The 144,179-nt window shown below is 40.6% G+C and overlaps 1 protein-coding gene across 2 annotated transcripts; it reads right to left on the bottom strand.

The window, feature by feature from the left end:
- Positions 1-108,683: 108,683 nt before the first annotated feature.
- Positions 108,684-112,786, bottom strand: LOC109206087 (auxin efflux carrier component 3-like). 2 transcript variants are annotated; one of them, XM_019368856.1, is made up of 6 exons: positions 111,326-112,786; positions 110,943-111,219; positions 110,715-110,800; positions 110,118-110,275; positions 109,478-109,554; positions 108,684-109,387 (listed from the first exon to the last, which is right to left on the bottom strand). In XM_019368856.1, the coding sequence occupies exons 1-6, from the start codon at positions 112,518-112,520 to the stop codon at positions 109,321-109,323; spliced, it is 1,860 nt and encodes a 619-aa protein (XP_019224401.1). In that variant the 5' UTR covers positions 112,521-112,786; the 3' UTR covers positions 108,684-109,320. The 2 variants fall into 2 exon arrangements, with proteins under 2 accessions (XP_019224401.1, XP_019224402.1); XM_019368857.1 differs by having other exon boundaries at positions 110,943-111,207.
- Positions 112,787-144,179: the final 31,393 nt, after the last annotated feature.

Below are 144,179 nucleotides of genomic sequence, written 5' to 3'. Positions count from 1 at the left end.
ATGTAATGCTTTTTTTCTGAATTTTCACTGGGGAATGAATTGGTATTTCAAATTCTTGAATTGAGGAGAAAAGATAGGAAGATGACAAAGAAATATATAATGTGCTATGAAAATTAGATAGAGGAAAGACAGTTTGTTGAGTGCCGTCCATGTTAATTACGTGGCTTACTAATAAAGCGCGTGTTTCACACTCAAATTAATATAGCTGGGCCAGGGCTTAGGAGGGAGTAAATAAATACAACTGTTTTAACAATAGTAGGGTGTTAGGACACCCATAAAGTTTAAGTGTGTAAATAATTTTTCAGGACAAGTTGAATGGGGTCTTTATGCATTTTCTCTATTTATTATCTTACCAAACTAGATTTATTTTAGACAATTACATGCATGTGGTTATATGTCACACTTTTATCATTGTACAAAAAATCATACGCAATTTCTTCACTCTATAGGTCCTTGAATTGGTAGTCAGCAGTGAGCTATAGAAAGTCTCCGAGCAAGTTATAAACCAGCATAAAGGCAAAGGAGGCTGTTAAAAGATTGTAAATATTTTGCAATGTTCAAGCATACATCGTGCCCAATTAAGCTGTGTGACGCTAACTATGTGATAATCTTCTATATCTATGCATACGGTCAAAATCATGTGCCCCCGATTCTGTATGCTCGAGGGGCCGCATGGAGAACAAGTTCAACATGGACCGAGCTCGATCTCAAAGGCAGAATACAAGGCTCGAAAATCTAAGTGCTCGAGGAACATCGGAGCCGAGTATGGTCAACCTCGGGATAACAGCGTTATGATTTTGTAATAGAAAGAGCAAGATTCCCACCACATCCCCAAGATCATGGCGTAAATTCCGGAATAGATTTATGGGAGTCAGTACGAATCCGTACTAGACGGTTAGACATCTGTCCCAATAAGATTCCTTACTGTAAATAAAAATGTACCTTATTTAGGCTTCCCCTACTATATAAAGGGGACCCCAATCATCTGTAACGATAATAAGTCATTGGCAAAAGAATATACTCTCTTACTTTGATTCTCATTACTCATCAGAGTTGTTTCTTAACTTTATTATCTCTACTTTACTCTTCTTATTGACCTACCTCGAGGCCATCTAGCTCGAGGTCAAGACTTGCTTAAGCACTGGTTTGATTCAACTTTCTTCTCTAATTTATACGTTTGATTTCTTGGTTATTAGTTAGTATTGAACTAAATCGTGAATCTTTAAAACCACAAACAAGTTTATATTGTTACTTGTATTTTCGAGGTAAACAGTTTGGCGCCCACCGTGGGGTTAAAGATAATAGTGGTTATTTCAGTACTGATTCTGATAACACACATTATTTTCATACTTGCTCTTGTCAAGAATTTTTGTTCTCAGGTTAAAATATGTCAAACTCACAAAACGCACCCATACACGGCGATGATGTTCTTGGATTTCATGGGGAAAACAGTAATGTAGTTGCTCCGGGAGCCAGTGTACCACCGATTAACCCTGGGGAAGTGCCAAATATGGAACCAGTTGATGTTAGTTCACACATTTCTTTGAATGCAGAATTAGGCGCAGACCCCGAAGGAAGTGTATGCGGGGAAGTCTGATCTGGTGGCCAAGGAACACATGGTATAGGAGATGGGGGAGTTAGCCTCCAAGTAATATTCGAGATGCTACAAGCTCAACAGGTTGCTATCGCTCAGCTTCAAATTCAGCACAAAACTCCAAGTGTGGTCGAACTAGAAATCACTCGTCGTACTGAGCCGGTGCCTGAAAGATCAAACGGTAATGGCTCGGGGACTGATCCCACAATTATGATTGCTCGAGGAACTCACCAAGAGAATCGAGTTGGTGGAGAAAATGATTGAGGACAATGATAAAAAGGTGGAGACTTATAACTCCCGTGTTGATCAAATACTGGGGGCACCACCTGTCTTAAAAGGTTTGGATGCCAAAAGGTTCGTACAGAAGCCGTTTCCTCAGAGTGCGACCCCGAAACCCATTCCTAAAAATTTCGTATGCCCGATATACCTAAATACAACGGGACGAGCGAACCTAATGAACACATTACCTCGTACACTTGCGAGATTAAAGGAAACGACTTAAATGATGATGAGATCGAGTCGGTATTGTTGAAAAATTTTGGGGATTGTCAAAAGAAGCAATGATTTGGTACCACAACTTGCCACTGAACTCTATCGATTCGTTTGCTATGTTAGCGGACGCCTTCGGTGAAAGCACATGCCGGGGCCATAAAGATTGCGACAAGGAAATCAGACGTTTTTCAGATGGAGCGAATGGAATTACCACCGTTCTCGGATGATTGGGCCGTGCAAGCTTTTACCCAGGGGTTGAACGAGCGTAGTTCGATCGCGTCACGACAGTTGAAGCAAAATCCCATCGAGTATCCAGCTGTGACTTGGGCAGATGCACATAGTCGTTACCAATCAAAGATCAGGGTCGAGGACGACCAGCTGGGAGTCCCATCGGGTTCAGTTCATCCAAATAGATTGACAGTTAAGGCCGCGAGGGATACAGACAGGGAACCAAGATCAAATAGGGAACGGTATCAGCCATATATCGCGGATCGAAGAAACAACGGTTCGGGGCGCAATCCTCCTCAAAATGATCGAAGAAACGATCGAGGACAGCATTCTCGGGGACTTATGAGTAAGTTTTGAAAAACATACCGATCCCGCAGAAGCAGCTCGGTTATCGGAGAATAATTTCAGTGTTGATGCATCGGGGATCGTATCGGCTATTGGAAGGATCAAAGACACCAGGTGGCCCAGGCCTATACAAACCAATCCTTCCCAAAGAAATCCAAACTTGATGTGTAAATATCATGGCATGCAGGCCATAGGACCGAAGACTACAGGCTGCTGAGAGAGGAGGTAGCTCGATTGTTCAACGAGGGCCATCTTCGAGAGTTTCTCAGTGATCGAGCTAAGAATCACTTCAGAGAAAGAGACGCAAATAGAGAAAATGAGCAAGAAGAACCGCAACATGTAATCCATATGATCGTTGGCGGTGTCAATGTTCCACAAGGTCCTATATTCAAATGTACCAAGGTGTCGATCACCAGAGAAAAATGGACTCGGAGTTATGTGCCAGAGGGCATCCTATACTTCAATTACGAGGAAGCGGAAGGCATATCTCAGCCGCACAATGACGCCCTGGTAATTTCTATTTTGTTAAATAAAATTCAAGTTAAACGTGTTCTAGTGGATCTAGGTAGCTCAACTAGGGGTGGCAAACGGGCGGGTCGGGTCGGATATGAGTGGATCAAAACGGATAATTTAATAAACGGATAAATTATTCGACCCGACCCATATATGAGATTGATAAAAACGGGTTTATCCGGCGGATAATATGGATATCCATATTATCCATGGCTTCTTTAATATGATCACTTATGAGAGAATTCCTTGTCTTCCAAACTTAAGGAACTCCAATTTGAGGGTTTACAATTGTAAAAGTTAAACACATTAGTTATCCATTGGTTCTCCATTTGGTTAACCGTTTTCTAAGTGGATAATATGGTTCTTTATCCATATTCGACCCGTTTTTAAGTGGCTCATTATCCAACCCATTTTTTGATGGATAATATGGGTGGATAACTGTTTTCTTTTAACCATTTTGCCACCTCTAAGCTCAACAAACATAATCAGATCGAAGGTCGTAGAGCAGCTCGGCCTACAGGACCAAATTGTACCTGCATCTCGAGTCCTACATGGCTTCAACATGGCGAGTGAAATAACGAAGGGGGAGATAATCCTACCAGTGAACGTGGCTGGGACCATCCAAGATACAAAATTCCATGTCATTGAGGGCGACATGAGATATAATGCATTACTCGGGAGGCCGTGGATCCACAACATGAGGGCAGTACCTTCAACCCTTCATCAGATGATGAAATTCCCAACAGTGGATGGTGTGAAAACAGTCTACGGGGAACAACACGCTACAAAGGAAATGTTTAAAGTCGATGACGTGACACCATACTAGCGTCTTTGACCTCGAAAAAATCAAGCATCAAAGATAAGCAGACTGTCAAATAGCAATCACCATCCCCAGCCTCGACCGAATCGGAGAAACGGGTAATCGAAGAAGAAGAGGATTTCCTTACCCCTCGAACTTTCGTTGTTGCCGAAGAGCCAGATGCAACCAAGTCAACGGTCGAGGAGCTGGAACAGGTCATATTGACCGAGTATATGCCCGAGAGAAAGGTATACCTGGGAACGGGCTTGACCCCCGAACTCAGGAAAAATCTTATTCAATTTCTAATCGATAAGTGGATTGTTTTTCTTGGTCCCATTTAGACATGACAGGGATCCCACCGGAAATAACAGCACACCAGCTAAGCCTCGACCCCAGGTTCAAACCAGTTAAGCATGAAAGGAGGCCCCAGTCCGAGGTGAAGCATGCATAAAGGAAGAGGTAACTAAACTTCTTAAATAGGGTTTAATCGGGAGGTAAAATACCCCGAATGGTTAGCCAACGTAGTTGTAGTCCCTAAAAAGGGGAACAAACTTAGGATGTGCGTAGATTACAAGGATTTAAACAAGGAATGACCTAAAGACTCCTTTCCACTACCTAACATCGATCGAATGATCGATGCCACGGCCGGCCACGAGATCCTTACTTTTCACGATGCCTTCTCCGGGTACAATCAAATTTAGATGAACCTGAAGGACCTAGAGAAGACCTCATTTATCACTAAGTGTGGAACATACTATTATAATGTAATGCCCTTCGGGCTAAAAAGTTCTGGAGCTACATACCAACGCCTAGTTAACAAATGTTCGAGGAACAAATAGCTAAATCAATGGAAGTTTACATCGACAATAGGTTGGTTAAGTCCCTGCGCGCAGAGGACCATTTAACTCTTTTGCAGGAAACATTCAAAATCTTGAGGAAGTACAACCTGAAGCTTAACCCAGAAAAATGTTCCTTCGGGGTCGGTTCGGGCAAGTTCATCAGCTTCGTGGTATCAAATCGGGGAATGGAAATCAAACGCGACAAGATCAAGGCCATCGAAGATATCACTATCGTAGATAGTGTGAAAGTTGTACAAAGGTTAACGGGACGGATAGCCGCCTTGGGCCGATTTTCTTTTCGAGGTCATCAGATCGAAGCCACAGGTTCTTTTCCTTACTCAAAAAGAAAAAGGATTTCGCATGGATGCCGGAATGCCAGCAAGCATTGGAGGAATTGAAGTTATACTTATTGATCCCACCTCTACTTCACACTCCGAAGGTTGATGAATAGCTTTACTTATATCTGGCAGTGTCCGAGATAGAGGTAAGTGGGGTACTAGTTCGAGAAGAGCAAGGTACGCAATTCCCTGTTTATTACGTAAGTCGAAATCTAAGAGATGTTGAAACTAGATATCCACACTTAGAAAAATTACCACTTGCATTAATAAGTGCATCAACAAAGCTAAAACCATATTTCCAGTGTCACCCGATATGTATGTTAACCCCTTATCCTCTCCGAAATGTTTTTCATAAGCTCGAGTTATCAGGCTGATTGGCAAAATGGGTCGTCGAACATGGCGGGTACTATATCGAATATGAACCCCGAACGGCCATCAAGTCTCAAATCTTAGCTGACTTCGTGGCCGATTTTACACCGACCCTCATACCCGAAGTGGAAAAAGAACTTCTACTAAAATCGGGTACATCATCGGGGGCATGGACCATCTTCACGGACGGTGCCTCGAATGTGAAAGTGTCCGGGCTTGGCATCATTTTGAAGACACCTACAGGTAAAAATGTTAGACAATCTATTAAAACTTCTAGGTTGACTAATAACGAGGCCTAGTATGAGGCCATGATTGCAGGTCTCGAGCTAGCTAAAATCTTGGGGGCAGAAGCCATTAAAGCCAAGTGTGATTCTCTGTTGGTGGTGAACCAAGTAAACAGAAGCTTCGAAGTTCGAGAGGATAGGATGCAAAGATATCTGGACAAGCTACAGGTAACCTTGCACTGCTTCAAGGAGTGGACTCTAGATCATGTGCCTCGAGAACAAAACAGTGAGGCCGATGCACTTGCTAACTTAGGGTCATCAGTTGAAGAAGATGATATCATCCCGAGGACTGTCGTCCAACTATCGAGATCTGTGATCGAGGAAGATCATGCCGAGATAAATTCTATAACTTTGACTTGGGATTGGAGGAATAAATATATCGAATATTTTAAAAATCAAAAGCTCCCATCGGATCATAAAGAGTCAAAGGAGCTACGAACCAAGGCTGCTAGGTTCACATTGGATGAAGATGGAACATTGTACAGGAGAACGTTCAATGGACCATTGGCGGTATGCTTAGGTGTCATCACCCAAGCCGATGGGCCGGGACGATGCCCGAGTCCTACCTGTCGAACACCCCTGAGCATGCATCTAAGATATAAACATTAATAATATATGTTGAATTATGAGAATAACATACGTGAGGAAAACCTGCCCAAAAGATATATGTTCATATACGTGCAGAATACGTAGGGCGAGCCGACAAGGCTGCTATAGACAACCATATATCCAAAACTGAAAGCCGGCAAGGCCACATACAATCCAACTGTACATACTGTCTGCAGACCTCTAACAGAATATAGAATTGTACAAGGATGAGACTAGGACACGTCATACCCATATATGTATACAAGCATATCGTACCAAAATCAAAAGCAGCTCCGGATCAAATGGAGCACGCCAACTCTCGCTGATCAAGGATCCTAAGGAGGGGGTCCGTCAACTTGTCTACCTGCACCTGCGGGCATGAAACGCAGGCCCCGGGAAATAGGGCATCAGTACGAATAATGTACTGAGTGTGTAAGGCATGAAAATCAATACATAAAAGACATAGATGAAACATGGAATAAAGAATTCCACCGGTAAGTCTAAATAACTTTACAAATCCTGAAACATTTATAATGCCATGCACGTGGATATAAATCTCGTGTCATGCATAGGTATAGGTGTACATAACATCATCTAGCCTCTGAGGCATCCCATCATATCATCTCGGCCATTGTGGGCAAAATCATCAACATATACCAGCTGATCAGGTGGTGGTGCGTATATAACGTTGTAACATTTTCCCATATCCCATATACATATATATACGCGTATATAACGCCATCAGGTCATGGGTCAACGTAAATGAATGCAATGCATGAGAAGTACATCAACAAAATCTTTCGGAGTGTCATAAGACCATTATGCTATTGATTAATATCATGAAATAAACTTTGTTAACTTGCGTATTTTCTAACACCCATGAACAGATGATAGAATAATATGACACATGGGGAATCAAGAATATAGGCATCTCTAGTATTTCTATGAATAGAGTCATTTATGGAAATTGTGCCATCGCTTCTTTCATTTCTGTCGTATAAATCATGCAAAAAGAAAGAAGGGATAGCCTTAACACACCCGAGTCGATTCTCTTGACAATCCCTCTAACACACGTTAATTGCGATAACACACGTGATAGCAAGATCGAAGTAAGGAAAAATCCGTATGATATTTTTGAGAAAGATTGCACTGTACTCCCTTATAATTGCAAAATCTCACGTTTGCTAAAGATGATATGAAATCCTGTTGATTTGTTGAAGACTCACGTTACTACGTTAGAAAGGTCTTATAAGTGAGTTGAATTTGAAGATCTCATGTTATTATGTTAGAGAGGTCTTGTAAGTAGGTTAAATTTCGAAGATCTCACGTTATTAGGTTAAAGAGATCTTATAAGGAAGTTGAATGGGTGTGGGCCCCACTTTATGTGGAGGCTTAACCACATAACTATTTAATTGCCACCTTATCCTAATGACTTAAGAGTCATGAATGTTGGGGTGGTTTTCTACCACATGGTGGGGGGGGGGGGTTAATCTTATCCAAATTCTTCAATTAATCACCCAACCAATTCCTTAATTAACTAGGTAATCTCCCATTACCCAATACTCAACCAATTACCCACGTAATTAAGAATTATCTCAACATACTTAAAATACTACTGACTTTTAATATACCTTATACATCTTACTATCATGGTCATGTAGTACCTTGTATGGCGCTAGTCCATAAATACCGGGTATTATAGCTCGGACCGTATTTTATCCCAAATCGACAACCTTCAAAGAAACTCATTTTCTTTGATTCATTTACCCTTTAACCTTCAAGCATTTACTTATCGCTTGTTATAAATAGCATAAATGCTTATAACCTCAAGATAATCTCATCCCCGAGTCTACGTCGATTAACCTACGACGAAACTTTTATGTACGAAATGCAGTATATAACATCCTTCCCCCTCTTAGAAACATTCATCCGCGAATATTTAACTCCCCGGGATCTATATAAATTTGGCAGAGTCGCCTTTGTAACAGTACTACTATCAACCCTTCCGGTAGAAAACTCAATAATTCTATGCCATATATTGTCACAATCATCAATCACGACAATGGCCTCACACGACCAATGACAATAACTAACACAAGAGTCCATACTCGTACCTTAAGGTTGTGATGTGTCAGTCGGATCCTTCTTTGAAAGAGGAAACATACGGGGATATATAGACTTCATGTCTTCTTCGACTTCCTAAGTCATTTCTTCCACATTATTGTTTCTCCAAAGTACTTTCATCGAAGCTACATCTTTAGTCCTCAACCTTCGAACCTGTCTATCCAGTATAGCAATGGGAGTTTCCTCATATGATAGCTGCTCCGTGACCTAAACATCGTCAACTGATATGATCCTGGAAGGATCTCCGTTGTATTTACGAAGCATAGACACCTGAAAGACTGAATGTACGTACTCCAAGTTAGAAGGGGAGTCTAACTCATATGCTACCTGGCCTACCTTGCATATGAATATGGCCCAATGTACCGATGGCTAATTTTTCCTTTCTTTCTGAACCTCTTAATGCCTTTCATCGGTGATACCTTTAGGAATACCTAATTATCAACCGGGGACTCCAAGTCTCGTCAACTACTATCTGCATAAGACTTCTGACGGCTTAGAGCCGCTAATAGCCTTTCCAGTATGAGCTTAACCTTCTCGATTTCCTGTTGTACTAATTCTTGTCCTACTAACTTATTTATCCAATATCAAATCATCCTATAAGCGACCTACACTTCCGTTCATAAAGAGCTTCGTATGGAGCCATCTCCATACTGAAATGATAGCTATTATTATATGCGAATTCATTAAACGGCAGATGATCATCCCAGCTTCCCTTGAAGTCTATCATACAAGCCCGTAACATATCCTCAAGTGTTTGAATAGTACGCTCAACCTGCCCGTCTGTCTGGGGATGAAATGTTTTACTAAGACTTTCGTGAGTCCCCAATCCTTTTTGGAAGGACCTCCAAAAATTAGCAATAAAATGAGCTCCTCTATCAAAGATAATAGATATAGGGACATGATAACTAGGGATTTTGACGCATTTTATACTCCTTCTTGGTCATGCTTTGATTAGAAATTCATACAAAATAGTCCCAAAATACTCATAAGTTGTGCTTGATTGCAGGTTTGATCAACAAAGTGACAAGGTGTCGAAGATCAGCTCAAAAGGAGTGAAACTTGCACAAGTGCAAAAGAAAAGACAAGCTCAGGCAAAATAGGTCCAGTGCGGCCGCACACCACTTGGTGCGGTCCGCACTAGGAGACTCAGAGAGCAGGTATTCAGGTTAAAAGGCAATGCGGCCGCACTAAATTTAGTGCGGTCCGCACTGGAGTCCATGCGGCCGCACTACCATTCTGTACGGTCCGCAGAGCTGAGATTCAGTGAAGTTGCAAGATAGAGCTTTCAAGCAAATGCGGTCCGCATTCCAGTTTGTGCGGACCGCAACAAAAGTCACCGCGGCCGCAGTCCATTCTGTGCGGTCCGCGGAGCCTAAGTTCAGAGAGCTGGATTTCGAAGCCAAGAATCCTAGTGTGGACCGCAGTCCATTTTGTGCGGTCCGCACTAACCTCGCAGGGGCATTTTTGTCCAAATTTTTCAGCTTAGTGTAAATATCTTCTTTTTTTAGCTACTTTTAATCATTGAATCTTTGTATTTAACTTAGTGATTAATTATTATGAGCTTTTCTTTATCTATTTCTTGCTTTTCTTCTTTAATTATGAGCAGCTAGAACCATAAGCTAGGGTTGTGGCTCAGCCCTAGTGTGGGTAATTGATGGGTCTTGTATTTTAGGGCTAATTTGACTATGGGTGTTTGTTATTTGGCCAACTTCATGATTAATTTCTGAATTAGTGGTTGCAAACACTAGTTTGTGTTGAGTTGACTTGAGCTCTTCTTGAGAAAGAGAGCCTAAGTCTCCGAAATTGGTCCAACAATGAATTGGGCCATACCCAAGAGATTGATAGCCCCAATTAAAGGGTTAAACCTTGAGAGAGTAATACCCGAATTGAACCCTAGTTGCTTGTGCAAATTTGCATACCCAATTGGTCTTGAGAAAGCCAATTTGGGCAAATTCACTCGAATCACCGAGAGGTGTAGAGTGGGTAAAGTCGTGCAACAGTTATAACATACTCCCCAAACGTGTCAAGCATTCCTTAGATTCAAGTACCCGTCAATTGACCACCTAGGCGGTAGTCACTACCCTAGTGCCTTTTAAACCTATTTGAACAACTCGTAGCATTATAACTCTTAGTATAATTTAATTGCAATTACCATTTGTAGTTTGATAAAAGTAGAAGTAAACAAAAACCCCAAAAATGAATAGAAGTGTAATTTGGAACACATACGCAATCCTAAATTAGATAGATACTCGATTCCAATTTCTAGCTCTCTGTGGATATCGATCCCGACCCAAAATCGGGTAAAAGCTATTGCGACCCTCTGTTGCTACTTTTTAGTTGTGCTGAGTTGGCAGCAATCACTTTTTGGCGCCGTTGCCGGGGAGCTAACGGTTTTGGCTATCTATCTAGTTAGATTTTTGTTTTGTACTTCTTTCCTTCTTGTTACTAATTTGTGTGTGTCAATACTTCAGGTACCAAAATGGCTTTAAATGCTAATAACCCTCTTGGAAATGTGAATGTGGGGGAGGAGGTAGATGACATTGGAGAAGAAGAGTTGCCTCTTGTACCTCAAGGACAACGTAGAGGCCGCCAGGCCAATGCAAATGACAATATTCCAGACCATCCTCCGCCACCTCCAAGAGTGGCTCCCAGAGTTCTTCCCAACCAAGGCTATGCGAGTGCTATTGTCCCGCCCCAGATTCGGGAGGGCTATTTTCAAATGACCAGCGTGATGCTGACATTATTGGAGTAGTGTGGGTATTTCACAGGTGCTCCCACTCAGAATGCGTACAAACATCTCAAGGGGTTCGTGGATACCTTTTGGGGGAGCAGGCAAACCAATGTGTCCGAGGATGCACTTCGATTGAGGTTTTTCCCTTTCTCACTTAGGGGAAAAGCATTGGACTGGCTTGAGCGACTTCCCTACCATTCCAACACATCTTGGAGATGAGTTGGCTGATAAGTTCATTGCCAAATTCTTCTCACCGGGACACATGGCAGCACTACGGGATGAGATCTAAGCCTTCAAGCACGAGCCTACCGAACCATTGCATGAGATTTGGGAGCAATACAGAACTATGGTGAAAAAATGCCCCAACAATGATATGACAGAGGCAATGATACAACAAACCTTCTATCGGGGCATCAATACAACAAATCAATGCATACTGAACCAATTGGCTGGGGGTAATTTCATGAAGCTGCCTTATGACGAAGCTTGTGAGATTCTTGATGACACATCCTCTGCTTGGCAAAGTCGAGCCAATGTGCCTCAGGGTGACCCCACGGTTACTCATTTGCATAAAGAACTACATGACCATGGACAGGCTATAGTAGAACTTACAACTACAATGAACCAATTGGCAAAGGCACAGTTGCAACAAGTCCAAAATCCTCGCCAAGTTAATGCTATGAAGGGTGTTAACATGCTAGTGAACCAAAGAAGGCAAAGAGGTCAAAAGAACCAAGGCCATTCAGATCAATTTGACAATGATGGTAATGGATTTCAAGATGACGGCAATGATGAGCAAAATGAGGAGGTGAAATATGTGAATAATTACCAAGGCCTAAGAGGAAATTCTTCCAACCAACAACAACAATGGCGATCCCAGGGCAATTGGGGTAACCAACAACAAGGCAACAATAATTGGAACAATCAACATCAAGGGAACAACAATTGGGGAAATCAAAATAACAACCGCAACAATCAAGGAAACTGGGGCAACAACAACAATTGGGGTGAAAATAACAACAACCAAGGCGGGTGGAACAATAACCAAGGAAATCAAGGGCAAGGATTTCAAAGGCCCCCAATGTACCAACAACCAAGAAATCCACCACCTTTTCCTTCCCAGGGTCCTAGTTAATCCAACAATGAAATAGGTAGAATTGAAATGATGTTCGAACAAATGATGAAAAAGAATGCGGATTCCGATGCGCAATTGGCTTCTCATAATACTTCAATCAGGAATTTGGAGGTGAAACTAGGTCAAATCTCTCAGTCTATAAATACACACCTAAGGGTGCTCTACCAAGTGATACGGTAGTGAACCCAAAGGGAGGAAACAATCATGTTATGGCTGTGACAACTTGGAGTGGACGAGGCGGTGATGTGAATGCCTCCAAACAAACGCAAGTTTTAGGTGAAGAAGTTGAGTTGCAAGAAGATGAAGTTCCTTTGGTGGTTGAGAATGTGGTTGATGAAAATGTGAATGAAGAAGTGAGGATCAATATTCAAGATGCTGAGGTGGAAACACAAAGTGATGTGAACTCGTCTATGGAGCACGTTATTGACATGCCGGAGCCGATTGTGCCAAAAGCCAAGGCACCATTGCTTAGGCCACATCGCCCTTATCCTCAGAGGCTAGCCAAGCAGAAAAGTGAGAATCAATTCAAAAAGTTCATTGACAAGATGAAGAGCTTATCCATCAACATGCCTTTGGTAGAGGCTTTGGGGAAAAATGCCCGATTATGCTAATTTCATGAAAGATTTGGTAACAAAGAAAAGATCCATGGATTGTGAAACTATCAAGATTACCCACCAAGTTAGTGCTATAGTACATTCAACGGCTCCGAAATTAGAGGATCCCAGTGCTTTCACTATCCCCTGCACTATAGGGAGTGCAGACTTTGCTAAAGCTTTATGCGATATTGGGGCAAGCATCAACTTTATGGCCTACTCAGTTTTCATGACTTTGGGTATTGGGCCTTCGAGGCCAACTTCCATGCGATTTTAAATGGCAGACCGATCTATGAAGAGACTATTGGGTATTGTTGATGATGTACTTGTCCGGGTGGACAAATTTATCTTGCCAGCTGATTTTGTAATCCTGGATTGTGAGGTTGATTATGAGGTCCCGATCATATTAGGGAGACCTTTCCTTGCTACGGGGAAGGCTTTAATGGATGTGGAAGCAGGGGAACTCACTCTCAGGGTGGGTGATGAAAAGGTCATTTTTCATGTGTGCAAGTCAATGAAGCAGCCCAATTGTACCGAAGTGTGCTCATTTGTAGATCTAGCCACGGCTGTGATAATTGATGATACTAGTGCAATGATCAATGCTGAGGACCCTTTGGAGGCCGTATTGTTGAATTTGGATGTCAATGATGATGCGGGTCGAGTGGAGTGCGTGAATGCTTTACATGAAATGGTATCTTATTCTTATGAGCCTAGGAAACATTGTTTGGATCTTGAAAATAGAAAGACGCCTCCAACAAAGCCTTCAATTGAGGAACCCCCGGTGTTGGAGTTGAAGCCATTACCTCCACACCTAAGGTATGAATTCTTGGGCTCTAATTCAACTTTACCTGTTATTCTTTCCTCTTGTCTTACTAACATGCAGGTAGATGCCACATTGGCGGTGCTCAAAAAGCAGAAAAAGGCAATTGGATGGACTCTAGCTGACATTCGGGGAATAAGCCCCGCGTTCTCTATGCACAAGATTATTCTAGAAAATGATGCAAAACCCTCCTTGGAACATCAAAGGTGGTTCAATCATGCAATGCAAGAAGTGGTGAAAAAAGAGGTGATCAAGTGGTTAGATGCCGGCGTGGTGTATCCTATCTCTGACAGCTCATGGACTTCTCCGGTGCAATGTGTGTCGAAGAAGGGTGGTATGACCGTGGTGACCAATGCTAATAATGAACTTATTCCAACTCGGACAGTGACCGGATGGAGGGTGTGCATGGACTACCGCAAACTAAACAAGGTGACCCGCAAGGATCACTTCCCATTGCCTTTCCTGGACCAGATGCTTGATCGCCTTGCTGGGCATGCCTTCTATTGTTTCTTGGACGGTTATTCAGGGTACAATCAAATTTTGATAGCTCCCGAGGATCAGGAGAAGAAAACCTTTACTTGTCCATATGGCACCTTTGCTTTCTCTTGGATGCCCTTTGGGTTGTGCAATGCACCGGCAACATTCCAACGGTGTATGATGGCCATTTTCACCGATATGGTGGAAGATATATTAGAGGTGTTCATGGACGACTTCAGTGTTCTGGGTGACTTATTCGATGAGTGTTTGCACAATTTGGATAGAGTTTTGGCTCGGTGTGAAGACACCAATCTTGTGCTAAATTGGGAAAAATGCCACTTTATGGTTGAGGAGGGCATAGTGTTGGGCCATAAAATTTCAAAACATGGGATTGAAGTTAACAAAGCCAAGATAGAGGTGATTTCAAGGCTTCCTCCCCCCACTTCTGTCAAGGGGGTGAGGAGTTTTCTTAGGCATGTGGGGTTCTACCGGCGATTTATAATGGATTTTTCGAAGGTAGTGAATCCTCTTTGCAAGTTTCTAGAAAAGGATACAAAGTTTGTGTTTGGTGAGAGATGTATGCAAGCCTTTGAACTTCTCAAGCATAAGTTGACCACCACCCCGATCATTACCGCACCCAATTGGAGCTTGCCTTTCGAGCTATGTGCGACGCGAGTGATGTTGCGGTTGGATTTGGGTCAAAGAGTGAACAAAATATTTCATCCAGTGTACTATGCGAGCAAGACTATGAACGAGGCTCAAAGGAACTACTCGGTGACTGAGAAGGAATTGTTGGCTATTGTGTTCGCCCTGGAAAAATTTCGGCCATACTTATGGGAGCCAAAGTCATAGTGCACACCAATCATGCAGCTCTTAGATATTTGATTACAAAGAAATACTCCAAAGCTAGGCTGATGCGATGGGTCTTATTACTTCAAGAGTTTGATTTGGAGATAGTGGACCGGAAAGGTAGTGAAAACAAAGTGGCGGATCATTTGTCCTGCTTGGAGGAGGAAGGAAGTCCGTGTGATGGCCTAGAGATCAATGATGCATTTCCCGATTAGCAGCTACTTTTCGTGTGGATGAGTGATATGTCATGGTTTGCGGACATTGCTAATTTCCTTGTGACTGGCATCATCCCGTGTGAGCTCTCTTCTAACCAAAGGAAGAAGCTCAAACGGGATTGTCTGGACTTCTATTGGGACGAGCCATACTTGTTCAAGATTTGCACCGACGGAGTGATCCAAAGGTGTGTACCTGAGGAGGAGCAATTTAGCATCCTAGGGGCTTGTCATTCCTCCCCCTATGGTGGCCATCATGGAGGGGCGAGGATGGCTTCGAAAGTTCTCTGTTGTGGTTTTTATTGGCCAACCTTGTTCAAAGATGCAAGTGATGTAGTCAAAAGGTGTGACCAATGTCAACGAGCGGGCGGGATTTCCAAGAAAGATGAGATGCCTCTAAACACCATTCTCGAAGTTGATATCATTGATGTATGTGGTATTGATTTTATGGGCCCTTTTGTAAGCTCGTGTGGAAACACATACATTTTTGTAGCGGTTGATTATGTCTCAAAATTGGTTGAGGCCGTGTCCTTGCCCGACAATGAAGTTAGGAGTGTGGTGGCATTTCTAAAGAAGAGCATTTTCACAAGGTTTGGCACGCCTCGGGCAATTATTAGTGATGGAGGATCGCATTTTTGTAATAGAGCTTTTGATGCCTTGCTTTCTAAGTATGGTGTCAACCACAAAGTGTCTACGCCTTATCATCCTCAAGCAAGTGACCAGGTTGAAGTGTCTAATAGGGAGATTAAGAGCATTTTGTCCAAAACCGTTAATGCCAATAGGACCGATTGGTCTAAAAAGTTAGATGATGCTCTATGGGCTTACCGGAAAGCTTACAAGACTCCAATTGGTATGTCGCCATACAGGTTGGTGTTTGGGAAAACATGTCATTTAAGATCGGAAGANGGGTGTTAATATGCTTGTCAACAAGAGAAGGCAAAGAAGGCAACAAAACCAAGGGAATTTTGAGCAATTTGATGATGATTGTGATGGGTTTCAAAATGATGGCTATGATGAACAAAGTGAAGAGGTTCAATATGTGAATAACAATCAAGGCTAACGGGGCAACTCTTCAAACCAACAACAGTGGAGACCTCAAGGCAATTGGGGCAATCAACAACAAAACAGTGGTAATTGGGGGAACAACAACCAAAATAACAACTGGAGCAATCAGAACAACAATCAAGGCAACCAAGGGAATTGGAATGGTAATAACAACAATTGGGGCAACAACAACAATCAAGGTGGATAGAACAATAAAAACCAAGGAAATCAGGGGCAAGGCTTTCAAAGGCCCCCAATGTACCAACAACCGAGCAATCCACCACCCTTTCCTTCCCAAGGTCCTAGTTCTTCCAACAATGATATGGGTAGAATTGAAATGATGTTCGAACAGATGATGAAGAAGAATGCGGATTCGGATGCACAGATGGCTTCCCACAATACCTCTATCAGAAACTTGGAGGTGAAATTAGGCCAAATCTCTCAATCATTGAATACTCGCCCGAAGGGTGCTCTACCAAGTGATACGGTAGTGAACCCAAAGGGTGGGAACAATCATGTTATGGCGGTTACAACAATAAGTGGGAGAGGCGGTGATGTGAATGCCTCTAAGCAAAAGCAAGTTGTGGATGATGATGTTGAGTTGCAAGAAGATGAAGTCCCAGTGGTAGTTGAAGATGTGGTTGATGACAATGTGAACAATGAAGTGAGGATTGACATTAATGAGGCCGAGGTTGAAACTCAAGATGCCGTGAACCCGTCTAGGGAACACGTAATTGACATGCCGGAGCCTGTTGTGCCAAAAGCCAAGGCACCCTTGCCTAGACCACCTCCGCCTTATCCTCAAAGGCTAGCCAAGTAAAAGAATGAGAATCAGTTCAAAAAGTTCATTGACATGATGAAGAGCTTATCCATCAACGTGCCTTTGGTGGAGGCTTTGGAGCAAATGCCTGGCTATGCTAAATTCATGAAAGATTTGGTTACAAAGAAAAGATCCATGGACTGTGAAACTATCAAGATGACCCACCAAGTTAGTGCTATAGTACATTCAATGGCTCCGAAGTTGGAGGATCCCAATGCTTTCACAATCCCTTGCACTATTAGGAGTGCAGACTTTGCTAAAGCTTTGTGTGACCTAGGGGCTAGTATCAATTTGATGTCCTATTCAGTTTTCAAGACTTTGGGTATTGGGCCACCAAGGCCAACTTCCATGAGACTGCAAATGGCGGATAGATCAATGAAGCGACCACTAGGTATAGTTGACGATGTACTTGTCCGGGTGGACAAATTTATCTTGCCAGCTGATTTTGTGATCTTTGATTTTGAGGTCGACTATGAAGTCCCGATCATATTGGGGAGACCTTTCCTTGCTACGGGGAAGGCTCTAGTGGATGTGGAAGCAGGGGAACTCACTTTCAGGGTGGGTGATGAAAAGGTCGTTTTTCATGTGTGCAAGTCAATGAAGCAGCCCAATTGTACCGAAGTGTGCTCATTTGTGGATCTAGTCACGGCTGTGATAATTGATGATACTAGTGCAATGATCAATGTTGAGGACCCTTTGGAGGCCGTATTGTTGAATCTTGATGTCAATGATGATGAGGGTCGAGTGGAGTGCGTGAATGCTTTACATGGAATGGGCTCTTATTCTTATGAGCCTAGGAAACTCTCTTTGGATCTTGAAAATAGAAAGACCCCTCCAACAAAGCCTTCAATTAAGGAACCCCCGGTGTTGGAGTTGAAGCCATTACCTCCACACCTCAGGTATGAATTCTTGGGCTCTAATTCAACTTTACCAGTTATTCTTTCCTCTTGTCTTACTAACATGCAGGTAGATGCCACATTGGCGGTGCTCAAAAAGCGGAAAAAGGCAATTGGATGGACTCTAGCTGATATTCGGGGAATAAGCCCCGCATTCTGTATGCACAAGATTATTCTGGAAGATGATGCAAAACCCTCCTTGGAACATCAAAGGAGGCTCAATGAGGCAATGCAAGAAGTGGTGAAAAAAGAGGTGATCAAGTGGTTAGATGCCGGTGTGGTGTATCCTATCTCTGACAGCTCATGGACTTCTCCGGTGCAATGTGTGCCGAAGAAGGGTGGTATGACCGTGGTGACCAATGCTAATAATGAACTTATTCCAACCCGGACAGTGACCGGATGGAGGGTGTGCATGGACTACCGCAAGCTGAACAAGGTGACCCGCAAGGATCACTTCCCATTGCCTTTCCTGGACCAGATGCTTGATCGCCTTGCTGGGCGTGCCTTCTATTGTTTCTTGGATGGTTATTCAGGGTACAATCAAATTTTGATAGCTCCTGAGGATCAGGAGAAGACAACCTTTACTTGTCCATATGGCACCTTTGCTTTCTCTCGAATGCCCTTTGGGTTGTGCAATGCACCGGCAACATTCCAACGGTGTATGATGGCCATTTTCACCGATATGGTGGAAGATATTTTGGAGGTGTTCATGGACGACTTCAGTGTTGTGGGTGATTCATTCGATGAGTGTTTGAACAATTTGGATAGAGTGTTGGCCCGGTGTGAAGACACCAATCTTGTGCTAAATTGGGAAAAATGCCACTTCATGGTTGAAGAGGGCATAGTTTTGGCTCATAAAATTTCAAAGAATGGTATTGAGGTCAACAAGGCCAAAATTGAGGTGATTTCAAGCCTTCCTCCCCCCACTTCTGTCAAGGGGGTGAGGAGTTTTCTTGGGCATGCGGGGTTCTACCGGCGATTTATCAAGGACTTTTCGAAGGTAGTGAATCCTCTTTGCAAGTTGCTAGAAAAGGATACAAAGTTTGTGTTTGATGAGAGATGTATGCAAGCCTTTGAACTTCTCAAGCATAAGTTGACAACCACCCCGATCATTACCGTACCAAATTGGAGCTTGCCTTTCGAGCTCATGTGCGACGCGAGTGATGTTGCGGTTGGGGCAGTTTTGGGTCAAAGAGTGAACAAAATGTTTCATCCAGTGTACTATGCGAGCAAGACTATGAATGAAGCTCAAAGGAACTACACGGTGACTGAGAAGGAATTGTTGGCTATTGTGTTCGCCATGGAAAAATTTCGGCCATATCTTATGGGAGCCAAAGTCATAGTGCACACCGATCATGCAGCTCTTAGATATTTGATGACAAAGAAAGACTCCAAAGCTAGACTGATGCGATGGGTCTTATTACTTCAAGAGTTTGATTTGGAGATAGTGGACCGGAAAGGTAGCGAAAACCAAGTGGCAGATCATTTGTCCCGCTTGGAGGAGGAAGGAAGGCCGTGTGATGGCCTAGAGATCAATGATACATTCCCCGATGAGCAACTACTTTCTGTGTCGATGAGTGATATGCCATGGTTTGCGGACATTGCTAATTTCCTTGTGACTGGCATCATCCCGTGTGAGCTCTCTTCTAACCAAAGGAAGAAGCTCAAACGGGATAGTCTGGACTTCTATTGGGACGAGCCATACTTGTTCAAGATTTGCACCGACGGAGTAATCCGGAGGTGTGTACCTGAGGAGGAGCAATTTAGCATCCTAGAGGCTTGTCATTCCTCCCCCTATGGTGGCCATCATGGAGGGGCGAGGACGGCTTCAAAAGTTCTGAGTTGTGGTTTTTATTGGCCAACCTTGTTCAAAGATGCAAGTGATCTAGTCAAAAGGTGTGATCAATGTCAACGAGCGGGCGGGATTTCTAAGAAAGATGAGATGCCTCTAAACACCATTCTCGAAGTTGATATCTTTGATGTATGGGGTATCGATTTTATGGGCCCTTTTGTACGCTCGTGTGGAAATACTTACATTCTTGTAGCGGTTGATTATGTCTCAAAATGGGTTGAGGTTGTGGCCTTTCCCAACAATGAAGCTAGGAGTGTGGTGGCATTTCTAAAGAAGAGCATTTTCACAAGGTTTGGCACGCCTCGGGCAATTATTAGTGATGGAGGATCGCATTTTTGTAATAGAGATTTTGATGCCTTGCTTTCCAAGTATGGTGTCAACCACAAAGTGTCTACGCCTTATCATCCTCAAGCAAGTGGCCAGGTTGAAGTGTCTAACAGGGAGATCAAGAGCATTTTGTCCAAAACCGTCAATGCCAATAGGACCGATTGGTCTAAAAAGTTAGATGATGCTCTATGGGCTTACCGGACTGCTTACAAGACTCCAATTGGTATGTCGCCATACCGGTTGGTGTTTGGGAAAGCATCTCATTTACCAGTAGAGTTGGAGCATAAGGCCATGTGGGCCTTGAAGAAGTTGAATCTTGATTGGGATGTAGCTGCTAATCTTCGGGTGGAGCAACTAAATGAGCTTGATGAATTTAGGTTCCATGCCTACTCTAGTTCGTCTCGGTATAAGGATAAAATGAAATACCTTCATGACAAATATACTCGGGGCAAGGAGTTCAAGGTGGGAGATTTGGTGCTCTTATTCAATTCTCGACTAAGGTTGTTCCCGGAAAAGGTGAAGTCAAAGTGGAGCGGACCATTTGAAGTAGTGTGTGTGACCCCGTTTGGTGCTCTTGATTTGAAGAACAAAAGTGGGGAAGTTTTTAGAGTGAATGGGCATGGGGTCAAGCACTATTTGGGGAAGTTTAATGATAGCCATGTGGTGGCTGTTGTTCATTTCAAATGATTGGATGGTAACATGCGTTGTGCCGTGACGTTAAATCAGGCGCTTCTTGGGAGGCAACCCATGTGTTTTTTATTCTTGATTTTCTTTGATTTTTGTTGTAGTGTAGGATTGATTTTTGGGCTAACTGGTTGTGAGATGTTACAGGATTGAGTTGATGCAGTGCAGGACATAATTGCAAAAAAGCACAGGTCTCTGAAGTTTCCAGTGCGGCCGCACTACCATTTTGTGCGGACCGCACTGGTAAAGCGTGATGTGATGACTCCCTGATGTTTGCCACTGCGGCCGCACTGCATTTTGTGCGGTCCGCGGTGGACCACTGCGGCCGCGGTCCATTTTGTGCAGACCGCAGTGGTTTGCTAAGTTGAACTGGAACAAGGCTGTGCAGTGCGGACCGCGGTCCATTTTGTGCGGTCCGCACTGGTTGGTGAGACTGTGCCCCAGGTCCTTTTCTATAAATAGGGCCTGAGGGTCTCCTTTTACCCTTTTCGCACCTTTAACTCTCAGAACCCTAAAAACCACTGTGCATCATCCATTTTGCTTACAATCAACTATTTGGACTTGATATTTTTCATTAACTCTCACATCTGGTACCATTACTTGCTTTTTCATAGATCAATCTTGTTAATTTTCTCTTATTTTTCTTTTTTCTTGTTTTTCATTCTTTTCTTCCCTTATTTTCTTCAATTGAGTAGGTTAGGGTTGTTAATTTTTATGTTAAAATAGCCATAGATAGTTAAAATCAATGGGTAATCATGTAAAGACACTACTTAGGTGAAAAATTGGACTGAAAATCAAAATACATGGAACCCTAATTTAGTGCCATAGCTGGGCACTCAGTGCGGACCGCGATTGTTTTTGTGCGGTCCGCGGTGCCCCAGTGCGGTCCGCACTACCATTTTGTGCGGACCGCGTTGATACCCTCCTGATTGCTGAACCTCAGGCAGTGCGGCCGCGGTCGATTTTGTGCGGTCCGCACTGCCTAGATACAGAGAGTGGGTAGTCTGAAACCCACCTCTGTGCGGACCGCGATTGATTTTGTGCGGTCCGCGATGACCTCCGTGCGGCCGCAGTTGATTTTGTGTGGTCCGCACTGTGTGAATTGCAACATGTCTGCAACATTTCTTGTTCTGCTTTTGCAACTTTGTTCTTAACTGATCACACTGATACTAACAAGTTGATTGAACTATGATTGCAGATAATGGTGAGACAACGTGGTAAGCAACCAGGCAGGGGAGAATCCTCCCGGGGAGGGAAGAAGAAGATGATAAAACTCACTCCCCAAGCTTAGGAAAATATTAAAAGGACAAGAAAACTGATAAAGGCTGCTGATAGGGTTGTTTCCCATTCTTCGGGGAGTGAGTATGAGCCATCAAGGGAGATGTCTTCAGATTCCGTGTCAGAATACATGGAAGACTGGCCGGAGAGACCTAGGCTAAGAGACACTCCTCCACCATCACCCACTGCCCAAGCACCAACAAATGTCATCTCCGAGTCGTCTGAGGGCTCAGGAGCAGGTAGTGGGCACTACTCCACCTCTCCCACATCTTCATTATCTGGAGAGGGTGCAGTAGGTGCTGAGGAGGAAGTTGGGGGAGAACAAGAGGTAGGAGAAGGAGGTGAGCCTCAGGTGGGGGGTATTGCTAGAACTAGAAAGCCAGATATTTGGCAAGATAGATTCATGAGTGAGGTGGCGTACCATAAATTTCGGGAGTGGTGACCGATGAGAATGTTGATCCCGGAGTGAAGTTTTAATGACAAAGACCTGTTACCTCACAATCCCAACGTGCTGAGGCAGTTTAGGACTAGAGTGGGCTGGGAACATTCTCTTGAGCAGTGTGTGGATGCTAACGAACACCTGGTCAAAGAATTTTACTACAATGTAGCGCACATCAAAAAGGGCTCCAAAGTGACCAAGGTTCGGATTCTGAAAGTGTTATTTGAAGGGAAGTACATCAATGAATACCTTGTCTTTAATGAGGAGGATAAGACCCTATATATGGCAAAGATGGAAATCGGTGAGGAGGTCCGTCCATGGTTGGCACAATACCTGGCAATCCCAGGTACCACCCCTGACTGGTTGACTGTTGGAGTCAAAATTCTGAGGCGGAGTTTAAACTTTGAGGCAAAGGGGTGGGAGACCTTTGTATGTAGTAGGTTGGACCCCACGACACATGACAAAACCCTTCTCTTTCCCGGGCTTTTTTGGTAGCTTCAATCATGGCGGGGTACCCAATCAATGTGGGGAATGTGATGTCGAGGATTATCTCCATTGTGGGTGCCACGCATAACAGAAACTATCCGTTCCCCAATACCCTCACTATGTACTTCCGGGACTTGAAGGTGGAAAAGAGGCCCTTTGATGTCAAAGTCAAAGCGAAGGCCCCTTTTTCCTGGTATAGCATGCAGGGGGATGACAACCCCAAGAGCAAGAATTTAAAGGGTGCAACTACTACTACAATTGGCCAGTCTGAAGAGCCCGTTGTGGTAGTGGTTCCTGCTTAGCCTACCTCCACTTCCACAGATATCCCTCCTGGTCCATCCACATCCACAGCCATTCCTGCTGGCCCATCCACCTCAGCAGGCCCGGAGATTCCATCTTCCCGGGCCCATCCCATTACTGCCCACAGATTGAGCCAGGCACTTATGAGTATCAACAACTGGATGCAGACCGCCTCATCCAAGTTGTCCATTTTGACCACCACAGTTGAGGCTCAGTCGGCTCCTCTAGCTACACAGGTTCCACAGTCCATAGAGGATGCTCTTAAAGAGATGTTGGACAACCAGAAGAAAATCCTCGACAACCAGAAGAAGCTTGTTGAGGCAGTTGATTCACACAGCAAGTCTCTCAAGGAGCTTGCTAGGGAGCACAAGAAGTTGAGGAAGACACGGGCTTCCAAGGAGTCCGTGAAGGAGCTGAGAGCGGATGTTGACAGACTGAAGGGAGATCACCTGCCTTTAGACTTATTGCTCGAGGACCCAGTATTAGCAGAGCACCCTCAGCCGGAGCAGTCGCAGAGGCCTCCCAAGAGGAGGAGGATGATCCCTAGAGCTGATGACGCAGTCATCCAGCTGGCAGCGCCACAGGAGACATCCTCCAGTCAGCCACAGGGTGCACTACCTCAGGATCCTGTCCAGGTCTAGGCCCAGGTCCCAGCAGCAGAGCAGCAGGCCACAGGGAACCAGTCTGAGGTTCCCAAGCACAGTGAGGACCCAGGGACCACTCAGGAGCCTATGCAGACAGACAGGCCATAGGGTGTTTCTATATCCTTCTTTATCATCTTTCTGGTGCTTTATTTTGGTTAGTTGGCATTGGGGACAATTCCAGCTTTCATTTGAGTGGGTAGGCCCTACTTTTTGCTTCATGGATTCATTCGGATGACTATATATATTTTTCATACTTTTTTATGCTTTCTTTATTTTTCATCTTTGGTTTGTATATATTTTTAACATTTCTCGCACTTTTATTTTACTTTGGGTATGTATATAAAGTGATGTTACACTGTAGATATTTATCCCATCTATTGTATATTCGACAAATCCCCTCTTGTATATATTCATTTTACTTTCCGCAAATTTTTCGTTTTTAACTTCTTATTTGTGATTCCTAGCTTCTTGTTTTGAAATTTGCAATAAACCTTTTGTTTTCTTAATGCCACGGTTCTTTCCAAGGGTGGAGTGTTGTGTGAACCGGGTGGCTCTTCCCACTGATAGATGGCGTGACAACCTTCTTAAGGGTTTGAGTCCATTTTTCTTTTTATTTTGGTAGTTAATAGTTAAGGGTGCCTCGAGCAAAGCTTCACTTGGGCCTAACACATTTGCCTTTGATCTTATGGTCAAAGATAATTTGTTTTGTATAGGATGGTGAAAGTCGTGACCTTGAGACTCTTGTGTTGGCCGATAATCATCAACTGGTTTTTCGGGACCATTGTGCGCTTAAATCTTATATAAGGTCGTTGTGGGCCCTCGACTCTGTGTCTTTAGCAATCCCATAGCTTGTGTGGTGAGTAATCGTATTGCAAGTCCATATCCCGAGCCATTGGTCTAGAACTTGCCCTGAATGTTTGTTGAGGCGAAATCCTAAGTGAATTTTGACTTGAGACATGATTATAGGCTCTCTTTGGTCCAAATGATAGCTTAAACATTTCCATAACCTACCAATGATAAGATCCCTAGTCAACCCTTTTGAGCCTTAGACTTTTTTTTCCTTCAAGAACCATGATACAAGCCTATACCCGTTTTAAAAGATACCCTCTCTTGGCACCCTCTTTCCTTTAGCACATAGCAAAAGTATAAGTTTGGGGAGGAAGAGACGAGGATTGCAACAAAGTGGTAAAAAGGCATAAAAGTGAAGAAAAGGAAAGGCAATGAAAAAGAAAGAAAAGCAAAAAGACAAAAAGGAAGTTCAATGTGAAAAATAACAAAAGGGATTCAAAGAAAAGCAAAGAATGAAAGGTATGGAAAGTTGAAAAAGGAGAAAATGTTTGAAATGCATAAGAAAGAGTGACAATGTATCTCTCTAACCACTCAGAAAGAAGTGAAATGACTCAAAGAGTCAAGTGAATGGATGCCAAATGAATCAAAAGAACTGCCTAAGGGAAGTGGAACCTTCTTAGACCAAAACATTCCTACCCTGAACCACAAGCCTTCGCAATGTCTCCACAAAAGTCCTATATGATCTTGAGTTGAATGAAGCTTACATTAGTGGATAATCACATAAGGGGCAGGCATATGGTACCTAGAGCCGGACTTGTGGCTTTTTCTTGAGCGAGATGAGTGAATTCCCATTATCCTCATTCTGAGTGTCACTATCTTAAAGGTGAGGATTGCTTAGGGAGTGTTGAGGATGTGTGAGTTTGGGTTCCACAATGACCAAAGTAATAGAAAAGAGTTCTTTGATGTGTTGAGTCAATTCTTGATGCTCTTGTGTCGCCCTTGATCCATGGTGTTTTAAAAGAGTAAATGTGTTAATGATTCATGTGTATTGAGGGCAATTGTTAGTCCCAATTGAGGCTAGTTGAGATCACTTTAGGACAGCTGAAATTTTTCTTGGACAGTCTCTTAAGGGGTGGGTCTTATTTTGTTTGCTTGAGGACAAGCAAAAGCTTAAGTTTGGGGGAGTTGATAACTAGGGATTTTAACGCATTTTATACTCCTTCTTGCTCATGCTTTGATTAGAAATTCATACAAAATAGTACCAAAAGGCTCATAAGTTGTTCTTGATTGTAGGTTTGATCAACAAAGTGACAAGGTGTCAAAGATTAGCTCAAAAGGAGTGAAACTTGCACAAGTGCAAATGACAAGACAAGCTCAGGCAAAATAGGTCCAGTGCGGTCGCACACCACTTTGTGCGGTCCGCACTAGGAGATTCATAGAGCAGGTATTTAGGCTAAAAGGCAATGCGGCCACACTAGATTTAGTGCGGTCCGCACTGGAGTCCATGCGGTCGCACTACCATTCTGTGCGGTCCGCAGAGCTGAGATTCAGAGAAATTGCAAGATGGAGCTTTCAAGCCAATACGGTCCCCAGTCCAGTTTGTGCGGACCGCAATAGAAGTCACCTCGGCCGCAGTCCATTCTGTGCGGTCCGCGGAGCCTGAGTTTAGAGAGCTGGATTTTGAAGCCAAGAGTCCTAGTGCGGAGCGCGGTCCATTTTGTGCGGTCCGCACTAACCCCGCAGGGGCATTTTTTTCCAGATTTTTCAACTCAGTATAAATAGCTTCTTTTTCCATTTTTAGGGTATCAGATATTTTAATTAAGCAGCTGCACACGTGGGTTCGACTTTCTAAGCCATTTTGGGCAATTTTAGCTACTTTTAATCATTGAATCTTTGTATTTAACTTAGTGATTAATTATTATGAGCTCTTCTTCATCTATTTATTGCTTTTCTTCTTTAATTATGAGCAGCTAGACCATAAGCTAGGGTTGTGGATCAGCCCTAGTGTGGGTAATTGATGGGTCTTGTATTTTAGGGATAATTTGACTATGGGTGTTTGTTATTTGGGCCAATTTCATGATTAATTTCTGAATTAGTGGTTGCAAACACTAGTTTGTGTTGAGTTGACTTGAGCTCTTCTTGAGAAAGAGAGCCTAAGTCTCCGAAATTTGTCCAACAATGAATTGGGGCGTACTCAAGAGATTGATAGCCCCAATTAAAGGGTTAAACCTCGACAGAGTAATACCCGAATTGAACCCTAGTTGCTTGTGCAAATTTGCATACCCAATTGGTCTTGAGAAAGCCAATTTGGGCAAAATCACTTGAATCACCGAGAGGTGTAGAGTGGGTAAAGTCGTGCAACGGTTATAACATACTCCCCAAACGTGTCAAGCATGCCTTAGATTCAAGTACCCGTCAATTGACCACCTAGGCAGTAGTCACTACCCTAGTGCCTTTTAAACCTATTTGAACAACTCGTAGCATTATAACTCTTAGTATAATTTAGTTGCAATTACCGTTTGTAGTTTGATAATAGTAGAAGTAAACAAATACCCCAAAAATTAATAGAAGTGTAATTTTGAACACATACGTAATGCTAAACTAGATAAATACTCGATTGCAATTTCTAGCTCTCTGTGGATATCGATCCCGACCCAAAATCGGGTAAAAGCTATTGCGACCCTCTCTTGCTACTTTTTAGTAGTGCGGAGTTGGCAGCGATCAGCACACCATGCAGTCGTACTATATCTATAATGTAAAGCCTTGCATAATTCTCTATAGAATATGTAGTCCTAATAATGGTCTGATTTTGTAAGTCTATCAACAATCACCCACATAGAATCGAACTTACGCTGGGTACGAGGTAAGCCTATGATGAAATCCATATTGATTATTTCCCACTTCCAAGTTGGAACCTCTATAGCCTGCAATAATCCACCGGGTTTTTGATGCTCAATCTTAACCTGCTGACAGTTAGGGCACTGAGAAACAAACTGTGCTATATCCTTTTTTGTTCCGTCTCACCAAAATACTTCCTTGATATCATGATACATCTTTATTGCTCTTAGATGGGCGGAAAAACAAGAATAGTGAGTTTCTCCCATAACTTGCCGACGCAGCCCTGCAACATTAGGGACACATAATCGTCCTCGATACTTGAGGGCCCCATCTTCTGTAATCTCAAATGGTGTCCTCTCATTCTGAGGGGATGTATCCCTATAATGAGCTAACACAGGATTCTTATACTAGTGTTCCTTCACTTCAGTTACTAAAAAAGGATGTTGTCGTGTCCTGAATAGTAATTCAAGCATCACCTGAGTCCAGTAACCGAATTCCAAGACTAGCTAGCTGATGAACGTCATGAGCTATCCCGCTCTTCTCTAGTTGTAAATATGACATGCTACCCATAGATCTACGCCAGAAGGCATCAACTACTACATTTGCTTTCCCCAGATGGTATTAAATATCAGCGTCATAGTCTTTCAGTAGCTCCAACCATCTCCTTTGGCGTAAATTCAATTACTTTTGCTTAAAGATATACTGAAGGCTCTTATGATCCGTATAGATATTAACATGAATGCCATACAAGTAGTGCCTCCACGTCTTTAGTGCATGAATCATCGTGACTAACTCTAAATAGTGGGTCGAGTAATTCTCTCATGCTTTCTTAGTTGTCTAGAAGCAAAAGCTACAACCTTACCATACTACATCAGTACACAACCGAATCCAACGCCCGAAGCGTCACAATAGGTAGCATAACCATCGGTTCCCTCTTGGAGCGTTAGAATCGGTGCTGAAGTTAATCTGTCCTTCAATGTCTGGAAATTTCGCTCGCAGGCATCAGTCCATTGAAACATAATTCCCTTCTGTGTCAACTTACATGGGTATTCGAATCCTGTACAATCATTACTCGATCGAAGGCCCAAATGTCATCCTTTATCTATCATAATTACGCCCTTATTCCACTACCAGAGCATCATTCCATCTCTTCTAATGCTACTAGTCTTAGACTCCTTTCAGTTCATTCAAACCATCAACTCCCTTATTTTCATAGGCTTAATCCTGAGGACTTATCCATTCTCGTCACCTTCTCACTCACCTTTTCTGATCCTTACTCCTGTTACCATACTTTAGCTTGCGACCTACACCTATCTATTTATACTTATTCGCAACCTTCCTTCAACTTGCTTGCACCATAGATTTCCTTATGTTATTCTGGAACATTAAGCAAGACATCACGTCACCACACCACTTTTGTCGAAGGTGGCGAAAGAGAAGAAAATCCCTCTATAAATTTCTTGTAATAACCTGCCAAACCGAGAAAGCTACGAACCTCCATCGCTGTCATGTCTAGGTCAAGTCTTTACAAATCTTTTGTGTATTAATCCGGATACCTTCACTTGAAATAATATGCCCAAGGAAGGCTATAGAAGTCAACCCGAATTAACATTTAGAGAATTTTGAATACAACTTTCCTTTTTGTAGAACTCTGAGCACAATATACAAATGATCTGCGTGCTCAGTCTCTTAACGAGAGTACACCAATATATAATCAAACAATACAATCACGAATATATCTAAAAGGGTTCTGAACTCGATTTATCAAGTCCATGAATACTGCTGGGGAATTAGTCAAACCGAATAACATGACACAAAACTCAAGGTGCCCATATCTGGTCCTGAATGTTGTCCTCGGGATATCTTTCTCCTTGACCCTTACCTGATGGTACCCAAAAATCATATATATCTTCGAGAAACACTTGGCACCTTGCAACTGATCAAATAAATCATCAATCCTCGGGAATGGGTACTTATTCTTGATCGTCACCTTATTCAACTGTCTATAATCGATACACATCCGCAAGGAACCATCTTTCTTCCTCACAAATAACATAGTGCTCCCCACGGTGATGTACTAGGTCTGATAAAGCCTTTATCAAGCAAGTACCTTAGTCATTCCTTCAACTCTCTTAGCTCTGCAGGTGTCATTCTATAGGGAGAATAGATATTAACTGAATACCTGGTAATAGGTCAATAGCAAACTCAACCTCTCGCTTTGGCGGGCGACCCGGAAGCTTACCGGAAGAGAGAAAAAAAAAACATCAGGAAACTCATTAACCACAGGGATAGATTGAACGGTTGGTGACTCTACCTTCACATCCTTTTACCTGAACTAAGTGATAAATGTAATCCTTTATGATCATTTTCCTTGACTTGAGATAGGAAATAGATCTACCTTTCGGTGATGTCGTATTACCTATCCACACCGAAAATAGGCTCTCCTGGGAATTGAAATCGAACCATCTTTGACCTACACTCGATGTTAGCATAACAAAAAGCCAATCCATCCATACCTATTATAACATCAAGTTCTACTCAACTGAGCGCCACCTACCTTGTCCTTGTTTATTATCAAACCTATCACGGGCCACATCCATATATAAGTGATAATATTATGACTTAACTCGCATAACTAATTCAGAAAAAGGTTTATAAAGATACATAGGGGCCGACAAGGCCGTAGACATATCATACCCAAAACTAGACACGTGATATTATCTGTAAAACCTCTAAGAAAACATGACCATAATATATATAAGTCGGGACAGGGCTCCCTACGTCCTCATAAAACAACCTAACAATTTTAGAACTCTGACTTGGTAATACTCCAAGAAGAAGTGAAGCTCACCAACCAAAAGCTGGCATCTGGAGGAATTCTACAGTAGAGGGTCCTTGTCTCATCCTATCTGAGAGCCTCGATCAGACACACTTTGAAGCGGAATCTTCATATCCTCATCAATTACCTTCCTCCACTTGGCCTGAATACTATCCTCTTCCTCTGCATATCCAATAATATACACAGACGAACCTTGATTGACGGACTCCCAAGACTGTGGACTATCTGGAACCTTAGAAGAACTAGTGTCTATAAATACCCTGACATAGTTTTGAGCCTGAGGGGAAATTGGTTGTGCCAATCTGTGCACCACTCCCCTTATACCCTGATCAACGGGCCCTGATATTGAAGCTAAGGGCCTTGGTCAGGTCGGAACTCCTCTCACCCCATCTGCTGCCGGCGAGATCGAAACTGCTTGAATGCATGACTCAATGGATCCTCGGAAGAATGCTCCTATATAGAACCCATAATCTCCGATGTGTCTGACTCCATAGTGTAACTTGTATCCCCTTCTAACACTTTCGTAGCCTTCTGACCCGTGCTAGTGGCTTGCTCCTGTCGTCTAGTAGTAATATGCATCGCCAAAAACATAAATAAGATAAAGATTAGGAGTGGATATTTACGACTCGGTTCTATCGCACAATCTGGACTAGAAAGAAAAGTAACCATCCTAAATATCCTGTAGCCTCCTGTTTATAAGTCTGGCGCACAACAAACCCATAAACAAGACTCTATAAGACACGGTCTGTAGACAACCCTAGGACATAACAACTCTGATACCACTTTTGTCATGACCCAAACTGATGGGCCACGATGGTGCCGAGTCCTACCTGTCGAACACCCCTGAGCATGCATCTAAGATATAAACATGAATAACATCTGCTGAATTATGAGAATAACATACGTGAGGGAAACATACCCAAAAGACATATGTTCATAAACGTGCGGAATACGTAGGGCGAGCCGACAAGGCTGCAATAGACAACTATATATCCAAAACTGGAAGCCGGCAAGGCCACATACTATCCAACCATACATACTATCAATTGACCTCTAACAGAATATACAACTGTACAAGGACGGTACTAGGCCACGTCATACCCATATATGTATACAAGCACATCGTACTAAAATCAAAAGCAGCTCCGGATCAAATGGAGCACGCCAACTCTCGCGGATCAAGGATCCTAAGGAAGGGGACCGTCAACTTGTCTACCTGCACCTGCGGGCATGAAACACAGGCCTCGGGAAATAGTGCGTCAGTACGAATAATGTACTGAGTGTGTAAGGCATGAAAATCGGTACATAAAAGACATAGATGAAACATGGAATAATGAATTCCACAGTAAGTCTAAATAACTTTACAAATCTTGAAACATTTATAATGTCATGCACGTGTGTATAAATGTCATGTCATGCATAGGTATATGTGTACATAACATCATCAAGCCTCTGAGGCATCCCATCAGACCATCTCAGGCATTGTGGGCAAAATCATCAACATATACCAGCTGATCGGGTGGTGGTGCCTATATAACGTCGTAACCTTTTCCCATATTCCATATACATATATGTACAGATATACGTGTATATGACGACATCTGGTCATGGGTCAATGTAAATGAATGAATGTATGAGAAGTACGTCAATAAAATCTTTCGGAGTGTCATAAGACCATTATGCCTTTGATTAATATCATGAAATAAACTTTCTCAATTTACGCATTTCTGAGACCCATGAACAGATGATAGAATAATATAACACGAGGGGAATCAAGAACATAGGCATCTCTAGTATTTCTATAAATAGAGTCATTTATTGAAATTGTGCATTTGCTCGTTTCGTTTGTGTTGTATAAATCATGCTAAAAGAAAGAAGGGATAGCCTTAACATACCTGATTTGATTCTCTTGACAATCCCTCTAACACACGTTAATTGTGACAACACACATGACAGCAAGATCGGAGTAGGGAAAAATCCGTATGATATTCTTGAAAAAGATTGCACTGTACTCCCTTATAATTGCAAAATCTCACGTTTGCTACAGATGCTATGAAATCTTGTTGATTTGTTGAAGACTTACGTTACTAAGTTAGAAAGGTCTTATAAGTGAGTTGAATTTGAAGATATCATGTAATTAAATTAAAGAGGTCTTGTAAGTACGTTAAATTTTGAAGATCTCACTTTATTAGGTTAAAGAGATCTTATAAGGAAGTTGAATGGGTGTGGGCCACACTTTATGTGGTGGCTTAACCACATAACCTTTTAATTGCCACCTTATCCTAATGACTTAAGAGTCATGAATGTTGGGGTGGTTTGCTACCACATGGGGGGGGGGGGGGGATTTAATCTCATCCAAACCCTTTAATTAATCACCCAATCATTTTCTCGATTAAGTAGGTAATCTCTCATTACCCAATAATCAACCAATTACCCACGCAATTAAGAATTGTCTCAACTTACTTAAAAAATACTATTCACTTTTAACATACCTTATACATCTTACTATCATGGTCATGTAGTACCTTGTATGACACTCGTCCATAAATGATGGGTATTATAGCTCGGATCGTATTTTATCCCAAATCGACAACCTTCAACGAAACTCATTTTCTTTGATTCGTTTACCCTTTAACCTTCATGTCATTTACTTATCGCTTGTTATAAATAGCATAAATGCTTATAACCTCAAGATAATCTCATCCCTAAGTCAATGTCGATTAACTTACGATGAAACTTTTACGTACAAAATGCAGGATATAATATTAGGGCCGGGGGACACCGATTATGTTCTACGAGAAATCCACGAAGGCACTTGTGGGAATCACTCCGGCACCGAGTCCTTTATTTGCAAAAATATTAGAGCAGGGTATTACTGGAATACCATGGAAAAAGACACGAAGGAGTTTGTTGAAAAGTGTGATAATGTTAAAGGTTTGCACCAATGATTCGTCAGCCCGAAGAGCAACTTCACTCAGTCCTGTCCCCATGGCCTTTCATGAAATGGGGAATGGACATCGTCGGCCCTATACCAACAGCCCCACGTAAAGCTAAATTCATTTTGTTTATGACCGACTACTTTTCTAAATGGGTGGAAGCACAGGCCTTCGACAAGGTCAGGGAAAAAGAAGTTATTGACTTCATTTGGAACCACAGCATGTGTCGATTTGGGGTACTTGCCGAAATCGTATTCGACAACGGGAAGCAATTCGTCGGCAACAAGATAACGGAGTTCCTTGAAGCACACAAAATAAAGAGGATCTTATCAACACCTTACCACCTGAGCGGGAACGGACAGGCCGAATCAACAAACAAAACTATCATTCAAAACTTAAAGAAAATGTTGAACGACACAAAAGGAAAATGGAGAGAAGTTCTACCTGAGGTTCTTTGGACATATCGAACGACGTCAAAGTCCAGCACGGGGGCGACCCCGTTCTCTTTAGTATACGGCTCCGAGGCCTTGATTCCAGTCGAGGGGAACCCAGTGCCAGATTTCGACACGCATCAGAGGAATCAAATCATGAGGCTATGAATACTAGCCTCGAGCTATTAGATGAAAAATGAGAAGCTACACTTGTTCGGATAGCTGCGCAGAAACAAAGAATCGAGAGATACTATAATAGAAGGACCAACCTTCGACACATCGAAATCGGGGACTTAGTTCTACGGAAAGTCACCCTCAATACTCGAGACCCGAATGAAGGGAAATAGGCTCGAATTGGGAAGGACCGTATTGAGTCATCGGAGTTATCAGTAAAGGATCTTACTAACTTGGCACGATGGAAGGCGAACAATTGCCAAACAATTGGAATGTATCACTATCAAGCAATATTATTGCTAAGGTATGACCTTCTCCTTTTTTCCATTTGTATTTAAGACTAACTCATTGCAGACGTTCGATCGAAGACGTCGAGGACACCTTTCTACACGAAGACCTTAGGTTTTAAAGCACGCGTTGAACTCTTTTCCCCTTAGATCAGGTTTTATCCCAAATGGGTTTTTCCGGCGAGGTTTTTAACGAGGAAACAACAATGTGCTACCTAGAGAGAGTTCAACAGTATCCAAGGCTTCTTTTCAATCAACCTCGAATACTGGGGGGCATCACCATCAGAGGTTATATTTTCGAGGAAAATACTTCACGCCAAAGAGGGCCTGGATAAGAAACTTTGTAGTGGGCGAAACGCTCGGATGAACCGTGTCCATATAGAACAGTCGAGCCCAGATGGCAAAACATGTACGCATGTATCAATTATTCATGGAAATATTCTTTCTATATCAAAACACTTTGTGTCCCAAAGAAATTTCTATTGTACGAACTTCATACTTTTGATTTTGTGAGAAACGGCTCAAGGGCTAAAATGCAAATACACCTCGAATACTCGGGGACTGTTATCGACAGTCAACACGTCTAAATTCGAATTCGTAAGACCGCAAAGAGGCATCCCTCGACGTAAAGGCCAAGGCCATCAAACTCGGGGACTGACATTTCGAACAAGTTCGAAATGTTATCGGGAAACAGGTTCAAGAGACATACCCGAAGTCTACGACCATATTAAAGGCTATGGCCAAAATAATGCGACTTGGAGACGTCTGAATTCTGCAATAAAAACAGGCCTTCAAATTCTCAAAAAAACAATTAAGTAAAGGCTACCCTCGGCAAAATAATCAAAGGGCTTCGATAAAATCAGCCCTCGAAAAACCTTACGATGTATCGAATTATTCAAAATACATATTGTGCTAAGGCACTAAAAACAAAGGATTCTGATCGACACCGAACCCTCAAAAAACCCAATGGGTAAAAATTGCATGCCAAAGCATAAATAAATTTTTACTAAGTCTTCTAAGCCGAAAAGGGGAAATAATAGCCATCTCTTAGAGGCCATAACGGCCCGACATAAAAGATCCTAAAGGCCGATACACTTAGGGTTCGAAACCTTGTTCTCACCCGATCTGAACCCAAGTATTCGATTATCCCAAGCCTAAACAAATAATGGCTTGATCATGGTTCGGGGACTCACCATTATCCGGCACGAGCCCTTAATGGTCTATGCCCAAAAGTTCAAACTTATTCGAACTCGACCATGGCAATTTCGAAGAAAACATCTGAGATAAAATCTCAAATACACACCTAAAAAGGATGAAGTCATTGCAAGAATTTTACAAGGAAGGAAATATTGAGAAAACATTCAAGGAAATTTTTCTTTTATATATTTGGAAAGGATATATACAAGAGACCGATGAAAGGTCTTACAAAAAAGAACAATACAAGAAGAAAGGAAACTCCTATCTATGCCCAAGGCTTTTTGGTAGCCCATGACACAAGATATGAACCAAGAAAGTGCGCCATACCTGAGGTGCTTTTCCTGTCCACTAAGTACCCTGCATAATCAGCATCAGCATATCCTACTAGATCAAAATTACTACCTTTAGGATACCAAAGGCACAGATCAGTGGTGCCTTTCAGATATCTCAGTATCCTCTTGACAGCAGTCAAGTGAGACTCTTTTGGATTTGCCTGAAAATGAGTACAAAGCCCTACACTGAAAACAATGCCAGGTCTGCTGGCAGTGAGGTACAAGAGCGAACCAATCATACCCCTATACAACTTTTGATCAACTGATGAACCAGGTTCATCAACATCTAATTTAGTGGCAGTTGCAATGGGTGTGTCTATTTCTTTAGATTCCTCCCTTTTAAACTTTTCGATTAGCTCTTTTGTATACTTCTACTAAGGGATCATGGTTCCATTTGGACTTTGTTTGATCTATAAGCCTAAGAAGAAATTAAGCTCACCCATCATGCCCTTTTCAAACTCACTCCCCATTAATTTTGCAAATTCTTTACTTAGCTAGTCAGTGATGGCCCCAAAGATTATGTCATCAACATATATTTGTACAACAAGGAGATCCTTACCTTTTTCCCTTAAGAATAAGGCACTATCAATTTTACCTCTCTAGTAACCATGCTCCAGCAAGAATTTTGACAGTCGTTCATACCATGCTCTTGGGGCCTGCTTGAGTCCATAGAGAGCCTTGTCTAACTTGTACACATGCTCAGGACATTTCTTGCTCTCAATACCTGGAGGTTGTTTCACAAACACTTCTTCTTTCAGGTAGCCATTTAGGAAGGCACTTTTGACATCCATCTAATGAAGAGTAAATTCCATATGTGCTGCAAAGGCTATGAGAAGTCTGATTGCCTCTAGTCTTGCAACTGGAGCAAAAGTCTCATCATAGTCTATGCCCTCCTCCTGGCTGTACCCTTGGACCACCAATCTTGCCTTGTTTCTTGTAACTGTTCCATCTTTATCAAGTTTGTTCCTGAAGACCCATTTTGTACCAATGACTGATCTATCCTTGGGTCTTGGAACTAGATGCTAAACTTGGCTTCTTTCAAACTGGTTAAGTTCATCCTGCATTACATTCTCCCAATCTGCATCCTGCAAAGCCTCAACAACATTTTTAGGCTCAATGATAGATACAAAAGCGTCAAAAGCACACAGATTCTTTAATTGTGATCTGGTTTTAACTCCAGATGTTGGATCAATGAGAATGTTCTCAATGGGATGTCAACTTTGATACTTGTGAGGTTTCACAACCAACTGGCTTCTGCTAGATGTTTCAGCCATTTCCTGAGGAATAGGATCATGAACAGGTTCCTTCAAGGAATTTATTTCAATTCCTCTTTGATTAGTTCCCCCTGTCAGGTTGCCCTATATGGAAGAACCTGTTCCATCACCTGTTCCTTCTGTTGGTGCCACTTTGACTTGGGCTGATGCTTCAGTCAAGTCATTTACCAATCCAATGGCTTCATCTTCATGTTCCTTTCTCTCAAAAAGAATTTTAGTTTCATCAAATACTACATGCACACTTTCTTCTACACACAAAGTTCTTCTGTTAAACACTTTATATGCTTTGCTATGTGAAGAATATCCCAAGATTACTCCCTCATCACTTCTGGGATCAAACTTACCTAGGGAGTCTTTTCCTTTATTGTGCACATAGCACTTGCAACCAAATGCCCTAAGATGGGATATGTTAGGTTTTCTCCCTTTAAGTAACTCATAGGGAGTCTTCTCTACCAAAGGTGTGGTCATGCATCTATTGATTATGTAACAAGCAGTGTTTACAGCCTCTGCCCAGAAGCTGTGAGGCAATTTACTAGAAAGCAGCATGGTTCTAGCCATGTCCTCAAGAGTTCTATTCTTCCTTTCAACTACTCAATTTTGTTGAGGGGTCCTAGGGGCAGAGAAATTATCATCTATTCCATTTTCATCACAGAATTCAGCAAACTTGGAATTTTCAAATTCAGTTCCATGATCAAACCTAATGGATGCAATTTGATTTCCTAACTGTTTCTGAGTTTTTCTAACAAATGTAGTAAACATGTCAAATGCTTCATCTTTGGAAGTTAGAAATAGAACCCAGGTAAATCTAGAATAATCATCAACAAGCACCATTATATATTTCTTTCCACCTCTGATCATGGTTCTCATTGGACCACATAGATCCATATGGACCAGTTCCAACGACTTGGTTGAACTTACCATTTTCTTGCTTTTGAAGGATGATCTTACCTGCTTCCCCTTGCAAATGCCTCACAAACTTTGTCTTCCTTGAACTTGATATTAGGTAACCCTATCACCAAGTCTTTAGAGACTAATTTGTTAAGCTGATTTAGACTTGCATGACCAAGTCTTTTGTGCCACAGGAGGGGATCATTGACCAACACACTTAAACAACTGAGTTCACTTTCTGAGAGAGTAGACAAATCTACAATGTAAATATTGTTAACTCTTTTTCCCTGCAAAACAGTCTTGTCAGTGGTAAGGTTAATCACAAAGCATTTGGTGGAGGTAAAAGCCACAAGGTTACCTCTGTCACACAATTGTGACACACTTATTAGGCTATATTTCAAGCCATCTATCAGGTAGACATTCTCTATGGAATGAGAATCTGTCTTTCCTACCTTTCCAACCCCAATGATCTCACCTTTCTTTCCATTAACAAAGGAGACATTACCTCCTATTAAGTTCTCAAGTGAAAGGAACTGGTCCTTGTTCTCAGTCATATGTTTTGAGCAACCACTATCCATATACCATATTTGGCTGCATCCTTTTACTTGGACCTACAAAAGAAATCAGGGGTTAGTCTTAGGAACCCAAACTAATTTGGGTCCCTTTCTATAGGCAAAAGGATGAATTAAATTCCTTCTTGCCCATCCAGGCAGCTTACTTTTCTCTTGAACAAAGGCTTTGTTCTTTTGACTGGCCTTTACTTTTGTATTACATTCATTTTTGTAATGGCCAGTCTTGCCACAGTGTGTGCATATTTTATTCTCAGGAAGTGTGAGGTACTTTCTTTTAGGGTCCCACTTTGGTGCTTGAGTCCCATAGCCAAGTCCTCTTTTGTTGCTACTGTGATGCTCTTGCAACCAAGACAGTGCATCAGAGGCCTTGTTCTATTTGCAAGTTCTGTCTAATTCATGTTTCACTTTTCCTAGATCTTCTTTTAGGACTTTGATTAGTTCATCCTTTTTATACAATTCATCCTTCATTTTTCCTAGGTTTTCCTCTAGAGTGAGATATGTGTGATCAGCTTTCTTCTTTCCAGTTCCTAGTTTCAGTTTTAAGTTTTCAGACCTAAGTTCTAGGACACTGTTATCAAGTTCAAGAACCTGGTTCTTTAACTCAGCATTTGTGTTATCACTCTTATTAGCCCTAGACTCTAGACTTTTGCATTTTGCTTTTAGGATCACACATTCCCTAGACAGAACTTCCTTCTCATTGTTAATTATCTCAGACTCATCAATGAAGTCTAGTAATAGCTCAGCCAACCTTTCTTTAGACGAAAATTTAATCTTGTCATTGAGATGAAGAACACTTACCTCTTGTTCATCATCTGATTCTCCGATGGCCATCAGTGCTTGCTCTTCTTCAGCTTCATCTTCTGAGTCTTCATCTGAGGTTTCTCCCCAAGCAGCAACCAAAGCCTTGGTTGAACCTTTGTTCCTTTTTGGTTGAACCGGTTCCTTCGTTCAACCCTTTCTTTCCTCCCCTCAATTTCCCATTGAGGATAGTTCTTGATCTTGTGATCAGTCTTACCACACTTGTAGCAACCCTCATTGGTATGTTTCTCAGGAGCTCTTGTCTTGTTGAAGGTTGTACCTCTTGAAGAACCCTTTCCTCTTATCAAGTACTTTTTGAAATCTCTAGTGATCATAGCCATCTCATCATCTTCCAGATCTGAACCTCCAGCAATTCTGAGAGATAAGCTTCTCTCCTTATTGGGTGTATCCATCTTCATGGTTTGCCTTCTCATTTCATAAGCAGTAAGATTTCCAATCAGTTCATCCAGTCTGAGAGTAGCAATATTCTTGGATTCTTGAATGGAAGTGATTTTGATTTCCCATGTGACTGGCAGAACCCTTGTCAGAATTTTCTCAACCTTGTCTTCTTCAAGAATGATCCTTCCAAGAGATTTAAGTTCATTTGTCAATGTAGTGAACCTAGTATACATTTCTTGAATTGTTTCTCCTTCCTTCATGGTGAAGTTCTCATATTGAGAATACAGCAGTGTTCCTCTGGACCTCTTTACTTGAGGTGTTCCTTCATGAGCCACTTGCAAGGTGTCCGAGATTTCCTTATCAGTGGTATAACTTTGAATTCTACTATACTCATTAGGACCTAGTCCACACACAAGCCATTTCTTGGCTTTAGCATTTTTCTCCCACTTCCTCTGGTCTTCAGTAGTGCAGTCAGCCCTTGTCTTTGGCACATCAACTCCTTCAGCATTCTTCTTTGTGGTTGCTAGGGGACCATCAGTGACTATGTCTCAGAGTTCATAGTCTTCCCATATGATATGATCTCTCATCTTGTTCTTCCACCAAGAGTAGTACTGACCATTGAAAAGTGAAGGCCTAGCAGTGGATTGCCCTTCCCAGTTCCCAGGTGGTGCACTCATATTGATCTTCTCCTAAGGTGTTAGCCTCTTCAACGATAACCCGCTCTGATACCAATTGATGTTCCAAACGTCAATACCACACAAGAATGGGGGGTGATTCGCGTGGTACCCAATTTTCGCTCTAGAAGAACCTGGTTCTTCTAGGTGTACTTACTACTACTGTTTGCGGAATTAAGAGTACATAAAATAAAGAACACAGAGATTTTTACGTGGAAAACACCTGGCTCAGAAGGTGAAAAAACCACGACCTACTACTCAGTAGGATTTTCCCAAACTTCCACTAAAATCACTAAGCCAAAATAGCATTTACAGAACTCTTGTAAACCTAAGGATTAAACTCTAATCCCAGTGTGGCACACAGCCTCAACTGTTGTGACACCTTCAAGTTAACTCTAACTTGAATACTCAAAGTACCCAATACAATTGCTTCTATGAAAGCTGGAAAGGTACAACTTTAAAACACCTACTACAATTGAACTAGAATAAAAGAAAGACACAATGGAATTGGTTCTTCTTTCTTGTCCAAGTAGCTTCAGGAATGCACACTCGAATCTCACATAAATTGCTTGCAAAATTATCTCGCTCTTTTGCTCTCAATTTAGTTTAACTTCTGCGTTTGTGCAATACTGTAAAAGAGAACAATCACTATTATTTAATGAGTTAGTAATCAGAGTTTGATTGAGACTCAATTGTTGATCTTCCATCGAAGTTGAGTCCTTGAACAATACAAACTCCAACCCTATCCTTTATCCAGATTGTGTCCTCTTCCTATGAGGAGACTTTCTCTCCTCCTCCAATATGCAACCTTTCTTCAGGAGATATTGCTGCTTGATCACTGAGACTTATCTCCTTCACGTGTATCTCACATGTCTAGGTTAATAAATAATGTGCCTCACACGATGGACCTGGTCCATGACTGAGTTCATTTGTCATTCTTCAAAACTTCACCTGAACTTGGGCCAACACTTGCTTTACGCTGTTTACGGTGAGTCACGAGAGTCCAACCCTTATCATCAAGTAGTTCTACTTGGTATTCAGCTTCGTTTGTGGATCCTTCATCTACTAACACTAAATCGCTTGACGTTGTATGAGATGGTAATTCATATAAATCGACAGGTTCAAAGTCCCCTAACATAATCATTCTTGGCAGAATGACATTTGGTATGTCTCTTCCTTCATGTCCCTCAACGTTGCAGGTAAGGCACGAAACGAGTAAGCAAAAAGTGATACAAACTTGGTTTGTATTTGCTTTCTCATCTTCAAGTGTGATATTTCCTTCACGGGCTAGCTCCATAACTTTATCCTTGAAGACAAAGTACTTCTCAATGGGGTGGCTGACCAATCGATTGTACTTGCAATAATTTGGTTCATTGGTTCTCCCTACTTCATTTGGTCGCTTCATCTCTGGAAACTCCGGAAGTTTTAACGCAAGGAGTTCATCAAAGATTGTGGGAACATCAGAATCAAGGAATGGGTACTCTTTCTCTTGCATTTCCTTCAGGGTCAGTTTTCTGTTTGCCTTATCCTCCAGAGAAGTCATCTTCACATTCTACTTCTTGCTTACCTTAGTAGTAAACTTCATAGGCGAAGCATTGACATTCATGGATTCTTTGCTTTCGGCCTTGGGTAAAAATTTCCCCACTTTCTTGACTTTTTACTTGTCTCTAACTATGCGAGGTTCTTGGACAGGCGGCCCTTCACTCCCAACTACAGCCATGCTTAACTCCATATCCTGAGCGCGAGTGGCTAGCTCTTCAAAAGTCTTAGGCTTTATGCCTTGCAAGATGTAGCGAAGACCCCAATGCATAGCTTGAATGCACATCTCAACTACGGAGGCTTCACTAAGCCTATATTTACAGTTGAGACTGGCATGTCTCTGTCGATTAATGAAGTTAATAACCGGCTCTCCCTTTTGTTGGCATGTGTTTGTAAGTTCTGCCATACTTACGGTACATCTTGTGCTATAAAAGCGATTGAGAAACTCTTGCTCCAACTGTTCCCAGTTTTCAGTGGAACCAGACTCAAGGTCTGTGTACCAGTCAAAAGCATTCCCTTTAAGGGAACGAACAAAGCGTTTGACGAAGTAATCACCATATGTTCCAGCAGTGATGCATGTTTCGACAAAGTGCACCACATGTTCCTTCGGATTTCCTTTTCCATCAAACTGCTGAAATTTTGGGGGTTGATAGCCAACAAGCATCTTGTCACGACCCCAATTTCGCTCCGTAAGATGTCGTGACGGAACCTAGTCTCTAAGACTATGTAAGCCTTACAAGCATGCGGAATAATTGAATTAGTAATCTAAAGCTCAAAACGTCAACAACTGTATAAGGTAAAAACTGCAACTCAAAGTATATACAACTCCAAAAACCCGATACGAAATGATTCACAAGTTCTAGATACAGTTGCACAATCCTATACATCACTCTCTATCAAGAACATAAAGAAACAAGGAAAAGACGGGATAGAAGGGGACTCCAAGGCCTGCAGACGCAGGCAGGTGTACCTTGAAGTCTCCGATAAGCAGGTAACTCCACACACTAACACCGAGGCTGATAAGATGTACCTGGATCTGCACAAAGCATGCTCAAAAGCGTAGTATGAGTACACTACAACGATATCCTATACATCACCGTAGGAGCCTTTATATTTATTTTGAAAATTATTTTCCCGAAATAGCATCCCGCGTTTTAGCCTACCTTATCACACCACATGACTTCTAGTAGTTCCCCTACTATCCACGCGTTTCAAGCCCACCTTATCTCACCGCATATGTTACAATAGCTAGACCTTATACCACCGCATGAGTATCAATAATCACAACGGCACGACACATACCTCATGCAGACAATAACAACCGCACATCAGAAACGTCATGCAAGAACAAAACAATAACCTCAACAATAATCACGAAAAACCAAAAGATAACAACTGAAATAATGATATTTCAATCATAGCAATTTCAAGCAAAGAATCCCACAGTTAAAATAATGAATACGGAATCAAGAAAGAAGGTAATTAAACTAAGCATGTAGTACAAGTTGCAAATAATAGATAAGACAAGTAGATATGTGAAATAAGGCTAAACATGATGACCAAACATGCTAAAGTAACTCAATTAAGGCATAAAAAGAAAACTACTTAAAAACGGATTTTCAACTTTTAGCAAAGAATTAGAAAATCGCTCCAAAAGGTCAACTTGGGCCCGCGTCTCGGAACCCGGCCAAAATTACAAAAACTGAACACCCATTCAAAATCGAGTCCAACCATACAAGAATTATTCAAATCCGATCCCATTTCGCCCTTCAAAACTCAAGAAATCGGTCTAAGAACTTTTACACCTTTTCCCCCAATCTTTTAACCCAAATCCTTAAATAAAAGAAGAAATCAAAGATAGATTAGTGGAATTTAATCAAAAGCGAGTTAGGAACTCTTACCCCAACAATCCCTCTGAAAATATCTCAAAATATCGCTTTATTCCGAGCTCTCAAGTCCAAATGGTGAAAAATGACATAAACCCTCGATTTTGAGGCTTAAATTTGCTGTCCAGATATCCCTTCTTCGCGAACGCGAAAGTTTCTTGGGGTTCGCGAAGCACAATATGCTTTAGGATCAAATTTCCTCTTACGCGAATGCGAGGGTCCACTTGCGAATGCGATGGCCAGTGATCCCCAGGCTTCGCGAACGCGGAGCCTCACCCCCGAACGCGTAAACCAACCCGTGAGGTCCACCCAGCCTGCCTCCCTTCTTCGCGAACGCGTGGACCTTATCGCTAACGCGAAGAGTAGATCTCTCCAGCCTCCTAGGTACCCTTTGCGAATGCGAGACCTCTCTCGCGCGAACGCGATGAAGGAAACCAGACACCAGCAAATTTAGCACCTCCAGTAATTCTTCAAAGTTCTAAAATGTGTCGAACGTGGTCTGAACCCCCGAGGCCCTCGGGACCTCAACCAAACATACCAACAAGTCCTAAAACATCATACGAACTTAGGCGATGACTCAAATCACATGAAACAACATCAAAAATACGAATCACACCCCAATTCAAGCCTAATGAACTTATATGCTTTTACCTTCTACATTCGATGCCGAATCCTATCAAATCAATTTTGATTTTTCACACAAGTCATAAATAACATTACGGACCTATTCTAACTTTTGGAATCGATCCGACCCCGATATCAAAAAGTTCACTCCTGGTCAAACTTTCCAAAATCTTCCAACTTTCCATCTTTCGCCAATTAACGCCGATATGACCTACGGACCTCCAAATCAACATCCGGACACGCTCCTATGAACAAAATCAGCCTACGGAGCTATTGGAACCGTCAAAACTCCATTCCGGAGTCATCTTCATACAAGCCAAACTACGGTCAACTTCTACGACTTAAACTTCCATTTTAGGGACTAAGTGTCCCATTTCACTCCGAAACTCAACCGAACCTAACACCAAGTGCCTCGGCAAGTCACATAAACAAAAAAGGAAATAGATGGAGCAATAAATAGGGGATCGAGGCTCATACTCTCAAAATTATAGGTCGGGTCATTACCCATCTTCAAGCTATCAATCCTTGCGGTGTATGGTGTTGCATATGTGAGAGAGGATTTGGTAGCCACCTCATACTTATCCTTGAGAGTCCCCATGATGAAATCCTTCAGTTGATCAATTGGGATCATCCCTTCGGATGAGACAGGGATTTCCTTAGAAAATGCCACTTATATTGCAGGAAAATCAATTCTCTCTTGTGCTTCGGGATGCTTTCCAGGTGCAAGTCTGGAATCGCCTTCCATTAGGCCGTCCAACCTATCTGAAAACTTGTCAATTCGAGCTTCTTGACCTGCATACATTTGGTTAAAACTTCAATCTCTTTTGTCAAATTTGCGAGTTGGTCCTCTACGGACCAAGCATTGGTCATCATTGCATGCATCACCATAGTAGACGATGGAGAATAACATGGATTCTCGCAAACATGATATTTGGATATGTTATGCGGAGTAGATCCAGCACTCAAGATATCATCATCGATTCACACATGGGATTTCTTGGGTGTAGACAAGCTAAGTGGAGCAAGAACCTTCTCGATCCTTTCGGCGATGTTAATTCCTTCTGCGAGTGTGCTTGCGGAGGATCTCACGCCCTTTGTAGATGACGCACCGAAGACAACAGAAGATTCAGACTGCACTTGAGATGTTCGTTGTTGCAACAATTTGGCTTGGTTCCTTGTAATTGGTCCCACGCTTCCCTTAGTGACATCTAGTATGTATTCCACAACTACAGAAAATTTGGATTCAGCAGCATTTGTGGAAGCAAACTTTGAGTTGACCTTCTTAGGAGCCATCTTAGTGTTTCTTGGATTTTGATTGTTGGAGAGAAGAGATGAGAGGCAAAGATAGTCCTTCCGAGCGTGCCAAAATTTGTAACAACTAAAATTTCGTTCCTGAAAATAATAATCAAGACAAGAAATATAGCGACAACTAAAAGTATTTGTATTTCAATAATTTATGCGGGTTACAATGTTTGAACAATCTTAAGTTTAAAAGATGTAATCCTCTTATTCTTCTCTTCACGACCGTCAATTCGAGAGCTTCACTTGTCCTTGAATTAATGGACCACTTGTTGTTGGGATTTGACCATAATTATGGAGCTAGGCTTTGATCACAAACAAGGAGGACAGAAACTTGCGGCTCACCCCTTGTAGACAACGACTTCTTGCTATGCGGAAGACTTGCGAATCACCACCGGAGAGGAGAGCTTCTCTGTGTATTTCTCTTGTTGTTCTTTTTTAAGCCTTATGCAGACCCCTATTTCTAGTTGTAGGGGAGAAAACTTGTGATAAATACATATCTTTTTTCTACAATTTGATTGGCCAACTTGAGTCATTAAACCTATCACTAAAGCTATGTGATAAGCTTGAACGTAATTGGTTGAACCATGTCAAATACTTTTTTTCCACTTGCCCAAGTCAATGAAAAATATTATCTTAGAGAATTTCTTAATTTATCGAGTATTAATTTAGAGAGGTTCTACTGTAGTTGAAGAACTTCTTTAATGCCCTGCTATTTGTTTGCTATGTCATTAATTTCTAAAAAATATTTAAGTTTTTGTATTTAAAAATAACTTAACTTTAATTTCCGTTATTCTCGTAATAGAGTGTTCTTTTTGTCACAAAAATTTTATTGTACAATTAAGATCATAAGTTACCAAAATTATTATTTATTTTTTTATTAAACTATATGCCCGACCAAGTACCACTACATAATTATATCGAAATGGAAACTTTTAATCACATTGATTTTCGTTTTGTGAGTTCAGTTTCTTGATATTCAATTGCTCGATTTGGTTAATTGATTATCTGGATTTAGTGAATTGAAGCAAAAAGAAAAAACAGGTAGTCTTGTCACTGAAATTTTGTTTAATTAGTTTTTTCTTAATAAATTTGGGAGGGGATTAGAAGGTGAAAAATTAAATGCTTGCCAACAAGGTGAATATGTTACTCCCTCTATCATGTTATGCCAGGCTCTTTCCTATATTTTTGTCCCAAAAACGGGTAACTTATTTTTAAATATACAAAAATAATTCAACTTTAAATACACAATATGACTTGTTTTAGCGCATAAATTTCAAAAGTTTTTAATTTTTTCTTAAGCTTCATGTCCAATTAATACTATCACATAAAATGGATGGAGGAAGTGCTAATTTTTGTCTATATTTGCTGATTATTTTTCTTAAATTTTCTAATTCTTTTGTCGAGTTGATCCGGTTAATTCATGTCACTTTTAGAAATGACATGAAGAAGAGTTCCTAAGAGATGATTGTGATCAATACTTTTTAAATCTTCTCTGGATGATGTTAGGACTCAAATAGGTAATTTGAAGAAAATTTTATGAAATAGAGATTATTTACCTTGTTAAGGTTTGCGAAGATGAAAAATTGGAGGAGAAAATTTATAAATAGAGGATTTCATTTTGATTTATGGGCGTTGATATTTTGAACAATTAGTATAAGGGCAAAAGAAAACGGATGACACCGTTGTTCTATTTCTGACAATTATTAATTGTACTTTTGTTCAAAAATGAAATGAATATAATGTAGTCACATTTGGAGTAGTTGAGGATTATTTTTGGCCATTTTTCCTTCTATTAAACTACAGGAATAAAGTAAAAAATATTTTTCATGATTAATGTGTATTAAAATATTTTGTCAATAAAAACATGTTTATGATTTGCGAACCTTTCGTTGCTTGATGAGTGCAACAAAATTGCAAGCAAGAACAAAGATAGCAATTCTCAGGGATGCTATTTAGAGATAGCCAATACTTATTTTGTCCTAAAATTTTAAACCAAATGTCACGATCCAGTTTCACCTATATACCGTAATGGCGCCCAACGCAGTCGCTAGGCAAACAAACGATGAACTGACCATGTGATTACTATTTTTTAATAAGTTTCCTTGTAATTAAATCCCATTTACTAAAAAATCAAGGAGTAGAAAATTTAATAGAATAAAATGAAGGCAACTAAGTGGGCAAATATAGTGATATAAATACTCCAAAACCATAAAGTCTACTAGTGAGTGTGCCAAGATCTGGTGTCACAAGTGTATGAGCAACTAGTAGAATATACAAAACTCTAACTACTGTTTGAAATAAAGTAGACAGAAAATAAATACAAAAGAGAGACTCTAGATGCTGCAGAACGGCTCAGGAAGCAGCTCACCACTAGGCCTCGGGGTAACGGGGGTGCGCCGGTATGACTACCAGATGCACCTGCCTCAGATCCTGCACGGTTAGTGCAGAAGTGTAGCGTGAGTACATAAACAATATTTACCTAATAAGTATCTAGTCTAACCTCGAAGAAGTAGTGAAGAGGGGTCGACAACGACACTTACTATGGGCTTGTTGATATCTAATTTTTCCCTATATAATTTTTTTTATCCGAGGTACTTTCAAAATAGCATATATACGCATATATATGCATGCCCAAGTATTTTGGTATTTTTCCTAATTTTTAAAGATTTTTAAAATCAATTTGTTGTCCATTTTAGCAATACAAAATCAGTAATTATTCCCAAAAGCTATCAATTTTGGTGAATAATTTATTTTATTCTCATATTTATACCAAAATATAGCTAGGGTGATTTTTCGTATATTTTTTACAAATTTATTTGGTATTTAAAAGGTTAAATTGCATACAATTGCAATTTTAGCCTATTCTAAGATTAATAGCATTTTTTATTATAAAATTGGTCCCAGTATTTTTAAATTAACATTTATACACTATTAATTGTTCCAGTATTTTTAATTTACTTTTAAACTCACCTTTACTATTTTTTATAAATAAAAAGGGAAAATTGGCTATTTAATATTTAGCCCCATTTCTATTTCAATTACAACCTCATTTTATTTCAATTTTGGCCCTAAATTGACCCAATTCTACCCAATTAATCGACCCAATTCCAAACGACCCAACCCGTTACCCAGCTACCCGTCTAAATCTGGACCGTTGATCACTCAAGATCAACGACCAAAACTCGCCCTTCCGTAATTAAACTAAATGACCTACCCTAATCCCCCTCATTCTCACCTGACCCACCGCCCTAGAATCCCAAAACACTCTCAAATCCTCTCATCAGTTCTTCGGAACCCTAGCCTCCTCCCACCTTCCTTCACCGTATTTTTTCACCGGAATCCATGGCTTCCCAGGCCATGGATGGTCTCTACCCACCCTCTCCACCATTGGACCTTGAATGTTCGAAGTCTGGAAGGCTGACTTCGATGGTTCTCCCTCCGATCTTCTCCGATCTTTGATTCCATGGCTTCTCCGGCCATGCTCCGGCAGATTCAAGGCTCAGGAACCTGATTCTTGACCTCTCCGACTCAAGATCAGACCTACTTCCAAGCCTTTCTCATTTCTAGGGTTTCTCCGAAACCCTAAGCTATTCGAGGTTCTTTCACCATTATTTTGTTAGATCTATACTGTATCTATGCTTTTCTTGCTATCTAAAGTGTTTTCCCCAAAAGTTTTGTCAAAATCGCTTCTCTCCAATTTTAGGGTTTCTGAAAGGATTTTTGGGAAAAATCTTTCTGATTTTTTCTTCTTCTTTGCTTTATGTCTGTTTGTCTATACCTTGCTCATGTGATTTCTTTTATTTTAGCATGTACTGTGTTTTACCTTTTCTTTTCTACTATACATGTTACTCCTGTTAATCTTTGCTATGTTTTCTTTACTCTTTTACTATATGCGTCTACCGTTAAGTTACTTGATTTTGTCTACTGGATTCTGTTCATGTTCTTACATGCTTCATCTACTTGTGTTCAATTTTGTATTATCTCCCCCTTTCTGAACTTGTTTAGGTTCTGAGTTTTCTCAAATATATTCTTCATGAGTTTTTCTTCCTTTGTCGTTCAAGCATGCTATCATATCTGTTTGCTAAGGTTCTGAAACAAATGGCTTGCTTTCTCACCTCCATGTCTGACTCCATTGTGAAACCCTAGAATTTGGGGATTTCCCTTGGCGATTTTGATTTGATGTTTGAGTTAGGGTACTTTTGGGACCCTGGACTCTCAGACTGACTATGAGTCCGCAAATTGAACCTGTATCTCGTTGGTTATGATTCTGAACTTTTCTTTGATTAAACTCTCTTCTACATAACTTGACAGTCCTTTCTTGATTTACGTATTTGTGTATTTTATATATGATAACTCTTCTTCAAAAAGGTTTTGCCAACTACTAATTGATTCCGAATTTCCTTAATTGTGTTGACTTGATTGTTACTGATTTTCCCTACTTGAACCTTTCTTTACCCCTTTCCTGACTTGATTCATTCAAGTAAAAGGCTGAAATTTTGATTTTACTGGTTGATTCCCTTTTTTTTTACAAACCGTGTACTATTAGTTTGTTGCCTTAAATAGATTCTATGTACTTACCCTCTATTATACTGCTTGGAAAATATTTTTCAAACCCCTTTCCTTATTTGTTTTTACCCGTTTGAAATCAGAATCCCTTAACTAAAGGGAGACTGATTACAATGTTATTTCCTTACCTTTTTCTTGCTTATTTGCTGCACTATAAAAGGGGCTCGACCCTTCTGCATTGAACGAGGCTTTTAAGCTTTGAAAACTTTACAACTTTAGAACTTTGAACTTCTGAATCCTAAAGTCCAATACTCATACTCTCACACACATACATTCAATAACAATACTCTTTCAAACTCTCTACTCTATGCTGAGACTTTTGTACTGCTTTGCTTGCAACCTAGGCTTTTCAAGACTACTGTTTTTACTTATTTGTTTTCCCTGAAACCGGTATGTCTCAATTTTGATTTCAGCTCTTTCCCTATGTGTTTACTTTACAGTTGCTCTATTCCTGTCTACCTTGTTGCTCATGTTCTGTATATTACCTGCTTTTATGTTTACTGCTTGTTATAAGTCCCCTATACCCCCATTCCCTTTTGTGTGCTGAGTTAAAGTACGTGGCCTGGCAGTATCCAAATTACTGCCCAGGTCTGAACATGACCTTCAATAGGTCCTAACTCCCAAATTCAAGCTGACAGGCTGGTCAGGGGTGTGCCAGCATCCTAATTGCTGGGTATGACCACTAGTTTTGTCATGGCTTTCCCTAATTCCCGCTCTATTGCACTTACACTTATTCTTAGACTCCAAGTTCTGCCCCCCCCCCTCCCCTCCTATGAGCCCTGCCTTGGGGACCTTGCGTTCCCTCTGAACTTGGACATTTGAGGGCTGGCCCTTTCACACTACACTATAATCTGATCCTGCAAATGTAATTGGGTGTAAGCACTGCCTGGAGTTCTTGAAGCTCCTTGGAACTTTGACACACCCAAAGGATGAGAAAGGCTTTGGAAATCTGATCTCTGGAAGTTGGTTTATTTCATGTTTCAGACTAGGAGTCTAAATTAGGCTCTCCTTGGTTGGAACTTTAATTTCTGATATAATTTTTTATTTTTCTTGATTCATTCGGGTTGTAATAATTTGTAATAACTTATGGGGTGTATAGTGAAAAGGGGAGGGTCACTCATGTTATGCATGTGGGTAGACATCATGCTTTAGGTATTCATTTATGCAATCACAGCCTGTTTTTCGCTTATGCATCTACATATAGAAATCCTGCCTATAAGTTGTTTCATTACTGCATTAGAAATCCTGCCTATAAGTTGTTTCATTACTGCATTAAAAATCCTATCTATAAGTTATGCATTTCATTAGAAATCATGTCTATAAGTTTCCGCACTTCTGCATATAGAAATCATGATTATAAGTTTTCTACACTTCTGCATATACACAAGTCATTAGGCAAACAATCCATAGGTTAAGGAATAATCAATTGCATCCTAGATACCATGCTCATAGGATTCTTGCACTTACATAACCTTTTTAAAATCAGTAAAGCTTAGAATTCATGCCTATAGGAGCAATCGTTTAAATCTGATTCATCCGCAAAGTCTAAAATCAGTAATAATGTTGTTAATCTCCGCGGAATTGGTTTATTTATAAAGTCAGTAATCTTATTTAAAATCAATATGTCTGACCTTGTTAGATATCATGCCTATAGGTTTCACCTAGGCAAACCATTAGGTAATCAATTAATTATACCAGTCTTTAATAATTACAATAAGTAGGCAGGCCTAATTCGGACTTCTTACCTGAAAATATGTAATAAATCAGCCACCCCCTTTCCGTAAGTTTAATTAAGGACCTAACCAGTACTTGTAAGTCATGCTAAACAATTTCTGCTTTGAATGAGGAGGCCTATTTTAGCCTTCACTGCTATGTATTTTCCCTCTTAACTGCTCTTATGTGTTTTGTTTGTCGCACTAGATTTTGTCGTTTTAAACTTCAAAAGCCAATATCCCTTCCCTCTAGGATTAGTAGTCCCAACTGCCTCCGAGACTGATAGGATCGGGGCGGGTAAGAGCATGCAATAAGTAACGAGAACATTCCGCGCTTTAGTACCTTAACGGGGTGGGTAAGGGTAGACATGGATATAATGATGACGAGATAACACCACATGTATGATTGGTTACCGGGTGTTGCGTGGGTGATCCATGTTATTTATAAGCCTAGGACCCCCTCCCCCTTTATGTGTTTACTTCTTTCTTTCAGAATTTTTAAAACTGTCAGTTTTCCAGTTCTTTTAAACCTCGTCCTTTGCTTTAATCATTTAAAAATCTCTTTAAATTTCCAGTACTGTTTTTCTCTCCCAAATTTCCGCCCCATTTCATCTCTTTGTTTGATTATTAGTATCAATTATTTGACCCCCCATTTTTCTGCACTTGTATATTCTTTAAATAAATTATGAAATTGCCTAGTCCCAAATTTCAGCTCGTTTATTTAAACTTTTTGTACTTCCCCTACTTGCAATCGTTATGTGAGAATTGTCTTGTATGTTTATTTGTTGTTTGTATTTAAAGTCACAATTATAGCATGGCCGCGAACCACACTAGTGGATCTTGGGGGGTGCGTAACACCTTCCCCCCGAGATAATTTCAAGCCCTTACCCATTCTCTGGTTCTTCTTCTTTTCATTTCCTGCTTAGTGTCCTAATGCACTTAATCATTAGGTGGCGACTCTTCTAAATCTCAAACCCAATTCCCAAAAGGAAAAGAGTTGTCTGCCCAAATGTCGTAAACCCAATTTCGCCTTTAGAAAAAGGGGGCATCGACAGGGCTAACAATAAAATACAGAAATTTTAAATAAGCATTGGGTTATGTAAATAATAATGAAAACTAGAAAACATGCGCTGAAAAAATAATTCTTTCACAAATAGTGAATGCCAAGTAAATTTCTGTCATTTAATCATTAAAACCTCACAAGCCATAAAATATTATCAAGTATAATTAGGCTCCCAGTATTATTAAGCACGATTTATACCGAGGTCGTACGACCCGATCCAGAATAATGTGTACACTGTCGAGGGTCTAGCAACACGAACTATAGATGCATCTATTCTACTGCTGAGGCGTTCGGACCGCTCCACAAGAAGAGAGGATACATTATGAACATCCGATTTAAAAGCTATTACAAGGCTAATACACAAAGAAACACAATTCCTATTAACGGTAAAGTAACCCGCCAAAACTCAAGTAAGGGAAATTCGGTCTCTTACAAATCTATTATCAAGTTTCAATACAAATTAGGCACTTTAATTAACATTTAGGGCACAAACATCACAACTATTTCATGAGTTGGGTCCTAAACTACCCGGACATAAGCATAATTAGTAGCTACGCACGAACTCTCGTTACCTCGTGCGTACGTAGCCCCCATAATTGGACGCAAATAGTAATTTAAATCACCTATGGGGTAAATTTTCTCTTACAGGGTTAGGCAAGAGACTTACCTCGTCTCAAAGATCACTTTCCGGCCCACAAATTCATTCTAAAGCCTCAAATCATTGCCAAACAATCCGAAACTAGTCAAATGTTATATAAATTAATCAATACATGTTCAAAAGCTCATAATTTAACTATTAGAGTAATTACCCAACCCAAATTGAAAGATTCATAAAATTCACCCCCCGGGCTCACGTGCCTGGATTCCGGAAAATTTTGAAGATAAATGTTACCCCTAACCGCACAAACTCAAATATACAATTTTCACCCAATTCCATAATCATTTTCGTGGTTAAATCCCATTTTTATCAAAACCTAGGTTTTTCAACTAAATCAATAATTTTCACAATTTTACATGTTAAAAATCTACCCATAATCTATGTATTTAACTTACATTGAATAGAAATTGCTTACCTCTAACAGCTAGGTAAAAACCCCTCTTCAAAGAGCTCCAAAATCGTCGAAGAGATGAAAGAAATAAGCCAATATAGCCTAAGTCCCGTTTTTAATAAAGTCCACTTCCCATCGATCCTGCTTCGCAATCGCGGAAGGAGCCTCGCGATCAAGAAGGCAAAGCTCCCCCAGGCCCAGGAAACCTTCATCTCGAACGCGAGGGCAGTCTCGCGATCGTGAAGTCATGTCCCGCTGAGCATCGCGAACATGACTACACCTTCGCGAACGCGAAGGGTGATGGGTGGTGAACCCTCTCAGGTCCCTTTATTCTACGCGAACGCGAGAGCGCCTTCGCAAACGCAAAGAACAAATCACCCCACTTCCCAAATCCTTCATCGCGAACGCGATTACCTCTTCGTGTTCGTGAAGCAGGAAACCAGAATAGAAAATTCTAGTGTTTCCAACTTAACTACGGGAGGTCCAAAACATACCCGATCCACTCAGGACCCCGTCCAAATGCACCTACAAGTCCAAAAATATGATACAGACCTGCTTGAACTATCGAAATACGTAAAACAACGTCGAAATTAAAAATCGCACCCCAAAACCAAATTGAATCAAATAATGAACTTCAAGTTTTCAACTTGCTCCCAACGCGCCGAATCATACTTAAACTACTCCTAATGACACTAAATTTTGCGTGCAAGTCTTAAATCACCATACGAAACTATTCCTGAACTCGAAATTCCAAACGCACCTCAATAACACCAAAACCTACTCCAAACAAAATTTAAAGAACAACAAAAACCTTCAATGCGCCAACTTTCAACTTTATGCGCCGAAATGCTCCCGGGTCATTCAAAACCCAATCCAAACATACGACCAAGTTCAAAGTCATCATACGAACCTATTGGGACCGTCAAATCCCAGTTCCGAGGTCGTTTACTAGAAATATTGACCCAAGTCAAACTTAACACTTTAAAGCCAATATTAAGGTACTAAATGTTCCAATTTCAACCCGAACCCTTCCAAATCCCGAACTAACCCTCCCCGCACGCCATTAAAAAATTAAGCACATACGGGGAGTCTTATTTAGGGTATCGGGGATCTAGAAAGAAAAACGACCGGGTCGGGTCGTTACATTCTCCTCCTCTTAAACAAACGTTCGTCCTCAAACCGGTCTAGAATCATACATGAAGTGCCGAATAACTGTGAATATCTGCTACGCATGTCCTCCTCGGCCTCCTAAGTCACTTCCTCGACTGGTTGCCCCCCCCCCCACTGAACCTTTACCACAGAAATCTTCTTGGACTTCAACTGGCGAACCTGCCTATCAATAATGGCAATTGGCTCCTCTTCATAACCCGGGCTCTCATCTAGCTGAACCGTGCTGAAGTCTAACACATGCGACTTTCGGCATGATACCTTCGGAGCATAGACACGTGGAAAACCGGATGAACTCCCGATAGACTAGGAGGCAAAGCAAGCTCATATGCAACTCCCCCAACTCGTCTCAACACCTCAAATAGAACTATAAACCTTGGGCTCAACTTGCGCTTCTTCCCGAACTTTATGATTCCCTTTATCAGCGAGACCTTTAAGAGAACTTTCTCTCCCACCATAAATGAGAAATCACGCGCCTTCTAATTTGCATAACTCTTCTGTCTGGACTATGCTGTGCGAAGTCGCTCTTGAATCAACTTTACCTTTTCCGAGACATCCTTCACCAAATTAGTACCATATAACTTAGCCTCGCCGGGCTAAAACCATCAAATGGGCGAACGACATCGCCAAACATATAAGGCCTCATATGGAGCCATCTAGATGTTGGACTGATAACGGTTGTTGTAAGCAAACTCGGCCAAAGGCAATAATCGATCCCACTGCCCTCCGAAGTCAATCACACATGCTCTGAGCATATCCTCCATGATTTGAAATGTCCGCTCCGACCGCCCGTCGGTCTGCGGATAAAAGGCTATGATGAGCTCTACCCGGGTGCCCAACTCACTTTGTACTGCTCTCTATAAATGCGGAGTAAACGGAGGGCCTCTATCTGATATGATGGAAACAGGCACACCATGCAACCGAACAATCTCCTAAATATAAATCTAGTCCAATCTCTCTGAAGATACGTGGTCACAATCAGAATGAAGTGTGCCGACTTGGTCAACCTGTCAACAATGACCCAAACTGCATCAAACTTCCAAGGTCAACGATAACCCAACTACGAAGTCCATAGTAATGCGCTCCCATTTCCACCCAGGTATAACCATCCGCTAGAGTAGGACACCTGGCCTCTGATGCTCAAACTTAACCTGCTGGCAATTTAGGCACCTCGCTACATACTCAACTATGTCCTTCTTCATCCGCCGCCACCCATAATGCTGCCTTAAGTCTCGATACATCTTCGTAGCACCTAGATGAATAGAATACCGAGAAATGTGTACCTTCTATTGAATTATTTCCCTCAATCTGTCAACCTTAGGGACACATAGATGACCCTGGAGTCGCAGAACTACATCCTCACCGACAGAAACCTCCTTGGCACTACCCTGTAGTACAGTCGCTGTAGTAGGACGAGGCCAACTCTGAACTGCCTCGATATTCTTGGGATCTACCTTAATACCCTCGCCTAATACAACATGTCCCAAGAATGCCACAAAATATAACCAGAACTCATACTTGGAGAAATTAGCATATAGCTTATGTTCCCTCAAGGTCTGATGCACCACTCTCACGTGGTGCTCGTGCTCCTCCATGCTATGCGAGTAGATCAAAATGTCATCAATGAAGACAATGACAAACAAATCAATATATGGCCTAAACACTCGGTTCATCAAATCCATAAAAGTCGTCGGGGCGTATGTCAAACCGAACGACATCACTAGAAACTCATAATGGCCATATCTTGTTCGAAAAGCCGCCTTCGGAACATTCGAATCACGAATCTTCAACTGATGGTACCCCGACCTCAAGTCAATCTTAGAGAACACCCTGGCACCTCGCAATTGGTCAAACAGATCATCAATATACGACAACGGCTACTTGTTCTTAACAGTAACTTTGTTCAACTATAATTAATGCACATCTGCATAGTCCCTTGTTATTTCTTTACGAACAACATCGGTGCACCCCAAGTCGATACACTCGGTCTGACGAACCCCACATCAAGCTGTTCCTTCAACTCCTTCAACTCTTTCGGAGCCATACGGTACAATGGAATAGAGATAGGCTACGTACCTGGAGCCAAATCAATAAAAATATGGATATCAATATCTGGTGGCATGCCGGGAAGATCAAGGAAACACATCGGAGAACTCCTAGACCATGGGCACCGAATCAATCACTGGAGTCTAGATAGTAGTATCCCGAATATATGCTAGATAAGCGAGATAACCCTTCTCGACCAAGTGTCGAGCCTTGAGGAAAGAGATAACCTGACTAGATGCACTGACCGACGAACCATTCCACTCCAATCTAGGCAACTCTGGCATCGCCAATGTAACTGTCTTGGCATGGCAATTAAGGATGGCGTGATATGGGGATAACTAGTCCATGCCCAGGACGATCTCAAAGTCGGTCATATCGAGCAACAGAAGGTCCGCTCTAGTCTCGTAACCATAGAAAGTAACAATGCAGGACCGGCAGATCCGATCCATAACAACAGAATATCCCACATGAGTGGACACATAAACATGAGTACCCAAGGAGTCGCGAGGAACACCTAGGAAATGAGCAAACAGAGATGAAACATATGAATATGTAGACCCTATATCGCATAGTACTGAAGCATCCTTACCGCAAAGAGAAATAATACCAGTGATTAAAGCATCTGAGGCCACTGCATCTGGTTTGGTCGAAAATGCATAGAACCTAGCTGGAGCGCCACCTTACTGGCCTCCACCTCTAGGACGTCTCCTACCTACCTGCCCCCCGCCTCTGGGCGGCCAGACGGCTGGTATGGCAGCTGGTGTTGTGATCATAGGCTGCTGACCCTGCTGCACCGCCTTGCTCCGATGCCTAGGGCAGAACCTCCTCACATGACTAAGATCCCGCATTCGAAACAACCTCTCAGTGCGGCGGACTACTGGCCTGAAGTCAAACGCTGATGGCCTGAATACCTATTGGAGAAACCTAAATAGCTGGTGGGCAATAGGAACTCTCTGCATGGCTCCTGAAATAGGGCCGCACTTGAGCACCCTGGGGAGGCGGTGCTAGGTATGCGGGCCTGCTAGACTGACCGCAGCTTGCCTGGGCTCAGGTATAGCTGCTGCAACTGGCTGAGCTCCGCCCACGGGTAGTGTGCCCAGGGTCTGATATATTGTAGATGCATGCCCTGAAGCCTGAGCAGTAGGGGTCTGTGCTTTCCCTCCCGATTGAGATATGACTGCGTTCGCTAGAAATAGACCAGTCTGAGTCATAGAATCCATGAAACGCATCATGTGACCCATCCTCCTACAATCCTGGCGCAGACATGAAATCTGCTAGAGCTGCCTCACTGCAGGCACCTCGCCCTGCTCCTTAATGATAGGATCCACTACTAGATCCGCTGGTGGCATAGCTGGAGCGACTCTAGGACGTCCTCATCCTCCACCACGGGCTGGAGCCCTCCCTCGGCCTCTAGCAACAGGGGGAGCAGCTCCTCCACGGTCGAGTATATCTGCAGCGCGTGTTCTAACCATATATGAGAGAATAAGAGAAAGATACTTAGCATAACATCAACTGCACGATAGGAGATGAAGAAAGAGTGGTTTCCTAACACTCTATAGCCTCTCGAAGATAAGTACAGATGTCTTCGCACCGATCTGCAAGACTCTATTAGGCCTGCTCATAACTTGTGAGACCTACGTGAACCTAGTGCTCTGATACCATGTTCTCTCGTTATAACGAAGGCTTGTCCCGCCTGAGCATCATGAACGCGACTACACCTTCGTGAACGCGAAGGGTATTGGGTGCTGACCCCTCCCAGGTCCCTTTATTCTACGCAAACGCGAGAGGGACTTCGCGAACGCGTAGGCCTAGGATGTCAAACCTATGCGAACACGACCGCTTGATTGCGAACGAGAAGAACAAATCACTCCACTTCCCAAATCCTTCATTGCGAACGCGATTACTTCTCCGTGTTCGCGAAGAAGGAAAATAGAACAGAAAATTCTGGTGTTTCCAACTTAACTCTGGGAGGTCCAAAACATACCCAAGCCACTCTGGACTCCGTCAGAATGCACCAACAAGTCCAAAAACATGATACAGACCTTATAGAACTCTCGAAACGTATAAAACAACATCGAAACTAAGAATCACACCCCAAAACCAAATTGAATCAAATAATGAAGTTCAATTTTTCAACTTTCTCCGAACGCGCCGGATCATACTTAAACTACTAGGAATGACAATAAATTTTGCGTGTAAGTCTTATATCACCATACGATACTATTCCCAAACCAAATTTAAAGAATTTTAAAACCTTCAATGCGCCAACTTTCAACTTTATGCGCCGAAACGCTCCCGGGTAATCCAAAACCCAGAACGAACATACACCCAAGTCCAAAATCATCATACAAATCAATTGGGACCGTCAAATCCCGATTCGGAGGTTGTTTGCTAGAAATGTTGACCTAAGTCAACCCTTTAAAGCCAATTTTAAGGAACTAAGTGTTCCGATTTCAACCCGAACCCTTCCAAATCCCGAACTAACCATCCCCGCAAGTCATTAAATAGTTAAAGCACATACGAGGAGTCTTATTTAGTGGAACGAAGATCTATAAAGCGAAACGGCCGAGTTGTATTGTTACATTCTCCACCACTCAAACAAATGTTCGTCCTCGAACGGGTATAGAATCATACCTGGAGTGCCGAATAAGTGTGGATATCTGCTCCGCATGTCCTCCTCGGCCTCCCAAGTCGCCTCCTCGACTAGTTGGCCCCTTTGCTGAACCTTTACCGCCGAAATTTTATTGGACCTCAACTGGCGAACCTGCCTATCAACAATGACAACTGGCTCCTCCTCATAACCCAGGCTCTCATCTAGCTAAATCGTGCCGAGTCTAACACGTGCGAACTATCGGCATGATACCTATGGAGCATGGACACGTGGAAAACGATATGAACTCCTGATAGACTGGGAGGCGACGCAAGCTCATAAGCAACTTCCCCTACTCGTCTCAACACTTCAAATGGACCTATAAACCTTGGGCTCAACTTGCGCTTCTTCCCGAACCTCATGACTCCCTTCATCGGCGAGACCTTCAAGATATCTTTCTCTCCCACCATAAATGATAAATCATGTGCTTTATGATCTGCGTAACTCTTCTCTCTACAGTGTGCTGTGCGAAGTCACTCCCGAATCAACTTTACCTATTCCAAGTCATCCTTTACCAAATCAGTACCATATAACTTGGCCTCGCCGAGCTCAAACCATCCGATTGGCGAACGACATCGCAGACCATATAAAGCCTCAAATGGAGCTATCTTGATGCTGGACTGATAACTATTGTTGTAAGAAAACTCATCCAAAGGCAAGAAATGATCCCACTCCCTACGAAGTCATTCACACAAGTNGGTTTTTTGCTAGAAATTTTGACCCAAGTCAAACTTAACCCTTTAAAGCCAATTTTAAGGAACTAAGTATTCCGATTTCAACCCGAACCCTTCCAAATCCCGAACTAACCATCCCCGCAAGTCATAAAACAGTTAAAGCACATACGGGGAGTCTTATTTAGGAGAACGAAGATCTATAAAGCGAAACGGCCGGGTTGGGTTGTTACATTCTCCACCTCTTAAACAAACGTTCGTCCTCGAACGGACATAGAAAAGTACCTGGACTGCTGAATAAGTGGGTATATCTGCTCTGCATGTCCTCCTCGGACTCCCAGGTCGCCTCCTCGACTCGGTTGGCCCCTCCATTGGACCCTCACCGCAGAAACCCTCTTGGACCTCAACTGGCGATCCTATCTATCAATAATGGCAATTGGCTCCTCCTCGTAGCCCAAGCTCTCATCTAACTGAATGGTACTGAAGTCCAACACATGCAATAGGTCAGCATGATACTTCCGAAGCATCGATACATGAAAGACTGGATGAACTCCCGATAAACTGGGAGGTAAAGCAAGCTCATAGGCAACCTCTCCAACTCGCCTCAACACCTCAAAGGGACCAATAAACCTTGGGCTTAGCTTGCCCTTCTTCCCGAACCTCATAATGCCCTTCATTGGCGAGACTTTCAAGAGAACCTTCTCGCCAATCATGAATGATACATCACACGCCTTCTGATCCGCGTAACTTTTCTGTCTGGACTGAGCTGTGCGGAGCCTCTCCTGAATCCACTTTACCTTATCCAAGGCATCCTGTACCAACTTTGTACCAGGTAACTTAGCCTCACCAGGCTCAAACCACCCGATAGGAGAACGACATCGCCGACCATATAATGCCTCATACGGGGCCATCTCTATGCTGGACTGATAGCTGTTATTGTATGCAAACTCTGCTAAGGGCAAGAAATGATCCCACTGCCCTCCAAGTCAATCACACATGCTCTAAGCATATCCTCTAAAATCTGAACTGTCCGCTCCGACTGCCCGTCAGTCCGAGGATGGAATGCTGTGGTAAGCTCTACACAGGTCCCCAACTCACTTTGAACAGCTCTCCAGAAATGGGAAGTGAACTGAGGGCCTCTGTCTGATATGATGGAAAGCGGCACACCATGCAACCTAACTATCTCTCGAATGTAAATCTGAGCATATCTCTCCGCTGTATAAGTAGTCGCCACCGGGATGAAGTGGGCCGACTTGGTCAACCTATCCACAATAACCCACACCGAATCAACCTTCCGCAAAGTCCGCGGCAACCCAACCACGAAATCCATGGTGATACGCTCCCACTTCCATTCCGGAATGGGCATCTGCTGAAGTAGGCCACCTGGCCTCTGGTGCTCATATTTGACCTGCTGGCAATTCAAACATCTAGCTACATACTCCACGATGTCCTTCTTCATCCTCCGCCACCAGTAATGCTGCCTCAAGTCACGATACATCTTCGTAGCACCCGGATGAATGGAGTACCTCGAACTGTGGGCCTCCTCTAGAATCCTCTCCCTCAAGCCATCAACATTAGGAACACATACACGGCCCTTAAGCCGCAACACACCATCCTCGCCAAAAGAAATCTACTTGGCACCTCCCTGAAGTACCGTCTCTCTAAGAACCGCCAAATGTGGATCATCGAACTGTCGGGCCTTAATCTGCCCCAACAACGAAGACTGAGCAACCACACATGCTAGAACTCGGCTGGGCTCCGAAATGTCCAACCTCACAAGTCTATTAGCCAAGGACTGAATGTCCAAGGCTAGTGGCTTCTCCTCTGCTGGAATGAATGCTAGGCTACCCATGCTCTCCGCCTTCCTGCTCAGGGCATCCGCGACCACATTCGCCTTGCCTGGATGATAAAGAATGGTGATGTCATAATCCTTCAGCAACTCAAGCCACCTACACCGTCTCAAATTGAGGTCCCTCTTCTTGAAAAAATGCTGTAAGCTGCGGTGATCGGTGTAAACCTCACAAGGCCCCCCGTACAAATAGTGCCTCCATTTCTTAAGGGCATGAACAATCGCTGCCAACTCCAGGTCGTGCACAGGGTAATTTTTCTCATGAATCCTTAGTTAACGCGAGGCATATGCAATAACTCTCCCCTCCTGCATCAACACACATCCCAGACCAACGCGTGAAGCGTCGCAATACACCGTATACATCCCCGTACCAGAAGGCAATACAAGAACTGGTGCCGTAATCAAAGCTACCTTGTGCTTCTGAAAGCTCCCCTCGCAATCATCGGACCAAACGAATGGGGCACCCTTCTGGGTCAGTCTAGTCAAGGGTGAGGCAATAGATGAAAAACCCTGCACAAATCGCCGGTAATAACCTGCTAATCCCAGGAAACTCCTGATCTCGGTCACTGAAGTGGGACGTGGCCAGCTCTGCACTGCCTCAATCTTCTTGGGATCTACCTTAATACCCTCTCCGGACATAATATGCCCCGAGAATGCCACTGACTTAAGCCAAAACTCACACTTGGAGAACTTAGCATACAGCTTCTACCCTCGCAAGGTCTGAAGCACTACTCTCAAATGCTGCTCGTGCTCCCCCAAGCTGCGCAAGTATATCAAGATGTCGTCAATGAAGACGATAACAAAGGAATCAATATAAGGCCTGAACACCCTGTTCATCAAGTCCACAAATGCCGCTGGAGCATTAGTCAAGCCAAATGACATCACTAGAAACTCATAGTGGCCATATCTAGTTCTGAATGCAGTCTTTGGAACATCTGAATCCCGAATCTTCAGCTGATGATACCCTGACCTCAAGCCAATCTTAGAGAACACCCTAGCACCCTGCAGCTGGTCGAACAAATCATCAATGCGGGGCAATGGATACTTGTTCTTGATGGTGACTTTGTTCAACTGGCGGTAATCAATGCACATCCGCATAGTCCCATCCTTCTTCTTCACAAATAGTACTGGTGCACCCCAAGGCGATACACCGGGCCTAACAAGCCCTTTTGCTAACAACTCTTCCAACTGTTCCTTCAGCTCGTTCAGCTCCTTAGGAGCCATACGGTACGGCGGGATAGATATAGGCTGAGTACCTGGGGCCAAATCGATACAGAAATCAATATCACGATCTGGAGGCATGCCATGAAGATAAAAAGGGAAAACATTTGCGAACTCTCGGACTACTGGCACTGAATCAATCGTCGGGGACTCTACGGTGGTGTCTCGAACATAAGCTAAATAAGCCAAGCACCCTTTCTCAACCATTCGCTGAGCCTTCAGGAAAGAAATAACCCTGCTAGGCGTATCAACTGTGGAACCCTTCCACTCCAACCTCGACAACCCTAGCATCGCTAGTGAAATAGTCTTGGCATGGCAATCAAGGATGGCGCGATATGGAGATAGCCAATCCATGCCCAGGATGACCTCAAAATCGATCATGTCAAGCAACAGGAGATCCGCTCTAGTCTCGTAACCACAGAAAGTAACCACACAAGACCGGTAGACCCGATCCACAACCACGGAATCGCCCACAGGAGTGGACACATGGACAGGAACACCCAAAGGCTCACGAGAAATAGCCAGGAAAGGAGCAAACAGAGATGATACATATGAATCGGTAGACCCTGGATCAAATAATACCAATGCATCTCTACCGCTGACGGAAATAATACCTGTGATGACGGCATCTGAGGCCAATGCATCTGGCCTGGCTGGAAGAGCATAGAATCTAGCTGGAGCACCGGCTGTCTGGCCTCCACCTGACTGAGTAGTAGCTGGCTGACCTCTCCCTGTCTGGCCTCCACCCCTGGGACGGCCTCTACCAGTCTGCCCTCCACCTCTAGGTGGCTGGACCGCTGGTGCTGGAGTCATGGGCTGCTGCCCCTACTGCACTGCCTTGCCCCTAAGCCTGGGGCAGTATCTCCTCATGTGGCCCGTGTCCCCGCACTCAAAACAACGTGGTGCGGCGACCTGCTGTCCGGATGGCTAACTTTGAATACCAGAAGATCCACTAGAAGAAGCCTGAATAGCCGGTGGGCGGTATGAACTCTCCGACATAACACTGAAATAAGAACTGGAAGAGTCCGGAGGGCCTGGATACCCACTGGATGAACCCTGAATAGCTGGCGGGCGATAGGAACTCTCTGGCATGGCGCTGAAATAGGAGCGCGCTGGAGCACCCAGAGTAGGTGGTGGTGCTGAAACTATGGGCCTACAGGGATGACCCCTCCCAAAGTGACCTCTATCCCTAGCTGGGGCGCCTCTGAACTCTCCTGAGAATCTGGCCCTCTTATCCTGCTGCATCTGCTCCCTACCCCTCAGACGGTAACCCTCAATCCTGCGAGCAATCTCAAGTACTAGCTGATACCCGGTGCCCATCTCTACCTCTCGGGCCATACCCGACCGGATAGTGGGATGTAACCCCGCAACGAATCTCCGTACTCTCCTCTGCCTCCGTGGGAAGTATCATAAGTGCATGGCGAGACAACTCAGAGAAGCTCGCCTCATAATTGGTCACTGACATCTGACCCTGCTCTAGATGCTCAAACTGATGATGCAGCTCTTCCCACTCAGAGGGTGGAATGTACCGATCAAGGAATAACTGAGTGAACTGATCCCAAGTGAGGGGAGGAGCGCCTGCTGGCCTGCTAAGTGCATAAGACTGCCACCATCTACGGGCTCTGCCTTCCAGCTGAAAAGTAGTGAAGTCGACTCCATGCGACTCCAATATCCTCATGTTGTGCAGTCTATCCCTGTACCTGTCAATGAAATCCTGGGCATCCTCATGACGCTCACCCCCGAAGACCGGAGGGTGCAACCTGGTCCATCTGTCCAATAACTTCTGCGGATCGCCGTCCACAACTAGCCTGGGCTGGGGTGCCGCTGCAGCAACTGGCTGAACCCCCTCCGCGGGTAGTGCACCCGGAGTATGATAAACTGCGGCTGTATGACCTGGGGCCTATGCGGTAGGGGTCTGTGCTCCCCCTCCTGCTTGTGAGGTAGCTGGATCTGCTGGAAATAAACCAGCCTGAGTGATAGTATCTGTGAGCACGTGATTTTTGCCCTAAGCAATAATTTCCAAAATTTCAAACAAAACAATTTTTCTAGTATTTTATAAATTTTTTGTGAATTTTGTGGCATTCTTTGGTAATTGTTGCATTTTTATTTGTGCATTTTAATCCATATGAAAATACAAAAATATGCATTGGCATTTAGGGATTTAATTTCAATTTTAGTATTAATTAGTTTTAGAATAAAATGTCAAGAAAATTGCAAGAAAATAGTTCTTTGCATTGTTAATTATTGCATTTGTCTTTAAATAGAGTTCTAAGTAATTTTAGGAGTTNGCGATAAGAACTCTCTGGCATGACGCTGAAATAGGAGCGCGATGGAGCACCCCGAGCAGGTGGCGGTGCTGAAACTGGGGGCCTACTGGGCTGACCCCTCCCAAAGTGACCTCTGCCCCTAGCTGGGGCGCCTCTGAACTCTCCTGAGAATCTGGCCCTCTTATCCTGCTGCATCTGCTCTCTGCGCCTCAGACGGTAACCCTCAATCCTGCAAGTAATCTCAAGTACTAGCTGATACCCAGTGCCCATCTCTACCTCTCGGGCCATACCCGCCCGGATAGTGGGGTGTAACCCCACAACGAATCTCCATACTCTCTCTGCCTCCGTGGGAAGTATCATAAGTGCATGGCGAGACAACTCAGAGAAGCTCGCCTCATAATAGGTCACTGACATCTGACCCTGCTCTAGATGCTTAAACTGATGACGCAGCTCTTCCCTCTCAGAGAGTGGAATGTACCGATCAAGGAATAACTGAGTGAACTGACCCCAAGTGAGGGAAGGAGCGCCTGCTGGCCTGCTAAGTGCATAAGACTGCCACCATCTACGGGCTCTACCCTCCAGCTGAAAAGTAGTGAAGTCGACTCCATGCGACTCCAATATCCTCATGTTGTGCAGTCTATCCCTGCACTTGTTAATGAAATCCTGGGCATCCTCATGACGCTCACCCCCGAAGACTGGAGGGTGCAACCTGGTCGATCTGTCCAATAACTTCTGCGGATCGCCGTCCACAGCTGGCTTGGGCTGGGGTGCCACTGCAGCAACTGGCTGAACCCCCTCTGCGGGTAGTGCACCCGGAGTATGATAAACTGCGGCTGCATGACCTGGAGCCTGAGCGGTAGGGGTCTGTGCTCCCCCACCTACCCGTGAGGTAGCTGGATCTGCTGGAAATAAACCAGCCTGAGTCATACTATCCATGAACCGAAGCATGCAGCCCATGACCTCCTGCGGGCACGTCGCCCCGCTCCTCAATGATCGGATCCCTCGCAGGATCTGCTGGTGGTGCAACTGGAATGGCTCTGGGACGCCCTCGCCCCCTACCACGTGCCGGTGCCCTCCCCCGGCCTCTACCTCGGCCTCTAGCAACGGGGGGAGCAGCTCCTCCCGGGTCCGAAACGTCGGCGGTACGGGTCCTCACCATCTGTGAGAGAATAGAAGGGAAAATTTAGTACACTGACAACTGCACGATGGAAACGAATAAAGAGTAGTCTTTCCTATTACCCTATAGCCTCTCGAAGATAAATACAGACGTCTCCATACCGATCTACAACACTCTATTAGGTTTGCCCATAACTTGTGAGACCTACGTGAACCTAGTGCTCTGATAGCATGTTGTCACGACCCATTTTCTATAATAGGTCATGATGGCGCCCGACGCCACTGTCAGGCCAGCCGATGCGGAAATGTGATTAAATTCTCATTTTACTTTAACCCGAGACAATTATAATCGATTTTTCGAATTAAAGGTAAGACCAGTAAAGATCATAATGTATCAAAATAACAATACAACCCAAAAATAAATGTCTACTACTGCGTGTGCCAGAACTTGGTGTCACAAGCTACGGGCGACTAGTAGAATATACACAAAAGAATAATATACCATCCTACTTTCTGAATCAAGATAGACAGAAACAAAAGTACAAGGAAGGACTTCTTCGGCTGCGGATCGGCATGAAAGGGAAGCAGCTCACCGTAGAAGTCCCAAGCGTACTCACTAATGCGGACCAGAATGATGTCCAGATCCACCTGCCTCAAATCCTGTACATTTAAGTACAGAAGCGTAGCATGAGTACATAAACAACATGTACCCAGTAAGTATCCCGTCTAATCTCGAAGAAGTAGAGACAAGAGGTCGACTTGATACTTACTAAGGTCAAGATAATAATAATAATAATGTGAGATATACAGCATGAAGGATCTCCAATGACACAAGTTTAAAAGAAAAGTCATATTCATGTTCTTGACCATAATTCAATTACCATTTTCCTTTTTTTTCATACTCAACAAGTAATCATGTCATGTCTAAACTTAAGCATATATATCATGCGCAATCATGCCAAGGTCGACGGCCCGCTCCAACAGAAAATAAATTGTGCACTGCCGAGGGTCGAACAGCCCGAACCATAGATGCATCTATTCTCACCGAGGCGGTCGGCCTGATCCAGAATTATGAAGAAAATATATCAATAATGCACACAAGGATCATTTATATACAAGGAAACTCCTACCAAGGCTTAACAAGCTCATATGTTCACTTTTCATTCCCTCAAGTCTCTAGCAAATCATAAATTATCATATTGGCAATAAAAATAATAGATGTTCCCCAATTAGGCATGATGTGGGTCCTAAACTACCCAAACAATCAACATTATAGTAGCTACGCACGGACTCTCGTCACCTAGTACGTACGTAGCCCCCGCATTTAGCAACAATTACTCATTTATAATCCTATGGGGACAATTCCCTCTTACAAGGTTAGAAAGGAGACTCACCTCGCTCCGAAGCGCACTTCCAATCTCAAGAACAAGCCCAAACCCTCAATTCATAGCCGAACGAGCACAAACTAATTAAAATAAAGTAAGAACTAGTCAACAAATGCTTACAAGGTTGAATTCTAACTATTTAAGTGATTTCCCAACCTTTCCCACAAGTTTCCTAAATTCCGACCCCGGGCCCACGTGCCCGGATTCCGAGATTTTTCGAAGGAAGTTGCTCTCTATCACCTAAGTATCACAAATATATGATTTCTAGCTCATTACATGCTTAAATCTTAGTTTTATTAAAACCCTAGGTCTAGCTCTAACCCTTGATTTTTAGTTAGTTTTTAGTGTTTAATTTACCTAATGTTCAAGTATTAAAACTAAGGGGGAGTGGAAATTACTTACCTTGTGATGGTATGTGGAAACCCTCTCTTTGGAAGCCCCAAAATCGCCTAAGTGTGGAGTGAAAAATGAGAGAAATGGGTTTGAGTTCGTATTAAATGAACTCTTCTGCCCCCAGGTACTTTCGCTTCCGCGGAGGTGTTTCCGCTTCTGCGGAGTCCGCTTCTGCGGAGTCCGCTTCTGCGGATATTGGCCGCTTCTGCGGCTTTGGGCAATAGGGAGCTGGACCGCTTCTGCAGTCTGGGGGCCGCATAGGCGGAACAGCTTCTGCAGTCCCTGGGCCGCTTCTGCGATTTCCCATGGCCTGTCCCTTTCCGCTTCAGCGATCAAATGACCGCATCTGCGGTCCAAGAACCGCAGATGCGGTTATGACAGAAGCAGCAAACTTCAGTCCTTTTCCAAGTTTTAACTTCACTCGAGCCTCGCTCGTTTGATGCTCGGGGCTCCCGTGCCCCGCCCGAACATACCGACAAGTCTGAAATCGCGAGGCGGACCTACTCGAACCCTCGAATCACTCAAAACAACGTTAAATCTAGGAATCACGTCCTAAAACCAAATGAATCAATCTATTGAACTCCAAGTTCTTAATTTCCTTCTAACGGGTCAAAACGCCCTTAAACTACTCGGATTGACACCAAATTTCACGGGTAAGTCTTAACTCATATTTCGGACCTGTACCAAGTTTCGGAACTAAAATCCGAGCTCGATACCTAGGAAATCAATGATTACTTAGTTTATTTAATTCGTTAAAACTTCGAGTTAACAATTTCACAGAAAAATTCATTACTCGGGCTAGGGACCTTGGAATTCGATTCCGAGCATACGCCCAGGTCCCATATTTTCCCACGGACCCTCCGGGATCGTCAAATCCTGAATCCAGATCCGTTTCCCATGAAAGTTGACCGAAGTCAAACTTGGACATTTTAGAAAAACTTAAGGGAGCAAATGGACATATTCTTGCTCAAAACTCTTCTAACTTCCGAACCACCCGTCCCAGCAAGTCATAAATTAGTTAAAACAAGTTCGGGAAGTTTTATTTAAGGGAAAGGGGGTTCTAAAATGCAAAACGACCAGTCGGGTCGTTACAATTTACCCATTTTTAACAACTGAATTAAATAACGAGAGATAACTGGAATAACTAAAATATTAACGCGGAAGATAAAACTACCAAACGTCTAATACAATTCCCTGAACCTAGTATCACAAGTGCACGAGCTTCTAATTTAATACACTTAAAGGTTTGAAATAAGTGCAAAGCTGTCTAAATGAAGTTATACAGCTAAAAAGAAAAGATGATGGGGACTGTAGGAGCTGCGGACGCTGAACAGTCGTACCTCAAGTCTCTGCCGAAGTCCAATCCGGGCAAGTTAAAAACCGCCGCTGGGATTGACTCCAAAATCTTCACAGTGTGCAGAGTATCGTATCAGTACAACCAATCCCATGTACTGGTAAGTGCCGAGCCTAAGCTCGACGAAGTAGTGACGAGGCTAAGGCGGATCACCTACACTATAACCTGTGCGCAGTATAATAATAATGACAGAATAATGGAATACTAAACAGAATCTAAACAGCCTATAGAAAATGATAACCACAGCCTCGAAAATACACCAGTGTCGTCCATAATTACCAACCCTTCCCTCAGGAAATGGAAACCATAGAGATTGTTTCGGCGCGCAACTCGATCATACCAGACAACACATAATTCTCCCTTATTCCACTGTAACAGTATCAATAACAGCAAATAATATAGTTTTGTTGCAGTGTACGACCCGTTCCCACCATATATCAGTATCAATATCATAATTCACCCTTATTTCACCATATCAATCCACCCTTATTCCACCTGTTATGGCGTGCAACCCGATCCCACCGTATAAATATATTCACCCTAGTTCCACCAGATCAATCCTCCCTTGTTACGCCTGCTGCGGCGTGCAGCCCGATCCCACCATATCAGTACCAAACACTCAATGTACACAGTCAAATCAATAATCTAAATCACAAGGCCTTTACGATGAATAAATACCAAACTAAACCAAGAAAAGGAAACCTTATTCAGCATAGAACCTACACAAATAATACTACACAACGAGACCAACCCAGCAGTTTACAATTAGATGGTGCAAACAAGTCAAATTAAGAAAATAACAGGGAATAGGGGAACTATGAAAAGAGTTAACATGGTTAACATAAGAAGATATTGATTAACGCGTAGTAGTTGAGCATGGAAAGCATTTAGAGAATATAACAATTAAGACATGGAAGGAAACAATTAAGGGAAAATAGTAATTCAGGGAAAAACAAATAATTTGGTGGCGTATAGGAACTCGTCACCCTCGCATATACGCCGCTCACATGAGAATCACATAGCAAATAGTCAGAGGGTTCCTAATTCCCTCAAATCATGGTTAGACACAACACTTACCTCGCTCCAAGGACCACTCAAAGCTCAACCACGGCTTCGCCTTTCAAACTAGTGTTCGAACCAACAATATCTAGCAGATTACCAACCAAACAATTCAAAATAAACCTTAGGAATCACCCATGATAACAAAAATTTGATTTAGGTCATTATTGAAAAAGTCAACAAAAGTCAACACCCGGGCCCGCTTGGTCGAAACCCAAAATTTGGACCAACACCCGATTACCCATTCACCCCGAGTCCTAATATACAATTGGTTTTGGAATCTGACGTCAATTTGAGATCTAAATCCCTAATTTTGGAAATCCTTAGTTTCTACCCGAAATTCCCCTATTCCACTATGAAAATCATAGATTTTAAGTTGAAATCTTATAAAATGAAGTTAAAGATTGAAAGAAACTAGTTTAGAATCACTTACCAATGTTTTGGGGAAGAAATTGTCTTTGAAAAATAGCCCCTAAGGTTTTAGGTTTTGAAAACTTGAAGAATGAGAGAAAAATCCCGTCTAAGTCACGAAAATGCAAAGGGACCATCGCAAATGCGAGGTCCTTCGCGTCTCTGCTTCCTTCGCAATAGTGAAGATAAGTTCGCAAATGCGAACTTGAATCTCCGCAAATGCGACAAAATGATCTCATTTGCGATCGCTGCCCCTCCCAGCTTTACTTCGTAAATGTGAAGAATTCTTTGCAATTGCGAGGACTGTATGGCCCAGCTACTCTTCGCATTTGTGATGAGAAGCTCGCGAATGCGGAACCTGCAGAGGTCGCAATTGTGATGCCTGATCTCGCAAAAGATCAGAGGCCTGCAACAAGATCAGTTATACCAGCAAATTTTTCCAAGTTCAAATCACTTCGTAGCCTATCCGAAACTCACCCGAGCCCTCGGGGCTCCAAACCAAACATGCACACAAGTATAAAAACATTATACGGACTTGATCGCGCGATCATATCGCCAAAATAACACCTAGAACTACGAATTTAGCACCATTTCAAATGAAATTTTCATGAAACTTCTAATTTCTCAACCGGATATCTGAATCACGTCAAACCAATTATGTTTTTCATTAAATTTCATAGACAAGTCATAAATGTGATATTGGGCCTATACCGGTTTTCGGAAACCAAAAATACGGACCCGATATGCAAAACGTCAAAACTTGGTCAAACACTTCCATTTCAATAAGCCTTTAACTTTCAAATCTCAACAAAGTCGGATATCTCGGGCTAGGGACTTCCGATTTCGATTCCGGGCATACGCCCAAGTCCTAAATCACGATACAGACCCACCGGGGCCATCAAATAATGAATCCGGATCCGTTTACCAAAATGATGACTGAATTCAACTCAAAGGAAGTTTTTAGGCAAAATTTCTTATTATCATCAACTTTTAACATAAAAGCTTTACAAAAACACGCCCGAACTGCACACGCAAATCGAAGAGGGTAATAATGAGATTTTTAAGGCTTAAAAGCGCAGAATGGAGTTATAAAACATAAGATGACCTTTCGAGTCATCACATTCTCCACCTCTAAAACAACTGTTCGTCCTCGAATGGACATAGAAAAGTACCTGAGCTGGGAAAAAAGGTGGGAATATATACTACGCATGTCCGACTCGGACTCCCAAGTAGCTGCCTCGACGGGCTGACCTCTCCACTTCACACGAACTAAAGGATAACTCTTTGATCTCAACTGACGAACCTGTCGGTCTAGAATAGCTACCGGCTCCTCCTCAAAGGTCAAATCCTTGTCCAGCTGGACAGTGCTGAAGTCTAACACGTGGGATGGATCGCCACGATACATCTGAAGCAAGCACTGGATGTACCACTGATAAACTAGGTGGAAACGCAAGTATGTAAGTCACCTCTCCCACTCGCTCAAGAATCTCGAAAGGCCTGATGTACCTAGGGATAACCTTCCCTTATTTCCAAACCTCATTTCAGCCTTCATTGGGGACACACGGAGCAACACTCTCTCTCCGGCCATGAATGCAACATCACGGACCTTACAGTCGGCATAACTCTTCTGCCTGGAATGAACTGTGTGAAGTCTATTCTAAATGATCGTAACCTTATCCAAGGCATCCTGTACCAAATCTGTACCCAATAACTGAGCTCCCCCGGCTCGAACCATCCAACTGGCGATCGACACCGTCTACCATATAATGCCTCATAGGGAGCCATCATGAACGTTGACTGATAGTTGTTGTTATAAGCGAACTCCGCAAGCGGCAAGAACTGATCCCATGAGCCTCCAAAGTCAATAACACATGCGCAGAGCATATCCTCCAATATCTGAATAGTGCGCTCGGACTGCCCGTCCGTCTGAGGATGAAACACTATGCTCAGCTCAACCTGCGTGCCCAATTCATGCTGCACTGCCCTCCAAAAATGCGAGGTAAACTACGTACCTCGATCAGAAATGGTAGACACGGGCACACCGCGAAGACGAACGATCTCGCGGATATAAATCTTTGCCAACCGCTCTGATGAATAGGTAACTGCCATAGGGATGAAATGCGCTGACTTCGTCAGTCTATCCAAAATAACCTAAACTGCGTCGAACTTCCTCTGAGGCCGTGAGATCCAACAACAAAATCCATAGGGATACGCTCTCACTTCCACTCCAGAATCTCTATCTTCTGAAGCAAACCACCAGGTCTCTGATGCTCGTACTTTACTTGCTGACAATTTCGACACCGAGCCACATATGCCACTACATCTTTCTTTATTCTCCTCCACCAATAATTCTGCCGCAAGTCCTGATACATCTTGGCAGCTCCCGGATGAATAGAATACCGGGAACTATGGGCCTCCTCTATAATCAACTCACGAAGTCCATCCATATTAGGCACACAAACACGACCCTACATCCTCAAAACTCCATCATCTCCAACCGTAACCTGCTTGGAATCACCGTGCCGCACTGTGTCCCTAAGGACAAGCAAATGAGGGTCATCATACTGCCGCTCCTTGAGGCGCTCAAACAAAGAAGACCGAGCAACTGTATAGGCTAGAACACGACTGGCTCAGAAACATCTAACCTCACGAACTGATTGGCCAAGGCCTGAACATCTAATGCAAGTGGTTTCTCACTGACTGGAATGTACGCCAGGCTGCCCATACTCACCGACTTCCTCCTCAAAGCATCGGCCACCACATTGGCCTTCCCAGGATGATACAAGATGGTGATATCATAGTCTTTCAATAGCTCTAACCACCTCCTCTGCCTCAAATTGAGATCCTTTTTCTTGAACAATTACTGCAAACTCCAATGATCCGTGAACACCTCACACGACACGCCATAAAGATAGTGCCTCCAAATCTTCAAAGCATGAACAATGGCTGCCAACTCTAAGTCATGAACAGGGTAATTCTTCTTGTGAACCTTCAACTGTCATGAAGCATATGCAATTACCTTGCCACCATGCATCAATACCGCACCAAGTCCAATACGAGATGCGTCACAATATACTATATAACACTACAAGAAAAATGCTCAATATCGAAGAGAAATCTTGTCCCTAAAAGTAAGATATTGGTCCTAAATGGTCAATAGGCCAGCTAATCTGGTCCTCATAGCTTCCGCCGCTAAAGGTTTTTAAGGACCAGGTGCGGTACTTGTCGTTAAAACTATTTCGCGACCAGTTAAAAACTAGTCCTTAAATGAATTTTATGGACCATATTTTTGGTGCCGATTTGCATATTTTAGGGACTAAATTCCTGGTCCTTAGAATATTTTTGCGACTAGTTTAAATATGGTCGTTAAATAGTACTTTCACGGCTAGTTAGAAGCTGGCCGTTATATCTTTTGCGAGAAGTTTAAAGCTGGTCGCTAAGTCGAATAGGGCAGCACTACAAAGCTACAGATTTAGCAACCAAATTTTCTACTCCAAAAAAGGATATAAGGACTAACAGTCTAGTCCCGAAAGAAACAAGTAATTCCCTAAATCACATTCAATTTGCAACGACAAAATCAAATACATATAGATGATATGTTATCATAAAATATTACCAAAAATGATATTAACATTAGTTAGTTGCACCGTACATCAATGATAAGCTAGTCACAATGTGTTCATAAACATTTAGTAAAATTATAATCTATATATCACTAATATCCCTCGATTGACATGTAAAACTTTCTTGACATTCCCAGCAAAAATATGGTCAATTAGTATGTCATCAAAAATCTGCTTCTTGAACTTCAATATCCAAAACATGTAGAAGAAATAAGAAATTTTATTTAGAAAAACTATAACAATGTAGATGGAACAAAATCAGGGCTAGACAGAGAAAAAAGAAGCAAAAAAGAAAATGGCTAGACTTCAATCAGGAATGTAATTGGAGAACAGATGGGGACCTAATGTTGAATAGTGCATATTTCATTCAATCAGGAGCTGCAGCCTCTTCAAGTTAAGTCAAGGCTTCAAGCTTGAGTGCTAAACCCTCTTCCCTAATAACCTCCATTGAGAATTAGCTTTGCTAATGCATATACACAAAAATAGTCCAAAAGACAACATATAGATAACAGTGGATTGAAGACAAAAGGTAGTGATTCAAAGCATTATCAACCAAAACCATACACAATGGGTATATATAAACCTGAAAGTGCAAGTTCAACTACCCAAAATTCAAGTCAACGAACATTCTATTTGAGGAGGTAGCTGAGGACGTATGTCCTATGCTTGCTATACTTAAAATGCCTAAAAGCTCATAGTTTCGATCTCATTCTTTATATTCTTCAAATTTTTATAGATATCTAAGTAAATGGCCTTTCTGCATTGACAATATTCTCTACAGTACTACATAGCAATGTTCTCTGCTATTTTGTATTTTCCATGTTTCTTGGTTAATCCAAGTTTGAGAAATTCAAGTACGATCTACGCTATTATGTTTTATGTGTATCATTTTAACTCCATTCAAAATGGAATCTGATACTAATTTTATGTATCATGCTTCATGCCAAGCATAACAGACCATATTGTCTTTAGGAAGTTTCTTATACACCACAAAAAAAGACACTAGTGCTCCTCAACTAGTCTCACTATCCTACAATTGAAAAAGGAATCAGTTAAAAGAAAAGGGACAAATCCAGCATATGGTTTTTGTGAAACAAAATGGGCTGATATGGTCTCTGGTTTCGAGAGGATTTTACAGACTAAAACTAAAAACAAAGGGTACGAAGAACATACAGATGACTATGATTTTAAGGTTAATGGAGATTATGTAGGCAACTGTAAAATGAATCTTGAACAAGCAAAAATTGTAGATCCTGTAGAAGTATCTATTGCTTATTTCTTTAACTTGCACGTGGCTAAAAAGGAGAAATGATGTAACAGATTAATAACGGATTACGTTATCAGAAATGGAAAGCACTCTACAAAATCACAGACAGCTATACTACTGTTACCATGGAAGCAGGTCCAATCCTTTCCCTTTATTAGCTGATATATATGAGTTCTACAACCTGCAAGCATAGATGGGACTATCTCGGGGCTTAGTGATATAATTTGTGGAAGCTAACATTTCTTTTCCTAATTTTTGTTTTATCCTATTATAGATGGTATAATAAAATATCAGCATTACTAATAGCAGGCCTTCCCTGTCAGAGAAGTAACCTCATAGCTTTAGAATAGTCCTACACTAAGGATGAGCCATATTGGAGCCAATCTAGGTGATAGAAACTATAAATTTGCAATTTTGCATGCATCGACCAGCATCTCCAGAGTGACACACATTTTTTTGTTCTGCTTCTTCCATTTTCAAGAGAACAATGTACAGAGGAAGCAATATTGCTTAAAGAACAAAGATGTAGCTAAACATATTGAACAAAACACCTCAAGAGTTTTAAATTCCAGAGTAGGCAAGTGGCCATCATGACCCCGTAATGAAATAATATTTATTAACGATCACAGTTGCGTAAACACACGGTTGATCTGTCATGTTGGAAGACTTACTGTTAAACGACGATGAAAACATAATTGTTTACTTGTTTGGAAGTGATATTTTCCCCTGTTTGTTGAGGCTATAGGCGTGCATAAGAAGGCATATTTTGTCTTAGGGAAAAAAGGCTAAAACGAAAGATAAGGACAAAATTTATAATCAACAGAAGATATAAATTCCGCAAAGGATAAACTACAAGAATGCGCTAAGAACTTGCTGTGGTTTCATAAAGCTTTCTTTGAGAAGGTCTGCAGAGATGTGGCCGAGGACAGAACAAAGGCCTACAATAGTCACTCTTTAAACTTCCATTGGTTCATTTACACTTGACGTACTACATTCTTCATGCCTATTTTTATGGACGTGCTTTTAGTTGCAATCTGTCACCACTTATTAAGTGCTAGGACTTATTTTCATATGGATTACCTATAAGGCCGAACCTGTTGATAACTGAATTAACTGAAAGCATGTTGGAGCTGCATTTGGTTCTTGTATTCGCCTGTTAATTGAGAGGACTCACATGGACATTGTTACATTGTATTCATGACCACCAAATTATTTGGAGTTCCTTTTCTGTTTCTGGTCTTAAGAAAGACAAGGGAGCAATAGAGAAAAACAATAATTTCTCTAAGAACATAAGACTCAAATCAACACTTCTCATTAACTTAAGACCAAGGACTGGAATTCAGGTGATGGCATCCATTCTTTCTTCAAAATCTTCGCACTTCAACTTGCTTAACTTACTTCAAGCCAAGTTATTGATATTCTTTTCGTGTTTAACAAATACATATATAGGCTCTAGCTGATATGATGGCCAAGGACACTGAGGCAAAGTGGGGAAATTGTGTTGGTTATATCACTTTGCTCCATTTGTATACTTTACAATCCAATAGTCAAAATTTCTCTCACACCAGAAATTGTCTACATATTTTACTGACATATCTCTGAACGTACTACAAAGATTTCTACTAAACACCAGACTTGATGTAAGCTTACTGAAAGTCTTTTGGAATTTCTACCACTAAGAACTCGAGCTTAAGCTTTTAGGGGTCGTTTGGTTCATGTTGTAGTTATGCAGAAATTACAGTAGATGGTAACATGGATTGTTAAGCGACAAGGAACAATACAGGGATTAATGTTATGATTGTATAAAAAGAATGCACTTTCAAAATTAAGTAGTTGTATACACGTATTACTAATACGCATATCCTTACTCCAAATTCTATCCATTATTAAAAGGTATACATGTTCCTGCATAAGATTTTCAGATATTTGTTAAAAAAGTTTGGTACCGAAAAAAATGGCAGATTCTTGGACGATGGCACAAGTACAAAAAATAATCAGAAGATGGGCAGTATTTTGATGTCGAGGCAGCATGTTATAATTGGAAATTTGGAGGGTACACCATATGGGAGTCAGGCAAGGAAAAGGAATTCACTTAGGGACAATTTGATACTGATAGAATGCAATGAATAAGTGGAGCAGCAAATCTGGACACCAGCATCACTACACAGAATACCTCAGTTGGAGAAGCTTATTTGGTGGAATGTTGCTCAATGGTTCACTAACAGCTGGACAGAATTAACTACAAGGAATAAGGAGGCAATGATATCATTGGAGCTGCATATCCAAATCTTTAGGGAGGAGGATATGCGCAGCTAAATTTGTACTAACTCTTTTTTATTTTTTGCAGGAAAAGTTATTGTTTTCATGCCTTCTCATATTATACGAATTCATTGGGTGGTATTAGCACCTAGTGCTTATTCCCTTGAAGGAGGTAATACGAGAAGCACAAGCATGAAGGCGAAGAGACCATCCAGTTCTTCATGTTTCAGTATAAGAAGCACCACATTTGAGAGACAAAAGATTTCAGGTCAAATAGAGAGCAGTGCTACAGGTAGTAGAGGCAATATTCACTCTGGCATACACAAGAGCAATGCATCAAATTGGGAACACAGGTAGGCTGGACACAACTATGCACCAGTGGTATTTGAACTTTGGATAAGAAGATTGGAACATTGAGGTACAGATCACCTTGACAGAGGTGGATACAGGGAGCCAGGCATATTTTGAGTTTTCAGTGTGTATGGCATACTCTACGATGGAATCTCAGCTGGTGGCATTAGTGTTATGCACTCATTCCACTGAGAGGAAATCACAGATATGCAGATACATAGGAAAAAGAAGGGCAATATGATGCCCAGGTGTTACTTCATATGTAGTCACTGGTGGCTAGCTAAAGCAACAACACATGAAGAGTTTGGACTAGATGATCAAGAAGAGGGTCATACCTCAGATACACAGGAAGTAATCCAAATAACTACAAACATACAATTGCAGCAACAAACCCACGCAGGTACTCACAAAAGGAACAGCTGCACACATGATCGTGGATGGTATAAAGGTGTAGGAAACACTACTGAAAGCAGGTCCTTCTTCTGGCCCAACTTCCTAGTGGTGGTATTAGTACTTAGTGCTCAATCCACTGGAGGGCAAGATGGGGAGGCATAAGCATGATAACAAATGTCACAAGAACTAGAAATAAGGTAACTAGTTTGTTGTTGATGAGGCAGCACTTTCTAGCTAGAATTTGGAGGTTATACCATATGGTACAGCAAGAAACTCAGTTCATATAGACATTAAGATATGCAAGGAACACAGCAGAGCTGAAAATTCAAAACTCCACTCATGGATCACTTGTGAATTAGGGATGAGAAAAGGCAAGGACAACATAGAAAATGGCATGTGGACAGTATATGCAGCAACAATAGATAGGCGTACTGGGAATCCTGAAGGTTCAGAAATAAAGGAATGCAGATTGAGTCCAACACAAGTAGATGCAAAAGAAATCAGCACACAAGAAAGGCACAACATAACAAGCAAGAATGAACTACAAATGCGTGAAACTGCAATACCTGGTTATGTTTGTAATAGGATAGTTTTTATACATGTTTTAGACCCTATTAGTCATATTATTATTAGATCATATTGTAATATCAATATTGGGCCTCACAAGTCCAAAATTGATAATAGGATCGATGTAATGCACATACATTATCGTCTTACTCCTAGTAAGACAACATGCTACTTTGTTTTTTATTATTATATATATAAAAACTAGCCCTAGGCTCATAACCTAGTGGATTACTAAAAAAAAAAATATGGCAGTTCTATAAGAACTTCTTTTAGGTATTAAAAGATATCGTCTGGACATCTAGAAAAAACCTCTGAAGAAAAAAATTCTTTTTCTTGTAATCAACACAAGTCTGTTCTGGGAACAGAAACTATTGCCTTTTCACTATGCTGAAGGTCAGCAAATTGCTATTGGGATCGAGGAGATTACAGGGGATTTGGCTTTGACTAATGATGGACAAAAAGGAGTTGATGATAAGGTAGCTTCAGGTGATTTGAATCGAGCAAACAATGCTAGTAAGCAGCAAGGAGTTACACTGGTGGCGGCTTAAGAAGGTAACAGTGATCGAGCTGTTGTCGATCGAGTGGCGCATGATGTAATGTCTGAAGCAATTGTTGCTATCAGTGGTGACATTACTGCTGTAGTGCCAAACTCATGACCCTTCAAACAAGTCCCCAGAAGAATTGTAACGCAAATCGCAAAGAAGAAAACCATCACAGAGACGAAAGTCTACAAGAAAAACTCAAATTTCTCCTTCTTGACCTATGAGCCCCATCTTTAAACCAATATTCTCACTTTTATCACTCACACAACAACTATCACTATTCTAAACAAACCAATTGCAGAAAACAACTAAAAACATAGAAATTTGCAGAACCCGATTTTTGATTTCTGGTTCAATCGAACAAAAAACAAGAAGAAAAAAGGAAACGAAACAGATAAAAGAGAAAGAAACTAAACTTACTCTTGATTAGGCCGATAATCCTATGGTAGAGATGCCAACCTTCTGATTTTGAAGTGATGAATTTTGCAACCTTCTAAGTTTGAAGTGATGAATTTTGCAACCTTCGAGTTATGACTGATGAAGTTTGCAACCTTCTGAACTTTGAAGAGAATAGAAGTCGCGCTTGATTAGGGATTGAACTTTGAAGTTGAAGTCGCCGCTTGATTAGGGATTTTAGCGTGAAATTAATTTTTTGGGAGAGATTTTAGGGGGGAAGTGAATTTCTGGAGGGATTTTACAGGGAAAAAATATTTTTGGAGGTTTTCTTTTTTATTTTACTTTTAGATTCTCGCGTCTGTCCCGCTAAAATTGAGTATTAGAGACCAGATATTAAATTTTCTTTAGACCAGAATAAGTCTAGTCGTGTATTTAAAAAATAAATTTGGTATTAGAGACCAAAAAAAATTCTCATCCCTGTAAGTACACTTTTAGAGACCATATTTAAAACTTGTCGCTAAATACTGGTCCCTAATAAGCCTTTTTCTTGTAGTGTATTGAATTAACAATAAAATTATCTTCGTGTGATATATAAGTTACAGATTTGATCGAGTCGTAAAATTAACCAGTAACATTTGCATCAGGGCAGGTTAGCTACATCACATGCACCTTTTTGGGTTGTAACCTTTCCCTGGCCATAAGTGAAAGCGAAATACTTTATGCATCGCGCTGCACTTTATATCATTTATAAATTTCATATTTTGTTTTAGGATATCATTGGTGCTTTTATTTTGTAATTGACCAATGATTTTCTTTACATAATAATAACAAAGCTAAATCGCAAACAGGTGCATGCTACTACACGTGGTAGGAACAAACTTCTCAAAAAATTGAGAGTTTTTTAGTGTTTATGGAAACCTATATATATAATCACCTCTTGTTCACTATCCGTAAAATTTAATTTAGATTTTCCAAAAATGTTATTATACCCGTAAAACTCATTACACTTAAAAGATCTGACACACATCCCCCGATATTTTTGACGAGTCCGAGCTAACAATAGAAAAAAGAAAGAACATTACCAAAATTAATGGTATATATAGGAACTTGATATATATATCTGTCAAACCATCTTAATCATGTTTACCAGAATTTGTGGGAAAGTAATTATATACCCTATTAAGGAATTAGAAACTATGCCCACTCTTAAAATTAGTTCTTCAACATTTGTGCTATCAATTAATTATAGTATAATGAACATGACCTAAATCATGACCAAGGGAATAAAAGAACTTGAGACATGGGGTTATTATTAAGCTTTATTCTTTTTCAAGATTCCACATGACCCCATTTTTTTCTTGCTTTTTATTTTCGCGCTTTTTTAAGAATGTGCAAAAGGTGCCACTACATTATTGATCTTATGAGGTACAAACCAGGATAGAATTGGATGCCCATCAATTAGGTTTCCCTAAGTTTGGCTTCTGTTCGTTCACTATGGCCTGTCCTTTTAAGACCAGTGTGCTTTTTCCCTAGTGATTACATAATTAATCAAGAATTTCAATAATTAAAAAGTACTCTACTTCGATATAGACATCAGCTGGATCATATTCATTAATGAGCTTTGGGTAGCTAGGCCTAAGAATCGCATACAAATAATAACCATCATGCGCGTATAAATGTGTTTTATGAACTTAACATACATAAAATTATAGTATCAATTTAATTAATGCGAATTATTTTTTTATGAATTATTTATTTATCAAATAAGTTTTTTTTTCTTTTGTTATGGTTATATATAACATATTAAACGGAAAAAATCATTTTTACGATATTTTAGCAAAGTTACGTATGGATCTATTTGGGCTAAAAATCAGATCAATTTTAGATGGCTGAGATGGACTGGGTCAAAATGGGCTGAGTTCAACAAATGGGCGGGTCCATGGGCTAATTGAGCGGATTAAATGGGTTTGGGCTCAAATTGCCACCCCTAATTAATATTGCAGTGGATGAACATAGCATGAGAGCGTAAAAATTACACGGGCGCCATATTTGGTCGCCCCCATTTAACCTATACCCACTTTTTTAATTTTTTTAAACTTGTACCCACATTCTAAACAACTTCAGGCCTCTTTCTCCTCCTCCTTCTCCTCCTTCATTTTCTTCTTCTCCTTCTTCTTCTGCTTTCTTCTTCGGGTGACAATGATCGTTCTTTTATGACTCATAAAAAGTTGCTTCTTGCAAACTTGTAAGAACAGTACAGTGCCAATTTGAAATATAATACTGCTTTAAGGACGGGATATATGTTGATATAATGTAAACATGCATATTCTTATCTTGCCCGCTTCTGGACATAGCAATATCAGAGAAACGGCTGAAATTAGTTCCAGTTGCTGCAATTTAATTTTGTAAGAGCTCCTAATAATACTGAAGTTCAGCAAATATAAACAAAAACTTCAGCTCCTAGAATGATGAAGTTCAGCAAATACAAAACAAACTTCAGCTCCTAGAATGCTGAAGTTCAGCAAATACAAAACAAACTTCAGCTCCTAGAATGCTAAAGTTCAGCAATTACAAAACAAACTTCAGCTCCTAGAATGCTTCAGCAATTACAAAACAAACTTCAGCTCCTAGAATGCTTCAGCAATTACAAAATAAACTTCAGCTTCAGCAATTACAAAACAGAAACTGCAGCCAAAACATGTTGTAATTTTATTGAACTGAAGTTTGTCATTGCACTATGAACTGAAGTTTGCGTGATTGTCTTTGCTACTTCAGGCCCGTATGTATGAAGTTAGGCGAAAAGCGGGTACGTTTGTAATTTTTTTTGCAAAACGAGTATAAGTTAAAAGGTGGCCCAAAAACTGAGTATAGATGCAAATGCCCCCGTGAGAGCCGAACACTGGTCAAATCAAGAATAAGAAATGAGTCTGTAAAAGAAAAAACATGTGACCTAACTCAATTCTAAAAATTAGCTCAAATGATGAAAATTCTGCAAAAATATATAAAGAGATCACAACCCATATACTCAACTAACGTGAAACTTTAGCAATATTATACAGATGATCGGTCCACGTGAAGGGTGGAGACAATGAGCTGAACCCAGTAATTGCGGCTTAGGCCTTATATATATTAAAAATTTAACTAAGTAGGTGCAAAAATTAATCTTAAACCCAATAAATTAGATGTAATATAGTAGAATTTTTTAACTCATAAAATTTAAATTATGAATCCGCCTCAAACTTACTAATTAACGTTACTGTCATGGTTCAGTGGGTAGTGGGCACTGTCTACTTTCTTCTACTCTTTTCTTCCTTTTTTTGGTGTGGTTATACGTGATAAATGTCGAGCTTGTATAACAGTGTAATTTCTCCATGAACAAATGTTATCAAGTTGCATCTTTTGCCTACATGTATTTGCATGCTTCTCTTCAGCACAAAATGAGACATATATACTGCAAAGAATCATATAAAGGAAGACACCTCTAGCTGTTATATCCCCTCTTTCCCCACATTTGTTTGTCTCAACTTCATAGTAATTTCCTTTTGTATTATCAAACCCATTAACTAACACAGTTGATCCTCAAGGAAATTGCTGGATTCGCTTGTTTTGGACTGGCTTTGTAGCAGTTTAAAACATGGCCCCCATCTCCATTATGCTTTGCTTTCGTACACCGCCTGTACTGGACAAAATAATAAAGTTCGAGCTATCTATTATTATGTTATGTTCTTCTGCTCTTTTCGTTATACTATGATTTTTACTCTCTAATTCATATTTTCAGTAAAGATATTATCGGGTTCGAGTCGTGGAAGTAGCTACTGATACGTGCATTAGGTAGGGTAGACCGTGTACATCATACTCTTTCAGATACGGTCCTTTCTAGAACCCTGCGTAAAAACAGAATACTTTGTGTACCGGGCTACCTACACTTTAATGCAAACATCATGATAAACAACTGAACGTTACATCTCGCAGTGTCACTCGTGGGCAAGAGAAGAAGGGGGTCCATTTTCATGTGGCTGGCCATGCCTTGGACATGTGAAATAATTAGTGTTTAGGGAGACAAAAGTGAATTGAAACCAAACTATGCATGGCCCGTATGGTATTATTGCAAGCTGTGGGGAAGGGGATTGGGGGCAGTAGTGGAGCCAGGAGTTTATGCATGGATTTTTAAAAAAATAGTAATAAAGTGGTGTTACCTTTGGTATGTAACTTAAAAGTAATTTTTGAACCCCATTGGAATTCTCTGTTATGTTACGGATCCAAAAGAATTCACTTTTTCTCTATTCACACAATATAATTTTTGACAAAGGAAATTCGATTAAACCCCTTGATTCTACATAATTCCCCTGGTTTAGGGGATTAATATTAGGCTTTGGGAAAGATAGGATCCAACTAAAGGTATGGAAGGTGAGGTGAGGATGAATTTTGGCGGATGATTTGTTTACTACTCCATATGTATGAAAATAGACTAGTCGGATAATAACTTTAATAGCGGATGGTTAAGTTGGACAATAATTTCTTTTGTGAACTTTATGATTATCTTCTTGTTTTTCATGCAACACTAATAACATCAATTTAACTAGTAGCAAATACATATTAGAAGTTAAAGGATTGTTAAAACCAATTCAATTAAACAACGACATATATATGGTTAAGTTGTGTGCATGGCTTTATTCTCCAACTTTACCATCAAGGCACCAGGCCACCATCTTGCTAATCTTAATGAATGACTGTAACGACCCGGCCGGTCGTTTTGAGAGTTGTAGCCCTGTTCCCCCATTTATTGCTCATTTTATACTTTATAGTTGTTATGTGACTTGCTGAGGTAGTTGGTTCGGATTCGGAGAGGTTTCAGGATGAATGGGACACTTAGTCTCAAGGTTGGAAGCTTAAGTTGTAAAGGTTGACCGGCGTTGACTTATGTGAAAACGACTCCGGATTAGAGTTTTGATGGTTCTGTTAGCTTCGTCGGGTGATTTTGGACTTAGGAGCGTATCTGAATTTTGACTTGGAGGTCCGTAGTTGAATTAGGCTTGAAATAGCGAAAGTTGGAAGTTTGAAAGTTTGACCGAGAGTGGACTTTGTGGTTACCGGGCTTGGATTGGGGTTCCGGAAGTTGGAGTCGGTCCGTGGTGTCATTTGTGACTTGTGTGCAAAATTTGGGATCAATAGGACGTGATTTGATGGGTTTCGGTATCGAATGTAAAAGTTAGAAGTTTAAAGTTCATTAGGCTTGAATCGATGCGCGATTCGTGGTTTTAGCATTGTTTGATGTGATTTGAAGGCTCGACTAAGTTCGTATGATGTATTGGGACTTGATGGTATGTTTGGCCTCGGGTGAGTTTCGGATGGTTAACGGATCAATTTTTGAACTTGGGAATGTGCTGAAGTTTTCTGGTGTCTGTATCTGGTTTCATTGTACGTGGTCGCGTGAGACCGTGATTGCGTAGACCAATTGGGGCGGCTAACGAATTTTTTTCTATGCGATCGCTAGTAGTGGCACGCGGTCGCGAAGGCTGGAGAGTCTGGGCATCGCGAATGCGTGATAAGGGTTGCGTTCGCACAGGAGAAGTGAAGCAGCAGTAGAGATCACGCATTGTTCTTTGTGGACGCGTGAGAAAGGACACGAGCACGTAGGTCTGTGGGAGCAGTGGTCGGCGAGCAGGTGTGGAAACGCGTTCGCGTAGGCTTGAATTTCTGGGGCAGCTAAGTTGTGCTTTGAGACCGTGAGGCAATTTTCGCGATCGCGAAGAATGGATACCTGGATAGATTTAAATAATTCAAAAATAAGGGTTTGAGTTCATAACACAAATTTGATTTTGGGAGCTCGGTGGGAGGCGATTCTTGGAGAGATTTTCAAGTGGGTGACTGTGGTAAGTGATTCCTACCTAGTTTTGGTTAAATTTTTATGTTTATGCTTTTGATATCATCATTAAATAATTGATTTGGGGTGGAAAATTTGGGGAAATTGGAGAAAACTTCTTAGGCCAAATTTTAAAGTTTTGATCGAGATTTTGATATCGGATTCGAGTAATTTTGGTATGGGTGGACTCGTGGTTAAATGGTGTTCAGATTTTGTGACTTTTTTCCGATTCCGAGACATGAGCCCAGAGGCCACCTTTTGGGACATTTTGACTTTTAATTAAGAGCTTAGTATTTTCTTAGCGAATTGATTCCTTTAGCTCGTGTTGACTGTATTGAACTGTTTGTGACTAGATTCGAGGCATTCGAAGGTCGTTTCGCGAGGCAAGGCCATGTTGGAGTAGAGATTTGCGTGGTCTGAGGTAAGTAATACTTCTAAACATGGTCCTGAGGGTATGAAACCCCAAATTATGTGTTATGTGATTGGTGCTGAGGTGACGCACATGCTAGGTGACGGGCGTCTGGGCGTGCACTGTAAGAACTGTGACTTGGTCGATTCCATGGAACTGTATAGTTGATTTATCTTGTTGTTATCCGTATTTTCATCATGTGATAAAGTAATTGCGCTGCCAATCATACTAGAAATCATGTTTAGGATATATGATGGTACTGTTGGGACCCACAGTGGTTGTTCCTTGCTGTTGAGATAATTGTTTAATTTCAGTCCTGTACTCAGGCGTATGCATCATTCATATCATATCTCGATCTCTATTATTTTACATTGTCAAATCTCGTATCATTGATTAGGGCTGCTTAGTATGAGCGTTGCGAGCCCGAGAGATTGGAGAGATTGATGACTGAGTGAGGTCGGGGCCTGATTGTGAGTGATATTATGGGATCGGACTACACGCCGCAGCATGTTTATTTAGTTATACCTGGATATGGCTTATTATTCGTGCTTGGGCTGAAGGAGCCCCTCCAAAGTCTGCACACCCACAGTGAGTGTAGTTGATTTATATTGAAGGATGGATCTTCCCAGGGCATGGATCTTGCCCGAATTATTTACATTTGGGGATGGATTTTTCCTGGGCTGGATTGGCCGAATACAGTACTGAGTGACTGACTGTCAGGAGATATATCTATGTATTTGGAGATGGATCTTCCCTGGACTGGATTGGGCATATACAGTCCTAAGTTATTGAGTATTCTGAGAGTGTGAGTACACGAGGCTTCCAGTATGGTGCATTACGTACAGCATCTACATTGGCATTGTAGATATAGCGAGGTCATATTCCTCATATCATGCAGAATTGATCTATCTTACTTGTATTCAGTTTAACTATTGAACTTGAAAGCATGCCTACATTTATGTACTATTATTTCTATTCTAAACTGTACATGTCGAGTTCGTCACCACTTTCAGTACAAAGGTTAGATTTGTTACTTATTGAGTTGGTTGTACTCACGCTACACCATATACCTCGTGTGCAAATCCAGGTGCTTCGGGTTACGGCGATGTCACACCCCTTTCTCTACCCCCAAAAAGATATGTGTATGAATTTATGGGGTAAAGAGTTTTTCCAATTAAAGTGACAAACTTGAGTAGGGATTATTTTATTGTTAAGAGTCGCCACTTGTAATTGATTTTTCGGTGTTCCAAGTCACCATTTATTTGAATCCCTAGCCAAAGGAAGGTTTGACTCTATTTTTATCGGTCCGCGAAAATAAAGTTCGGGTAAGAAATTCTATTGACCGGGGAGAAGGTGTAAGGCATTCCCCGAGTCCCGTGGTTCTAGCACGGTCGCTTTACTGACTTAAAACTTGGCTTGAATTAGTTTTGGACAAAATGCGATTTATATGATTTTTATGTTTTACCTATCCGCTTTTATTTCTTGATTATTAGAATTACTAAACAAAATAATTTAGATAATATTGCGTTGTCATACCACGCTACGCAAGCGAATGCGTGATCGAATAAAAAATAATAATTAACTTGTCATAATTGCGCCTCGCAAGAGAATCTGAAATCATGACAATCAATTATTTGTAGTACTTTTAAGAAATTACTACATTTGAGAAAATTAATTCTTGAAAATTATTAAAAGTTACTATCGCGCTACGCAAGCGAATCCGCAATTATAGGAAATAATTAAATAAAAAAAACTAACTAAAACTATTGGATAAGGTATGATATTATTCAATTAATTTATTGAATGTTAAACATCATGCTATGTAAGCGATTCCGGGAAGTTAAAGCGTGCCTACTATTTGCCTAGCGTTTAAATTAATTAATTAAGAGGTGATTAAATTATTAGATTGCTATTACTAAGAGAAAGTACCACTTTTAATTAATTTATTTGAGTAAACATGGCTTTTAATCGATTGGACCAGCTTTGTTTATAAAAGTTAGTCTAGTACATTACTAAAATGGAAAAGGGCCAGCAGTAACTCAAGTAAAAATGGGCCAGCAGTGACTTAAAAAGAAAAATGGCTAAATAAACTTTTAAAAGGCATTGGTCCTGTTGGGAAGAACCAACTTCGGCCCATTATTGAGCTTCTGGAATGACACAAGTTGAAAAACCAATGGTCATCAGCTGCATATTAGCACAGGTAGCCCACTTGGGATAAATTACACGTCTAGCCCATTTTACTCTAAAACAAAAACCTTCAATTTATTTGCAACCTCAACCACTCGTTTAATGACTTAACCATTTTCTAAAAATAAAGGTCTTTACAAAAATGGTCACATGTAGAATCTAAAATTTATCACAATAAACTATGGTCACATGTAGAAATAAAAAATTTATCACAATAAACTAAAGCTTTCAGGCATGACTCTTTTGTTCTTTTCTTTAAAGAATGGCCTAACATAAACTGGCCAGAATTACGCAAGGTGCAATAACAGTCCTTAAACACATTACAACCTTCTTGAAACATCTCATTTCATGCGTTGAAACTATATTAGATAATAAAGTCCAGCTACACATGAATAAACATTATTCGAACATTCAGGGAGTCATTTTTATATATTAATCCAACAAGATATACTTAAACAATCAAGAAAACTATCTAGCATTCATTTATCTAGATAGATATGCCCCCAGTAGTCAAGATGAGTTCAAATCTTCTTGTTAATGTGAAAATATCTGCAACATAAGGTTAAAGAGTTACCTGAGTCACAGAATAATAAAAGTACAACAGTAGGATCAACAAGAATAGTAGCAAAAACAGCAATAAAAACAGCAGCACCTCAGTATTAAAATAGCCCAGAAAACCAACAAAGATGCTTGAAACTAGTAGCTAAACAACTTCACAAATTGCCTAAGGGATCTTTCTATTTTTCTCAAAGGTTCACTCTTAGAAACTCCCAAGGATCTGAAATTTCAGCTTGCTATTTGTATTAAGCTGCTGATTCTTCTCAAATATATATGTCTTTTAAAGTGTAAAAGATGATCTCTCAATGTAAGATAGAGTCCCTGTAAAGTGAAGAAAGGGAAGCCCTTAAGTAGGCAAAGAAAGTCACTTTTTGTGCTAAACATTGTTCAAAGGCTGTCGAAAAGGTGAAAGGACAGCCTGAAAATATGCTATAGCAGAAGAAAGGAGAAAAAATGTCATTTCAGCCACCCTACTAGTCAAAAGTAAGCTACTAGTACCCTAAGTCATGATCAAACCCATAAAAACTTCAGATTTTAACAACATCAATACTACCCTATTAATTTAAACTAAAACAAACTCACACAACTAAAAATTGACAAAACAGAAACAAAACTTCAAATGGAACTAAAACCCAAACTAACTAAATTAAAACAAATTAATTTGTGCAAACTAACCATAAAACAAACAACTGAATTCACAGACTAATGCTCAAAACAAAAATTAGACGAACATTACTAACAATCGGACGACGACGTTCAACGACTAAACAATCGATCAACTAAGTAAACGATTTAAATAATACACTAAGATCCCGTTTAATCAATAATATTGTATCAAACAACTAAACTAAATGGAGATAACTAGTTAAACAATCCTAACTTGAAACTCCAATTAACAAGAAACAACCAAAACAAAAATAAAAATAAATAAAAATAAAAATCAGAAACTAACTTACTAATATAAAAAAATCAGAAATTAATTAAAGGGATGACGATTATACCTAACGGGCATGCCTGAAATTGTCTGAGCGACGTCGGGATACCAAGAGGCGGTTGTCCGACCCCGAAACCCAAGTTCCCTTTTAGAAAACGCCCAAAACAAGTAAGTTTTGGCATCATACTAGAAGGGAACATGAGTCTTTAGGTTGAGTGGGCTAAAAAATAAGGCAGTGGTGGCCTGAGGTGGTCGCGACAGTGGGGAGAGGGTAGCTGGACGGCGGCCGGAAAATTAGTGGTCGGAGTTTCATCTTGAGATTGACATTAATAGATAGGTCTTGAGGATCTCTTTCTGTTGATGTAAGTATTGTAGGGTGGTGGTGGTCGGAACTTCCCGAATTTGGGCAAAAAGGTGGCAGCTAGGGTTTCCTATATCTAAAATTCGTGGATTTTGAGGGGGTTTTGGGGAATTTAGCTTGGAGATTCGGAAAGAGGGAGTTAAGGAGAGCATGGGTGAAAAAATGAGGTTGATTGGGGGTGGTCCGCCGGCGGTGGCGATTTCCCGGCGGCGGAGATGGGCGGCGGCCGGTGGAGGCGGCAGAGAGGAGACAAAGAAGAGAGAGAAGAAGAAAGGGGGAGAGTAATAAGAGAAATGGGGCAAATTTTTTGGGATTTTACGCTTTATATACCTAGGGCAAATTTTTTGGGATTTTACGCTTTATATACGTAGTTTTGAAGTCTTCCAGGCCAAAGCATATGGACCAAGTCTTGGGCTGTTGGGCCACCGATTTTGGTCCAATATTTGGGCCAATTTTGGCTTTAAAAATGATTAAGCCCAATCCCCTAACCCTCATATCAAATTATTTAACATAATCTAATTTAAAGGCCTAAAAATACACACATAAGAATTCTAAAAATTATAATGTAAAGAAAAAGTCAAGAGCAAAAATTAGGCAATTACAAGCGGTAGCTGAGTTGCGAAGCCCGGACCTTCGGAGATCATCGAGGTAGCTGCTTGGCGTTCGCACACCTTGAGTCTCCTCCCTTATCTTTTATGTTATGTTTCAATTTTTATTTTTTAGATGGTGTATCAGACTATATCCTTATGTAGATGCTCATGTACTCGGTGACACCCCAGTTTTGAGAGAGACTATGTATTGAGTTATGACCTTATATCTTGCTTTTAAAAGATTTCTCTTTAATTAAACTATTTTCGTATCTTTCAAAGATTTAAGTGTTTAAAATGTCCGAGTAGTCAGCTTGCCTTGTACCATGATAGACGCCATCACGACGAGTTGGTTTTGGGTTGTGACAATCCTTAAATTTAAATAACCAGCAGGTGAATCAGACCATACCTCAATAGGAATTTTTAATTGTAACGACCTGACTGGTCATTTGAGCATTTGCATTCCGTTCAATTGTTTGAGGTCTTGAATAGCTTCATATGATGTGGTTATGACTTGCGTGTATGGTTGGTTTTGGTTTTCGAGCGATTCGCGATTGATTTGGAAGAATGATTCTCATTTGAGAAGCTTTAAGTTGGAAAAGTTGATTAAGTTTGACTTTTGTGTATTAGACCTCATATCAAAGTTTTGATGGTTTCGTTAGGTCCGGATGATGATTTTGGACTTAGCCGTATTTTTGGATTTACATTGGGATGTTTCTAGAAGGTTTTGGCTCGAATCGGTGAAAGTTTACAATGTGAAGGTTTGGAAAGTTCATAAATTTGACCCGAAGTTGACTTCGATGCTATCGGGTTTGGATGGTTGTTTCGAAAGTTAGAATATATTCGTTTTGTCATTCGGGCCTTGTGTGTAAGGTTTGATTGGATTCTAGATTGGTTAGGATTGAATTGCACGCTTGGTTCGAATTACAAAGTTTATGAACTTAAGAGATTGATCTTGATTGACGATTTGTAGTTTTGATGTTGTTTTGCATGATTTGAGGCCTCAAGTAGGTCCGTGTTATATTTTAGGATTCGTTAATGTGTTTGGACGGGCCTTGGGGTCCTCGGGTATGTTTCGGGTTGATTTCATATTATTTTGGACTATGTTTCATTGCTGAAGAATTTCTGATTCTGGTGCTTCCACATCTGTGGAGGGTTGATCGCAGATGCGAGTACGCAAATGCGAGCTTGTGGTCACAGAAGTGAATATGGACTGAAGGATGAGAAGATCGCAAATGCGGATTGTTTGGGCAGAAGCGTGACCTCACCTGCGAGGAATAGATCACAAAAGCGTTTGTGCATTAGCGGTTAGGTGATCGCAGATCCGATAAGTCGGGTTGTTAAGTGGGATCGCAAGTGCGGGAGTTTCTCCGCAGAAGTTGAGCCGCTGATGCGGAAAAGGTTCTACATATTCAGATTAGCTGGGCAGAATATTATTTCGACGGGTTTTGGTTATTTCTCATTTTTAGAGTTAAGGAGCTCGGTTGTAGGCGATTTTTGGAGGGCTTTTCATTACAATTGAAGGGGTAAGTAATCCTTAATTGATTTTGGTGTTAGATATTGATTACCCATCGATTATTACACCTAATTTATGTGAATTAAAGGTGAAACTTAGGAGTTTTTGGACTATGATATTGGAGAGTGTAAATTGATGATTTGAGGATCGATTTGAGGTTGAATTTGGGTGAAACACATATATTTGGACTCGTATTGGAATGGGTGTTCGGAATTTGTGAGTTTTGTCGGGTTCCGAGGTGCGGGTACAAAGTTGACCTTGTGGGTTGACTTTGCATAATTGAACCAAAATCTTAGCTTTATTGTTTGGGCTTGTTTTTTATGGCTTCTGTTGATATTATTAAGTTATTTTGGCTAGATTCGAGCCGTTCGAAGGTTGATTTATGTGGGAAGGGCTTCTTAGAGTATTGATTTAGCTTGCTCAAGGTAAGTATCTTAACTGAACTTGGTTGAGGAATTAGTTTCCTGAGTTATTTGTGATAGCTACATGCTATGAGTGGTGCATATGTGTGGGGATGAGCCCATGTGTGTGCACCAAGGGCATTATTCATGCTCAGGGTAGTGCTTAGGCTATGATATGCCTTAAATTGATTGTTAAGCTTCATGTTTTGATGGTTCTTATATTTGTACCCATGTTGTGAGCTATTTGAGCCAAGTTTGAGGTTACATAGAGGTTAATCTCCTAATTGAACTTGATAATTGCTACTTTCATGATGTATTTGCCTGATTTGAGTAATGATAGTGCACTTTGTATATGCATACACCTTAGCATGTCCAGGGGTATGAAATTTGATTTTAATTGATCATGTACAAGTATTCTTGTATATCTGCTTTTTATGTGATACGATTTGGACTGGTAGAATATGCCCACGCCATGTGGATTGCGATATTGAGCATGTGACCACGTCGGGCAGATTGTGATGTTGAGCTTGTGACCACGCTGGATGGATTGTGATATTGAGCATGTGACTAAGCCGAGCGGATTGTGATATTGAGCATGTGATCACGCCGGAGTGTGTTATTAAGCATGTGACTACGCTGGGCGGATTGTGATATTGATCATGTCACCACACCGAGTGGATTGTGATATTGGCACGTAAATTATCCGTGCAACACGTGAGTTGTCCGTGCATTCGATATTATTAGCATGTGAGTTGTCCGTGCAGCACATGAGTTGTCCATGCGGATTCGAAATATTATTATTATTGGCACGTGAGTTATCTGTACCATTAATAATATTAGCACGTGAGTTGTCCGTGTAGCATGCGGATATGGATCCATCCCAGGGTCACCCCTCTTCATGTGCCTTCTTGATGGTGTACACGCAGATTGTGAGAAACAGACGAGTTTCTGGCTGATGTGGACTTTGGAAAAACTTATTAGTGGTTTGTGTTGGCCCAAGTAAAGGTTAGTTTTGAAGACTGATAAAGGAACTCAGGCATGAACCAGGTCCATCTCTCAGGTCCATCCCTCAGGTTCATAAAAATAGGCAGATTCGAGCATGTGGGATGCACGTGAAGGAGATAAGCTTAACTTGGTATATTTAATATCTCCTGGTTGAAAAAGATGCATAATTGAAAAGGAGAAGGACTCCTTAATCAAAGAGAACACTATCCAAGATAGGGAAGCAGTTAGAAGTTGAGATCAACTAGAACTCTTCCACCAAGGAAGAGTTGCATCAAAACTCTAGTTATTTCTTTATCTACTAACTCTATAAATTGCAGGATGTTCTCACATTATGGTGTTGCACAAAAACGCAGAAGAAAAATGTGAATTGAGAGAAAAATAGCAAGGCTTTTTGCAAGCAGTTCGTGTGTGATTCAAGTGTGCAAACCTGAAGCTATATGAACCAGATTGAAGAACCAGCTCCATAAAAAGTTTTATGTGTCTTTCTTTATTTCTAGTTCAATTGTAGTAGGTGTTTACATATTGTACCTTTCAGCTTTATCTAGAAGCAATTGTAATAGGTACTTTGAGTATTCAAGTTAGAGTTAACTTGAAGTTGTCGCAGCAGTTAGAGGTTGGTTGCTACAACGGGATTAGAGGTAATCCTTTGGTTTACAAAGAGTTTTGTAAATGCTGTTTTGGCTCAGTGATTTAGTGAAGTGTTGGGGAAAATCCTACTGAGTAGTAGGTCGTGGTTTTTTCACCTTTTGAGCCGGGTGTTTTCCACGTAAAAATATTTTTGTTCTTTACTTTCTTCATTTATTATTCTGTAACAGCAGCAGAAGGAACACATAGAAGAACCAGGTCCTTCCATAATCAGTTTAAGCAAAAAATTAGACACCACACAAATCACCCCCCTCTTGTGTGGTATTGAAGTATACAACATCAATTGGTATCAGGGCAGGTTATCCTTGAAGAGGCTAATACCTTAGGAACATATCAAGATGAGCGCACCGCCTGAAAACTGGGAAGGCCAATCCACTAATATGCCTTCACTCTTTAATGGCTAGTACTACTCTTGGTGAAAAAACAGGATGAGATATCACATCATCGGAGAAGAATATGAGCTATGGGACATTGTCACTGATAGTCCCCTAGCTACCATGAAGAAGAAGGCTGAAGGAGTAGACGTGCCAAAAACAAGAGCTGACTGCAATGCTGTGGACTTGAGAAAACGGGAAAAGAATGCTAAGGCCAAGAAATGGCTTGTGTGTGGACTTGGTCCAGACGAGTACAGTAGAATTCAAAGTTGTACCACTGCTAAGGAAATCTGGGACACTTTGCAAGTGGCTCATGAAGGAACACCTCAAGTGAAGAGGTCCAAAGGAACACTGCTATATTCTCAATATGAGAATTTCACCATGAAGGAAGGGAAAACCATCCAAGAGATGTATACAAGGTTCACCACACTGACAAATGAACTTAAGTCTCTTGGAAGGGTTATTCTTGAAGAAGACAAAGTTGAGAAGATTTTGACAAGGGTTCTGCCAGTCTCTTGGGAAAGCAAAATCACTGTTATTCAGGAATCAAAGAACATTGCCACTCTTAAGTTGGATGAGCTAATTGGAAATGTCACTGCCTATGAAATTAGAAGGCAAACCATGAAGATGGATGCACCCAAAAAGGAAAGGAGCCTAGCATTCAGAATCACTGAAGGTGCTGATCTAGAGGAGGATAAAATGACCATGATCACAAAGGGTCCTTCAAGAAGTGGAAGCTACAGCAAACCAAGGGTTCCTGAAAAACAAACCAATGAGGGGTGTTACAAGTGTGGGAAGACTGATCACCACATCAAAAACTGCCCTCAATGGGAAATTGAATGGAAGAAGAAAAGAGCTGAACGAAGGAACAGGAAGAAGGAACAGGTTCAACCCAAGAAGAACAAAGGATCAACAAATGCTATGGTTGCCGCCTGGGGAGAAAGCTTGGATGAGGACTCAGGGAGTGAATATGGAGATGAACAAGCACTTATGGCAATTGGAGAATCCGATGAGGAATCTGAGGTAAGTATAATTCATCTCAAAGACAAGATTAAATTTTTGTCTAAAGAAAGGCTATCTGAGTTACTCGTGGATTTCATTGATGAATCTAAGGATCTAAACAATGAAAAGGAACAACTGTCTAAGGAGTGTGTGATTTTGAAATCTAAGTGCAAAAATCTGGAACTTAGGGCTAGTGAAAGTGAAAGTAAAAATGCTGAGTTAAAGAACCAGGCTCATGAACTTGACACCACTGTCCTAGAGCTTAGATCTGAAAATCTAAAATTGAAATTAGGAACTGGTAAAAAGAAAGCTGATCACACACAACTCACTTCACAAGAAAATATAGGAAAAATGAAAGATGAGTTGTACAAAAGAGATGAGCAGATAAGAGTTCTTAAAGAAGATCTAAACAAGGTTAAGCATGAGCTAGACAGAACCTGTAAATGTAATAGGTCCTCCGATGCACTTTCATGGCTACATGAACACCATAGTAGCAATAAGAGAGGACTTGGCTACGAGACCCCTGCACCTAAGTGGGATCCCAAAAGCAAGTACCTCACACTTCCTGAGAACATAATTTGCACACACTGTGGTAAAACTGGTCACTATAAAAGTGAATGTATTGCAAAAGAAAAGGCTAGTTAAAAGAATAAAGAATTTGTTCAAGGGAAAAATAGGCTGCCAGGTTCGGCTAAAAAGAATCTGATTCACCTTTTTGCCTACAGAAAGGGACCCAAACTAGTTTGGGTTCCTAATACTAACCCCTAATTTCCTTTTCCGAGTCCAAGTTAAGGGGAGCATCCAAATATGGTACATGGATAGTGGCTTCTCAAAGCATATGACAGGAAGCAAGAACCAATTCCTTTCACTTGAGGACTTCAAAGGAGGTAATGTCTCCTTTGCAAATGGGAAGAAAAGTGAGATCATTGGGGTTGGAGAGGTAGGTAAGACTGATTCTCACTCTATTGAGAATGTCTACTTGATAGATGGCCAAAAGTACAGTCTAATCAGTGTATCACAATTATGTGATAAAGGTAACTTGGTAGCATTCACCTCTACCAAATATTTTGTGATTAATCTTACCACTGACAAGATTGTTTTGCAGGGAAAAAGAGTAAACAATACATAAATTGTAGATTTGTCCACACTTTCAGAAAATGAACTCACTTGCTTAAGTGTCTTGGACAATGATTCTCTCCTTTGGCATAAGAGACTTGGACATGCAAGTCTGATTCAACTCAACAAATTAGTCTCCAAGGACCTGGTGATAGGGCTGCCTAACATCAAGTTCAAGGAAGACAAAGTTTGTGAGGCTTATGCAAGGGGGAAGCAGGTAAGATCCTCTTTTAAATGCAAGAAAGTGGTAAGCACCACCAGAACGATGGAACTGGTCCATATGGATCTCTGTGGTCCAATGAGAACATTAAGCAGATGTGGTAAAAGATATGTGGTGGTGCTTGTTGATGATTACTCTAGGTTTACTTGGACATTGTTCCTAACATCTAAAGATGAAGCATTTGACATGTTTACTTCTTTTATTAGAAAAACTCAGAAACAACTAGGTAATCAACTTGCATCAATTAGGTCTGATCATGGAACTGAATTTGAAAATGCTAAGTTTGCTGAATTTTTGCATGCTACATCATAAATAGTTGCATGACTAGACCTTTTGTTAAGAAGATTCTCTATGAGATTTAAAGGGAGAAAGCTTAATATATCCCATCTTAGGGCATTTAGATGCAAGTGCTTTGTTCACAATAATGACAAAGACTCCCTAGGTAAGTATGATCCCAGAAGTGATGAGGGAGTATTCTTGGGATATTCTTCACATAGTAAAGCTTATAATATATACAGTAAAAGAACTATGTGTGCAAAAAAATAAATTGTAGATGTTATTTTTTTAAAACTAACATTCTTTCTGAGAGGCAGGAACAAGATAATGAAGAGATTGGGCTGATAAGAAATTCAAATGGTGAAACTACAGTTCAGCCTGAAGATGCATCACAAGAAGGAACAGGTCCTTCCATCCAGGGCAACATGACAGGGAGAACTGACTAGAGAGGAACTGATCCTAAAACCTCGAGGGAACCTGTCTATGAACCTATTACTCAATAATAAAACCAGGAAGGAACATCCAAAGAAATTGACACTCCTACTGCAACATCCACGAAATTGGATATATATGAACCTGGTTCATCTGTTGATCAGAAATTGTATAGGGGAATGATTAGTCTTACTGCTAGCAGACCTGACATTGTTTTCAGTATAGGTCTTTGTGTCCGATTTCAGGAAAATCCAAAGAAGTCCCACTTGACTGCTGTCAAGAAAATATTGAGATACTTGAAAGGCACCACTGACCTTTGCCTTTGGTATCCAAAAGGTAGTAATTTTAACCTAGTGGGATATATTGACGCTGACTATGCAGGTTTCCTTGTTGATAGGAAGAGCACCTCAGGTATGGCACACTTCCTTGGTTCATGTATTGTGTCATGGGCTACCAAAAAGCAAAGTTTAGTGGCCTTATCTATTGCTGAAGCGGAGTATGTTGTTGCTGCTTCATATTGTGCTCAATTGCTGTGGATCAAACAGCAATTATTGAACTTTGGAGTTGATGTTGGTTGCATCCCTATTTTTTGTGATAACACTAGTGCTATTAGTATGACAAAGAACCTGGTTCATCATAAGAGAACTAAGCACATAGATGTTAGGCACCATTTTTGAGGGACAACTATGAGAAAGGCTTGATCACTGTGGAGTTTTGTGCTACTAACAAGCAAATTGCTGACATCTTCACAAAAGCCTTAAGTAGAGGTCACTTTGAGAGGAACAAGTTGGAATTAGGGATGATTAAATCACCTAAAAGGACCAGTTCAAGGTTAAAAAAAATGAAAAAAAAATTGGAAAAATTTGGTTAGAAAGATTGTAAATTGTGTATAATTAGATTAAATCTTGCTCAGTCTCATACTTTTCATAGTATACTCTTGTTCCATGTGTTAAAATGACTCATTAATCTCTAATGATATTTTCTCTATTTTAGCAAATTTAGACTTACACAAGAGAATTATCAGTTAAGAACCTGGTTCATCAAGATAACACGGTATGTTTTCTACACTCTGCATAATTTGAAATAACTATATTTGGATCATGAGCAAAGTCCTACCAAATACCAAAGTTCTTTTGAACTTATCCGTTACAAGTGAACCAGTTACGTTCAAGACTCCTGACCGTATTAAACTACCTAGATTCTTTAAAGTCTGCTACTCAGGGGGAATAAAGTGGTTCTTCCGAAATTGAACAGGTATCTTCTGATTCTAATGTTTCTCCTGAGGCAATTTCTAAAGTTGCTGCAAATTTGGAGAATAGATTTGTAGGATCTATAGCAGGTGTTGAGACTACAGAATCTGGAGAAGTTGGTGGTAAAAATAAATAAAAAAAGGAGAGCAAGGGTACTAGGAGTACTGTGAGGGGAAAGGGGTCAAGAGTGGCTGGTTCTTCATCCACTCATGTGAGTTTAACCAAAGATGCAGGTGAACGGGTTGTTTGGAGAGATGAACCTGGTTCATCTGTAGAGAAAACCCTCGCAGACCTGTTGAAGAAAGTGACTGAAAGCTATAATCCAGCTACTTAATAGAGTTATCAATGGCACCAAAACTCATACCATTCCCTATGGCTTCATTCTCAAAACTATGCTTGCACATTTTAATGTACCTATGAAAAAGTGGGAGGTTAGTACAAGCATGGATAATTTTTGGGTTAGTACTCTGCTTACTTGCGATTATGAAGTCAATGTCACCCCTAAAGAACCTAGTTCATCCAAAAAGGTACCAGTGAATAGCAAGGTCAAAGCCTTGATGCAAGAAAGTGGGGCTAAGGATACTGAGATTGAAAAGCTGAAGAAGAGGTTGGTTGAGGTGGAGACTAAGAGAGATGCTCTTAGAACTGAGCTGGCAAGAGAAAAAGAGGAGAATGATGGCATTCTTTAAGGTATGCTGAAATTCCTCCAAGTCAAAAACCAAGCACCTAGTTCTTCCAAGCCTTAAATCCTAGCCTATAGTAGATCAACCAGTGATCCAATTCGGAACTTTTTGTTTCTTTTGCTCATGTTTTCAGTATTTTTATTTCTTCTTATGCTTTGTGGTAGAATCTTATCAATCATCAATGAAATTCGCTATTTTTGCTCTAACTGTTTGTTTATATTTCTTTGATGGTTAAAATTTTTAGCTTGATCTATGATGATTAATCCATGATTGCATTTGAAGTAGCCCCAGTGGCCATGAGTAAGCTTTAAAATCTGGTTATCTCACGTTTTTTATGCAACTTTTCGATGATGCCAAAAGGGGGGAAAGGTTGTGCTTTAAACAAGTGATGTTTAGACTTTGAACAGTGATGTTTATAACCTAATGTACCTGGTCCTTGATGATAAGTGATAAAAAGGAAAAATATTTCTAACTTTGTGTTGATGTTGAGCTGAGTTCTGGCGGGGCCTAAGTGTATGAAAAGCACAGAGTTTGTCATCATCAAAAAGGGGGAATTTGTTGGCCCAAGTAAATGTTAGTTTTGAAGACTGACAAAGGAACTTAGGCATGAACCAGGTCCATCCCTCAGGTTCATAACAACGGGCAGATTCGAGCATGTGAGATGCATGTGAAGGAGATAAGCTTAACTTGGTGTATTTAATATCTCCTGATCGAAAAGGCTGCATAATTGATAAGGAGAAGGACTCCTTAATCAAAGAGAACACTATCCAAGATAGGGAAGGAGTTAGAAGTTGAAATCAACAAGAACTCTTCCACCAAGGAAGAGTTGCATCAGAACTCTAGTTATTTCTTCATCTACTAACTCTATAAATTGCAGGATGTTCTCGCATTATGGTGTTGCACAAAAACGCAGAAGAAAAACGTGAATTGAGAGCAAAATAGCTAGGCTTTTTGCAAGCAGATCGTGTGTGATTCAAGTGTGCAAACCTGAAGCTACATGAACCAGATTGAAGAACCAGCTCCATAAAGAGTTTTATGTGTCTTTCTTTATTTCTAGTTCAATTGTAGTAGGTGTTTTCATATTGTACCTTTGAGCTTTATCTAGAAGAAATTGTAATAGGTACTTTGAGTATTCAAGTTAGAGTTAACTTGAAGTTGTCGCAGCAGTTAGAGGCTGGTTGTTACAACGGGATTAGAGGTAATCCTTAGGTTTACAAAGAGTTTTGTAAATGCTGTTTTGGCTCAGTGATTTAGTGAAGTGTTGGAGAAAATCCTACTGAGTAGTAGGTCGTGGCTTTTTCATCTTTTGAGCCAGGTGTTTTCCATTAAAAATATTTGTGTTCTTTACTTTCTACATTTATTATTCCGCAACAGTAGCAGAAGGAACACATAGAAGAACCAGGTCCTTCTATAATCAGTTTAAGCAAAAAATTAGAAACCACACAAATCACCTCCTCTTGTGTGGTATTGAAGTATAAAACACCAGTTTGGTTCGGTTATTGAAATTCTGATGTGGGCCTTAGAGACGTATTGTGATTTCTATTGGGATCGGGTTGTTTGACGCAACAAATTGATATTTAGTTATTGTATTTCTTCTCTGCTTGCAATTTTCTTGGATGTATACATGATTTTGCTGCATCTCTCTATATTTGCTAGCCCCGGTTATATACATGCTTTTTTGCATATCTTCTTTATATGCCACCTTACTTGATAAGATGAGACATGGTACATATCTTCTCCATATGTGAATCTGTGTGACTTGACTTGTTTAATCATACATATCTTCTCTATATGCAAGTTTTATGATTTAATGATATTGGACGCACATCTTCTTTGTATGCTGGATTGTTGACCTAGTAGAGTACGTTAAGTTACTGTGTGCACCAAGGTGATTTTATTTGTGATTTAAGACTTGATCATATAATTGTTCTGCACTTGTTAGATTTATTAATTGTACAAGTGATTAGCAAGTATCAATTATTAATCTTTCTTCTACTACCTCTCTGAGATTAGCTATTATACTTGCTGAGCACATGGGGTCAGTTGTACTCATAGTACCTTCTGCACCTTGCGTGCAGATCTTGGAGCTGAGTTGGTGTGGATGGCGGAAGTTGGAATTGAAGAAGTACCTTCTGGATATGGCTATCACTTGTTCTTGGTAGTTTTAGGTTTGTATCTGTTATTGTATATTTCAAACAGATGTTATATTTATTTTTGTATCATCTTTGTAAATTTAGGTCTTAATGGCTCATGACTTGTACTACCAATCATTGGTTTATTGTATAGAATCTAAGTTATTTCACTTATTAATTTTATTATTATTCTTATTTGAGTTGTGTCGACTATTGCATAACTTACCTAGTGGGCTGGTTTAGGTGTCGTCACGACTAGGTGGATTTTGGATCGTGACATCAACTCAATAGCTATGGATGGAGATTTATTGATCGAGTAAAAAGCTTACTGATTGCTTCAACCCAAAAATTATTGCTAACAAATTAGTCTGAAAGCATGCTTCGTGCCCGATCATAAAGCGTTGTGTTTCATACATTCTGGAACAGTATTCTGTTGTGAAATTCCGACATAAGTGCGATGTCTCACTATGCCTTCTCTGATGTAGGATATTGAACTTTGAATTGAAAAATTCTAGCACATTTTCAGTCCGAAGACGCTTAACTTTTCTTTGTAATTGTGTCTCAACCATCGTCTTTGTTTAAGAATTGTCAAAAATGTATCATCTTTTATTTGCAGAAAATATGCCCACCCCATACTTAAGTAATCATCAATCAAAGTCATAAAATACCTTGCACCATTCTTGAAAGGAAATCTATTTGAACCCCACAAATCTGAATGTATATAATCTAACTTGCCTGTGGTCTTGTAATCTGTCTTCTTGCTGAATTCACCCTTATCTAATTATCAAACATACAATGTTCATACAAATTTAAATAATTTTTGTATCCATCCAACAAATTTTGCTTGCTCAACAAATACAATCCTTTTTCACTCATATGACTAAGTCGCAGTGCCACAACTAAGATTGATTCATCACTCCTTTTCAAAAGGTACAGCAGTTTTTCTATCAACTACGCTGGCCTGAAGATAATACAGTCTAGAATGTAGCTTACCCTTCATGAGCACCTTAAAATCTTTACATACTTTATGTGTTCTATTCTTGAACTGGAACATAAATCATCCAATGCCGGGAAAAAAAATTAAAATTCTTTTTACATAAGTAACATATCAACACTCAATGTTTCTGATAACTTTATCGAACACTATCTATCTGATGTTATCAATTCCCTCTCCAATAATGGATTATTATCTCCAAGTAGATAGTCTCCCTCATCTACTTGTAAGTTGTAAATCAATTCTTTATGTGAAGATATATGAAAATTGCATCAGAATCAAGAACCTAGGAATTTTGACCATGACTAGAACTCACGGCACAAACTTTTCTTACATCGTCATTATCATTAGAATTGTTACAAGTGTCAATAATATTTGCAGAATTATCTACTATCTGCTTCCTCAATTTATCTTATAGCTTGAAAATCTCTCCTACAATAATCATGCTCCTCGCATTTATAGCAGTTATAATTTCTTTCTCTAGACTTTGATCCAGTGTTAGTCTTTTTTATATTAAAGTCTTTCTGTTGTGTTCTTCCCGTACTCACAAGACCATCGCCCTCAATTCTGTTTTCTTGAAACTTCATAATTTTTAAGATTTTATTGCATTACTAACATAATCCATTGAAATACTGTCTTTTCCATATAGCAACCTATCAACAAAGTATTGTAAGATAGTGGTAAATAACATAACACGATCAAGGAATGATCCTCATTCTCAATTTTAATGTTTACGTTCTTCAGATCCATTATAATTGAATTAAACTTAAGTTTAATTGGTGTAGCTTCGTTCATACAAAGATTTTACAAACTCTTTTTCAAGTAAAGATGATTTGTTAGCGATTTTTTAAAATATAGACCCATTAGCTTCTTTTATGTCGTTGCTACAAAAGTTTCTTTAGCAATTTTGCGAAGAACATTATCTGTAACGCTTATGAAGATCGCACGCAAAGCCCTCTCTTTCAGGTCTGTTTTATCTGACTCTTTCATCTCTCTGGAAAATCTTCATCAATCGCCTTGTAACACCAAAGACGATTTTATCCTAACTTCATAGAATTTTTCTACTAATTCGTACTTCATTGAAGATGATGAGACATCTTAACTCTGAATAAAAACATGCCTAGCTCTGATACTAATTATTGCGAAAGATCGTGGGGTAACTAGCACACAATTACATACAAAATAAATAAAGAAGAAGAAGAATACAATGATTTAATGAGGTTCGGCTAAGGCTAATCCTCGAGGCAAAATCAGAGAGAGTTTTTCAATATGAATGAGAAAAATAACGCAATACAATGAATCCCGACTATAACTTTTTACATATTACATCCCAAATAATCTTAAACCTATAAGAGAAAGGTTTGTTCAATCCAAAAAATAATAAGTATTCATTTCCAAATCTATTAGAATAATGGGTTCCCCAAATCTATATGGATTATGAATTTCCTAAGAATAATAGAAAATCTAATATAACTATAGGATTCATAAAATTAAAGAAATAATTAACATGATCATTGTCTGAAAATAAAAATCTTTGAAAGAATCCTCAACTACAAATAAAAAGATTGCTTGAAGCATTCAAGTCATCTATCAAATATTTTTATTTTTCAGACAATGATCATATTAATTGTGTCTTGAATTTTATGAATCCTAGATATATTAAATTTCCTAATGCATTTTGGAAATCCATAACCCTATTGGTTTGAGAAACTCATTGTTCTAACAGATTTGAAAAAAAAAAAAACTTATTGTCCTTGTAAGATTGAGAAAAAACTTTTTTCCTATAAGTTTGGGATTACTTGGGATCTAAGATATAAAAAGTTGTAGTTGATGGTTCATTTTATTGCATTATTCTTCTAATTTATAGTGAAAAACTCTATCTGCTTTTGTCCCGAGGATTAGGCTTAGTCGAACCTCGTTAAAACCTGAGTTCTTTTTCTTCTCAATTTGTTTTGTGTCTAATTGTATGCTAGTTAACTCACGATCTTCCACAATATAATAAAATAAAAGAGTATTGAAATGGAAAATGTGATATGCTACAATTCAAATTATCTCAACATAATTTATCCGATGCGCTTTCCTTATTGTTTGTTCCAAAGGAACGATATTTTTTTATATCTAAAATTAATTAAACTTTAAACTTTATATTTTACGATTAATAAGATAATTTTTAAGTACACAAATATTTGTGTCTTACTTTAAGCAACAAGTGGTGAACCTAATTAATAGTGTCAAAAGTATAAGTATATATATATATTGAGAGGCTTAATAGTGGAGTAAAGATGAACATATCTGTGTATATACATACACACACATTGAGAGGCTTAAAGAATTTATAAACAATACTATATTGGAATAAAGATGGTAGATATAGGTCATATTTTGATGTGACTTGCCTTGTGATATGTTCACTGTATTACAACCCGTTCAGGATTATGGGCATATTATGGGGGCAAGTTACACATTTGGTTGATCGACCAAAATAATTATATATATATGTATATAGGTTACCGACTACTTATTTAGTTTTCTACAATATAGCTCAATAGGCAACACTTTCCACTTTTCGCTTGCTTTCTTTAGATGATCTATCTCATATTGCTGCCCCTCTTATCTAAAATGCCTTGTTGCCTAAGAGAATGAACAATTTTTTTTTTTTTTACTTTTAGCTCGCGTCAGAAATTATTTACACTCACGTAGCCGAAAAAGTATATAAAATTTATATAATTTTTGTATATAACATATATATATATATATATATATATACACACACACTAGCCTCAAGGTACACGCGATGCGCGTGTATTCTATCTCAATGAATACTAATTTATTCAAAATTTATGTTTAAATAATAAAATAAAAGTATAAGTTCCTAAAGATAATTATATATGTTAAATGTGCATAATAACTCAATAAATAAAGAAGCTCTCGTAAAAATCCTCAATCATAAGTCAATAATTCAACTTAAACATTATTTCAGTTTAAATAATATTATAACTTTAATTTCACAAGTTACCATGCTTCCTTTTTCAGTTTCAGCAAGAAGAAGTCCTTAAAAACCTTAGAACTTTAATTTCACAAGTTATCATGCTTCCTTTTTCAGTTTCAGCAAGAACAAGTCCTTAAAAACCTGAATAGTACTAGAGGATAACTTAAAATATATAATCATGCAAATAATAATCTACAACTTTCATATGATCACAAAATCAAATTAAATAGCAATGAAAATTTAAAAAAATACATTTAAAAGGATACTAAAGCAAGCTTGTGAGAGAATTTATAATTGAAAGAAGACTTTCCATGACATATTAACTCTAGAGAATGACTTAGAATTAGAATTAAAAAAAGGGTAGTCCCATGCATATGGCAACCCGCATAACTTAAGTGAATGATCTATATAAAGTAAAATTTTAGTAGTTTAAAGTTCTAAGTATTAGAAATTTTAGTCCAAATAATAAAAAAAAAGTTTTATTAATTTTAAACTTCTAATAATTATAAAAATAATTAAATGAAGTATTTTTTTATATAATAATTAACATTAAATTGGAGGAACTTCAGATTTTCGTTTTTGCTTATAAAGATCAATTTTAAAATGGAAAAAAAGGTTAGTTTTAAATTTTAGTGTTTTATTGCAAGTATTTTATTAAATAATCTAGAATTGAAAATATAATAAGCACATTATCTCTTATTAATAAAAGAAATGAAAAAACAAACGCGATAAAAGTAAGTCCTATAAATTAGGATTCATACCTATTTTAAACAAGGAAGTATTTACTATACCAAAAATAGTTAATTTTGAAGCCCTAAATTTTAGGCAAATAATTTAAGTTACTATTTTATACAATATATAATATATTTTTAAAGGGTAAAAAAGGCGAACGACATTTCGCTAAGGGCCTTCGTGCTTTTAATATAGTATAGATATATGTATATATATTGATACCGGTTATACCGTGGGCGAAGCCACGTTTAGCAAAGGGTGGTCATTCGCCGAAAAATTACGAAAAATTACACTGTGTATATAAGTAAAATATTGATTTTAGATATATAAAACCTATGTTAAACACCCTTTATTGGATTTTTTTTTTTAATTCTTTCAAGTTTGAACACCCTTGAAAACATTTCTGGCTTCGCCACTGGGTTATATAGTGTATCCGAAAAAAAAGGTATAAAGATCCACTAAAGAGCCTTAGCATAGGAAGGTTGCTTTGTTTTTTTCGCTTCCTAAGACCTACCATAACCCCCCTCCCCCCCCCCCCTGCATATTTATAGTAACTTTTCTATGAGATGGAAGCTTAATATCTTTTTCATTATTTATTTATTTTCTTGGATACGGAGAAGTGTGAAAAAACAGGAAGAGAGAAGGGAGTCATCCACAATAAACTTTAGTGGATGAAAAACATCACTTTCATATCCATTATAGGAAACAAACATGAGATTTGGACCATAATCTTACAAATCTAAAGCAATTACCTGCAGAAGTGAACAAAATATGTTACTATTTAATGACTTACAATAAACCGACGCAAAGGAATTCAATAAAGATTAAAAAAGAACAAGTTAAAACTAAAAATTAAAAATCTACCATTGCTCAGCATTAAAAAATCAAAAGCTCAAAATCAACCTCAATTGTACATATGAATTGTTTTGGAGTGATTCTTTTTTTACATGTGAAATGGTTATGAAGAGAAACAAGACTATTATCATAGCATGTTTGGTGCCTTCTTGTCCCCTTCCAACTAGACTAATCCCAATTTGTTTTTCCTTCATTTTTGAATTTTTTGATGAGTTGTTCCCTTCAGATGGAGGCAAATATCAGGGTTCCAGACTAATTAAGCCAAACATGTTCTAATTGCCATGAAATGAACTCTTCTAATTAACCAAAAACCACTTCTCTTGTCAGTAAGTAATTGATGTCCACTAAGCTTTTATGCACAATATTATTCCATTTCCTCAGCTATTTATTTTTCCCACTTGTGTCAAAACACCCGAAGACCCGGTTCATCATGCAGATGGCTATTAGCGACAGCAAAAAGGCTGGAATCACTTGCATATAATATAAACAACACAATCGCAGACTTCAACAATCAGGAGATTTGGTGCTTGATCCTTAATTATCTTATAATCCCAGGATAATGTAGTAGACTAATGTGATTGGTAATGCTATCAACATTCCAAAAATAACCCTGAAATTCCGAGAAAAATTTACTTAGTCAATTAAGAATTTAGAAGAGAAAAAAGAAATTCAAGAAACTAGCTAGGCGAAATTTACTTACGCAGTGCTAAGAATAGCTGGATGAACATTGTACTCCTTAGCAAACACAAACGGAACAATCCCTTGTGGCAATGCAGCCTAACATACAAACATTTCAAACAATTGTATTGAATTATTCATAAAATAAGGAAGAAAAGGGGAAAATATATATAATTCCTTCAAACTCTTGGTGAACTATTATTTCTGAATGAGTTTATATTATTTATATTGTCAGTGCAAGCAATTCTTACACCATCAAATCACTTTTACCTCTTGTACCAGGTAACATATGTTATTTTTAAGATTACGAATCTCACATATTAAGGAGAGACTTACATACAGATATCTTTTGCTTGACCTGATGGTGTAAAAAAACTTTTACAATGACGACAGGGGCGAAGCCTATCGAGGGTGGTCAATTGATTATCCTTCATCAAAAAAATATATTATATATATAGGTAAAATATTAGGTTTTAGAGGTATATAACATATATTGAATACCCTAGAAAATTTTTTGACTTCGCAACTGAGTGGCAATATATATAACTTAAACTCTTTCGGCGCCAATGCATTAAATAAGGGATAGGAATTTTGTCATTTCTTGCCAACCAATAGTAGACAATATATTAAAAGAGAACAACTGTTAATTATGTATGGTTTACCTGTACAATGGCGACATGTAGGAGCGTACCACGAAGGCCAACGATAATTGAAGCTGCAGCCATAACTGCTGGGCCAGTGAGAAATCTCACAGCCATGGCGAAAGCAGCCACTGTGTTCCCACATGCAATTATCTTAGGTTGAAGTGCCATAAATAAACCTATCATCAATCCATAACGAAATCCCCAATGTCACAATCCATTATCAACATTTTCACTAGCAATGTCGGGGCTAGAATTTAAACATTATGGGTTCTTAGTTGGGAGAGCGAATTATAAATATTCTTAACTCTATTTGTACATCTATATAGGGTCGGAGCGAAGCACCGGACTTTGAGTCACTCACGAAGTCATTGTTGAATCCGCCTCTATGCACTAACTATTTATGATTAATAAGTTACACTTAGACCTCTCTATAACATGCATTCACTATAAAAGTCAAGTTATTCTCGGAACCGATTATTATGTTATGTTATAATATATGTCCTTTATAATAGCACTTCACTATAGTAGCTAAAAAATATCGCAACAAATAAAGTTGTTATAGAGAGTTTTTTTTTGTACTCCTCAAGTTACATTTTCATAAGTATGAATACTTACCTAAACTAAACATAGCCATTCCAAGACCAGCGTCAGAGAGAATAGAGATTGACTTCTCCATGATTTTGGGCATATGCACATGCCACCTACAATAAAAGGACAAAACAAACCGCATTAATCAATGGAAAATTCCAACATCATCCCTAATCAATTTATAAATCAACTGAAAATATTTCAAGAAGTTGAGACAATCAATCATTAACTTAATAGGATGATTAGCTCAATTACCGATACGAGATTAGGGACCAAATTAGACCAATAAGGCTCGAGTACGTATTCGGGTTTCGGATAAGCTTGCGCCAAACCATGATTAAAATCAAACGTGTCATAACACTGGCCGGAGGCATTTGTTTTCCGGCACCGGAATCTTGAACTCCGGCAGCCTTGGTATGTAATCCGGTGAGACCCTCTTTCTCTTCCTTTTTTTCATCTCTATCCTTCCCATCACCAATAACACCTCCAAAACTGAATTCTTCACCACCAAAGTCACTATCTTGGGAAATAGCTTCAAAAAAATTAAATTATCAGGTAAAAACCCACAAACAAAGAAGGATTACGATAAGTTGACAGTCAACGGAAAACGACACAGTAATAGTACAAAAGAATTATACCTTTGTTATCTCCATTTTGAGGGTGATCAGAAACCAACATTCTAATTTCTTTGGCACCGTCAGACCGACAAGATTGTTCATTAGCACCAAAATCAGTGCCACCAAACACGTGGAGGCCAGCGGCCTCCGACACGGGTGAAGCACTGGAGCTCCAGACAAACATATGGAGCTCCTTAGCATCATGGCTAGCCCTACCATTCTGCTGTTGCTGTAAATGTACTTGTTGCTGAATTTTCGTGTTTTTAGGAACTATAGAAGCAATTTCCGGATTTGGGGCCGGATAAGAAGCCGGCAAATTAGACTGTGCAGGGTAAAACCCGAATCTCGGGGAGCTCTGAGTCAGAGCTCCCTGAGCACAGGTTTCTTCGAAATTAGATGGTCTAGGAGTTGTATCCGCGGGACCAAAATTTGATAACCTTCCTGGAAAACCCATCATCGCGTAAAAATCGGTGTGATTGAAATTAGACCCTCTTGGAGTTGGATTTCTTGATGAACTTAAGCTATAAATTTCAGCTCCAGTCAGATTTGATGGTCTTGGTGTCATAGCAAATGACCTTCTTGACACATTCGATTTTCGTACAGTGACATGAAGTTTACCATCTTGGCCAATTTCAGCATCTGTTTCAAGAAAATCTTGGCCATCTAAGGAAACAACATCAGATTCAACTTTCAATGAAACAATTTCTCCTGCTGTTTCAGGGAATTGTTCCATGATCAACATCTTTGCGCCGCGATATTCGAACAAGAATAGCAAAAGGGTGTACCAAATAATACATTGTAACACCACAACTTGTACCATTAAACTACCTGAGTACTCACCATACATAGCAATTAATAAAGGAATTCCCATTACAAGTGTATTAGGAAGTGTTGAAAGTGAGAAAATTGTTATGCTCCATTCAAGACTACCATTTTTGGTCAAGTTAGCCCATAAACATAACACTACTAACATGATGATTTTTTGTAGTGTATCAGCAGCAATGAAACGGAAGTTCATATCATAAGGATTGTTCATTGAAATGAAGTGGAAGGACAATAAAGGGACGGCGAAAATAGCGACGAAACGGTTGATGCCGGAGCATTGATCAGGGGAGAATATTTTCCACCATCGGACTGAACCATAGGCCAAGATCATGGCCACATATAGAGGAACAACTGCTGTCAAGACAACATAAAGATCGTGCCAAGATATCATCTTTTTTGGTCAGTTTTGACACAACAGATTGTGGTTAGTTTTGCACAAATCAAGAATGGTGGTTATTTAATTGTACTATACTGATGACTAAAGGGAATATATCTGATTTTCTGTTGTGTTCTGTTTCTGCAGCAAATCAGAGAGGAATAATGGGCCAAAAAGGACTGGGGAATTGAAGTGTGTTTTGGGGAAAAAGAAGAAAGAGAAGAAGAATGGAGAGAGTGAAATTACAAGAGAATGTAAATGTAGATGATGTATATATAGGAAAGAGTGTGTGGAGAGTTGTCTCCGTGGAATGTGAGTAGTGAAAGCCTTCGAGCAACGGTGAAGTTGTCTCCCTATGACTTTAGGGTATGAGTTCGAGCCGTAAAAGTAGTTATAATGCTTGCATTAGGGTAGGCGGTCTATATCACATCTAGAGCCGTCAATATGGGCTTGGTCTGTTGGGCCAGCCCAGCCCGTGATTTAGCAGGGCCGGGCTAGGATATTTGGAGCCCATTTAAAAACGAGGCTTTTAAGCCCGGCCCGAGTAAGCCCATGGCCCGTGAGGCTTGACTGAGGCTGGGCTGGGCCGGCCCGTGGGCCTAATAAAAATACGTATTTAAAATATATAAAATATAAAAAGTATATGACACAAAAAATAACAAGAAGAGTATCCCAAGCTTAAAGTTTATTAAGTTCATCATATTAAAAGATCAAAGTCTTAAAACATTAATTAGTTTTAAAAATTTAATTATTCTTAGTATTTAACTAATTAATATTGCATACGAATTATAAATGTAGATTAAAGTAAGGATGTTAAGCCAACCTTCTCACAAGCGGACTCAAATGTGTTTGATGAAGATGATGTGTGTGTTGGATATCCCATAAGCGTCATGGACGTTCTCTTGAATATTTTTTTTGAGTTTTGACTTTTAGTGAATGAAATATAGTCTTATCTTTTACCTTTTTAGTATTTATTGTGGTATATTGGAACAGTATAAAAAGTTATTAAGTTATGTAAAAAAAATTCAATAAGATTTTTTTAACTTTTAAATATTTATCTTTTTTTAGGTTAGAACTTAAAAAAATATATAATTATATTTAAAAAATAATGGGCCGGCCCGTGGGGTCCCGCGGCCCACATAGGGCTGGGGTGGACTGACTATTATAAGGCCCATCAAAATGGTGGGCTAGCCCAGCCCAGCCCGTTAATTGCTAAAGCCCACATGGGCTGGCTGGGCTAGCCCGACGTCGCCAATATTGACAGCTCTAATCACATCCTTTGGGATACGACCCTTCTCCAAATTTTACGTAAATGTAAAATACTTTGTGCACTGGACTGCACTTTTTTAGTGTGTAGAGAGTGAGCTGATTGAACTGGAAATTACATAAGAGAGCTTTGGGGACCAGTTGAAATTGAAAAAGGATGTTGACAGGGGAAAATAATGGATTTAAGATATATACATAATATAACAATATTGAATTATTACAATATTAGTGTAATTTTATCGATTATAATAGACTATTCTTCTATTTTTCTTGTTGCCTTATCAGGTTTGTAATGAATAGTTACACCTGTTTATCTGTGATGGCATAAAAATTAGACTTTTTCACTGCATAAAATTAAAACTCAAAAAGGAAAAATCACTATATAAAACTTAAACTCAAAATTAATGCTCGCCAACTATAGTTTCTAAAATTAATTTAATTATGTTTTAATTTTTAATTATGAAAATGATATTATATTTTGAGAAAAAATTAAGAACCGGTATCAAATTTATATTTAAAAATTAGAGAAGTTGATTCTCGAACTTAAAATTTGCTAATTTGTTTGAGTAAGAATAAAATATATAGGTTTGGCAAGGGGGAGTGAGAATGCCAGGTATTATAGGGCATGGGATGTCTGTAGACATCGTGACATCTTTCTTGATTTTTTATTTTTTTTTATTTTCTGCTTTATATGCAATTTTTTTAAGATAGTATAAATCTGTGTAGGCAGAAAAAAATAAGAAAAGTTATTTGACCCCATTATTATTCACGCAAACAATAGGTTGAACAAGATTTCTCTTTAGTAGTGGAATGTTACCATTGGTATAACGTTTATCTTTATCGGTAATTAAAAGCAAAATTCTTTCTTATTCGACAGCATTAAATTTCTCTATTTATCTGTCAGTGGAGAAAATAAAAAGAAAAACGAGAGAGAGAGAGACTTGTTTCCAAACATAGATTTACTTTTTGGATAATCAAATTCAATTCTTCTCCAATTTATAAGAATTTAATTTATGCACAAGAATTTTGTAAGCAGTTATATGACAATCATACTGTGTCCTAAGTTCCTAACTACCACTTTATGAATTTTAGACTTTCAATCACACAAGGTACAAGATAACCAAAAAGTATAACTATGTTTGTCGATATAATAATGTCAATAACCTTTTTCTTTTTCATTTTTTCCTTTTTTTGTCAAAGTTTGGTATTATCAAGTGATGTAAAGTGAAACAACGGGGTCCTCGAAGTGCAAATTATTGAATAAAGTAGTTGGTGAAAAAGACATTGGTTCGGTAAATGAGCATTTTATTGGTCAATGAAATCAACAATTAGTCAAAAATTGATAAGGGAATCAAAGATGAGAATTTCTTTTATCTTTTTAAGTCGTTTGGATTATTTATTTAATTTAATAATATTTCACGTGCAATAGTTTTGGTGAATCTTGTCTTGTCCGTCACATTTCTTTTTTGGTCAAGAACGGTGAGGCAATCACTACTCTTGTGTTTAGATGTTTTCTACTACAAGTAATTTGCTTTATTCATCTTTCATACATATAACTTAAAAGAACATTGTGTATACGGTTAAAATCGGACTTATCCGATTTTGTTGTTCGATCGAAACCACGGAATTGGGTCGAGGGTCAGCCTCGTAGTGGATCAGACCAGAGCACGAAGACAAGGTAGCTAATTCGAGGATCGAGGTGCCTGTCGAGATCGAGGCCAGCAGCGATCGAGATCGAATATGATAGACTTCGGGTAGTAATGGAAAAGCGAAACATCCGTAACAGGTCGAAATCATGGCGGAGATCCCGGAACGGATCAGATCAAGGGCGGTTGTTTAGGCTAATCATAGAATTTTCTTCTGTAATTAGAATTATACCATAATTAGAATTCCTCTACTATATAAAGAGGAGTCCTCATCATTTGTAGAGACCTTACATTCACGAATATCAAAGCAATATAATATTTCTCAGTTACTTTCTTGTTCATCAGCTTATTGTGTCTTTAACTATTCTTGCATAACTAGCTCGAGGATGTCCAAGCTCAGGGCTCTGTCCAAACGCTGGTTTGCTTTATATTATTGTCAATTTGCATCAGTTATCTTTACGTTTATCAATTGGTATTAGGTGAAATCACATATCCTTAAAACCACATTATAAGTTTAATTGTTATCCAAATTTTAGGGTAACAGTTTGGTGCCCACCGTGGGGCTAAGGATAATAGTGATTGCCTAGTATTAATCCTCATAACACACACTGATTTTATGCTTGTTCTCGTAAGTGTTTTTAATTTCAGGAATCAACATGTCAAACTCTCAAGCAGTACCCACTCACACAGATACCTGCTGTCACACCTCCTTTTTTACCTACACCCCCGGGAGAGGGTATAAAAGGGAGTTTCTCCAATTAAAGGACAATCAAAACGGAATTGTTTATTAAGAGATTCAGAGTCTCCACTTGGGATAATTTATGGTGTCCCAAGTCACCGGTTCAAATCCCGAATCGAGGAAAAGATTGACTCTGTATTACAGTCCGTGAACCAGAAATCCGGGTAAGGAATTCTGTTAACCCGGGAGAAGGTGTTAGGCATTCCCGAGTTACGTGGTTCTAGCACGGTCGCTCAACTATTAAATTCGGCTTAATTATCTGATTTAAAACATTTTAGACCTATTGTGCAATTTTAACTTTTTAACCGCTTTTATTTAATTAATTAAAGGAAGATTGCAACGTCATTTAAAATATGTTTCGAACCACGTCACATAAATGCACCCGCAGTCCATAACACATTTTATCTAACGTTGAGATTTGGATTTGGGTCGCATAAATGCGCACCCGAGTTTAGGAAGGTAGGTTATTAAAAGAACGCGCCTAAAGCAACTACGCGTTTGCAACTTTGCGAGGGCCATGGAGATTCCACTAGATGGCACGCCTCGAATTCTAAGGACTTAAATAAAATTAATTGAAACGAGGGCCATGCAATTGTCCTTTTGTTTGGCACGGCGCACCTCGAATTGCTTTTAAAAAAAATCAATTAATCAACTAAAAGAAAATTGCGGAACTTTTACTTATTTAAGCTAAGGATTATACATTATCGGATTCCTAAAACGCATTGCATTATGAAGTTACAAACCCAAAAGGAAATTATTTCAAGCACTAAAAAAACGAAACCCCTCGGAAATGTCTTCAAGTTTTTTGGGTTTAAGTTGAGCCCCAGCTCTAATAAGAGAAAGCACCAGAGGTCTGTATCTAACATACTTTGCAGCTGGGCCCGCGTGAGGCCCAGTTCTTCATGTCCAGAACACCCAAATAATGTCAATTACTGATGAGATTGATTTAGTAAATTAAAATTTTAATTTTAAACACCAAGAAATAATTAATGGTCAGGCTTTCTGATTTTAATTATTCCCAACTAAACATTCTGGCTCAAATCTCCAAACCACATTACCATCTGATCATAAGGTGCAAAACCAATTTTCAACCATTTTTTAAATGGATTCCAAACCTAACCTCAGAGATGAACATGCTTGTATATAGAACAAAACCAAAACCCGAGTAAGTTGATACAAACAAATCAACACTCAGTAATTTGACTAGTCCAAATAAGCAAAAAAGGATTGGAACCAAAACAAATGTTCAACCAAACCGCACAAAAGGTCTATAAACCCAAGCACTGAATTGAAATACTGATGCCAGAATTAAAGACGTGCTCATGCTTGCATGTTAATTTGTTCTTAAACTAACTTCCCACAAACAAGCATATGAGATTAAAACTAACAGAGGCTATTTAGAGGTTGTTCTAACCAAGCGCAAACAGTGATGCTTTCAGAGTGTAAAACAGAGTTATGGACAATATGCCATACAACAAGCCCTGATTTCAAACAAGAGACTAATTGTCATCTTCAAGTAATTTTCCCTTACCAAATGTTTAACAGTCCATTCATGCAACCAGAGTTCAAACAATATTACAACACCCAATATTCTGAAATTATACACTAAATCTAAGCAACGAAATCACCCTAAGCTATTAGCATGAACCAGCACTCAGCACTAACCAGAAGTTGAACTACACAAAACTGAAGCATCTAATCACACATAATGGTAGTAATTAACAGCAACTACATCGGAAATTTAAGATGTCTATTCAAACTTCAACTTGAACTTCCAAATCTTCATACAATGCTAGTCAATACTCAGTTCCATGACAAGTTTTGATAGTGTACCTGGAAATTACAAATGGAAGAAGAGGTGAAAGCAATGAACAGCAACAGCGGTAGAACCCAGCAACCAATAATGAACCAGCAGACCGATTTTAAAACCTAGCAAATGAAGTACAATAGTCCAAACACCAATTTCAGTCACTCAATGAACTAGAAGACTTCAAACCAAACTTGATCTTAATTCATTGCAACCCAAATGAAGCATAAATTGTTTCAACAATTAAAGATCTCACGATTTGAAGCAGAAAATCCAACAGAACAGTGCTTTTTCTCTGATTTTTAGCCGTTTCTCTTTTTTTGGAATTTTTATCTCTTAGTTCTCTTGGGTCTGCCTTGCAAGGCAAGTTTAGGGTGCCTTTATAGGCAAGGGACTAGGGCAACCTTCAGATTTTTATTTTGCACTCTACCCCCCTCTTTAATTCTCTTTTTAGGCTTAAAATCCCTCAATTATTGGCTTGTTGGCCAAGCTAACCTACTACAAGTCTGAAATTCAATTAAAAACCCACACCCAAACTTTCTAGAAGCTTCCTATTTCTGTTACACTAAAGATTTCCCAACCACAATCCCCAAATTATCCTTTAAACCCCTGTTTATTACCCCTTAAAACCCACCGGGTCAACTGGCCAAGCCAATTGGGTCATGGACCCCAAATTGAATCCCTATTTAGGCCTGTTGCCATTTATATACCAATTACAACACTTGTGGGCCCAAATTAGGGCTAAACCAAAGTTTCCCAAACAAAGAAGCCCTGAACTATTTCTAAAAAAAAACAACAGAAACAAAAGGCAAAAATTAAAGAACTAACCTAAAATGACAGCAAATTAATCATGGACCTAACTTCATTTAGCTAAGCAATTAAACTGATAATGAAACATTTAAGCTTATTAATCACAGAAGGTAAAACAACAAAACAAGCGGATCAAGAAACTTATATAGTTCAATTAACAGAAAAATGGAAAAAGGACCTAGTTCGAACCAGAACACCCACATGAATTTTTTGACCAACCCAAGGGAAAGGGGATGAGGAGGAAGATGAACCAATTGAAAAAAAATCACAAGGGATGAAGAGGAACTTACCCAGTCATGCTCAAACCAAACGGAGACAGAAAACTCGACCAAACTTATGTCGACCCCGTTGTTCTTTGTCAAGAACAACTGAATCGGCATCAATTTCGTAGAGTCAGGCTCTCCAACTTTGCCAGAAAACATTGCATGCTACCAGGTTTGAAAGGAGATGATTTTGGAACTTTTTGAGTTTGACTTCGAATTTAAGATTTGACGAGTTCAACGCTGATTCGAGGGGTATGGGTTAGGGGTTTGGAGAGAGAAGATCATGGTGGGTATGTGGTGTGATTTTGGCGTTGAAAGGAGGTGGCGNAGGGGGGTTTTGGGGGTAAACGGAGGTGAAGGATCTGGGGATGGGGGTAGTGGGAGAGGAACGTGTGGTGTAAATTTGGTGATTTTGGACGTCGGCCGCCGCCGTAGGCGATTTTCGGCGGGCGGCAGGCGGTGGTTTAGGGCAGTACTAATGGGGGTTCTGTGGGGGTGATAAGAGACGAGAGATGGGGGTAGGGGGGTGTTTGGACCGTTTTATATTAAGTGACCCCTAGTTTAGAGCCGTTGGATCAAAGATCCTCGACGGCTCAGATTCGTTTTAAGTGAAACGGGGTCGTTTGGAACTAATGGAGACCGGGTAGAAGCTGGACCGGGTAAACTTGGGCTGGGTTGGAACAGGTAACGGGTGGGGCTGGGCTGGGGTGACTTTGGGCTTCAGGGAATTGGAGGGGAATTGGGCTTGAGAGATTAGAATTAAAGATGACCTAAAATTGGGCTCTCTTCTTCTTTTGTCTTTTTCTTTCATTTTTCTCTTCTTTTTTTTTCATTTTCTAATTTCTTTTAAATTCTTTTTAAATTAAAATAAAATAAAAACAAACCTAAATTAATCCCTAATCAAATTATCCTATCAAGTTAAATTAATTACTACATCTAATACTTACTATACCTAATTAAAACCAAATTAAAAGGAATACTACCAAAATTCCAAATTAAAATTAAAATGTGACAATAAACTATTTTTGTGTGATTTTCCTTCTTTGTAAAATAAATACTTACTAATTAATTTTTAAAAATGCAAAGTCAAACCCTAAATGCAAATGCAACATATTTTTTTGTATTTTTCATTAATTAAAATGCACAGACAAAAATGCAAACAATTAACAGAAAATGCCAAAAATCTACAAAATTGCAAATGATGAAAAGAAATTATTTTATTTTGAAATTATGGGAGTAATTCATATAGGGCAAAAATCACGTGCTCACAGTTGCCCCTCTTTGCTCGGAAACACGTAGAGTTTTCGTGCAAAGATAAAGTGAGTGGATACGAGCGATTTTTGCCCGTTTGAATACTCCGTAGGAAGCATTTTTGAAAGAGTTGACCGCACTCTGCTTCTGAGGTTGCCTACATATCCTTGGCTATAAAGGAATCAGGTCAGTGTAGTTCGGGAAGTTTTGGTAGCTGGGACTACCATGAAGCTGTGATTTCACTGCTGCTGCTACTACTGCTTACTGAACCCCTTATTACACCATGACAAAATAAAAAGAAGCTAGGCTAAACTATGATCTATGCATTACAAAAATCCTATCTATATCTTCAAACTTGATCTTGTGGTTCCTGTTGCCTTGTTGACTCGTATTCTCCCGGTGAAATTCCTTTGTTACCGACTTGAATTGTAATCTGAGATGATTTTCCTTTCTCCAGGGGGACGCCTGATTGCTGAACTCGAATTGTACTTTGAGGTGCTTTCCCTTTTCCCAGGTGGACGCCTGACTGCTAAACTTGAATGTATTCCCATGCTCTCCAGGCGGGCTCCTGACTGCTGAACTTGAAATGTATTCCCATGCTCTCCAGGCGGGCTCCTGACTGCTGAACTTGAAATGTATTCCCATGCTCTCCAGGCGGGCTCCTGACTGCTGAACTCGAATTATATTCCCTGCTTTCCAGGCGGGCTCCTGATTGCTAAAACTTGAACTGCTTCTCCCTGTTCTCCAAGTGGGTACCTGATTTCAACAAAAATAGACAAAACAAAGAAAATTTTCTGCCCCAGTTTGGTAGCTGGGCACATAGGTGAGTGTTAAATTGAATTCTTCTACCAACTATTACTAAGAATCTGAAATAAGAATTTGAAAGCTAGGTCCTATTATCCGGGGAGGTCCTGACAACTCTTAATTAAATGACAGTTGTAAATCTAAGTTATATCTTCTACAGGTATTACTTCCGCTGTCTTGTTACCTAGGAGGGTCTTAAAACTACACCCCATTATCCAGGAGGGTCCTGAGAATTCTTAATTAAACAACAATTTTAAATCTAAGTTATATCTTCTAAAGGTATTATTTTCGCTACATCTTGTTAACTAACAGCAATCTTAATCCAAATCGGGCGGATCTTTACCCGGAGTAGAGCATAAACCTAAAAAGATGAAACAGTCTAGGTCCCATTATTCAGGAGGGTCCTGAAAATGAAAATCAAGTCTTATCTTAAAAGTGACAATTTTTACGGCTGAATTATAATTTCCTACAGCAAAACTTACGCTAAATCTTGTTATCTAATGGAAATCTTAAAGCTATGTCCCATTATCCAGGAGGGTCCTGCAAACTCCTAATTGAATCATATCTTAAACATGCAAACTTTGAAGCCAACTTATATTCTTTTGGGGTATATTTATGCTAAATTATGCTACTCATGATTGTTTTTAAATTTAAACTAGGTCAAATTTTCCAGGAGGGTCCTGACAACTCCTAACTGAATTCTATCTCCAGAATGAAAATTTTGAGACCAACTTATATTCTTTTGGGGTACATTTATGCTAGATCTTGCTACTCACGATTGTTTTGAATTTTAAACTAAGTCCCATTTTCCAGGAGGGTCCTGAGAGTTTACGGTCATACCTGTTTGGTGCCTGCCTTTCCTTACGGAGGGTTTCTCCGAAACAAACGAAATTTTCTGCTCCTGTTTCAATCAAAGAAAAATCTTGTCAGTTTAAAAATATGGTGGTTGGTTTGTGGCCTTGACTTTTGAGGGCGATTGCTCCTTCACTTCTCATAATAACTGATTTCCACTCGAAGACCTTGCTTGTTCATTGACTCACCACTTTCTCTATCACCCTTATCACAGAAAATACCTCTTCTCCGTTCAAAACCCAATACCCTCTATTTGTTGCATTGCTCATGAACCGACATCTACCAAACCTTTGTGTTTCACATGATCCTCAAAGCATATTGATTGTTACCAACTTCAGTGCGCATGTTTCTCTTTCCGGATTTAAATCACTGGCCTTGGCCTTGAGGTCTATTGCTCCATCGCTTGCCATGATAACTTTTGATTTCTGCTTGGAATATCTTGCTTGTCACTGGTCTACCACTTCCTTTGTCACCCTGAACACAAAAATACCTCTTCTCCGTTCAACCCCAATACCTTCTATCTGTTGCATTGCTCCTGATCTTGACATTTACCAACCTTTGTATCTCACATGAACCNTCTCCTAGAGGTGAACTCTTAATTTAGGAAGTGCGCCTCCTAAACAGTATAACCTGAAAAACCTAGGCTAGGAAGTGCGTCTCCTAGAGGTGAACTCTTAATTTAGAAAGTGCGTCTCCTAAACAGTATAACCTGAAAAACCTAGGCTAGGAAGTGCGTCTCCTAGAGGTGAAACTTCAATGACTCAAACTAGGAAGTGCGTCTCCTAGGGGTGAATTTAAATGACCAAGGCTAGGAAGTGCATCTCCTAGGGATAAACTTAAATGACCCAAACTAGGAAGTGCATCTCCTAGGGGTGAAACTCAATTTAGGAAGTGCGTCTCCTAAAACAAAAATATAACCTACCCAAACTAGGAAGTGCGTCTCCTAGGGGTGAAACTTCAATGATTCAAACTAGGAAGGAAGTGCGTCTCCTAGGGGTGATGTGTGATCTTCTCAATAGCCTTTGCGTAAGCAGAATTAGGGCATTACACCTGAAATTTCAAGCTTCCGATCTTTGATATGGACATAGCTTCCATCCCTATTTCAGACAAAGAAAACTTATGGGTTTAAACATGGTAGTTGGTTTGTGGCCTTGACTTTGCGGCGATTGCTCCTTCACTTGCGATGATAACTTTGATTTCACCTTGAAAGACATTGCGTGCTTATTGACTAAACAATTCCTTTGCCACCCTTGTCACAGAAAATACCTCTTCTCCGTTCAGACCCAATACCCTTTATCTGTTGCATTGCTCATGAGCTCACATTTACCAAACCTTTGTGTTTCGCATGAATCCCAAAGCACGTCAGTTGCCACCCACTCAGTGCGTATGCTGTTCTTTCTTGACTTAAATCACTGGCCTTGGCCTTGAGGTATATTGCTCCTTCACTTGCCATGATAGCTTTGATTTCCGCTTGGAAGACCTTGCTTGTCATTTGGTTAACTACCTTTTCCTCAATCCTACCACAGAAAATACCTCTGATGCGTTCACCAAACACCCTTCATCTTGTTGCATTGTTCGTGAATTGATATGTACCCAAACCTTCGTGTTACACCGAAAATACCTTTGATCCGTTCACCTAACACCCTCCATCTGTTGTATTGTTCCTGAATTGATATGTACCAAACTTTTGTATTTCATAAGGATCCCAAAGCATGTTGATTGTTACCAACTCAGTGTGCTTGTTGTTCTTTCCTGACTTATGACGCTTTGATGTGCTAACCAGATCCCATTTTGTTCAATTGGAAAGCTAGTGGCAGATTTTGAAGTCATTTCTCACTTGCTATGACCAAACAGACTCAGGAAGAGGAAGTAAACAAAACAAAAGGAACAGGGTAAAGGACAAAGGAAAGAGATGATTCCTAACAAGAAAGTTACAAAGTAGAAACCTATCAGACGTGAATACAAACTCTAATGACCATGACATGCACCTGTGGATATTCTGTCAAGCAAGTCTGATGTTCAGCTCTTATTGTACCTTTTTTGCCGTGAAACTGGGCTTCAATGCTCCGCCTATCCAATCTGATTCACAATCCTTATTCGACTTGTAGTGCCCGAAGGGTTTTCACCATCAAGCCTCTCTCATTTTGGTCTTTCTCTCAACTTACCGTCGCCTTATGGTGCCCGTGAAGGTTTTCACCAATAAGACTCTCTCATTTTTTATTTCTCTCGCTTTCATCGCCTTGCGGTACCCGTGAGGGCTTTCATCAATAAGACTCTCTCATTTTTCATTTCCCTTGTTTGGACCGGAGTGTTGCCCCTGATATGAATCACCTCTACTTGCTTGACTTGGCATTCTTCGAAGACTGATCGGAAGGTCTTTCTTTGGACCGTAATGTGGGCTTTTGGATAGGGTTAGAAAGAAAGGGTATCAAAGGCTCAAAACAATTCAACATGGGTTCAAAATTACAACTTTCGGAATTAGATTTCTCACAACAAGCACAACTACTGCCCCAGTTTCTTTCTTTGGGGACATTTGGATTTTTATTTTGGTGTGACTGAACCTCAGAGAGAGGCTGCCTACGTATCCTTTCGGAATCAAGTCAAACGTAGTTCAGGAGACTACTTTTGTTGTTGCTATTTTTCTTTTTCTTTTCTTTTCTCTTTTTTCTTTTTTTTCCTTCTTTTGTTGTTTTTTTTTCTTTTCTTTTTCTTCTGTTTTTTTCTTCTTTTTCTTTTTCTTTTCTTCTTTTTCTTCTCTCTCTTTTCATTCTTTTCTTTTCTCTTTTTTTACCCTTTACTTATCTTTCACGCTTGCGTTTCTGATCTTTTGCTACTGATTTCAAAAGAGGTGTATGAAAGGAAATAAATAAGGCTCAAAGGGGGTAACAAAGGATAAAGTGTTTAGATAGCAGAACAAAATGCCTTCGTCATTCAAATCTCCAAAACATGCCAAGTGCAAACTACACAATTAAACAAACCAAGGAAAACATTTGTACCATCTTTGATTGTACCAGACTTGATAACCATATCCACACATTCGCCTTCTATATCTGTTGAAGACAAAGCACCATTGGACAACACTCTCACTCTCCTTACCGTGAACGGCCCCTGACAATTTGGCAACTCGCCTTTAGGGTTTCTTTATGTTCTATTTGCCCCAGTTTCACACAATTCGGGCTCGAAATGATCTCAAAGTGTCCAAATCTGTTCTTATTTCCCTCAAGTGCCCCTGTCATCTTCAAAATTGTTTCAATGCTTCATGACTAACTTTTTGAGCCCAGGCCGAGAATTACGCATGCATGTCATGTCACTAGAGCCAACAGGAAAAGAATTATGGAAAGAAAAGAGAACTAAGCAAAAGAAAATGACTAGAAATAACAGAAAACAGGAAATTGTATTAGACAGACGGTGAAACGGTTCGAACAACAAGACAAGCAAACTAGACTGGGGTTACAACCCTGGAACAAACCTAGACAGCACTAAACGAGCAACTACGACTAAACAAACCAAGCAAAATGAAAGGATAGAAGGGTTTGAGTCACAAGACAATATCCGGATTACAACCCTGAAATAACCCTGACAACAGAAATGACAACAAAATAAACCACCAAAACTCCACTCCGGCTGACCAAGAAATGGAGAGTCTTCCCAATTACCAAGCACGGCATCTTAGCCACTGAGTTTCGCATCAATATTGCCAAGACCATTATCAACTTTAATCAACAAGTTCCCAGGAGGATTCGCATGCTCCCTGTCACTGTCATTGATCACAATTAACCCTTTCTTGAATCATTCTTTTTATTTCCCTTTTCAAAGAGCGACAATCTTCAATGCTATGCCCTTGGACATTAAAATGGTACATGCATCGCACAGCGGGATCAAAGCCTTTTGCATATGGGTCTGGAGTATAGCCGAGGAGAGGCTCAATCAGGCGAGAAGGCTTTAACATTTCAAACAAGCCTGTGTAGGACTCTCTGATGGGCGTGAAATTATCTTTTTGCCTTTGTTTCCCTCTATGCCCCAGTTTTCTAGGATTGTTGGATACTTTCAAATGTATGCCACTTAACGACATCTTGACGAGTATGCCATTCCAAAGCTGCCCCAGTCAGGCTCTGGCTAAAGTATGCCATCAATAACTCATGCTTCCCGCCAACTCTTCTCATTTTACTATAGAATCCTCTCAAGTGCACCACCAGGTCTCCGTGCCCATCATACAAATCAAACTTTGGCATCTTACATCCCACCGGCAATCGAACATCAGGAAATAGACACAAGTCTTTGTAGGCCACGCTCACCTGGCCTCTCATCCCTTGCATGTTCTTTAAGGACTGTTCTATGCTTTTCGGCTTCCTGGACATCTCCTTTCGCCCAGACTTTTCTATGCTTTTCAGCTTCCTGGACATCTCATCTCGCCCTTCTTTTCCTGTGATCTTTTCATTTTCAGCATGAGGCTCATCCCGCGGGCCCTGTTTGTATGAGTAGGGAACCTTGTGGGCAACCTCTGAGGGGTAATATTGGGAATCATAAGCTTTGAGTGAGTATTCGTTGTTGGGAATAGTGGATATGACAGGAGGGCAAATTTGGGGAGAGGTAATTGGAGGACGAGTGATGGAGCTACTAGGGTGGTTGGGAAAGCTGTGATAAGCGGGTGTATCTGGAGAGTATAGAAGATCATCTGGCATTGTGTCCGGAATTTGGGTAAGGGCAGCATCTAGGACGCTAGGTGGTGGCGGGGGTGGTGCCTTCCCAGTCGTCCAGGCCTGATACATGTTCGCCATGTGTTGTCTCAACATCTTTACCTCTTCAATCAACCCATTGTCCTGTTCAACCAACCTTTTTCGGGCCCCGGCATCAACCAACTCAGTTCTATTGTTGTCTGCCATTGCCTTTTGACTTTATGTTGTGGAGAGGAGTTACTACTTCGGGAGCCACAAACCAACCACCTTTCTGTACTGGATTGTCAACAACAAACTTGTTAGTGATTAGAGCTTAACAGACAGGCAACCGCACATTTGGGGAATGAATGCACCTAAGCAGTTAACCGTTTCTATTATGCATTTGATCGGTTGCTTGCGTCATCGCGGCTTTCCTTATTTCCGTTTGCAACTTCCCTTTTCTCTTTTTCCTTCTTCTTTTTTTACTTTTCATTCTTTCCTTTGCCCTATCTTTGTTTTTTATTCTCTCATTTTTCCCTCTTGTTTTGCCATTGTTTCCTCCTCACGGTTTCTTATTTTCTCTCTTTTCCTTTTCTTTTGCTCTTATTTTTTCGCTTCTTTTTGTTTCCTTTTTTTATCACTTTTTTTCTTTTGGTTATGGTCGAACCCTATGGAGATTGCCTACGTATCATGACCCCGCATGAATCAGACCAAGCGTAGTTCTTGGGGATATAAACAGAAATATTTTGGGATTTTCAATTTTTCATAAAAGCAAATACTTTGATTACAATGACTCGAAAAACTCACAGACTCAAAAGAAACTAACAGACTCTGAAAAGATGAAAATACTGACTCATAAAGAACTAATAGACTCAAAACAAACTAACAAACTTCAACAGCAAGAAAGTACAGACTCAAGCAAAGGTCACGAATACATTAATGCCTCGAACGCTCCTGGGGCCTGCGGAGCATCGTTCGGCCTCGCCACGGGCCTATATGCAAGATCCCCTTGGAGCCTTTCCAAATCACTCATTATTTGCCGGACAAATGTCATCACTGCCGCGAAGAAAGTGGTGCGGGTCATATCCTCACATGCTTGGCACTTCACAACAATGTAATCGGCAATAGCCCTGACCCTCTCTCGGATCCTACCCTTTTCCTGAAGCAAACGCCCGATCTGCTGATTCTGGGCTTCAATACCTGAGTGTCGTGGAGATGTTGATCTTGCAGCTGTTGCACTTCTTCCTCCATCTGAGCCATCAAATCATAACAGTGTTCCCTTTCAGCTTTAAAGTCCTTGGCTTGCTTGATCATTTTGTTTTCGACGGTGATGACCCTTTTCTTTAACCCCGCAACCTCATTGTCGTATTGCTCTTTTAACTGTCTAACCAGGCGTGCTCGTTCTTCCGCATTCTTAGCCAATTGTGTTGGATCCCTGGCTAGTTCATTCTCCGCTTTGTTCAAATCAAAACCATAATCATCCACTTTCCGCCTAAGGTTCTTTATAAGCTTTTCATCCTTTACACTCCTGGCGGGATTTTCAGCTGCGGTTTTCATTTCTAGAATTTGGGCTCGAAGGGTTTCATTTTCTTTGGCTAGCTTCTTCTTTTCACCCTCATCCGCCGCGACTTGCAAACCATTCTCGAATTGAAGGTCTTAGACTTGCTTTTCTAGCCTACTTATGGTGGCCCTGTATTCATTCTCCTTGGCTAACCAAGCCCACTGTTCTTGTGATGCCTCGACAAATTCCTGAAGGTGGGGTCTTTTGGCCGGCCTCCCAAATGCAATTTCCCTTCTACACCAAGCATGGTACCCTGGTGAAACTTCTCCTTTAGATCGATCACGTACACAGGTATTTGCCGCCAAGTATTGACACTCGCTCCAAATCTGGCGGACTGCAGCTTCATGAAACTAGCCATCAGGACCAATCTCGACTACTTGGGCACTAATATCTTCATCTTTTGGCACTATTTGGCATCTCCCGAGCTGTCTCAAAACCCGATATGGGGCATAAGGCTGGATACTCCTGAGACCCATCAAGAGGAAATGAGGCCCGGTAGCTGGCATATATATGATCTCATCCACAGGCAACCATCCAAACGTCCACTCTATTTGGCTTGCAGTGATGGAATGAAGGTGTGATACCCATCCTGTGACCCCTTCTGGCAAGCTGATCCCATCAACCCTTGTATAAAATTCCTCTATGCAGGTTTTATCTGTTGACCCATAACTCATGAATTGAGGACGATGGCATAGGTGTTCAATCATCCACATTTGCAGCAACAAGTTGCACCCCTCAAAAAAGTCTCCTCCGGCTTTGCAGGCTGTGAGAGCGCGGAAGATTTCAGCTACTATCATGGGTGCAAGGGTGCTTTTGGCATGGGTAAGTAAAGTGCTGACAACCCCAGATATTTTTATGTCGATATTTCCATCTTTCCTGGGGAACACCAGAAGTCCTAAGAAGACCACCATAAAAGCAAAACACCTATGTTCTTCCCATTTGAGGCGGTTCCCTTTGCTACATATTTTGTTTTTTGGATTGTTGAAACCTCCTATGTGACCATATCTCTGGTATATAAATTGTGGAGTACAAAAACCAGCTGCCAAATTTGGGTTGTGGACCCCCCTGCTTATCTTCAATGAGTCTAGGAATCTGTGCATGGCTACGGTTCTTGGAGCAACCAGGTACTTGTGTCTTAAAGGAACCTCAGCACTCCCAATATACCCGGCTATCTCTTCCAGAGTTAGGGTGAGTTCAAAATCTGAAAAATGGAACACGTTGTGTGCCGGGTCCCAGAATGTCACCAATGCCTTTATGATGTCTCCCCTGGGCCTAATCTTCAACAAACCGGTAAGACCTCCCAAATATCGTTTGACCTTGTCTTGCCCTGATTTATCCAGATCATCCCACCACATATGCAACTCCAAAGGGATCTTGTTCACGATTGTTATTGGCAAATTTTGGCTCGTGCTCATTCTGCACATTTATTAGGGTGATTAAGCAAAAATGATTCATTTGACTCAAAACAATGCTGACACTTTTTTTTTCAGATTTTCATTTCAAAAGCAAAAATCCGGTCCTGCAAATACGGCCTTTCAGCACTTCCGGGGGAAGATTTTAAGGTTGTGCTTGCTACCGGCCAAAATTTGAAAAAGAGACCAAAGGCGGTTGTTCTTGAGAAAACAGCCTTCCGGCGCCCTTTTAGGGACATTCGGCTATTTTTGACAAGAATGGCATCACCTTACTTATTTACCATAAAATAAAATTTTGTTCTTTTTGGGCTAGTTTTGCAAAAAGGAAGTTGGACCCGATGAGGGTTGCCTACGTATTCCACGCCTTGTGAGAATCAAACTGACGTAGTTCGGGCAAATAAAACAAAACCAACTACTTTGAAAACAAAACCTTTTCCTTCTTTTTTTTTCTTTTTTTTTCTCAAAAATTCGGCAGAGTTTTAGTACCATTTGGACATTGGTTTTTTTTCTTTCCAAAACAGGTGATTACTCCTCTTAGCCCCCCCACACTGCTATTTTCTTTTCCAAACTCTCCCCTTTTACTCAAACAGCCGCTCAGCATGCAAATCCGAATCAAATAAATGCACAAGTAGGATGCATCAGGATGGTCTGTTGCTTTGGGTACACCTGTCCTAGACGGACCCAACCCCTGTGTTGAGTCCCCTAAGTCAAATGCACATGATGCAAACAAGCGTTCCTACTAGGGATCCGGCATGAGGCTGAGTTATTCTAAGTTCAAAACCTGGGTATATGTTCTAGACTGTGTACCCGAGCGGACAACTCGAGTCGAGGAGGGGGCTACGTACCGGGAACCAAAAGGCCATCCGGCTTAGTAACTTGTCCGAGTCTCTTTCTTATTTCAAGGTATGACACTAACAGAATAGGGAGTCTCGACCAGTGAGCACATCCCCGAAGATGAGAAGAGAAGGGTTTCGAAGCAGTTTATATACAGTTCAGATAATATCAAAGCGGTAAAAGCATCATTTAGCACATTAGGCCCAAACATGTAATAAAATCAGATAACAGATAAAGCCAAATATAACAATTCATCTAAGCTCGAATTCTGAACCCTGAACCAGAAGTTCTGGGTTCTTTTCCCCAGCAGAGTCGCCAGAGCTGTCACACCCCCTTTTTACCTACACCCCCGGAGAAGGTTATAAAACGGAGTTGTTCCAATTAAAGGACAATCGAAACGGGATTGTTTATTAAGAGATTCAGAGTTGCCACTTGGGATAATTTATAGTGGTCCCAAGTCACCGGTTCAAATCCCGAATCGAGAAAAAGATTGACTCTGTATTACAGTCCGCGAACCAGGAATCCGGGTAAGAAATTCTATTAACCCGGGAGAAGGAGTTATGCATTCCCGAGTTCCGTGGTTCTAGCACGGTCTCTCAACTGTTAAATTCGGCTTAATTATCTGATTTAAAACATTTTAGACCTATTGTGCAATTTTAACTTTTTAACCGCTTTTATTTAATTAATTAAAGGAAGATTGCAACGTCATTTAAAATATATTTCGAACCACGTCACATAAATGCACCCGCAGTCCGTAACACATTTTATCTAACGTTGAAATTTGGATTTGGGTCGCATAAATGCGCACCCGAGTTTAGGAAGGTAGGTTATTAAAAGAACACGCCTAAAGCAACTACGCGTTTGCAACTTTGCAAGGGCCATGGAGATTCCATTAGATGGTACGCCTCGAATTCTAAGGACTTAAACAAAATTAATTAAAACGAGGGCCATGCAATTGTCCTTTTGTTTGGCACGGCGCACCTCGAATTACTTTTAAAAGAAAATCAATTAATCAACTAAAAGAAAATTGCGGAACTTTTACTTATTTAAGCTAAGGATTCTACATTATCGGATTCCTAAAACGCATTGCATTATGAAGTTACAAACCCAAAAGGAAATTATTTCAAGCACTAAAAAAACGAAACCCCTCGGAAATGTCTTCAAGTTTTTTTGGGTTTAAGTTGAGCCCCAGCTCTGATAAGAGAAAGCACCAGAGGTCTGTATCTAACATACTTTGCAGCTGGGCCCGCGTGAGGCCCAGTTCTTCATGTCCAGAACACCCAAATAATGTCAATTACTGATGAGATTGATTTAGTAAATTAAAATTTTAATTTTAAACACCAAGAACTAATTAATGGTCAGGCTTTCTGATTTTAATTATTCCCAACTAAACATTCTGGCTCAAATCTCCAAACCACATTACCATCTGATCATAAGGTGCAAAACCAATTTTCAACCATTTTTTAAATGGATTCCAAACCTAACCTCAGAGATGAACATGCTTGTATATAGAACAAAACCAAAACCCGAGTAAGTTGATACAAACAAATCAACACTCAGTAATTTGACTAGTCCAAATAAGCAAAAAAGGATTGGAACCAAAACAAATGTTCAACCAAACCGCACAAAAGGTCTATAAACCCAAGCACTAAATTGAAATACTGATGCCAGAATTAAGACGTGCTCATGCTTGCATGTTAATTTGTTCTTAAACTAACTTCCCACAAACAAGCATATGAGATTAAAACTAACAGAGGCTATTTAGAGGTTGTTCTAACCAAGCGCAAACAGTGATGCTTTCAGAGTGTAAAACAGAGTTATGGACAATATGCCATACAACAAGCCCTGATTTCAAACAAGAGACTAATTGTCATCTTCAAGTAATTTTCCCTTACCAAATGTTTAACAGTCCATTCATGCAACCAGAGTTCAAACAATATTACAACACCCAATATTCTGAAATTATACACTAAATCTAAGCAACGAAATCACCCTAAGCTATTAGCATGAACCAGCACTCAGCACTAACCAGAAGTTGAACTACACAAAACTGAAGCATCTAATCACACATAATGGTAGTAATTAACAGCAACTACATCGGAAATTTAAGATGTCTATTCAAACTTCAACTTGAACTTCCAAATCTTCATACAATGCTAGTCAATACTCAGTTCCATGACAAGTTTTGATAGTGTACCTGGAAATTACAAATGGAAGAAGAGGTGAAAGCAATGAACAGCAACAGCGGTAGAACCCAGCAACCAGTAATGAACCAGCAGACCAATTTTAAAACCCAGCAAATGAAGTACAATAGTCCAAACACCAATTTCAGTCACTCAATGAACCAGAAGACTTCAAACCAGACTTGATCTTAATTCATTGCAACCCAAATGAAGCATAAATTGTTTCAGCAATTAAAGATCTCACGATTTGAAGCAGAAAATCCAATAGAACAGTGCTTTTTCTCTGATTTTTAGCCGTTTCTCTTTTTTTGGAATTTTTATCTCTTAGTTCTCTTGGGTCTGCCTTGCAAGGCAAGTTTAGGGTGCCTTTATAGGCAAGGGACTAGGGCAACCTTCAGATTTTTATTTTGCACTCTACCCCCCTCTTTAATTCTCTTTTTTGGCTTAAAATCCCTCTATTATTGGCTTGTTGGCCAAGCTAACCTACTACAAGTCTGAAATTCAATTAAAAACCCCCACCCAAACTTCCTAGAAGCTTCCTATTTCTGTTACACTAAAGATTCCCCAACCACAATCCCCAAATTACCCTTTAAACCCCTGTTTATTACCCCCTTAAAACCCGCCGGGTCAACTGGCCAAGCCAATTGGGTCATGGACCCAAATTGAATCCCTATTTAGGCCTGTTGCCATTTATAAACCAATTACAACACTTGTGGGCCCGAATTAGGGCTAAACCAAAGTTTCCCAAACAAAGAAGCCCTGAACTATTTCTAAGAAAAACAACAGAAACAAAAGGCAAAAATTAAAGAACTAACCTAAAACGACAGCAAATTAATCATAGACCTAACTTCATTTAGCTAAGCAATTAAACTGATAATGAAACATTTAAGCTTATTAATCACAGAAGGTAAAACAACAAAACAAGCGGATCAAGAAACTTATATAGTTCAATTAACAGAAAAACGGAAAAAGGACCTAGTTCGAACTAGAACACCCACATGAATTTTTTGTCCAACCCAAGGGAAAGGGGATGAGGAGGAAGATGAACCAATTGAAAGAAAATCACAAGGGATGAAGAGGAACTTACCCAGTCATGCTCAAACCAAACGGAGACAGAAAACTCGACCAAACTTATGTCGACCCCGTTGTTCTTTGTCAAGAACAACTGAATCGACATCAATTTCGCCGAGTCAGGCTCTCCAACTTTGCAAGAAAACATTGCATGCTACCAGGTTTGAAAGGAGATGATTTGAACTTTTTGAGTTTGACTTCGAATTTAAGATTTGACGAGTTCAACGCTGATTCGAGGGGTATGGGTTAGGGGTTTGGAGAGAGAAGATCATGGTGGGTATGTGGTGTGATTTTGGCGTTGAAAGGAGGTGGCGCCGCCACCGGAGAAATTGTGGCGGCGCTAAGGTTTCGATCTTCAATCGGATATTCGAGGAGTTCCAGGGGGTTTTGGGGTAAACGGAGTGAAGATCTGGGATGGGGTAGTGGAGAGGAACGTGTGATGTAAATTTGGTGATTTTTGGACGTCGGCCGCCGCCGTAGGCGATTTTCGGCGGGCGGCAGGCGGTGGTTTAGGGCAGTGCTTATGGGGGTTCTGTGGGGGTGATGAGAGACGAGAGATGGGGGTAGGGGGGTGTTTGGACCGTTTTATATTAAGTGACCCCTAGTTTAGAGCCGTTGGATCAAAGATCCTCGACGGCTCAGATTCGTTTTAAGTGAAACGGGGTCGTTTGGAACTAATGGTGACCGGGTAGAGGCTGGACCGGGTAAACTTGGGCTGAGTTGGAACGGGTAACAGGTGGGACTGGGCTGGGGTGACTTTGGGCTTCAGGGAATTGGAGGGGAATTGGGCTTGAGATATTACAATTAAAGAAGACCTAAAATTGGGCTCTCTTCTTCTTTTGTCTTTTTCTTTCATTTTTCTCTTCTTTTTTTTTCATTTTCTGATTTCTTTTAAATTCTTTTTAAATTAAAATAAAATAAAAACAAACCTAAATTAATTCCTAATCAAATTATCCTATCAAGTTAAATTAATTACTACATCTAATACTTACTATACCTAATTAAAACCAAATTAAAAGGAATACTACCAAAATTCCAAACTAAAATTAAAATGTGACAATAAACTATTTTTGTGTGATTTTTCTTCTTTGTAAAATAAATACTTACTCATTAATTCTTAAAAATGCAAAGTCAAATCCTAAATGCAAATGCAACATATTTTTTTGTATTTTTCATTAATTAAAATGCATAGAAAAAAATGCAAACAATTAACAGAAAATGCCACAAAAATCCACAAAATTGCAAATGATGAAAAGAAATTATTTTATTTTGAAATTATGGGAGTAATTCATATAGGGCAAAAATCACGTGCTCACACCGGCCTTGGCCTTCATGGTGAGAACGAGCACATAATCGCCCAGGGAAACGGAGTGCCTCCGATCAATCCCGACGTACCACAGGCCGTAGATCTGGTTGATGTCAGTTATCGTGTCGCCATTCGTGGGGATTTAGGCGTCGACCTTGAAAATACCGTCCGCAGAGACGCCTTGATAGGCGATCAAAACACACAGAATGGTGAAGAAGGCGGAATTAGCCTTCGAATGATATTTGATATGCTCCAAACTCAGCGGGCCGCGATAGCGCAACTCCAAAATCAAAATCGAGCACTAAGAAGAATTAAACTCGATACATCACAGGAAGTTGTTCATAGGGTCGAACCCGTATAGGAAAAATTGAACGATAATGGATCGGAAACTGACCCCGCCATGATAATGATGCTCGAGGAGCTCACTAAACGGATTGAATCAGGAGAAAAGAAAATCGATGCTAATGATAAAAAGGTAGAAACATAAAACTCACGGGTTGATCAAATATTGGGGGCACCCCCGATTCTGAAGGGTTTGGATTCGAAAAACTACGTATAGAAGCCTTTCCCACGAAGTGCGGCTCCAAAGCCTATTCCGAAGAAATTCCGCATGCCAGAAATCCCAAGAACAATGGAACCACTGATCCTAATGAGCATGTCACTTCTTATACATGCGCAATAAAAGGAAATGACTTAGAAGACGATGAAATTTAATCTGTTCTTTTAAAAGAATTTGGAGAATCTTTATCGAAGGGGGCAATGATATGGTACCACAATTTGCCGACAAATTCCATCGATTCTTTCTCCATGCTTGCCGATTCATTCGTAAAAGCACACGCCGGAGCAATAAAGGTTGCGACTAGGAAGTCGGACCTCTTCAAAGTGAGACAAAAGACATTGAAATGCTAAGGGAATTCGTATCTCGGTTTCAGATGGAGCACATGGACCTACCCATGGTTACCGATGATTGGGCTGTCCAAGCCTTTACTCCGGGTTTGAACGAGCGAAGTTTGGTAGCATCACGTCAACTAAAGAAGAATTTGATTGAATATCCAGCGATGACCAGGGCCGATGTGCATAATCGATACTAGTCAAAGATCAGAGTCGAGGATGATAAGTTGGGAGCCCCATCCGGTTTGATTTACCGAAATAGATCCGAAGGCAGGATTTAAATAGACATCAACAGAGAGCTCCGTTCGTACAGAGATCGATACCAATCATATAGCACATATCGTAGAACAACAGACCGGGACGTAATCCCGTTCGAAATGATCGAAGGAATGATCGAGGCCAAAACTCTCGAGGGCTCATGAGTAAGAGTGGCTTCGATAAACATGTCGAGCCCAGAGCAGCGCCACCATTATTGGAATACAACTTCAACGTCGATACTTCAGGTATTGTGTCAGCCATTTGACGAATCAAGGATACCAGGTGGCCCAGACCCCTACAGACCGATCCAGCTCAAAGGAATCCAAATCAAATGTGCAAGTACCATGGAACCCATGGTCACAGAACCGAAGACTGCAGACAGTTAAGGGAAGAGGTAGCTCGTTTATTCAATCAGGGTCACCTTCAAGAGTTCTTGAATGACCGAGCTAAAAATCACTTCAAAGATAGGGATGCAAATAGGAAAAACGAACAGGAAGAACCGCAGCACCTGATTCATATGATCGTTGGTGGGGTCAAAGTTCCTCAAGGCCCGATATTCAAACGCACCAAAGTGACAATCACAAGGGAGAAACATACTCGGGATTACTTACCAGGGGATACCTTATCTTTGAACGATGAGGATGTGGAAGGGATCGAACAGCCTCACAACGACGCACTGGTAATATCTATCTTTATGAATAAAATTCAAGTTAAACGTGTGTTAATTGATCCAGGTAGCTCGGCAAACATTATCCGATCGAGGGTCGTAGAACAACTCGGCCTCCAGGATCAGATCGTGCCTGCAGCTTGAGTACTCAATGGCTTCAACATGGCAAGTGAAACCACCAAAGGGGAAATCATGTTGCCAGTAAATGTGGCCGGAACTATCCAGGAAATGAAGTTCCACGTGATCGAAGGTGATATGAGGTACAATGCGCTGCTCGGAAGACCTTAGATCCATAATATGAGGTGAAGTACCTTCAACGCTTCATCAAGTCTTGAATTTCCCAACACCGGAAGGAGTCAAAATAGTGTACGGCGAACAACCAGCAGCCAAAGAGATATTTGCAATTGATGAAGTAATTCCAGTATCGGCACTAACATCAACAAATGGACCAAAACCTAAGGAAAAGCAGGAAGTCAAATAGCAACCACAGCCGCGGGCCTCGACCGGGTCGGAACAATAGTAAATTATCGAGGATGATGATTGTATGATACCTCGAACCTTCGTAATCCCCGATGATTCCGATGCCACGAAGTCAACGGTCGAAGAGCTGGAACAAGTCATACTGATCGAGCATCTGCCCGAAAGAAAGGTATACCTAGGCACGGGGTTAACTCCCGAGCTCAGGGAAAAACTCATTAAATTCCTTATTAAAAATATGGATTGTTTTGCTTGGTCCCACCTTAACATGACAGAGATCCCACCGGAGATTACCACCCATAGATTGAGTTTGGACCCAAAGTTCAGACCGGTAAAGCAAAAGAGAAGGACACAGTCCGAGGTAAAGCATGCATTCATCAAGGGCGAGGTAACCAAACTTCTCAAAATAGGATCCGTTCGGGAAGTAAAATATCCCGAATGGTTGGCAAACGTAGTTGTAGTCCCCAAGAAGGGGAACAAACTTAGGATGTGCGTAGACTACAAAGACTTAAACAAAGCATGCCCTAAGGATTCTTTTCCTCTGCAGAATATCGATCAAATGATCAAAGCCACGGCCGGCCACGAGATCCTCAGCTTTCTCGATGCCTACTCCGGGTACAACCAAATACAAATGAACCCAGAGGATCAGGAAAAGACTTCATTTATCACTAAGTACGGTACTTATTGCTATAATGTAATGCCGTTTGGGCTAAAAAAATGCTGGTGCTACTTATCAACGCCTAGTAAATCGAATATTCGAAGAATAAATAGGTAAATCAATGGAGGATTATATTGATCACATGCTAGTTAAGTCCTTGCGCGCAGAGGACCATTTGATACATTTGCAGGAAACTTTGACATATTGAGAAAATACAACATGAAGCTCAACCCCGAGAAATGTGCATTCGGGGTCGGTTCAAGAAAGTTCTTCGGCTTTATGGTGTCAAATCAGGGAATCGATATCAACCCCGATAAAATCAAGGAAATCGAAGACATTACAGTCATGGACAGCATTAAGGTTGTAAAAGGTTAACAGGACGGATAGCCGCTTTAGGCCGGTTTATCTCGAGGTCTTCGGATCGAAGTCATAGATTCTTCTCACTGCTCAAAAAGAAGAATAATTTCTCTTGGACCCCGGAATGCCAGCAAGCATTGGAAGAATTAAAGTGGTATCTTTCGAGCCCACTGTTGCTTCAGACTCCGAAAGCAGACGAGCAACTCTACTTATATTTGGCAATCTCGGAGGTCGCGGTAAGTGGTATCCTAGTTCGAGAAGAGCAAGGTACGCAATTTCCTATTTATTACGTTAGCTGAACTTTAGGTGAAGCCGAGACCCGGTACCCACACTTAGGAAAATTATCTCTTGCTCTAATAAGCGCCTCTAGGAAATTAAAACCGTATTTTCAATGTCACCCAATTTGTGTTGTAACCATTTACCCCCTTCGCAACATTTTGCACAAGCCCGAACTCTCGGGCCGACTGGCCAAACAAGCCGTCAAAATCAGTAGGTACGATATCGAGTATCAACCCTAATGGCCATCAAGTCTCAAATCTTAGCAGACTTCGTGGCCGACTTTACACCAGCTCTCGTGCCCGAGGTCGAAAAGGAACTATTGCTAAAATTGGGTAAATCCTCGGGGGTGTGGACCCTTTTCACAGATGGTGCTTTGAATATGAAGGGGTCCGGGCTAGGCATCATTTTGAAGCCACCCACAGGAAATACAATTAGACAATCTATCAAAACCCCTAAATTGACTAACAACGAGGCCGAGTATGAGGCATGATTGCAGGTCTCGAGCTGGCTAAATGTTTGGGAGAAGAGGTCATCGAAGCTAACTGTGATTCCCAACTTGTGGTTAACCAAATCAACAAAACCTTTGAGGTTCGAGAAAATCGAATGCAGAGGTACTTGGACAAATTGCAGGTAACCCTACACCGATTCAAAAAATGGACCCTACAGCATGTACCTCGAGAGCAAAACAGTGAGGCCGATGCCCTTGCAAATTTGGGTTCATCGGTCGAAGATGACGAAATTAGCTCGGGGACTGTCGTACAACTTTCAAAGTCGATAGTCAAAGAAGGACATGCCGAAATAAACTCCACAAGCCTAACTTGGGATTGGAGTAACAAATATATCGATTATCTAAAGAATGGGAAACTTTCGTCGGACCCTAAGGAATCAAGGACTCTACAAACAAAAGCTGCACGATTCACATTGGCCGAAGATGGAACATTGTACAGGAGGATGTTCGATGGGCCATTGGCAATATGTTTAGGTCCGGGAGACACCGACTACATCCTACGAGAAATTCACAAGGGTACTTGCGGGAATCATTCCGATGCCAAATCACTGGTTCACAAAGTCATCAGAGCAGGATACTATTGGGACGGTATGGAAAAAGATATTAAGTAGTTCGTTCGAAAATGCGACAAATGCCAAAGAGATGCACCAATGATCCACCAGTCTGGGGAGCAACTTCATTCAGTCCTATTCCCATGGACGTTCATGAAATGGGGAATGGATATCGTCGTCCCTCTGCCATCAGCCCCAGGTAAAGCTAAGTTCAATTTATTTATGACTGACTATTTATCTAAGTGGGTTGAAGCACAGGCCTTCGAGAAAGTCAGAGAAAAAGAAGTCATAGACTTCATTTGGGATCACATCATATGTCGATTCGGGATACCCGCTGAGATCGTATGCAACAATGGGAAACAATTCATCGACAACAAAATAACAAAGTTCCTCGAAGATCACAAGATAAAAAGGATCCTGTCGACGTCATATCATCCTACTGGGAATGGACAGGCCGAATCAATGAACAAGGCCATCATTCAGAACCTAAAGAAAAGGTTGAACGACGCTAAGGGAAAATAGAGAGAAATTTTGCCCGATGTCCTTTGGACATATCGGACAACGACAAAATCCAGTACGGGGGCAACGCCATTCTCCTTAGTATATGGCACCGAAGCTCTGATCACGGTCGAAGTCGGGGAGCCAAGCATCAGGTTTCTATACACAATAGAAGAATTAAATCACGAGGCTATGAATACAAGCCTCGAATTGCTAGACGAAAAATAGGAAGCCGCCCTCGTTCGGATGGCCGCCCAGAAACAGCGAATCGAAAGATACTACAATCAAAGGGCCAATCTTCGACACTTCAAAATAGGGGACTTAGTTCTGAGAAAAGTCACCATCAACACTCGAGACCCAAACGAGGGGAAACTCGACCCAAATTGGGAAGGACCATATCAGGTCCTCGGTGTCATCGGAAAGGGATCTTACCAACTTGACACGATGAATGGCGAACAATTGACAAATAATTGGAACATATCACTCTTCAAATGATACTATTGCTAAGGTATGACTCTCTCCTTTTTTCATTTATATTTGATACTAACTTATTGAAGGTGTTCGATCGAAAACATCGGGAAATTCTTCAACACGAAGACCTCAGGTTTTAAAGCACGCGTTGCACTCTTTTTCCCTTAGATTGGTTTTTGTCCCAAATGGGTTTTTCCGGCGAGGTTTTTAACGAGGCAACAATTATTTGTGCTACCTGGGGGCAAGTCAACAGTATCCGAGGCTTCCTTATAATCAATCTCGAATACTGAGGGGCATCACCCTCGGATGTTATGTTTTCAAGGAAGATGCTTCATGTCAACGGGGTCTCGATAGGAAAATTTTGTAAAGGGACAAACGGTCAAATGAACCGTGCCCATGTAGATTGCCCGAGCCCTAATGACAAAACATATACGCATGAATGATCTATTGAAAGAAGTACTTTTCCTTATCAGGTGTTCCATGCCTTAGTGAAATTTCTACTTTACAATTTCATACTTATGATATATTATAGAAACCGGCTCAAGAGCCAATCGCAACTAAAGCTCGAGCAATTAACCCGTACTTGGGGACTACCATCCGAAAATCGACATGCTCGAATTATTAAACTTCAAAATCATAAGACCTTAAAAAGGAAATCCTCGATTTTACAGGCCACGGCCACCCCACTCGGGGACTAATACTTTGAACAAGTTTGAAGTATAATCGAGAAACAAGCCCAATGGGCAAATCTCAAGTTAAAGGCTATGACCAAACTAACACGGTTCGGAGACGTTCGAATTCCGTAATCAAACAGGCCTTCAAATATTTTCATAAAACCGGTTAGAAAAGGCTACCCTCAGCAAAGTTACAAAGGGTTTTGATAATACCAACCCTCAAAAACCTTAAGAGGTACCAAATTGTTCGAACTCTCGATCAAACATATGCTAAGACATAACAAAGTTTTTCGATAACACTGAATCCTAATGGGTACAGATTTATCACGTGCTAAGGCATAACAACTTTTTATATGATTAAAACTTTTTAAGCCGAAAAAGGGAAAAACCCACTCTTTTAAGGCCATATCGACCTAATTCAAGAGCCTAGGAGCCATTTTATCTTTTTGTTCGAAAAGTCATCCTCACTCAACTAAGACCTAAGGGTCATCATACTTCGAGTTCAAGCAAATACTTGCTCGACAATAGAGACTGCACTAGTCCGATATTGATCTAACTGCCCAAGCCTCACACTTGTAAAAATTTCCAAGACAAGGTCGAAACAAAATTTGTATGAGGCGGAAATTGAAACAAGTCAAGACAACACAAGGAAAATTCAAAAAGGAAAATTTTATATACCAAAATTTCTCTTACAAGCACCATTTGGTCCAATCTAAAACTTTTTACAAAGGCCAGAGACAGCCTTAAAAGAAATACTACTAATCCTAAGGGCCTAGTTTTCTTCGGAGGCAGCTTCTTCGCCCTCAAAATCTTCTCCACCAGATCCGCTCGCATCCTTGGAATCCTCATCGGGGAACGCTAATTTCCGTGCCATTGCTTCCGCAGCCTTGGCGATCTCAAGCTCAGCGTGTATGTCGATACTGCAAACTAGGATGTCCTCGAGAACTTCCCTTCGAGCCTGCCACCTCGAATGATTGACCATGCCCCTAGCTTGCTCGAGGGTGGCCTCAGCATCTGCTTTGTATTGATCTGCGATATCCTGGGCCTTATTATTGGTCGTAACCACTTCGGATCTGGCAACGTCGAGTTCCTCGGCCAACTTGGCTAGGTTAGCTTCCAGTACCTCAGCTTTCTTCGCCTGGGCCGAGGCTTTTTCCTTTGCCCGGCGAAGTTGCGACTTGGCAGAATATAGCTCTGCTTGAACGGTCTCTTTTTGTGCAGCCGGGACGTCCATACACCCCTTAAACCGCTCGGCCTCAGCTCGCACTTCATCTATTTGCCCTTGAAAGCCTTTGATCTGTTCGAGCCTCTGTCGATCCTGCAGAATGGGTTTGTTAGTCGTTTCCGATTCGTCCTCACTATCATGAAGAATTTGGAATGCCTGCTCGGCCATCTCTTCATGTGCGTTCTGGGCCTCCAACAGGTCCGCCTGAAGCTTCTCACTGAGAATCTTATAAGTGTTGCACCTTTTAGTAAGGCCTTGAACCTCGACCTTGCATTCCTCTAGGGCTCGAAAAAAGGCCTCGTGGTGCAACACCGAAGCCTTCAAGAAAAGAATTAAGGTTAGGAACATTTACGTGACAAAAATCATGAAAAAACAATGACCCTTGAACTTACCCAATTCAGGGCATGCTGGGACTCGTTGAACAAGCAGGCAACATCCACTACATCCATTTTGGCTTGATCCTCCTCAGTGACCAGGCATCGAAGATAGCTTGCCACCCCTATGGGGGTAGAAAAAACTTGTGTATCCTCCGGGATCGAGATGATAAGAGGCCATTTCCAGTCTGTATCAACGCTGGGAGCCGGGAACTGATTGGTCAGTGACATCTTCTATGTCGGCAAAATAGCCACGAAAAAAGTCTTCCTCCCCCTGGGCCCCCTCTCCATGATAAGTCTCCGCAGCATGGGCGCCACGAATCATCGAATCCGGGACTGGAGGGAATGAGGAGGAATCCCCAACCACTATTGCCCCAAAGGGATCTTTGGAGGCATCACCTTCATTCTGGGGAACCTCGAGTTTGGTTTGTGCCCCGGTCTCAACTGGCTCCTCGATGGCCTCTCTATCTTGAGGTGAAGCATCTTCAACTCTCGATGACTCAGTAGACCGGGGCAAAGCAGCTTCGACCCCTGCCTGTTCAGTGGTTCTTTTAACCTCAGTGTTAGTCCACACACGGTGCACCAAACCGGAATCTTCTTCTTTATCCTCGTCTTCGGTATTATCTGCTAACTGGTGGAGGGACTCCAGAGTTAAGGGGATGACCTCTCCGTTTGGTTTGCTGGGCCTTCTGGCTGGTTTTTTCTTCTCCACGCTTGAGGAGCTCGGAGCCTCTTTTTTTTCTTCTCCTTGCCCTGCTTTGGGGCAGACGTAGAAAGAAGCGCCAGTTCTTCAGCAGAAGCGGGCCTCATCGGCACATCCTTCTCAAGACCTGCAAAATGAGAAAATGAATAGGTACGGAAATAAAGTACAAATGAAAACTCTGCAAAGAAAAATGAAAATTATCGTGGTTTCGAGCCTCCCATCGGCCCCTCGACAACTCCATCTAGGCGCGCTCGGAGTATAATTTTTGAGACACCAATCCCTCGACCCATTGCCTCAGGTCGGGGATCACTTCCGGCACAACACCCTTGGCTGCAACATAAAAAAAAAAAATTGATGAGGGGAAAGGAAGAAAGCATGAATGGCAATAATAGGTACTCGGAAGGCCAAGAAAACACTTATGTTCCATGTTCCCCCTCTCGGGGAACGACATATCTCCGACGGGGATGAGGTTTGAGGTCCTTATTCGCACGAACTTGCCCATCCAACCTCGGTCTCGGGTCTTGTCTATACTCGAGAATAGGGGTTTGGTAGCTCGATGATAAAGCTTGATCATGCCTCCTCAATAAATCCAAGGGCCGTAGAGGCGCATGAGATGATCGAGG

Source organism: Nicotiana attenuata, unplaced genomic scaffold (assembly GCF_001879085.1).
Source record: "Nicotiana attenuata strain UT unplaced genomic scaffold, NIATTr2, whole genome shotgun sequence".
NCBI classification, from domain to species: domain Eukaryota; kingdom Viridiplantae; phylum Streptophyta; class Magnoliopsida; order Solanales; family Solanaceae; genus Nicotiana; species Nicotiana attenuata.
Note: the sequence above shows the minus strand (reverse complement) of the source record. Positions and strands in the feature narration are given on the sequence as shown.

Bases quoted from the DNA above. Each gene is read 5' to 3' on its own strand.
- LOC109206087 (XM_019368856.1), bottom strand. From the start codon at position 112,520: ATGATATCTTGGCACGATCTTTATGTTGTCTTGACAGCAGTTGTTCCT. The intron at 110,801-110,942 runs GTAATTGAGCTA...CTTTTATTGTAG, and splicing joins TGGTCCCTAATCTCGTATCG to GTGGCATGTGCATATGCCCA. The intron at 109,555-110,117 runs GTAAACCATACA...TTTGTATGTTAG, and splicing joins TACATGTCGCCATTGTACAG to GCTGCATTGCCACAAGGGAT.